Consider the following 144,179-nt stretch of genomic DNA (forward strand, 5'->3'; position numbering starts at 1 on the left):
CAAGCAGTTTTGGAATATTCTGTGATCTAGTCTTTGCCTCGAGTTAGACAGTTTTAATACGCCGGACTTGACAATAAGAGGTAAAATAGGATCCCAAAAAGGATTAACAAACATCCATCCTGCTCTTTTTTAAATGGTCTACGGTTTGTTGACCTGAACACATCTGTTTTCTGTATTGACTTGGACGGCTACTTTATACATGCACAAACAGCCGGGTATAACGTCAGTTATCTTGTCCACAAACTTGTATTACTGGGCTGCTGGCAGACGATGTATTAACTGCTAAAACGAGGCGGGTGTGCACAAAGCTTCCGGTTTAGTCACATTCATTGTTAAGGGTTGCCAAGACTAACAGCGGAGAACTTCGCAAGAGGCTAAGCATTGGTCTCGCCAGACAGACAGCAATCCATCTATACACGTCCGTGATCCTAATTATCTGCTCAATCACGTACTTTGTCCGAAATAAAAGGCAGCACCAAAACTTTAACCGTAATCCTAACCCAAACGGCCTAATCCTAACACAAGACTTAACCATGATCCTATCACAGACACATGAAGCTGTTATTTATAGATGTGAGACATATTTTAAAACGCAAGATGTCTAGAACAAAATTTTTTAAAAATATATAAAAACAAAGCGCGAATACCAACGAAAATGAAAGATCCATAAACAAGAAAATCGAACCCGCTATATATATATTCACTCAGAAAACCACTCGCTTTACTCACTATATACGCTGTAAAATCCTCGACAAAAATAAAAGCTTATAAAGAAAGAAGAAAAACCTAGAGGAGGACCGAGAACAGGAGGAAATCAGCTTCTAATCTTAAAAGTAAGATATTTGTAGATTCCCACTGCCTACAAACTCTTCTTCTTTAAAATATTTTGTTAATTCTAGTACAAATTGCTAACAATCATCAAATGTCCAAACTCTAACCTTACCCTTAAAATCTACTACAATATATAAATATTTTACGTTATTTATCGTTTTCGAAATTTGACCAGCTCGATCTACTGCTTACAGCCGCCTGGCCCGAGAGGTTCCTAAGAACATTTTGCGTAAATGAATACATAAGGGAGGCAAGTGCTGAATTCCTTAGGAGTTGTTCCACTATATATTACTTCCCTTTAAAGACAGAAGAAGAAGGGGGGGGGGGAGTAAACGTATCAGGTATTTCGTTATGTTTAAAAGTAGACAACAAAGATTCTTTGTTCTAGCGCTCGGTTACAGGTTACTAAATTCAACATGGATTTGTACATAAGCAACTGAAAATAAGAAAAAAAAGTAAATAATATTTAAATTCTGATGTATATTCTAATAAAACATGTTTTGGTTTGGAACTTAATAATTTTTTTGGTTTATTTCTAACGGTTAAATTCTCTGTCGCATACAGTTACAATCTTTTATTTGATTTCACTACCAGTAAACAAAAACTTTATAATTAGTTCTTAAATTTTACACCACGTACGTAATTAGATGTTTTAAAAATACTCTTTAAAACGGATTAGCGCCGATAATTGTCAACATTGTAGGTTAATACATATAAATTTTTTTAAATACCTGTCAAAAATTTTATACTTGTGGGCATTCAGATCGAGCTTCGTCCACTAGTAGCAACGCCCACTTCTCCCTATATGTAGCACTTGTGTTAAGATTAGAAGCTGCTTGATGATGATGATGATGATGATGACGATGATGATGATGATGATGTCGATTTGTAATGCGCAGGTATCCATTCCGAAGAATGCTCATTGCGCAGAAAAAAGAACAAATGAAGAACAAATAAAGTGAACAAATATATAAAACACCAGGAAAAGTAAAAAAATAGACAGAAGTGTTTCTTGGTAATTTAAGACTGGTTTGAAAGAAACAGATGGGTTTTCAGTTTTTTGCGGAACGTGGTTGGTAAGGTGATGGTGGAGATGCTTCTCGGAACTCTAGGTTTTTCTTCTTTCTTATTTAGTTTTTATTTATTTTTGTCGAAGATTCTAAAGAATAGGGAGTAAAGTGAGTGGTTTTCTGAGAGAATACATCGCGGGTTCGATTTTCTTGTTTATGGGTCTTTAATTTTCTTTGGTGTACACACTTTCAAAAATTCTTTTTTTTTTTTTGACAAATGCATAACTTTTGCTTATTCTGATCTCTCTCTCTCTCTCTCTCTCTCTCTCTCTCTCTTCTCTCTCTCTCTCTCTCTCTCTTTTCTGTACATTTTTTCATTTCAAGCATTGCCAGGAGGGTATTCTCCCCATCAGAATCTTTATTGACGGGGCAGCTGATCCCCCCATGTTTCTATGCCGCTGTGCTAATGTGCTATTTTAATATGAGAGATAATGAAATAGCGGACAGTAACTATCATTTATAGCACAAAGTTGAAGGTACAAAGCTGACTAATGGTAAGTCACATACTCCATACTTTTTACACACCAGATTAGCTTTCCCATCTCCATGAGAGATGTCAAAAGGTTTTCAAGTGACAAAGAAATTAGACAACACATTGTCATATCAAGTGCTATAAAATATTACAGTGCATTTTGTCGGATTCTGATGAACTTTTATGGGTGTATAAACAGCACAAAGCAATAAACAACACAAAATATTATTAAAGAGAATAAATGTAGTTAACTAAGACTGCCCTTCTGTTAAAATGTATACATTAAGAGTTTGTGGCTACCATGAGTGTAGGCATTCGGATCTATCTTAAAAATATGACAGTTATTTTCTCTATGTCTAACTTGACGGCCAACTTTGTCCTTTCGTTCTTAGAATTTGATTTTATGATGTGGTCTGTTTCTACTCAATATATGATAGTAATAAGTAATTATATATAGCACATACAATCTACTCACAATGATATATTTTAGAAATATATATTTTTCAAAAGCTTAGTTTCTCTTCTTTTTCTATAATTGGAAGTCGTTATTATGTGTATAAATGCATATCCTGATGGGTTTACATATATATATATATATGCTTCCATCCTAAAATAACTATAAGAAGAAATTTTCAAAAGTATTTTGAAAATGACTCCCTCCAAGTACATACATATTCAACCACATTTTATCATATTTCTTACAATTTGTCCTTTCTTCTCAAAAAAGCAATTACAAGTTATATATATGCTTTATGGGTACAATATTAGCATACAATTTCAATATGAAGTCAAATATTAATGATTCTTAGATTTTAAACAACCCAGATTATCCAAGAAACTGTTTTCCAATCGTTTCTTTACTAACATGATTTTCTCAACAGCTGGTCTGGATAACAAAGAAACGTAGTTCATTAATCTTTAGAAGTGTGCACATACTTCCATGAGCACGTGTGTCTTTATTGTCACAAGTCCAAAGAATGCAAATAAAATTTGGCCTATATATCACTGTAGACAAAGTTCTGACAATCTGTTGTGTTATTTCACAAACGAACACAACAAAGCAAAACATCTGTGGCCATGTGATCTTTGTGACCTGAAGCGTCTGTAAAAAATGCTGGTGATATTCTTAGGGAAGTCTGAAGGTCATAAAGTCATCATAATTTCACAAACCATTGACGAACAGGTCCATTCACAGGAAGGTTTTCAAACTGCAAAAGACAAATAGTGATGTGATAATATTTATTACAAGTTAAGCTTTTACCTGTCTTCACTGTGAGGTAACTGTACGCTTCAAATCTCTGCTTCATTTGCACGAATATCCGCTTAAACACATGTTCACAGCCTACTGAGTGTTCGTTCTCGCTCTCTCACCCACACACACACAATGTGTCTGACTTGCTTGTGATCAAACTACCAACTTGCCTCTTTTGTGAACTGATCTTGGCAGGCCATGCGAATGATGTCCGGGGTAGCTGGGGTGTCCAGGATAATGAAAGGTTCTAGACCAGCATCCTGTCTTGCTGAAGCTACTGCATCTTGAACAGCTTGGAGCACAGATGTAGCCAAAAATAATGGAGGCTCCCCAATGCCCTGTAAACATCCAAATCAAGATGTTGAACAAACCAATCACTACTATCAAGGTCACTTGGACTTTGTCTAACCTTTCTAAACCAAAAGTTACTTGTTCTTCTTAAAGTCCTTTATGTTATACCACTGACATGGCATTGGTTGCTCAGCTCCAAGATAAGGACTGACTGGCACGCTATTTTCTTACATTAAAAAACTACATGCATGGTTTGAAGAAAGCTTTCTGGTGATCAATGTCTCTAAAACTAAAGAACTGGTCCTTGATAGGAGGAAACACCAACCTGTTCATACGTTCTTGGTTATTGGTGATGAGCTGTTAGAACAGGTGCAAAGTTTTAAGTACCTTGACACTGTCCTGTATAACAAAATTTCCTTCTAGGAAAACACTAACATCATCTCATGTAAAGAACATCAGCTTAGGCAAGTAAGGAATTTCGGTGTTAGTGGCCCTGTACTTGAGACAGTGTATCACAGCCTGATTGAAAGCACTCTCAGATTTAACCTGTCAGTGTAGTCCGGTATAGTACTGTACACCAACTCTAAAATAATATAATTTTGAAGCACATCAATTCCATCTGAATTCGGTAACAGTAGTAAATTGAGCGACAGAGGTTAAAACCAGACAATTATTGCCTGATAACTTGCTTTCTTGACTTTGCAGGTGCCTGCTGTCCCACAAGCAGCAACATGCACAGACAAAGCTCACTCGGCTCTCAAAAGAAGCAGCGATGACTGGCCTGACAATCAACATCAAAAAGACGGAGGTAATGTGGGCAAAACAAGCAAGAAGCTCCACTCTAACTACACGGGAAATGTATTACAGAATCTGACCGTTGTTACCTAATTTGGCAGCATAGCAACGATGGAGGTACAGGTGAAGATTTAAGAAGCCAAATAAATAAAGCCAGGCTTTCATTCCACACCCTGCGACCTCTCTGGAACTCCAAGTCTTTATCTGTACACACCAAGATCCGCATCTTCAATGCAAACGTAAAGTCAGTCCTTCCATACGGATCTGAGACATAGCGTGTGTCAAACACCATCACCAACAAGATTTCTGCGCCATATTCTCAACACAAGATGGCCTGAGAAGATCTCCAATACAGACATGTGGGAAAGAACTAATCAAAACCTTCCAGCCAAGATAACAAGAAGTAGAAGTGGGGCTGTATTGGTCACACCTTGCAAAAGCCGGCCGAAAATTTAACGAGACAATCTCTGGGCTGGAGACCCCCAGAGGAGGCGCAGGTTGGGAGACCCAGACCGACATCATGGAGATTGATCCACAGCGAGGCGGAAAACTGGAAAGGGACGCCCAGAACCGGATCCGATGGCGTAGTGTAGTTGCAGCCCTATTCTCCACTGGGGGAAGAATAAGAAGATAAGAAGAAAAACTTGCTTTCCACCATTCTCATTCTATGAATGCAATGTCTCTGATATAATTTCTCGTCAATTTTTACATTCTTTGATGATCATGCAGCCTGTCTATATTTTCAAGTATTGTTAGAGAACAAGTGTCTGATTCTGGATATGTTATGGTTAAAAAACTGTAGTTCAAGGACTACTCTGATGGCCCAGCTGCTTAATGAGTACCTGACAAAAGAGCATTGGGGCAGGTGAGGGAGAGGAAATGGGCACTACTCTCACACAAAGCTGGCCCAGGTAAGCGCCCTCTCTAACACCTCACTCCCTAACAACTAAAGGTTTAAGGGAAAATTTGTTGCCAGCATGTGCAGCCTGACTTGCCTTAGATGAGAAAACAGCTCTGGGGTTTCTGCTGTTCTGGAGAAGACAAACATTGAACACTTTTGGAATGTTGCCCAGGCTGGGGATCTTGTAGGTTCCTGGGCCTCGTGTCAGCAGAGTGCCATCTGGCTGCACCTTGTACTGCTCCAACATCACTAGTCCATAACCCTGAAGCAAAACAGTCCACAGCTCAAACACCATCACAATGCACTATAAAACTACTTTGCATTTTTACAGTTTGCTAGAATACATATTTACGAAAAACCACTTCTACTGTTGATGACCTAGAAACTGAAAAGTAAAAAAATTAAAGATGTTCAACATTGAAGACGGAGGCGTCTTTCTTTATTCTAACAAAAACTAAGATGTACATATCAAAAATATTTAAAGGGTGCGCATAAGTTTTTAAGGCTGTACAAAAACACAAGGCAGAACAAATCCCTTTAAAAAATATACTTTTAACCTGAACAAAAGCCCCTTCAATCTGCCCAACGTCAATAGCTGGGTTTAAACTTTTCCCAACATCCATCACAATATCTGTCCGCAAGACCTACAATGAAATGAATAAAAGTTCATTTTACTTGTGTTGATGTTATCCATGATGAATGTTAGTTTTAAAAGAACTGTACAAATGAGAGGCAAATATTTTAACATAAGATATTTCAAAAGATTTATAAACAATTCTAAAAACTCCCTATAAAAGTTAATGGACAACAAGACACACTGCTTATTCTTACTTGTGGAGAAGAAAACATTCAATTCTACATGTCATTTAATCAGACATTAGAAGAGAAAATATCTCAGATCATTAGGGTTTCTTTGACTCAATATTAGGCTCTTACTTACCACATGGTCTCCAGTTAGACAATCAATCTCCACTTCAGAACAAGCAACACCATAAGCAAAATAAGAAAATGGCTTGCCCTCTCCAGTACTGAAGTCATAGCCAATGTCTGGGATACTGCAGTAGAGATCAGCAAAATATTGGAGAATAATAAACAAAATATTTACTCTTGTTGATTATAGTGGTAAGATTATCAGTATATCCCTCTGGGTTTAGCAGGAAATATATATAAATAGCGAAAGACTAAACAGAAATTAGAAATGAAAAGAGCATTCAACAATAAAATATTCGTTTTAATCTGATTACAGAAACTTTAAGGCATTTTATCCAGTTTGCCATGTAGTGGCTAGAATCCCTGTGTTTCAAGAACACCATCATTAGTTGAAAAGTGATTGTATTACCAGGGGAGAAAATTCCTATCCTGGGGAGCAGTGTAGAAAGTGTCAACTTATAAAGTAAATGATAAAAAAACATTTCATCCTTAAATCCTCACTCATCCATTCAGATTAAGTATAAAATACAGATCAAACATATGTTAGGACGTTAACAAGCTGTCAGATGATTTGATGGACAGGAGACTTGGATTGGAACAATAGACATTTTGCAAAGATGAATACATAATTGAGAATACACTTTGTAAGTCATGGATGCATGCAATCAGCCATCTGTAGAATGAAAGTGAAATGCTTACATGCAAAATCCAGAAGCAGATAGATTTATTCGACTCTCATAGGCAGCTCGAATAAGTTCCTCCCAGCTCATCCCTGTCCTGCCAGTGGAGTGGATAAAACTGTCCAGTCGGGTGCGAAGAGTCTGACAAGCCTCCTGACAGAAATTTTTTATATACAATTATTTAGACCAGGGATGCCCAACCTATGGCCCGCGGGACATATCCGGCCCGCGAGGCTGTCCCATCCGGCCCGCGAAACTTCTGCCCTCAGTGCAGGAAATCGGCATGTTAGTAATAATAATAATAAAAAAAAAAACGAAAAAAAGGAAAGAAGAAGTATTTATCCATGCGTAGGGGCGTCTCTCAATCTTTTTTCGATGGACGAACATTTTGATTCAGCGCTCCGACTTTGTGTCTCTACGATGCAGCCGGACATTCAGAAGTTGGCTTCGGGAAAACAACTTCAAATATCCCCCTAATTACTACATAATTAATGGTAAGTACAACTTGTTTCTAACAAAAATGGTATCTGCTCTATTTTTTTTTCTTTTTTGTATTTTTGCGGTGAAGCGGCCCGTGACACGCATGTCGGAAATGTATATGGCCCCCCTAGGCCGAAAAAGGTTGAGCATCACTGATTTACACCATTGCTATATACAATACCAGATCCTGTCTTGAAATGCTACAGTTTAAATATTCCATCTAGGAGATAATTTTAACACTTTCACTTTCTATAGTGAGTGATCCCTCTATTTTTTATTATAGTTGACCCCCTTATCACTGAGCAGTCCATGCCCCTATTTATTTTTACACTGAACAAATGTGCTGTGTGATAGGAGCTGGTTATTATAAAATCTTCCACAGGGCTCCTTTTAAATGTTTATAGTCTCTCTGCAAATAGTAATTAAGTAGTTGCGCGTGAATGACGTCATTTTGTCAATGCGTATGAATGACCTCAACAGTGTTTATAGTTTTTCTGTAAATAGTAAGTAGTGGCGCGTGAATGACGCCATTTTGTCAATGCGTCTGATTGACGTCATTTTGTACATTGCGTATGAATGACCTCAACAGATCTTTGACGCAAGGGAGAGAGAACCGCAAATAAGATGTAAATAAGATGAGGCTGGAGTGAGAATGGCGGATTTAGGAATGGAAGACATTTTGTTTCAACCTGGCCGAGACGTTTACATCGTAATATTTTTGTGAATTTAACAGTCATTGCCGAGTCATATATTGTTCTAGTATTTATTTGTAGAGGAACGTTTTGCTTAGAATATTGTCAGCAGTAGTATTAATGTAACAGCAGGATGACCTGGGAAAACTTGGCTAAACCTCGTCTTTTTGCCTTTCAGCCCGTCCGGCAGCAACTGAGGGCCGTAGGACGTCACGTCTGTGACTGTTGAAATACCATGAGGAATATTCCAATGGAAGATATTCTAAATCTCAGTTTTTCATTTGATTATCTGTACAGGGAGCAATTGTATAATTACTTGTACGTGGACATTATGGAAAAGGAGTGAAACGTATCGAGTTCGGACTGCTATTAGTGAACGGAGGATAGTGTATACTGGAATATCTGTAACCAAGAATTATGGTGAGGTTGGGATATCCCTTGTATAATGCACTCACTCTTTGCTTCAATCTGTATTACAATGTACATTATTTCTTCAATGTTTTGTTTAGCCTATCCATTTATAATGATTTGATTGCTGAACGATTTTATTTCTTGGATCCTAAAGTGAAGCTGATATCTATACTTTCTATCCAACATTCAAAATCTATTCATAAAAGTCCATCACAATTTTCAAATAGAACTGAGCCTAAAACAGAAAACCTGAGTCAAGCCTAAAATGAATAAATTTACCAAAAGGTTAACACAATCTCATGCTGTCAGTTGTTTGTCACAAAAAAATGCATTGTGATTTTAAACATTTTTACACAAGAGCATACATGGTATTCACAAATTCTGAAAAGCAAGAAAGTTTCAGGCTCATGTCCTGTTGTCATAACAGTGAAGATAGTACTGTAGGAAACTCTAGCTCAAGCTAAAGATCTGCAAAGAATGAAAAATGTGTCTAGGAAAATAGGGACACTTACCCGGACAGCTTCCCCATAAATGTCGGATGACATGCTGGCTGCAGTGGCTGTAGTGTTTGGCACCGTATTAGTTGCAGTTTCCAGGATTGTGATTTTTGTTGTTGGAATCTGAAGAACTCTGCTTGTAACCTAAACAATTATAAGATTTACATGTTTTTAATGAAAGAATTTAAAATTAAACAATGCATCTTAATATCACTCTTTCATTATTACTTACGGGGGGAAATCCATCATATTAAAAAAAATATTTCATTAAATTGCACACAGAGCTCAAGGAAGCAACAAACCTTACATTTAAAAAAAAAAGTAAACTACCTGTATCATCTTTGTGTGCAGCCCCTGTCCCATTTCAACACCACCATGTGCCACAAGAACTGATCCATCCACATAGATGTGGACCAGTGCCCCACCCTGAAGAAAAAAGAATTACAATCAGCAAAATAATCTTTTCTCATTTTCTTAACAAACAAGATTACCAAGCTATGTATGATTTGCTACACAAGCTGCTATCTTTGAAAGAATGCAAACCTGGTTCATATCAAGTTTGGTGAAGGAAAATCCAAATTTGGTGGGTATGATGGCTAGTCCTCTTTTCCTCCAACGATTTTCACTGCAACAAAATTTTGATGCCGTCTTTTGGGGGTTTTCATAAAAAAATGTTGTTCTGATGAAAGTTATTTCCGACTGTGTAGGTTCAGTAGATTGATAATGGTTTCTCTCCCTGTCGTGGCTTCTTTACCTGTTCAAAGCCCTTACACCTTGCATTCAGTATAGTCGCACTACTCCCTTTACCAATTTTCAGAGTTAGAAGAATTATGCATACCTTATATAGTAACAGGCATGATGCAGGGAAGCAGCAACATTTTCTACACAACTAACATATCACTATACACATAGTATAAAATAAAAACATGTTTCGTTCATCTAAACTATTTACCCCTCATCTGTTACAGAGGAAGCAGATTACCTAGCTGTTAGAGCAGACCTGGGCAAACGCCGGCCCGCGGGCCGGATCCGGCCCGCCTCCTGTCTCTGACCGGCCCGCCCGCTGGCCGCCCACCAGTAAATATACTATATATACAGTATTGGGTAAAACTGAGTTAACTATATTAGTCCGGCCCTCTAGAACCATCCCAGTTTCTCATCCGGCCCTCTAGAACCATTCCAGTTTCTCATCCGGCCCCTTGGGAAAATTAATTGCCCACCCCTGTGTTAGAGCAATCACATGAACCCAAAAATATTCATTGCTTTGAACGTACACAATACTTCTAGCACATGGATGCTCACCTGTTATAGAGGGTGACTTCTTTACGCCGCTCAGAAAACTGACTCATGTTTAAACAATCTTTCCAGCATTGCTGCAATGTCACTTGCTCCAAAACCTGATTAAAGTGAGTAAAGCTGCCCTCTTGGTAGAAATTCATCACTCTCACCTTACAGAAAAAAGTATTTCCTAAAATTTAAGGATTACTATTAAAGATGAGAATTTTTAAACTTTTGTTTTATTATTATAACAGCAGGCAATATGCACTTATCAAAATGGGAATAGTTGTCTCATAAACTCTGATCTTGCAAAACCAAATGTTAATTGCAGCCTCACTTAAAGTCGATTGGAGGGACTTTTATTTTTTTAAATACTTCTATTTGGTTTATTCAAGGATAGGTAAAGATAGGCATCTCAATTCTTTTGCCCTGTGGTACTGAACTATAGGTGGTCCACTAAGCCTAAACATGTAGAAAGAAGACCCTCATCCTCTCCTTCCATTATTTTTTAATCTTTCCATTGCTGCTGTGTAGACAGGGAGAAGCTTTCCATTCACTGGCTCTAAAGAGAATCATATTGGTGGGATTCTGCTCTAAAACTGAGCACCGCTCCAAGCTTTGAATAATGCTACAATTTCTAAATTATGAGTGGTCTTTTTCTGTTTAAGAGAAAGAAAATTACAAGCAATTAATTTTTACATATGCAAAAAAAGGAGGTACAGCCAATAACATCATGTTAAATCAGACATGACTAACTGTGTTTTTATCTCTCCTATGACTGTTGTTATGTATCACAACTTCATAGGCTCCCCACAACGGCAGGTACCAGCTATAAGGGACGACTGACTGAATGATAATGTAAAACATATCCACAATCTAAAATGACATCATAAATTTTATCTCATTATGTGCACGGTGAGATGTCAAGGCTTAACTCTTGTAAATGGGAAAGGATTAATATTTGTCAGACTTTGTCAGCATTGGAAAAATTTCTTTTGAAAAGAAATGACTCTGACAGATATTTAAAAGAAAATACGAAAGTATCTTCTAATTAAGGTGTTTGCACTGGCTGGCCAAAGTCTAAACATAAATACATACAAAGCCGCTGCTTGCTTACCTCATGTGGTGGCTTTTTAAGGGAATTAGCCACATGACTCATCCACGTTTCTGCAATTATCATGGCCTGAGGGCCACCAAAGCCCCTGAATCCTGTACTGGAAGGAAGGTTAGTTCTGCACATGTGACCGGTGGTCCGAATGTTGGCAATGTTGTAACAGTTGTCAGAGTAGAATAATGCCCGGTCCATCACCTGCATCAGTGACCAGGGCATAGCATGTATAGATAGTAAATGTATATGTGTATATGTATGTGTGTGTAACTTTTTTCTCACTTGCCATAACACAATGTACAGGAAAACAACAAATCTTTATCAAGTTTGACAAACTTTGATGTTTATTTAGAGGAATGTGAAAAGCTAGACAATGAAGTACTCACTCCAATTGTTTTATCCGTAGATACACCAGCATTAAGGTACATGTCCACCTCCAGTGCAAGAATTTTTCCATTTGAGGTAAACCCCACCTGTAAACACAAGACAGTGTATGACTTCATTCCTTACCTGGAAGATTACAGCTGACTTTGCTTTCAGTAGCCAGACTGACCAGTGGTTGAATGATTAACTTTATGATATAACCTATAAAAGCCAACTTGTCTCTAATGTTTCTAAACATCATTTTCATTAAATGTGATAAAAACAGCTCTACAAAACTATGGATCTAATTATCAAGGTTTCAGTACCTTGTAGCGGCCAAGAACTGGATGACGTGTTCCTGTCATCATCATGTCCTCATCGCGGTCCAGAGTACAGCGTATAGAGCGTTTCAATCTGTAAAATTTCAATAAACACCATCAGAAGAAATTACTTATGCTATTCTTTTATCAAGTAGTAACAATGTAACTGTTATATTACCAAAATCAAAACCACAATTATCCTTCATCAACAAAAGAAGGATATGGTTTAATGTTTTTCAAGAGTGTACCTTTGACTGCTCAACAAAGTTTTTGAAAAGTGCTGCCTAAAAGCCCCAAATTCTAGATTTTTCTTGACATTTACAAGGCTGTAGATAACGATCCTAACATTTTTATTGAACCAACGATTGACACTGCTTTGATGATTAGCACTTTATGTATTAATTTTAATTGTCTGTAATTGATCATTAGTGATTCTAATTCTTTTTCCTTGACAGTAATGACTGATAGTTATATTGCATAGCACAATTAATTTTGATAATAAGCTTCTTATTAGCAAGTAATATGTGAGTTGTTAGTTTCTTTCATTCCCAAACAGCAAAGTGATAAACTTTTCATACTGCTGTAAATTCTAAGTATGAGCTTTGCAGCGACTAGGTGTCGGATGACAGACCTTAAGGAAAACGTCCTATATGAAGTCTCAAAAGAAAATGTTTAGCAATTTACTTTTTAGCAGCAACAGCAACTGGAAGTGTTACAGGTATGCTCCTGCTCTCTTTCCCACCAAACCCTCCACCTAATAAAAACCAAATAATAATAATAATTTGGCACATAATATGATAATACAGCAATAATTCATTAACAACATGTACAGGTATGATATTCAACATGTAGAGCAATACAGCAATAATACAGCTTGGTACATTAAAAAAAGCTCACAAATAAATAGAGAATGATTACAAAATACTGCATTACTGATGATGATACAATCAAAATAGTTGTTGTTGTTGTTTTATGAAGGAAAGCGATTAAGACGTGTACTTACTTAAGCCTCAACTTTAATCCCACTGTTTTATTAATCTTAATCAAGATTCACATTAATTCACATAATGCCATAAGTATACATCAAGAAATAATATCTAAATCTATAGTCATTTAATTATATAGTGACATACCAAGCCTTTTTGTTCGAACCACAATTTTATGCTGAAGAACACCCAAAGCAAGGGCTAGGCATTCCTTGAAAATAAACACTACAATTAATAATAATAATGAAAATGCAAAGTTTTTATAGTGCATACTCACACTCCTAAGGAGCAATATGTTCTTAGCACTTAAGAGCAAGAACGAGACATAGACAACATAAGAAGAACAAACAAACAACATATGAAAGATGGAAGGATAAGCAATTTAGTACTGATGATTACTAAAAGCGTCAGGAGTAATGCTAAAGGAAGAGGTTCATTTTCAGTGCATGCTTAAAGGATTCAACAGAGAGTAGGTATCAGATACGGAAGGGAAGAGAATTCCTTTGTTTTGCTGCACAGTAATTATATAAAAATCCTGTGACTGTATGTTGTTGTTTTGGTGACAAGAATAGTTAGGAGACGGTCATCAGATGAGAAGCAGAGTTGTTTAGCTGGGATTTAGGGGATGAGAAGTTCAGAGAAATAGAGTAGGAGCCAGCAAAGAAATTAAAACACAGCACAGACATTTGGCAAAAGCTCGTGCTAAAAACATTAGATATAGATATATATATCATAAAATTAGATAGGGGACAATTATACTTTGAACTACCTGAACACCTGTAGGCCATTGTGTTGTTGCAATCACCTCCAACTCATCATCTTCACCTGGTTTTACCAGCACAGAATGACATTCCAAGTAGAAATGTTCCTGAGCTTCTATGTGAACCTTCCCCTCCAAAACATGATCAGATGCTGTAAAACCTGCTGCAAGATCCCCACGTTTGATCTCATGCTTGGGAGGGAAAAAAGAACCCTTTTTGATGGCTTCCTGGAGGGGAAAAATACACATTAAAAATAAGTCTACTTTTGTGATATTGAAGAAATGAAGTTTGCTTTTCTTCAAAATGCAGTTGAAAATTGTGATTTTGTAACCAAAGGTTTGTGTCTAATGAACAGAACAGAGTAATCATGCACTAAAACCAGTGTACTTTTTGAAAAAATTTTTTCAGTCAAACATAAATTTTTACAAACTATTTGGGAAAGGTTACTCCTTAAGTTGTAAGAAAATCATAAAATGATTGAGAAGGGAGAAGGCAGTTTGTACATGTTTAATATACAGATAGATATGATACTTCTACAATCATGACCACATGTACTGCTCTTATTAAAAACTGAAAGCTCAATAAGTGTGTTCAATCATAGACATAAATATACATGCCTGCGTACAAACATACACACACATACACACATTTTTGCATACATTCCTAATTGCATACATTCTGATTTGTTACCTTGATTGTGATGGTGCTGTCTAATGCTTCATACTCAACTTTCACAGCAGTCGCAGCACACTGTGCTATGACTTGTGTCTCTGCCACCACCACCCCAATCACCTGGCCTTGGTGCACCACCTGTAGGTAGAAACAGTACCAGATGCTTATAGTCTCTGATCTCTCCCCTTCAAGTGTCATTTCCCTTTGTAAGCATCAGGAATGAAAGAAACTTCCTTCACATTGGAAAATCATCAGCCTTCCTTATCTCTTTTCAGGAACTATAATTTGCCAAGAGTCAATGTTAGTAAGCATTTAAGTGTGTTAATATTTCACATGTACAGTTGAGAAAAATAAAGGGTTGAATAAATAAACCAATGTCAGTGTTATGAGTACCTAAACTTTATGGCTGATGAAGAAACTTTGACATCTTATCCTCCTTGGTATTAATACCAAACAGTCCTTGGGCTTTAATGCTGACCTGGAGTCAATTCAGGTTATCCCAAGTGATGCTCTGGGCTTATTTCTATGTAAAATTCCAAGCCCATGTAACCATTGGGATTAACTCTAAGGAGCTTAACTACAGAGTTAGGTGTAACTCACTTCTGAGGAAGCAAAGATTTCCTCTCCAACTCCCCACACGTTGCTACCTGGCACATCTTTATGCGAGACAAAGTCCACCACACCTGGTATACCAAGTGCAGGTGTGGCATCAACACTGACAAGGCAAGCATGGGCTTTCTTGCTGAATACAAATGCAGCAAAGAGCTCACCTATCAAAGACATGAAAAAACCATAATCGATCTGTAACTTACAACCACATAAGTAACTGTTTAGAATGAAGTAATCCTGTAACTTAACAATTGTCATTACTACCAGCATGTTGTAAATTATAACAAACAGTAAAAGAATAACTTTAAAATATAGTTGTGTTGTAAATTATAAAATGTACGTTATGTAAAAACAAACTAACAAACTAATGGAACCGGCATAAGATAGTTAAAAAATGCAAAGTAAACATGACAATTTACACATCCTCTGAGACAGGTATGTCATCTAAGTACACAGCTTCACCAGAGGCCTGTTTGTAGGCAGACTGATGAACAAGAGGCCGATGCAGGGCATCGTCAGGAGACTGTCCTTCTTGTACAGCTTCATACACCTGACTACCCCTAGGCAGTGATCGCTCCAAAGGCTGGAGGGAACTCAGGTAACTTTGTTTTATAGGTACTTCTACAGCCAGATTCTGTCCACATAAAGATTTTAACTGTGTTTATCATATTTTCTAATTTTCAGAGTTTTATTTATCATTGGCAATCTAGAACAGACATGAGGAATGAAGAATTTTTTTGTATGTCCAATCTTTTCTTTGAGCTAGGAGGCCAATTCTTACTGAAAACTTAGTGGTCTCATTCAGTTTCCACAGGTCTGTGCAGAGGGACTGTTCTCATCCATATCTCCTTCCACAGCACTTGGAAACTTTTGTCTGGCAGTTGGTGAGTTAATTCACTTTGTTTAAATATTGCTCTGAAGGTAACTCATAAACTGTGGTGATCTGCAGGGATTTGATTATGATATTTGTTTCCATCAAACAGACATTGATGTCTTCTTGTGATTTTTCTGCTCCCTTATTTGCTAGCATGTTTGCTTTATTCTTGCCAACCATTCCATAGTGTTGGTGTCTTTATCTACCTGTTCTGGGAGATGCTTTCTGCAGTTTAGAGAACACTGGAGGTCTGTTGGTAGAACTGTTGTTTGCCTCCACTGAATCTTTAAAGCCTTCCCATGTAATTTTGTTTGGGCATGGTGCTAATAATATTGTTTTTGATGCTCTTCTTTTTTGTATGCTTATATAAGTGCTGTACATGTAACATTATCTAAGAGGGGATGGTATTCTCTTATTCTCTTTTGGGTAAAAAACCCCCCAAAAGGTAGATCTTCATGCTAATTTCTTTAAACACTTATGGATTAACTGAGAATCTAAGTTTTCATTTCCTCTCACTTGTTTGTGAAGAGACTTCAGAACTGACAAATAAAACTTGAAGAAGAAACTGAGAGTAAGACTCCGACGAAATGCAACCAAGCCACCTTGGGCGCTAGGGTCCAGAGGAAGATCTTCCATCAACAGTTGACAAGCATTGGACAGCAATTCTTCATTCCACTTCCTAGTTCACAAAAATATTTCCATTATACCAAAAAATATGCAGTCTCTTTCTTACCCCCTCTATCTCACACAAACACAAACGCACAAATAATGCATGCACGTGCAAACTATCCCACACGCCTTACGCTTTTGCAGGCAAAACAATGATTGCATATTTCTTCAGGAAGATTCGTTCAGTGTGCCATTTCACTGAACCATTTCACTTGGAAAACCTGTGTACAAGCACGTGGCCTGTACACCTCCCACAGCTGATTTAGTCTCTCTACCTGAAAGAAAATGTCAACATCAAGCTTGGTAACAGAGCTCTGCCTCAGAGACAGATTCCAATCCTTCTCGATGTCGTCAGACACCAGATTCTTTTCAAGGCCGCAGATTGAAGCCAAAATTTCTTTGGAACATGCTGAGAAACAATGTCAACACAAGAGCAGTCCATCAAGTTTTAGACTATGGAGCCAGTGCTTTGGCAACAGCAGGCAAGACCACACCTGAACGCTAGACAGACGTTAAAACAAATTACATAAGGACAAACAAGAAAAACATGCCTATTGCAGTAAGGGAGGCAGCCACCAGCAACATGACCACTTGAGAGCAGAATACGGTCAAAAATACTCTTCCAAAATCAAATAAATGCCAGATCACCCACTGCATGGCAAACTCAAGATTTTCCAAAGCCCAGGCTTAAACAGAAAATTCTAAATCATCTGATTAAAGATCACGCATGACACCGTAGACATTTAAGCAGCTGATCCAACATGTAACCCTAACTCAAAACCCTAAGCCTAAAAAACCAAAACATAGTGGATGTGGTGGCCTTTACATCAAAATTCCTGGCCAACCACCAGCCTCCACGGGTGGAAGATTGTGCTCCAATTCAGGAAAGAGCAGCTAACATCCATGTCATACAAGGCAGAAAGCATACTCATTGTAGATAAAAGAAAAAAACATATCAGTTCTACAACAAAAATGGCAGAAGCAGTATACACACAGAAGCTCTTTAGCAAGTTTCTTGTCATGGACATGGAGCTTAAGTCTGAGCATCAAACACAACAATCTTAAGAAGACAGGCATAAACGCCTCGTGCATACGTGAACATAGAGAAAGGGACCAAACACCGCAACACTGTTTTTTGCAATCTTGTCTACTACCAACAAGAACCACAACACATATGACCTCTTTAGCTGTCAAGCTCTGGGGACAGCTGCCAGACTACACCAGAGGAGTTCATGTTCATCACAAAATAGAGAATAAGACACAATCAGTTTGACATGTAAGAAGACACTGGTTTCATTCTGAGATCATTTTACATTTGTTTCCTTTACCATTGAATTCTTTATCTTCATATTAATTCTATTACCTCTTAACATTCGGAACAGTGATATTTATGGACAAATCCCCTAAATGGCCCTTACCGTCCAATAATGCCTTCTCTGGTTTTGGTTGCCATAACAGTGACTGGGGCCATGCCACCAAAGGCAAATGATGCATCAGTAACTGATGTATCTTTTTCCAGCAAAACTCGCAAACCTGCATTGACGATAGAAATGTCATCTTCTTTTCGGTTGGCTTGCTTAAATGCAAGGAAGTATTCATTCTGGAACAAAATCAAAATAGTGATGTCAAAAAACTGAATAAGAAATATATCCATATGTCACACACATACTCTTATATATAACTCTCTCACTTCAAAGAGCCTACATGCAGGCACAAATGCTGTCTTTTATTTGTTCTCTTTTTTTTCTCTCTCTCTCTCATGCACACACACTCTCTCATTTGTGCACTCACACCCACACACATTCTCTCTCTCTCTCTCACACACACACCTCCCACCAGCCAACAAAGGAGCATTCAGACAGAAATGCAGAATCATAAAACTACCTCTTGTGAAAATGGAATCAGGACAGAAACGAGGATTTCTGATTTCTGCACAACAGTTTGTCTGTATCCAACAAAAAACTTGGAATCCATTACGATCTTCCTGACTGTGCCATCTGAAAAATGCACAGACAACAATGCAGTTTGTTATTTAAAGATCTCATTACTGAAGCTTCTAATTTTAAAATGATTTTCTCAGAACATTCAAGGTTCACAAATTAATCTCTTAATTGTTAACAGTGAATTATCTGTGCAACATTCATTTCATTTCATCATATAATTGGTATCGGAGGCCCCAGTTGTAGGTGAGATATGATGGAGCACAGAAAAAGTGACCTCAAACCAATGGCGCTGGTCTGGCACCTGTATGAGAAGGTCCTCCAGTCCACTCCTTCGTGTTAGTCACCCAGCTTTTCTTTTGATTGCCACAGTGTTCGTCGTAGAGCACTGTCTTCAGAAAGGTGTCATGTTGGACAGTTTCTGCCGTGTGACGGTGGCAAGCGGAGACTCTTCGAGACCAGGTGACTAGGCTGCATACGGAGTCGTTTGTCTTCTACTCCCTGTAGGAGAGTCAGTGGAGTCTTCTGGAGCACTTCATTTTGAATGCTCGGATCTGTTGCTTTGATTCTGTGAGCAAGGTCCATGTCTTGAAATTGTACAGCACGACTGGCACAATGAAAAACTTGAAAAGCCTGAATCTGATACAGAAGCTGATGCTTCTGCTGTCCCAAATTTTGTTGAGCCTAGCCATTGCTGTCATGATACTGAGATGAAAGTCTGTCATGCAGCCACCATTCTTACAGGACGGCACTTCCTCCAGCTGTTCCTCAGTTAGTAGCTCCTCTGCCACCAGCATGAGGCGTTTTGGATCACTTTCAGCATAACCTTGGTTGGGTGACTGATCAGACTGATTGATAGTTTTCATGCTGCCTCAAGTTTCATTTCTTAGGCACAGGTACAACCAGTGACCGCATCTACTTTTGTGGCCACTGCTTGGTTGCCCAAATATTCTGATTCAGGGTGGCAAGAACCCTCACTATCTCTTCTCCATCTTTCAACTCCACTGGGACACTGTCTACCCCGGGAGACTTTCCTCCCTTCAAATGGCCTGCTTGGCCTCTTCGTATAGGACTTGCAGGTCAACTGGGTTGATGCTCGTTTCCTCGTTGTCTTGTAGGATGCTTGGGTCTGTCAGTGGGAAGCTGTAACGGTTGGTGCAGTGCTCCATCCAGCAGTCTAGCACAGCTTTGCCATTTGAGGGCATGAAACTTTTATTTGCTGTCTTCAAGCACAGACGTTTTCTTCTGGCCTTCATTGGAAAGGGTCTTGAGGAGACAGAAAGATCTAGGTTATGCTGCATCAATCTTTTTGTATCTCTACTTGATCCAGGATGCCCCAGCTGCCTTCATGCCTTTCCATGTCTTGTGGTTTACCTCCCTGTAAGCAGTGGCTGCCTCAGCTCTTCAGGGCCTGGCAGTAGAATCATCTGTGCAACACAATGTGATTAATGTCAAGTGAAAGTTTTTAAGTGTTAGTATTTTATTTTACCTATGCCAACAACTTGAAGCACAGCCCCACATGCCAAAAGGAGAGGGTTTAGATCTGATATTGGACTTGCGGTCATGATGTTACCACCCAGTGCCTGCACAAAAATAAAGTGCATAAAATCAATAATAATATTATATATATATAGTACCAGAATAATAATCATTTTTAAAATATCTGTAAAACATTAAATTATTGTTATTATAAGCCTACTTTAACAACTATTTTAAGCGGAGTTAACCACTACACTACCTGGCGCAACCAGCTATTGAACTAACAGAGCTTATTATATCAGTCTAGGGTGGAAGAACCTGACTATATTATATAATTTGTTCAGCTAGTGAGCAGCTTCAGCCCTTATGCTGCTAATAGTCAGGTTGTCTGGTAAAGTTGATGAAGAAATAAGAGTTGGAACATGCACACCTGTGTAATTTTTATGTAGAATGATTTTTATTGACCAACAAATGAAATAGTTCTTACTGCAACATTTCGTATTTGATGCCCAGCAAACCACTGCAACATCTCGATGAATGCTGAGAATATTCTAGTCTTGGACTCTGTGATGAGAAATAGTGAAAAGAAAAAAAATATATGTGTGCATATAAATATTTCTATGCATATGGAAAACTTAATCATAGCTTGACAAATAAGCAACAAAAAATATATTTCCTAATGTTTCAAAAGCATATTATAGATTCAAATATTTAGCATTAACAGCATTAAACTTGACAGTACCTGACATTTTTCTCACAGCCTCTTTTAACGTGTTGTCCAGTGTGCTCAGAGTGACAGATGAGCCAAACCTGATCCCTTCCTCAGTGTACTCCACAACCAACAACTCCGCAACATTGGTAACAGCAACAAGGACTGGATAGTACTGCTTCTTAAACTTTGTCTCAATTCCTGCAAATGCAGCAGAGATTTCTTCCATGCCATTCTGTCTCTAAATGTTTGGGCTCTGACCAGACTCTGACTTTTTAAAGATAATTTACAATCCTTTCCTAGTAAAAAAAAAATTGTAAGTAAACATGGGCGGCTAAGTGATTTTTCCTGGTGACCATTTCCTTCATCTACTGTCTTTGCTTTTATTTTAACATACAAATAGATCTGTACATTGGTTCCCCTTCCACTGACTATAGCTCTAAAATCAATTTAAACAAGGCTAAAATATCTAAAAGATTGCAGAGATGATTAGGATGGCTAATCAAGAAACATATAAACGTTTTCTTACAAATTCCTGTACATCAAACTTGACCACAAATGAATACTATACTGCCATTACAGTGCAAATACTTGTATATGCATGTTTAGTCAGCATAACTGAAATTGAAAGGCACCACTTTTAAATTCATAGGTTTGTTTTCATTCAACCAAAGAATACCTTCTAAATCCCTAGAGAATGACAGAAACAAAGTGAAAGAGCCAGTCAAGTACAGTCCGTTCATTTTCTCTTTTGTTCACCTATTTCCGTGTTGCCAATAACCATTCGGCAGTCAGGATGCTGCTGTTTTAATCTCAAAAGCTCTTTCAGTGATGTTGGTCGATACCAAGTGATGCAGTCACTCATAAATTTCAAAGGCTGGCTTTGAAGATGCCTCTGATTAATCTGAACAAAAATGAATTAAATAAAAATATTTATGTCACATTATTATTTATAAACATTTGTTGATTGACTTATCTGTGAAGGAGACTTAAAGTTAGCTGATCAGCTGCCCTGACATCCCTATAAATATTGCAGTATCTCATCTATTTGAATATTTTACCAAGTTTGAAAGACAAAAGTACTAAAGCTTTTCTGGATAAAGTCTTCTGATGTAATATACATGTACAGTCCTAATACGCGTTCTGTACTTCACTGAAATGAATATGTCCATTCTTACTTTGAGATCTGGGGGGAAAATAGGTTCTTGTGTAGGGTCATACAAAGTTACTTTTTCTTGAGAAATTTTTGTCTCCTGAAAACAAAATTGAGAAAATCTTATAGAAATAATTACCTTTTTTAACTACAGTTACCACTTTATATGTTATACAGCTCAGACAATTAACACTGTTGGTCATAAGACAAAACAGACAGACAAAACTAAACTTCTAAAGACAACCACACTAATATATGAATATGAAATCATTAAACAAAAAGATATAGATAAAAAATAGAATTATTATATGAATATTATGATGGAATGAATAAACTATCATTTACTAATTTATTGTTTACTAAACTGTATAAACGGCAATGCGTATGTCCCTATACTAACCAGCTGACAAAAGTTTGTAAATGACCTAATTGGAAAATGTATTATTTCTAACTAGATGATAGAGAATTAAGGATCACCAATCTCAGACCACATGAAGTGATGAAGAAATGAGGACAAAAGTTAAAAGTTTGCCTATGTTGTAGCTAAAATCAAGCAGTCAAATTAAATCACCTCAGCAGATCCATCAGTCAGGCTGGCATTTTTTCCTCCAACCATGCAGCAGTTATCTTTCCCACATCCACTCTGTTACATAAAATCATATTTGTCAATATGTTATGATAAGTATGCAAATAATAATAGGTCTAACAATGGTCCCCCCTCTGTGCAGATTTATCCATGTAGCATTTCTTTTTTCACAACCGCTCTTCCAGACTAAGCATGGATGCAGACATGCAGCTCATAAAACAATATATATCGTACAGTTAAGCAATACAAGTAGTATTACTATTAAAAATCATGTGATTATAATGTGTACCACCTATTCAAAGTTAGTATAATTATCCCGAGACATAACTTCAAACATGAAAAACAATTATTAAAAGAATTACATCCACTTATCTGCTTTAACATTCAAGCAAAACTCAAAACAAAACTGTTGTTTTGAAAGGCCTTTAAATATGTAGAAGTTTTAACCAGTTTTATAAATTCTATACGTTTTAAATAATTTTTACACCCAAATGAATCTGTTTAAAGGAAGTCAAAATTCATTACCTTAATAAATGATCTGTAGCCATCAATAATAGGACGATAACCAGTGCAACGGCAAAGATTCCCTTTAAAGGCATACATCAATAAATATCAGAAGAGATTCTGATACTTTATAATATGTATAAGTGTATTTCAGGAAGTATTAAGAAATTCGAATTCACAAAAGTGGGTTTATTTTTAATAATGCAAACTTTAAAAAACTCCCATTTTTGAATTTCTTCTCTTTACCTATCTATATGAAGACGCTTCCTGTATAAACCCATTCCAAGCAACATTGAAAATGTTAAGAAACCTATGCCAAGGAGCTTTTTAAGGATGACAGATACTTATAGCTGTCAAAAGCGACAACCATTGCCTCTCATAGTCCCAGGATGGAACCTTCCACTTTACCATCAAAGGCTGATTCCAGCTGCTGTGCAGAAGGTGATGGATGGTTCCGGAGAAGTGTGTACATAGACATGACAAACCCAGGAGTACAAAAGCCGCACTGAGACCCATGAGCAGAAGCTAGCCTTTCCTGAATAATAATAATAAGTTGATTGATATAGTACTTTACCCCACCATCTAACTAAGGCATGCTCAAAGCGATATTTTAATATACCTTAAAGACTTTCAATTCCTAATGCATGTTTTCTGTGTCAATTAAGCTATCACCATACCAATTTTAATATTCTGTCATTTTTATTTTGTAAGTTAGTTTATGTTGTGACCATGGGCTTCTGTACAAAAGATTCACTAAAATATATATGTGCAGTCGGTGCTAACTTTAAAATATCTCTATGTGACAGTAGTTCGAAAGTGACCTAAAGACATACAGTTTACTAGCTGTAAAAGGAGTGACATATTTCATAGACATGTTAACACGTATCTCAAATTTGCAGTAGTATGATGCAGGCAATATTCAATATACATAGTATATTTTCAAGGTGACAAAATATTGATCAGCTGATCAAGTCTGGCATCTTTTTTACTTAGTACTCCAAACAATCTATCACAATACTCTGGTTGTTTCACATTGATAACATTTTTATGATCATTATGCTTCTACTTTATGACAATAAAGACAACCTGTGCTGGGTGAAGGCCAGCTTGCATGTTTCCAATGCCTTCCACAGTGATGACAGCCAGACCATGCATAGAGCACAATGGAGCCAGACATGCATTGACACTGTAGTGTCTGACAACCATGGGTAAGGCTCATACTTATGCTGTATAATTTTACTAAATACAATAATTTAACTTGATGATGTCTTGCTTGGTGAATGTGAGTTTTACTTTACATAATTAATCAACTGATTCAAAAATATAAGTACAAAAAATTAAGTAAATGTGGGTTTGTTAAAAACAAAGTCAAAGTGTACTTTTTGAAAAGAATTTCACAAGACGTAAAAGTCCCAAACCTTGTCTTGCATAAACGCATATTTACAGTATACACATATGTGCATGCATGTATACACACTGTATTGAGGATACTGTATTTTGTCATCACTTGGTAAATATCTTGAGACCATGACAGTACATGCACCACAACCACCTTCGCCACATCCTAGTTTAGTTCCTGTCAGTCTTACTGAAGCTCAGTCAAGGAGTTTGGTTTTTGTATAGAAAATGAAGTGAAAATATTTGAATGCAAAACTAATTCTAAATCAGAGATACTGATACTGAAATGTTTTTTATTTGAATTTTCAAAATTACTGTGAGAGAGGAAAGAAAAAGAATATAAAAAAGAGGCAAGCTTCCAGATACAACAAAGGCAAGAAAAGTGCTTTGTTCTTGGTAGTTAGCTTAAAACAGCTGCAGCTGTGGCTGTATTACAGCAAACTAGTCCGACCTTGTAATCACGTTAAAAGGTAAACCAAGTAGATGATTATTAAAATAATGGAAGCTTTTAAATGACATAAAACATTGTTTATCAAACTACAAAGTTGAGAGCTTTATACAGAGTACTGATCCTCCTCCCCCCCCCCGAAAAAAAACCCCACCACTGTCCACTAATTTTTAAAGGATATAAATTTGTTATTGCAGTTTTAAAGTCTCGATCTTTCAGAATTTCAGAATCTAGAAGGATTTGCCATTATCAAAGGATACAGTTACACCGCAAATATTGCAGCAAAGTAACTTCTGGGTCTGGATTCTCAACTTCAATCTGTATACAAAGAAAAAGAAAAGAAGCAACCCAAACAAAGTGACAATATAAAACATATGAACAATAAGCATTCGTATCTTTCTTTCCTACAAAACCTTTGACTACGATCTGCTGCAGTTAGTTTGTGAAAAAAGTAATTAACTTGTCTTTGTCCAATTTTCTGGTATTGGGAGATCAGATATGTCGTCTGTTTTTATTCTCCAGAACATCAAGAATGGTGTTTTATAAGTTTTTTGAAATGTGTGTGTATGCACGAACATATGTCTGTACACACATGGCTGTATGTATGTTAATAATCATGTCAGTAATAAATCATAAAAGCATATCAAAAAACCCAGAAAGCATAATAACATACCTTCTTTCCATTGACATAGAAGATAAGTCTACTGATGTAAGACATTGCTGTCAAAGACAATTTACAGTTGTCTTCAGAAGAACTTTATCATTGGATGCCAGGATGTGCTGCCAACTGTGCCTGTAGCTAAGTAGGCTGTCAAAAAAAAATCAGACATCTCACTCGTACAGGTCATCTTGTTTTTCTGCAATTGTTTTGTGGCACCTATAAACTGAGCTCACAAAAATGGAGTACAAATATTTGTTGCCCATGTCTGATTTGGGTAACAAATGATACAACCTTGATATACATTTGACTTCAGGTAATATTTTGTTTGTTCATTGGGGGTTTATTGTTGCTTTTTTAATTTATTCTACTCCGCGGGTTCCTACTCCCTGATGGCTACGTAGGGGTTGGCTATAGTCGTTCAAGAACACAACAAAGATGGATATTGTCGCACAACTGTCGATTTCAACCCCTACGTAGCCATCAGGGACTGACGTGTTGGCTGCAAAAGCTTTTTGTATTACTCGATCACTTGCAGTTATGGATGTAACCGTCTGATGAGAGTAAATAAAATACCAACAAAACAGACATCTTATATATCGAGAAATAACATGTTACTATACTGAAGCATCCTTTTCTATAGCTCAAGAGTCGCTAAAGATCAAACAGTCTTAGTGCGCCCACTTACCCTGATGTACACAAGCTCTTAGTCCCACCACATGTAGCGGGGAAGTGTTTGTAAGAAGCAAAACAGTGGACAGCCACCGCAGATCACTCCAGATGCTGATGCGGTTTCAGTACGTTCGGTTATTAAAAGTTTCTTTTTCCTGTTGATAAACGTGCTCTCATTTTTTTAAAGTTTAATTTATGCAGATTGACGACAAAGCATTGACTGCGCCAGTTAGTCGGTATCTGTAGAATGGAACCAGATAACTTGTTTAGGAGGACGGATAAAAATGTGATAACTTCACATATATATATATTCATATATATATATAACGTGGCATATATAGATATATGGCATGGCAGTATTTTAAAGCTGATCGATCTACTTGGCTGTATGCAGTGACTGTGCAATACATATATATTCTCCATACCAGACCTGGGCAAGGGGCGGCCCGCGGGCCGAATCCGGCCCGCCTCCTGTCTCTGACCGGCCCGCCCGCTGGCGAAGGGATATATATATACAGTATTGGGATATATACAGTATTGGGTAAAACTGAGTAAAACTGAGTTAACTATATTAGTCCGGCCCTCTAAAACCACCCCAATTTCGCATGCGGCCCCTTTGGGAAAATTAATTGCCCACCCCTGCTCTATACTGTTTAGGTGTCATATACTGTTGGAGGATTTAGCTGCTGTTTAATTTGAACTTTTTAATTGTCGTCTAAAGATGATCGTATTGACAAAGCGAACTATAATATTTTTAACTCAGAAAGCTTGCATATGCATGTGCTTGTGAATATATAATAATTATACAAAATAATTATGCCAACGCATGCGCTGTTAAGACCGAGCGAGGGCCGCTGTATATGGGCGTTCTCGATCGTGTGATTGTTGAATGTAAACGCATTTGTTGAGACACTTTACATAGGTTTTATTTTTACATACACACAGACAGGTCACAATGACATTCTGCAGCTACAGCTATACTGTGCAGTGTGAAAAATGCTCGCGTTTCAAGACAACCAGATTTTTTTAGATACGATATCTTTGCCTTTCTGTAGTTGAGGCACACTCTGAAAGTTGTTACCATTCGTTATCTGTGCATGTCCTACTGAACTTTAACGTTACCCTGAACTTTCAAGACTGTGGCTCGACCTCTCTGTTTATTTATTACTCATATGCATATCTAGGTGGTGCCGTACTAAGCCGATGGACTGAAGACTGTAACATTAACAGCTTTCAGATAAGGAAGGAACACAGCTGAACAGATCTTCATTTGTCGCATTCTCAGAGAAAAACATCTACAAGCCCAACGAGATCTTTTCCACAGATATCGAGCTTGCTTACACATCTCAGCTTATTCAGGTGGTCGTAAACGCTTGCATTATGAAAGTTCAATGTGTTTCTGCAATCTCTCGTGTCGTGTCACGTGGGTTTGACTCGACCAATGCCTTTATTATGACGTCATCAACTTCGATGAGCCTCAATGATCGAGGAACTTGATCACGAACCATATCCTTGGCCCTGACGTTCTTGTAGAGCACTGTGGTCATAAACGCTATGCAGGATTTCACGAACTTGACGCACGTTCTTCCCTTTATTGAAGTGAATCGGTAAATTATGGCGAAAATGCACTGATTGATCTTTTATATTTAACTTGTAAAATCTCCAAAACTCAGCCAGATCCCTCAGTTTTTGTTTTAGAATGAAGCTAGAACTGTCAGGCGAATGACGCTAGTACTTCCAAAAATGAACTAGCGCATCTATTGCTAAGTGAGCCACGACTTTTCAGACAATATAATAATTTACTGATCTTTGTCTGATTTTCTAGTATTTTGAGTTATGGGATCTGATATGTCAAATCTATTTTCTGTCACAAAATCTGTGTAGGCTGTCACAAAATCAGACACCGCACTCATACAAATCATGTATCTTGGTTTTCTGATTTGCCATGTGGCGTCCATGAAGTGGACTAAAAAGAAGTAATTACAGATATGTGATTTTATTTAGGTTACAAATGAAACAACTTGGATATATATTTGACATCAGGTAAGAGTTTATTATTGTTCATTTGAGTTTTTTGGCTGCGTTTTATATATTCTGTGGGTTCCTACTATATCTATCACAGTTACATATATTAGCCTTGTTTAAATATTATATTTGAATATATATATATAAGATCCTAAAAATACCCTGAACTTTTTCAGTACATCATGCTTATGCCCATCCACAGACAAAGGCACACACATGAAAATTCACACATCATTAACAGGTCCCCAAAGTTTCACCAGCATAATCTGACACAATGTTCTGTAATTTATCATCCTTTGATACCACTCCACTAAAAAATGAAAGTTAATCTAAAGGTTTTATGCATGCATGTACATACATTGCCAGAGATGAGGAAAAAGAACGAGCAAGAAGATGTGGAAGAGCATGTGCAAGATTGTGACAGATGCTCTCCACCTGGGGAATGACCTGTTTTGTCTCCTGGGGTCAGGCATACAGTCGTGGGCCAGAACGTTCCCGTTGAGATATACAGTAGTTTCTTTGCTGAAGGGATAACCTTTCTGCACTTCTCCGTAGCTCGTGTCAGGACCAGCTGTAGCTGAATGTCCATTTGCAGTCTGTGAAGCAGGGTCTGTGATAAAAAGGGAGGGTTAGAGAGCAAGCGAGGAAGATGGATAGTGTGTATGTGTTTATATATTTATATAAGATAATCCTGATTATTCATTCTTTTGTTCTGACTCTTTCATCATCAAGTCAGATTCCACGTGCAGTGTCACTTGGCCAATAAATATCTTATTCCTAAAGTTATTGCAGCCGGGTTGGTGGTGGTTATTGGCCATGTAGTCACAAAAGTAGATATTGTCCCATGAATTTTGGAGAGATTGATTTTTTAATGTTAAGAAACTGTTTTAATAATTTTTTATAGATGTAAAATTGACACTATCATTTGCTAAAGATAAAGCAAACTCTCAGCTGTCATGTCTAGTTTGTTAACAAATGTCCTATGCGATGAGATCTAGAATAAGATCTAAGCTCGTTGATTTTCAGATTCCCGACACCAAAGTGTTTTTACTTTTTTGAGATACACTTGTCAAAATTTCTTTATCAGATTTCGATTTCCTTTACATGATTTACATCAGGGGTGGGGAAAGTCCGGCCCGCCAGGGTACTCGGAAATTAGTAAATCTCAAAGTTTTTACAGCAACATAACTTTAAAAAAGTAAATTTTAGAGCAAGCAATGATCATTACGGGATAGAAAAAATACAAATACATGCCGGGACAAACAAGCATGCTGGTTGCTGCTAGTGACTGGTATGTTTGTCTTGAGGTGACTCAGTACAAGTCTGGGAAAGTATCTTTTACAAATATGATAGACTGAAGCAAAATTGCTGCGATCCCGTCATTACAAGACGAGATGCTGAGATCACGTGACGTCCTACAAATGGCGACTACAATGAAAAGAAGAATTGAAGCAGAGTGTCGATCTTTCCACGATAAATGGATTAAGTTATTTGTTTGTGTTCAAGTCAAAGACATACCTGTGTGGCTAGTTTGTGGCGGGGTATTATCGGTGATGTAAAAAGGTCAGTCTGGAGAGTCATTATAACTGAAAACGGGCTACACTCAGTAAATTAGGAGACAAATGCGTCTGGATAAAACTAATACTATTTCGCGGGGTTTGTAATTACAACAAGCTGCTTTCATTAAGCCTCGTTGGGACAGATTAATATTTATATTTACTGTGTTGTGCTGGTTAAGACATCTCAATGCAAGAATAGTGTGGTTGCTGATGTGAAAAATCATTCAACTGCAAAATCTACCCGTTGTTTATCGAACTATTATTAATTTTACATCCGTACATTAATGTCACAGCCAAACACAGGAACTATTAAAAGTGTATACCTCTTAGATTTTTTTTACATGTTACAAAAATACCCAAAGAAAAATAATCTACATATCTGTAAACTAAGGTTGTTATTGCTGGAAATGTTATAAAGCATGTTTGCTACTATATTTTGACTAAAGAACATAAATGTTTGCTTTCAAAGAATAGCTTCACGAACACCTGGAGTTATTTCGTTTAATATGGTAGTTTAAATTCAGAGTTGAGAATATAGCAAGTATAACAATATGTTATTAGTAACGTGTGACAGTAAATAATGAATACTAACAGCGTTTCTGCGGGGCGAAAGTCTCTCTCTCTCTCCTTCTGTTATTTACACCAACAACCATATAAACAACTATGTCATATGAACGTGCAAATAATTCCTAATGTTACATGTTCTCACTTGTGGCTTTTGTGACAGTGAATTAGTAAACCGAGAAACAAACTGTAACGGTCACCAGCACCTTCATTTTCCGACTTATTATTCAGCACGTAGTGAACCCAGCTGATGAAACAAAACAAACCGATGAAACCGAAACATGACAGGCTTATTAATGCATGAAAGAGTCTTGCACGATTTGCCTGTGTCTGACTCTTCCACCCTGAGCTATGAGCTGGCGGAGAGAGCTTTTGTCGGTCATCAACATCAACATCAACATCTTTCTTCCCGAGTCAGAAGCAGTAGACAGAAGGGGTGGAGCGTTTTGAGAAAAAAAGTCGCTTTCACTCATTTTAATCAAAGATGCACAGTAGCTTATCCATGATCAGCATATTTATTGATCAGCACAACTATAAACCTAATTTAATAAGTATATGGGCTTTTAATAAATAGATAGCTTAAAACAACAATGATTATTTCAGTGTGTTCTGCACAATATATTTTATGCATAGATAATATTCGGACCGGCTCCTCCTAATGCTAGGAAAATTCTGTTTTCCTTTTTTCGATTATGTTTGGTGTGGGTGGGAATGGTGGTGATGTAAGAGGACCGTTCGTCAAAACTCTAACGAAATGTATTACTCATTTATTGCTCTCTCCTCCCTCTCTCTCTCTCTAGATAAATATATGGGATCTGGAAATCATATAGTTAAATTTAAAGGCAATAGGAAAAGACAAATCAACCTCAGATTTGGCGGCAAGGGTGTTCTTACAGTGATGACAACAGTTTAACCAGTGCTCCTAAAAAGACTGCATAATCAAAGAAATCCTCATTTGTATTTTATTTTCATTTTCGTACAGTTCGAGACAAAAGAGAACGAGATGCCATCAAATACTTGATACGTACAAACAAACAAACAAACAAACAAACAAACAAACAAACAAACAAACAAACAAACAAACAAACAAACAAACAAACAAACCACATACAGAAGCCTTCTTTCCTTTTTCCATCATCATCATCATCCTCCTCCTCCTCATCATCAATCATCCATCAATCATCATCCTCATCAATCATTATCAATCCTCATCTTCATTTTTGGATGCCAACGAATTTCATTATTAACAGCCTTCCGTACTTTGTTATGCAGATGCAGAGGATCATGAAGAATTTGTTATTCACTATTAATTTTCTGTCAAATGGTGGCAGAGTATGCCACGTAGACTGCGTTAGTTTGATTAGTTTGGCAAGAGCGAGAATGTCTGATGGCTGCATAGTAGGACTCACGCTTGTCATATGCATAAATGCGCTGGCCTCCTCTAACTAAATATTTCAAATAAACTTTATTATCGAACGTTAACTTCCACATACGCACGCACTCAAAAAGAAATGGAAGAAACCAATGCAATGAGCGATAACAAAAAATTGATTTCAAAATCAAATTATAACATATAACAACGATACAGGTGAAGCCGATGGATGAGAAGAACTACGTTTGAAAAATTATAATTATTGAATTGAGATAAAACAATTATAACCCGACCCTCAGAGATCAAAGAGGCCATCAAAAGCAATACACATTAAACGTATGCTTTGACTAATAGTCTGATTAAAAGCAACTTAATTTTGGAGTAATTTTCTAGGGTGATTTTAATAAGAAATTCTAAATGACAAAATAACTATATTTTCTTTGCTCAGAGTAATTAAAAAAGGCTTTTTCTGTCTATTTAGGCAGTTAAACAATTTTAAGATCAGGTGTTCCCTATTCTATACTTCATGCACCTTTTTTGAAATAATCAGCGTTTCAAGAGTCAGAATCTGGCAATACAACAAGTAACCCAAGACATCCCCTAAGCACCCGTGAAGGTGACTTTACGGTTTTGGTCAATGGATCCTTTAAAGAGTGGATTATCCAGAGCTGTTAATGTTGCGGTGAAACCGTTTCCATCTTCTGTGACGTTCACAGTGTAGGAGGCAAAACAGTCTGAAATAAAAGGCGGTACTTTGTACAGGCGTTGGTCGTCTGGGAACATGTTGTTCAGTTTCTTGAAAGTCTGTAAAAAGAAAAAAAAAACAGCATTAAGGTATCAGTACAAAATTTAATAATATTCACCACCACCAGCCCCACCACTAAATTATCGCAGGAAACAAATCACAACGTTTACAAAGTTTTCAACGTTTTCATCTATAATGCACAACGTTTAATCATTATTGCGTACACCCGTACCTAGCCACCCAGTCCCTTGCCAAACTTTGTAGTAGAACGGATTGCAAAGTTATCCCTAATTATGGATCACACACCTTTGTTATGTCACCACCATCGCCTTGTACCTAGCTTTGTCAACCAATATGACAATATATAACAAACAAACAAAAAATTCAAGAAGAAAGACGTGAAATGTTGCTTACACAAAGGCTTATCCTATTACCTTACAAATGGAAATAAAAGTACAGGAATTGAGGTGGTGTGTTGGAGGAGGAGAGATTTACAGATCTTGAGATACAATAGACAGGTGAGAAAATGAGATTCTGTAGTTTAATAATCATGATCACATTATACCACACTAGAGGAATCACACTAACAGATGTAATCATTGCTTTGCAGGACGAGGCTACATACCCAGACATCTTCAAACAGTTGGAAGAGGCCCTGGTACATGGACCAGTTTCTGAAAGTTACCTCGCGATCCGAGAAGTCAGCGCTTCCTGCGGGCTTAGAGGAGAAATACAGAAGGCCCCACCTGCATGAAAAGCATATAGAAAAAAATACATACAGCTTCTGTTTTAATAATCAAACATTATAATTGCTGAAACCAATTAATTAAAAACTTAAATTAAATGCAAATGATTTTTTGTGTGTGCTGATCTTTGAAGCTGACCAACCAACAATGCGCCAGAACAGAGAGACAAGTGAATAACTTTATTCTCGTTTAATTGTATAAATCTTTTATCGTTTTTTTCTCTTACTTTTTCTAACAAAGTGTTTTTTTTTATATACCTGTTAGGTAGGTGAAGATTGGTCGCGCCTGTAGGATTCCAAGACCACCAAGATGTTTCTGAGCCTGGTACCTGCACATGCAGAGGTTTACAAGCAGTTATGCATGACCTGGAGCTACTGTCAATATTTCTTAATATTTCTAAGTGAAAATGAGTTAGAAAATGAGAGACCATAATTATTACAAGCATTTAACAAAAAAGATATTTTAATATATGCGTGCAGCTAAATATCCTAACAAACCCCATCATCTAATTAGAAATGTGCAGCATAAAAAGACAATATATAACTTTAGCCCTCTGTATTTTCGTGAAAGTCTTTATGAAAGTGAGATGAAGTTGTCTCCATTAAAAGGAGATGATTAATTGGAAGAAACAGAGAAGGTTTTTCTGGAATAACAAAGGATATGAATCTGACCAACCACTTCATACTGCCCAGTAGTTGTATTCTCCCTTGTCTGATATTCTGGCCTGCGAAAATAAAGGCACTTCATTGAAATGTATGTTTTCGCAGTATTATCTACAGATGGCAATACGAGACACAATTCTACCGACTTCACTAAAAGCTTTTATAACATTTTTTGTTAAGAGCATTTAGTGAAATGTTGCTCGATTATCATTCTGTTTTAATTAATATTGGCATCAGCAAGCAGGCAGACAAAACAGACTAAAAGGAGACAAGTCCTTCACCTTGCGAAAATGGCGAACCAGTATTCTCCATCTTTAGGCGATGTGTTACTTCTGGTAGTATTTTCTACAAGCCTGGAGATAGGAAACGCCATTTCCATTGACCAGTATGTAGCTGTGAGAAATGAAGATATTAAAGTTGTGTTAGTAGTGAATATGTACCAATCTCCCTCACACCCTCTAAACATTTTTTGGTGCTGTAAATATACAGGTCATTACCCCAGTTGCATAGGAATCATCGTGAGGCATCAGTTTCAGGTCTGAATAAAGATTTAGAGTATTTCTCTCTAACGTGTGAATTACTCAGACTTTAATCGACATTCCCGATTATCAAGTTCTTTAACTGCTCAGAAAAAATAGTAATGCCAGATATGAAAAGAAAGTTTACAGCCCTAGATGCACATTTCAAGTGCGTTAACCATTAGGAAATAGTTTTAAAACATTTAAAGGGAACAACAACAACAACAACAACAACAACAACAACAACAACAACAACAACAACAACAACAACAACAAGATAATTTTTTTTCCAGGAAGATGAAAGAAGTCATACATGGATTGCTGATGTTGTTCACTCCCCCGTCTGTGAACACCCCTTTCTCTGCTATGCCCTCCCAGTCCATCCAGTCTCCTCCGTCGATGTATGCCTGTGTACAATCAGACAAGATACTCAGAACATTAAACATATATGTGAACAAGCCTGTCTTTAAACTTAAAGCATATATATATATTGCATCACACATTAAAGTTGTACATGTTACTAGTTACTTATAAGTAAATTACTGTGTCCGCCTCTCGCACCCAATGAACAGCTCTTCCTCCCACCCCACCACAATTACTCCCATAGTCGCTACTGCTTCATTCCAACAATCCCCGGATGTCATTTAAATAAAATGAGCGAAAAGAACAAAAGAAAGCATTTAATAACACTCTATGTTGTTTTAAAGAGGATGTCGAGAGTTAAAGGGACCAACCCTGGAGAGCTGCAGATCCCATGTTGTTTCCAAAGCGTTGATTTCAATTTCTTTGTACCTTGAACAGCATCGGTAGTACAGATAGAGGTTTGTAAACTGCTGGGAAAAATGTCTGCATGCTTACCAAAATAAATTACGCTAGGAGGATAGAAATAGGAATAGGAAAAAGAAGTGATTGAAGGAGTAAAAGCTTGTATATGCTGAACAGTATAGAATGAACAACAATCACTACATCAAAATATAATGTATATGATATGCATAATAAATTCATCAATTTTATATGCTTATAACATTGAATTGCAGATGTATTATTATTATTATTTTATATATATATATATACTTTATATATTTTATATATATATATATATACTATTTTTAGGTTAAGCAAAAAGTTTGAGCAACAGTTATCAACCTTTCAACCAATGCTTGTTGTTACTGCCGCGCTTTCACATCAAAGGTAAACACTTCTTCAACTTAGTGAAAAAGATATTTGTACCATATGACAATCAAATTGTGCATCATAGAATAAAGGGTAAGTAGTAGGGACGTATACATAGCGATGTGTGTAGTAGATGTCAGATTATTAAAGCAAATGTTATAGAATCATTTAAAACCGTTTATTCTCAGACCTTTTATGCTTTTTTTTAAAAATGCTCTGGACTTACCAAGACATACTGTTGTCAACATCAAAGAAAACCTGCGAAGGGGAAGCAACACGATAAAAAAAGCACTTAAGCCAATGGTCAAAATATTTATTAGATAAACGTTTTACGAAAAACGATCTTCTGTGGTAATAATGTATTAACTACATGACAGTATAAAAGTATTAACATACATAAAAGTATTAACTACATGAATTTAAGATATCAGCTCTTACACGATTAGTTACATATGCTATAAAACATACTATAGTAATGATGTACGTTTATACTTTTAACTACGAAACGACCAGCTGCTGGATTTGATTTTAATGAAAAATAAATTTGCAGATCTCACCTCAAATGCATTCTCTTGATAAACTGAAAAGAAAAACGACTTTCACCTTTAAAAATACCATCGTTAAAAATTATTTAATAATAAAAAATATTAAATATTAGAAATATTAAAAATCCACGAGTGTAGTATGTTTTTTTACAGTTCGTAAACAATATCCCGCACACACACACACATATATATATATAGACAGACATTTTCACCGACGACGATCAAGAGAACTGAGGTATAGGAAGTTAATTTTGCACACAGATGCAAACAGACATTATACAGGTGAACTTGCGTGCACGTGCAATGTCTTCGTGTTAGTCAGCCAATCATACTCGCCATCTCATGCTCACCAAAACAAAAAACAACAACAACAACAAAAAACAAACAACAAAAATTAAAAAGTAAAAAAAAAAAAACCCAAACAAACAAATAACCAACACATAACCAACAAACAAAATGAAACAACAAAAAGGTGTCGAGCAGCAGTCAGATGAAAGGAGCACAAAGAGGAGAAGAGGGAATAGGAATACAAGAATGGAAGAAAATATAGTCACAAAGGGAAGGATTGAAAGAAGAAAGAAATATAGAAGTATGGAAGGAAAGAAAGGAAAAAACAGGAAGAGGGATAAAAGGATAAAAACGCCTACTGCGTGTGTCCTTCTGTCTGTAAGTAGCCCACACGTGCTCCTCCTGCATGCGCGCGCCCACGTAGATCGTGGTGTCGTCCCAGATCACCTTCACGTGAGTCGCCTCACGAGGGGCAGGGAAGTTGACTCCGCGGATGTCTGTGGCAGATGTCAAAACCAAAGTGATGATTTCTTCTTTTTCTTTTGTTTTTATTTTAATAAAGAAATGTTTGCCAGGCGGCTAACACCTCACTCCCGTACAACATTAAGGTCACGGATTAACCGTTACTTTTTAACCTTTCATTTTTTAAAAAGTTTCTTCGGTAAGCTGTGGTCCACTTGATTTCATTCTGAAGCTATTGTTACATAATGTCGCATCTACATCTGCTTGCATTCCTGTACTCAGAGTTTGACTTGGCTTCTTCTAGGGGGACAATGACTCGAGTGTTGTTTTTGTTATAACAGACCAGAAAAAAAGGCTGAAACTCGTTGATTACTTGAACACCAGTGTCAAGAGACACCCACCAACAAAGTTCTCGGTCCAAGGGACGCTCTGCCAGGCGGGATCATCCAGACGGCCATCGATAGTGATGTTCCCTGACTTCCGGTGCGTGACGTAATATCGAGGAAGGGCAGGTCTGCAGGTTTCGGCTAGCCGGACGTTTGCCTCGCATTGGTCCCTGTAACTGTGGACAGATACCCCAGTTTGAAAATCTCTGGCTCTAAAAGTCTTTGACAAAGGAGAATTATGAACTAATGAACATCTTTAAATTAAAAAAAAGAACTGAACTGTGGGAAGAAAAAAGGTCTTGAGAGGTTAATATTTTCATCAGGATCAATGTGTGGTTGTAGAATAGAGGCAGATGATATCGACGGCTAAAAGGATAAAGAAAATAAACGAAAAAGGTAGTTTTGAGAAATATACAATAATGTAATCATTTGTTTCATAATAAAGCTTAACTAAACTTAACATTATTATTGTCATTGCCATAAATTTGTAGTATGACACTCAAACAAACACACGCACAAGTCAGCACACTATCCTCCATACTTTCTACATGGTCATACGCAGGCACCCAGGACTGCAAATTTCACCTACAAAATGAGTTTTTATCTTCTTAATTTAGCTAAAACAACACACCCACAAAGAAAAACAGAGAAGGAGAGAGAGAGAGAAGAAAAGGACTAAACGGTCATCAGAGTTTTCATACTCAGTTCAAAGGTAAATATACCAGCTGCTAAACGAATAACATGTTTTCATGTTACCTCAGCACAATACACAGATGGCAGACGATCGCCTCCAAGTGGTACGAACCTGAGCAGTTAACACAGTAAAGGTCCCGGGGTCTACATTTTTCACCGTTTCTCACATGTACATGAATTGCAAATACACTTGTTACCGACTTAATAGTATACACCAGCTGGGTCAAGGTCAGAATAAATCACAGTATCTCAGACCTTAAGCAAGAAAAACAAAACACACAAAAAACACACTCAGCAGGGGAAGAACAAAATTTAAAAAAAAACTAGGCCTAGGTTTGTGTGTTATCTGTCAAGGAAGATTTAGCAAACAAGCGTTGCATCGGTTGTCTGATTCTTTATAAAAGGTTTAAACGAAAACATGATACTTCAAAAAAGTCCTTGGATGGATATAGGCTGTGTACAGTTCAGCTAAATATAGAAACAGTACAGAAATAGTCATAGGTACTTGCATTTCATCACACGAACCGACTAATAACTTCCAGTAATTGACATATTCTAATGTCGAAAGAGTATTGTACTAACCTGTGACCTCTCTAAGCTATGTGTATTCTTGTTTCCCCTCACCCCACTCTTTATACAGATACAACACACTGGCATGTTTTTCTTACCTTTGAATGTTCTCGGATCTCGCACTGAAAAGATAAAGAAATTATTATTATATGTCCCAATTTATTCATCCTGTTTACGACAGTGGAAGAATTAAAACTTCCTCGTCTCCTAATGTAGCTCTCTCTATATATATATACACCAACCTGGTGATCATAATATTTTGTGTGCTTAAATAAATAAGGCAAGAGAAGATAGCCAGAGTTTCTTCCCTGACTGACATGTTTATGTCTTAACTGATGTAGACAGAAGACAATTACAAGAGAAACTAAGGAAATACTGCAAGGCTAATCGGTGAGTAATGTGTTTTTTTATTGTATAAGAGTAACATTTGAATCTTGATATTGTTCTCAATCCACAAAACATTTGGGAGCCCTAAAACAGTGTGTGTGTGAGCGCTCGTACATATTTTATTTCTCGCACCGACATATTTCCAAAAGTTTAACTACATCTATTTATTTTTTTTAGAATTTAGTATAGTTATATTTGCTGTAAATGCTAGAAAATGTCAAAGTGTATGGAAGCACAAAAAGAGAGACTTTTCACACATTAATGTTAAAAGCAGATAAAAATCAAAGCTTCATCTAAGGCTGCAGTCACTCTCTCATCACACGCAAAACACATAGTGTACCATGCAGTAAATGTTGAAGTAAGCGGTTTGCTTTATTATATTTGAAATAATATAAAGGCATTTGCTGTATGATATTTTAGATACACGAAGTGTGCTGTTAATAAACAATGAGTCAGTCATCCAGGACAATATGTGAAGGCAAACAAAAGCTTGTTATTTTTTTAATCTAAAAACTATTTTTATATGTGTTTTTTAATATGCATCCATGTTAGTGCGTATATGTTCTCTATGCGTGTATGTTTAACGGCACAGTGGGTAAAAATATAAATATGTACATACACATGCAAATATAAACATATATAGATAGGGCTGATAGATTTGTGTAAACAAAACCATATAATAAGAGTTGAGAGAGTGTGCAGTAAATTAGCAAGAGGCAGAACTCACAACTGTAACTGAAAGATTTAAAGTTCTTCCCTAGACAACCGCCATTTGATATAACAATATTGCAAGCTTTAAATTTACAAGCGTGACAGCAAAGCCCTGCCCTTTACTGCTAGTTCACAAAATATTTACACACAGATACATGGTCACTCGCGCGCTTACACACAATCACACACATCACGCACACAAACACACACTCACACATAAACACACACTCGCACCCCACACACACTTTCACATCCCCTACACAAACAGTATTTCTCTCTCACAGTTCACACACTACACACATTCTCACCCTCTCTCTCTCACACACCAGTCATACACTTGCACACACTACACAATTTTGTTTCTCCCTCTCTCTCACGCACACACAGATCCCACTGACTTCCTGATACACCCTCTAACTCAACAACAATGTCACGTATTACCCACTTGGTGACGATCGTGGCAGGTGTACTTGCGCTGCAACAAACATTAAAATCACATCTGAACCCGATGCACCACCTTATCAAGTACACACAGGTGAGAGTAAAAATACAAAGCAACTCGCCCACGAAAGGCCTTAGTGTTAGACTGCATCACTGCTAACACTGTATCCTGTTGAGCTTATTCATGTCCATAATACTTTAATCACATGAAGTCAGTTCATTGAATATCCATCCGAACTACTCAATTTTCTAGTCTGTGAAGTAAGTTACCAGCAAGTGTAGGGCTTGGCAGTCAATTATTTTCACAGGAAAAGTCCGACCGTTACAGGAAAAAAATACAGGATCAAGATTAAATTGCAGAAAAACATGGCGTGTCACTGTACCCTGACTTACACGAATCTTCATTAAACGATCATTCCGCAGCCTTACCTGCTTCCTTTATCCTTTTTATCTGGGATGACGAAATAGCCGATGGCGATACCGACGCCGACTCCGATGAGAAGTACGATGAAAACCGCCACAACGACACAGCGACCCGAGTACGTCATCTCACCTCACTTTCTATTTTTTTCGTCTTCTCACAGAAAAGCCGGATGAAAGTTTCTCTCGTCCAGTGTTGGAGGTTGCGTGTGTAGCTGGTGTGGTGGGCTGGGCGGCTGTGTGGCTGCACGCTGCCGTCACCAGACAAACGGTGTGCTGGGTCAACAGGCGGTGCTTGCTTGCTGCGACTCCCTCCCCATCCCCTCCCCTCCATTCTAAGGAGAACACTTTCACCTGCGGGTATGTGCTAACTAAACTCGGGCCGCTGGTCGTTTGCTATCTGTTTCCGGCTGTGACCTCGCACACATCCAGTTCAAGCTGGGGAACATTTCTCGGACGACGTTTGGTTAAAACAGGGGATGTGATGCTGCATACAGTCTGCACCTGGATGAACAGGTGTAAATGTGCTATTGATTTCCAGGTGTGTGGGTGTATGTGTGTGTGTGCATACCATGCTTAAAAGTGAACATGTACATGTGTTATGACCCTTGTAGATGCTAGTATCCGATTGCGTTTGTGCAAATTAAAATACCGCAGATATAGTTTTTAATTTATCACTGATTCTAAAAGGGATCTTCTTTCTCCCTCTCTCTCTCTCTGTGATACTATATTGTAATATCGAGCACTGGTGGAGCGTAATTTCCGCAATAATAAATAACTATCATTTTCATTGTCAACTTCTGTATTTTTCCAAACCCTAAAAAATGTGAAACTGATTTTATTCTCTGGTTTTTAGCAAACCAAATACCTATCTTATGCTATAATTCCCCCCTCACCCATACCTCATCATTTATTTCAAAATAATTATTTTTATATCAACAGTATCTTGAGGCTGATGACAATATTTTGTCAAACACTTGACTGAAACCTCGATACAATGCAGACCACATGAATCTCTAACATAGATTGAATTTTTGCTGCTGTGTTTATATGGAGCGGTCCCCACATTAAGCCCGCAAGGTTTGCTCACTGAGAGAAAAAAACATAAAGGAGTTATGTCGCTTCCATCCTCACAGTAAACGTACAAAATTGCTGAAATATTCATAAGTACCTCAAAATGTCTATCTTCGAGATAACAAGTGAAAGATGACATAGAAAAGTTATTCCAAAGTAAACAGTCAAAGAAATAATTTTATTTGTGAATGGAGATGTCTTTATTTATCTATCAAATGTTTATGAAAAGATGTCAAAGAGTTGGCGGAATTTTCATTTTAAAAATCATCTGCAATGTTCTTCTCAAGGTCGCTATCCAGAAAATGAGTGAAGCATGATGGTTTTCTTTCTCTAAAGAACAAGATAAACTTTAACACCAGTGGGTAAAGCTATCTATGACTTGACTCGATTAAAAAAAGTTAAGGTGTGGTAAGATGGAGACAACTCTCTCCTCCGGCCGTCTTTACCTCCCCTGATAAAATGAGACGCCATTGATGATGATGATGATGTAGTTTTGTAGCGCGCTAGTATCCACATCACAAAGATGCGCTCAGTGCGCGGTGATCCCAGCAGCCACCAAACTGTAGGTCAAATGAAAACTTCAAAAAAGTTTAAACAAGTGAGTCTTCAGATTTTTCTTGAAAGATCCAATACTATCAGACTCCTTGTCGGAGGGGAAGCGAGTTCCACAAAAGCGGGGCTACATTGGAGAAGGATCTGAAACCCGCAGTCTTCTTATTAGCATTCCTGACTGAACACTCGGTCGTTCAAGTCTGAAGTGGCTGCTGAATCGAAGGTTCCGCTGGGGTTAGTAACAGCGAATGAGTTCTTGCAGATAGACAGGCGCAAGGTCGTGAAGACAGCCATAGGTTAAGGTTAACAATTTGTGCTCAATTCGCTTCTCCACATTGCTGAAGATCAGCTGCAATAACCATTGGTTAGCTTCCGGTAGTATCAATAGTGCAGCTTGGTCCCTCTGAACGCAAGTGGCTCAGCGTGTCTAACACACACCATGTGCCATGCGCGAGCACAACCTACCTATTCTGCAACATTTTCCTTCACCGATGTCAGATCACGTTGTCTGTTGGACATGTGGAGGAAAGGGAAGGGTAGTGTATGTTGTTTTAGCAATCTTGAACCAACAAACAACTACTCCACAATCAACCGCAGATAAGCTACCCAATATGGAACCTACCCCAAAATCGTAATATCATCACTGTTGGATTAAGATTGCATTGTACCCCTTTAGGGCCATAATTTTTAGTCTGTCCTACGTGACTGAGCTACATGGTTGACTGACTGCGTGAATAATTAATTCAATTTATTTATAATAATCATCATCATCATAATAATCATAATAATAATCATAGTAATTCCAGCATAAACGTTGAGTCTAAATGTACTTGTTTTTACATAATGTCTGGATTATTTCAATAAATTGTCATGTAATGTCTCGATATAAATAACACAGAAATCTCTACCTTTCAGTAGCGCTGAGCGATTGACTGACAATGCTCGAATCACCAGATGCAATGAGCTGGCACCACAAACTCCGACAGTCCCAACCTGAACCCGACTGAAAGTTGCCATTGTGCTCTCGCTCGCTTGTAGCTATGGAGAAGCAGATGACAAAATAAACCAACGTCCACACAGTGGCCCGCCATGACTTCAGCCCTAGAGTATAAATTGCTGAATGTCGCGTAAACAAAGTTTGAGGTATTTCTTTAAAAACAAAACAAAACCCCAGGAAGAATCAAAGATTGTCAAGAGCAATAGGACTAAATTATGTGGACTATTAACTGCCAGAGCTGAGAATCTTGACATATGGCCTTCTAGGTTCTTTGTGGGTGTGTAAAGGAGATGTTTTTACCCCGATATCTCTTGTTCTTGAACTCTACATGCTGGTAGCTAAGAAAAGATAAAATTGGATTTAAATTACAGAGTCTGTCACGCTGACAAGATAATGTGATCTTGAGAGAAGAACAGTCAAAGAAAGAGGGCGCTCCATGTTTACTGACATGCCGACTCCACTATCAGTCTTTCAGAAAGGATGTTGATCATCCACCATAGATGGTAGTGGTGGGTGTCCCAAACACTCACAGACGGACTTGCGTATCCGGGTATCGTCTAGGGGTTAGTTTACTCTGCCCAATCTCCCCTCCTTCATTTTACACATCTAGGTTTCCTTTTTCCCCATTTATCTATAGCTGTTATCAGTGTTTACACACAGGTTGGAGGCTAGGTGGGTTTCTAGCTGTTTGACATTACTGTGGCCAGACAGTCAGACCATGGCCCATGACTAATTTTGTTGATAGAGGTTGAACATTTAGTGTGATTGTTTTTCAGTATGATGTCTCTTAGTGCGAGGTCATTTAAACAGGTCAAATCCTTAAAAGGAAAAAAAATTACTCCTCTTGTCCCTTCGAAAGCAAGAATATTTATTGACATATTATATGTCGCTATTATTTTATCTTGCAACATATCAGCCTGGTAGGCTAAAATCTTTCAGGTTATTGTACCAAAATGTAAGTGAGAATTCGGTATACTTCAATGTATAATTATTAATTAACTGTCGCTTACATGTATACCACTGCCACTGTCCTGCTGCTCTTCGTTGTTATTTGAGAAATTAATACAAATAATAATTACATAAAAATGTAATCAGTCTCAGTCAGTCACGTCGGGTTGTGGGGTTTTCTAGGCTGACTGATATAAAAGAAATGTCCTTTGCGATAGGATGCTGTACATACCAAATAAACTAAAATGTCACCTTGTTGAGTTTGTGTCCGCGATCACCTTTTCCAATTATTCTGTCCCCACTCTCATCAACAAAGTGAATCCGTTAAAGTCCACGAGCTGTAACATGTGATACCGACTTCAGGCTTGTGCTCACATTGTAACATGAATTCTCCCACCCTGTATATTAGGGCCAACGTGTATCAGCACCTGATCTCCCAATTAAAGTGTTCCCAAGGCGGGTGTGGAGGGGTGAAGTTTGGTTTTACGGTAAACTAACAACTAAAGCTACATCACAGCAAAGCAACCGGTCCTGTAAACAGATGCTATATGCACAGAATCGTTTCCAGATCGTCAAAAGAGGTGAAAGTGGAAAGAAGAATAGTTCTTGCTCTCTTTTCTTAAGAGATTCTTTATACGTACATAGATACTCACAGGCTCTGACAAAAGGGATGCACTCAGAACCTACTCCTTAGTAATAGTCATAAACACATTAATAGTGATAAATCGACAAATAATTAACAGACTATCTTGCGTGTGCACGCATGTATAAGGATGTGTGTTTTGCGCGAGGTAAGTAGCTCTATGCTGAACCTGGCGCCATATAACAATCCTAATCAATCAATCAATCAATCAATCAATCAATCAATCAATCAATCAATCAATCAATCAAAGGACGAGAAAGTAGCCATGATTACGCAAATGATAAGTTAATGTAACAAAAATCATATATTTGTGTAAAGAGTGTAGAAGGAGAAGAAAGAATATTGTTCTATTCTTTCATTCAGTAACTGACCACAGACAGATCATTAAGGAATGTGTGTTCCCTTCAGGGAATACAGATTACTTTCTCAGGACTTATACACTGACAACATCTTTCTACTTTCTTCAACTCTTCAGAAAAATTGTTTTGATAGCAACAAGGAGGAATGTTGAACGGGAAGATGAACTAAGAGGGAGACCATCGCCAGCCTCTTCAACTTCTGAATAAAATAACACAACACATCGTAATTTAAAAATATATTCTTTTCGCTACAAATTAAAAAAATATAGGTTATTAAAAGACACTGGTTACGCAAAAATATAACCTGAACATAGCATACACGGTTTATCCATTCAAGCATTGCGGAGACAGATGAAAATCTTCCTTCATCTAATGCTTTCAAATGAAGAAGTCAAAGCGAAGTGTTTCTATCACATCACTGGAAAGTTGTTTGGGTTAAAACTGTTCCTTCTGATCTCCAAACCAGACATAGCGGTCAGTCCGAGTGTGACCATCTTGGAGAGATTTCTCCGCCGACTTTGCTGTGATCCGGAAGCCGCCCCAGTCGAGTTCGATGCCCAGGTCGCGTATACAACGTTGAGAAAAAATATAAGGCGGCAGTTGAAGCAATGTTTTGTTGTCAGTGTAGCGACCGTTGACAGCTTTGTAAGCCTGTAAGCCATGTGATACATAAGAAATGTAAGGATTGTACAAGCAGGAGAGTTTTTGTTTTAATTTTGCCTAGATAAGCATAAGACCTGTACGAGATTTTCTATGGTTGTAAAAGCAGACCATGACAAATGCCCAAGCGAATCGAAAATTTAATTTTGTTTGAAAATCTTTTCTCTTTCTCAGTGAGGTATGACCGTTTTTGTCTGAGTATTGACCACACCCAATGAAATGCAGAAGCATTTATCCTGAAAAATGCATCATCCTAAGCTGGCCACATCTTGTCTGTTTGCTCATCGCAAAATACATCTAAGATAGGGATTCTGATCTCCAGTTATCAGCTGGCATGGTTGCACCAAACATGAGACATTTAAATTAATTTTAGAAATTTAACTAACAATAAGGGTTTCGTGGTAAAAGAAGGCGCCCCTTCCCATGTTTTGCCGTACGCACCTTTTCAGCTCTGTATACTTCCAGAAGAGCGTTAGTAACGACCCACTTGTTATCTGGCTGAAACGATGTGCTGTTCACCGAAGCATTGCGAAACTGTATTAGACCCCACCTGAAAAAAATTAAGGTTGTTGTTTCTCTAGATGTAAGATTGTTTCTGTTTTTTCTATCTTTCCTTTTTATTAAAATTGTGTCACTTGTTCATACTTTTTACCTTGTAACTAGAATTATTTTGTAATACAACTTTACATGTAGTACATGAATACATTTTCCATGATTAAATTTCCCAATGGGATTAATAAAGTTGGTCATTGTCATTGACTAAGTACCACCTCTTTTCATATGTCATGGACAGGCAAGGAAAACAAGGTAATGCAAAGACACAGATAACAGTAAATTCAGAATATCAAAGAAACATTAGATAGTAAGATGAATGGAAAAAGTGAAGTGCGAGAAAGGAACGGGAAAAGCAGTAAGTTAGCTAGTAAATTGAAAATAATATTTAAGCTATATACATGGAAGAATAGGAAAATTGTGAGTTGAAAGAAAAAGGGAAGAATACACAATTTAAAGTTAACAAAAATTTATGAAAATTGATAAAAAGAATCTAAAAAGTGCACGAACATGTGTGTGCAGACACACAAACACACATAACACACACATTATAAACAAAAGTATCCCACCTATCAGGTAAATGAATGTTGGCAACTCCAGGTGACTGCCACACCCACCAATCTGCATCCAGGTCCAGCCGCTGGAACAGAGATACTAAAATATATCTCAAGCTTATGACACATACTTTAAGATGTACATAACAATTATTTTGACATACTTCAGACTGGCAGATGAAATATACAGAAGTTTTTTTCTTTAGGCATCCTTTACTTGTATATCAACCTCATACAAGTTGTTTTCCTGATGTATTAAGCGGAACCTACCTTGTGATATTGCCCCCCAACTATTTCTGTCTGCCACTCAGATCTGCAAGGTTAAACACATAAAACAAAAGTCAGGGGGATTTGCAAGGTGCTGCTAATTGCTAGCAGATAAACTGGAAACAGGCAAAAACTTAATTCAAGTCACAAGAGCCATTTGAAACAAATAAAATAACAAATATTAAAGAATGTAATTCCAGTGACAATTATCACTGTACATTCATGATAAATTTACTCAATAACAACTAAACAAAATATAATTTTCTTAATCTATAATATAAAAGAATTTTATAAAGGGGAGTAAATACTGTCGTGAAGATACATTACTTTGTTACTTCCCTTGTTTTTCCCCAGATCATGATAAAAATTTATCATCAAGTTTATTTGATAAATTAAGTACTTTTATAACACTATCACACAAGTAATTATTCTTTATTTCTTCTCGTTGGTGCACTATATGATATAAAACAAGTAACAAACATTAAAGTAGAAAAAATAACCGATATTTAAAAAGGTAAGGCTACATCTTAACATACTTTGCCATTTTGCCATGCTTAACCGGACGAATAAAGCAAATCATTTACTATAGATTAAAGGAGAATAATTATAATTCTACATTAAGGAAGTTAGCTGATGAACGTGCGTGAATGTGTTAAAAAAAAGAGTTTGATATGTTCAACCTAACACATCTGAGATAAAAATACGGTTCTGTAAAGACAGACCTGACAAAGTTTGTTCGCCATATTTCTTTGTCCTTGGGCATTTCATTCTCTCTCGTCACACCAGCAAATAATTGCTTGAATGGCAAAGACATTTCTACTGTCCAGTGCTGATCTGGAATGTAGAAAATAGAAGCAAAATGCCACTAAAAATATTTTAACAGCATTCGGTTAATAATAACAAATTATTAACTTCAAACGGTTTATAACAAAGTCATGGTGACACCACGATCAACAATAAAAAAAATAAAGTTTTAGATACCTATGAAATTTTAGTTTTACGCTTAATAATTAGACATAATAAGAGAGCAGTTTTATTAACGTTAAATCACAAAAATTCAAAACAATTAAAAAAATGTTCTTATCAAGCAGCAATAAGCTCTGAATTACTATAATAAATTCGGAGTGATATTATGACAAAAAGTGTGTTGTTCAAAGATTTGCAGATGACACATACTGCGGCGCCGAGGATCGTTGATGGGCCCATCAATCTGTATTGCTCTTAGCACGTCGCTCTCCCAGAAGCTGAGAGGCTCTCCATCGTCCATATAAGGCTGTAAATGGACGGTCTTATTGACAAACAGCTCGTGTGTACTTTAATGCCGGTATGCATTTAGGTTTAGAAATATAACATAACCACCAAGACAAGAAAATCGTAATTAGAAAAAGCTACATATGGGACAAAAAAATTATTGTTAGTGAATATAGTTTCTCTCTCTCTCTCTCTCTCTCTCTCACACACACACTGAATTAAACAGGTAGAGAAGAGAGAGAAAATGTGTATGGTGTGTGAGAGAGAGACTTACTCTTGTTAGCATGATGTCTGCCACAGTTCCCAAGGCGTTAATAGAAATCTCCTTGTATCTGAAACACGCCAGAACGAGGCAACAATATAGAACAACAGCAGGTGATGATAATGATGGAATGCAATTTAAAACGATAAAAAATAATGTTTCAGCTGATTCATTAACGCTGTTAGATCCTTCAGCAGGATAAACTAGTCGACCAAGTGAATTGATGAAAAAAATATGTTATTATAACTGTGCAAAAGTGTAGTAGCAATGTCTACAGCGCCGTCAAATGCGGTCCGTTTTTTTAGTTTGTTTCACAAATGATATATTTTTCATGTGATTGCCATAAATAAATATGTGGCTAACTTTTTTGGTGACAAAGTTCATCTTCAGAATGATAGTATTCTTAAACTCTCTACTTACTTGTGGTTACTTTGTTCAGTGTCAAAAAGAACTTGAAATGAGTTATCTTGATAAACTGCAAAATAGCCAAAACCAGAATGAGATTTCTAGTTCAAACACGAATACTCTTAAAGAAAGAAAATATAAGGTGGTTTAATTTTCTAAGGCTTGGTTTGTCTAATGTCCTGTTAAAGGATGAATAAAATGTTAACATTGGAAATATTAAGCTTTGTGTAGTGACTATTTTTTTCCTGCTTCTATTGAAAATGTAATATGAAACTTAATGGTCACATACAGCGTTAGAAAAATATGTAATAGACAGACAAATGACAACTGCTGATACATTCCTGAAGCAGAAGGGAAAACAGCCAGCGAAGTGCTGGCAAGAGTTGAACTAAGCCAGAACAAACAAGGGTGAAGAGAGAAATGTACAAAGAGCCTTGAGGACGAGGCCTTGCTGACACCCAGCGCCCTCCGGCGTACGCTTCAGTCCCAACATGTAAAACAAACCGCTTTTCGACAGGGACCGTGGCCATAGAGCAGAGATAAGCTACCTCAGAGATAAATGATTCAGCAGCACACAGTGGGTGGTAATCTGTGAGCGAATAGGCGTCGACCTCAAAGTTAAGCAGACGATATGAGTCTAGTTCTGAGTGAATATGTCCGCTTGCTACTTGTTAATATTGTGCAGTTACCACCCTAGTCCCCCCGAGATTGCTTTATGTGTTTGTACGTCAGGTGTGTGTGTATATATATGCATTTTATTTATGTATGTGTGCGTGTGGGAGCGCGCGCCTCAGACCGACTTACTGGTGGTGTCGTGTAGCGTGCGGTTGGCCCAGACGGCGAACTCCTGGATGTAGGCACCTACGTAGAGGTTGCTGTCGTCCCATCTCATCTTCACTCGAGTTTCGAAACGTGGCGCTGGAAAGTTCTCGCCTCGAACATCTGGAAAGATCCAGAAACCAGTTTCATTGCCTGTCACTGGCACAGCCAATGCTACAACCACCACTTCTACCTATACCTTTTGCTAACTGGGTATGCAGAATGACAAAACAAAAAGAAATGAGAAGGCGAAAACTTAAAGATGGAGGAAAAGGAGGAAGGTAAAAAAAAGTCACCGCCAGGCGTCAAAGAGTCAAAAGTAGAAAGAATGAAGGAGAAAGTTTACATATGGATGACCTACGTAATAAAAGAAATAGTTAAGGAGTCCTAGGCACACACACACGCACACACAAAATGCATTCATTCCTATAATACATCGTTATGCAGACGAAATTAATTCTTGAATACTTTTTTGAGAACATTGAATGTTTACAACGGTGTAGTACTACAGTTAGCGAAGGTCCAGAGCACTCATCTCCATCCCATCACCTCCTACTCTGGACATCGTTCTTGATATCATAATCAAATATTCAATGTATCACCTTTTAAGTTCCTCTACATTACCCAATAAAGTAGGTAAATGTTTTGTCCACCCTACCTTTCCTTACACACTGCCACCTACCAAGGTTGAGAAAAAGAGAAGTGACGTACTAAAGAAAGGCAGAAAAGAGACAAGACATAGCTATCAACCAGAAAGAAAGAAAAACAACATACCAAAAAACAGCAGAAAGAGAAATGAAATATGAAAAGCAGAAAAAGTGACGTACCAACGAAAGACTCTGTCCACCCAACATCCCGCCAGGCTTTCTCGTTGAGGTTTCCGTCGATAACGATGGTGTCTGTGTCAAGATGGTAGACGACGTAGTTCCTCGGCAACTCTACGTTGCACGTTGCGGCTCGGCAAGCGTTCATACGCGCTTTGGTCAAATAGCTATCACACGAAATAAACGTTAGCTTTTTTCCTATCGGCCAAAGCCGCAAGCACACAAACACACAGACACATGAAAGCACGGATAACACAAAATAAATAAAGGCAAATGCACGTGGACACAAAGAAGTGACCAAATAAACAGGTAGACGGGTCTATAGGGGTCTTGACACGACATGCATTAACTTACTTCTTTATGTCTGGGTTGTCCATAAGGTCACTACACTCTTTCAACGTCTCGTTTTCCGTGGTACTCCGTAAGAGCTTGACGGGAGTGAGCTCTCCATGGATGCCAGACCTTGCCTCCTGCCCCTCGGGTTTGCGAAGTAGGTAGCCTATGATGAGTCCGGCACCCAGGGCCAGGGCTGCTATGACCACAGTGATCACCAGGGCTGCTGGATTTGATTTCATCTCGGAGTAGGTTAGTTGTATTCTTCCTCTCAAATTTGTTGACAACACTGTTACAACAATATGTAAGGACCAGTTACTGCCATTGACATAATATATTTTGCTATAATTACCTGATAACATTTCTAATTTATGTTAAAGCTAACGTGATAGAATATGTGTATTGTCATTTTAACTCATTACTGTTCTGTTGATTATTAACTGTCAAAATGTCCTGTAATTCAATGTCGTGTTTTTTTAAAAAAATATTTTCGTTAAAGAGTTTGCGACCATTCTGTGATATTAGTGCTTATTTGTTGTTTAACAATTTTAAACTGCAGACCATTCAATCTAAGCTGCAGTGTAGGAAGGTATTTAGACTGACTAGACTACTCAGATGAAGCTGCTTAAATGTGGAAAATTTAAAACAAAGTAATATACAGAGAAAGATGTATATTGCAATTCACTTCAACGATTTTATTATCTTCTACTCTGACAGAATGAAGTGCAGTTACCTGTAAAACTTGAAGGACCAAATCTCAAGGCGTTCCACCAATCCAGTCAGGACAGACAGCTAAATATCATTCCAAGTTGTGCCTTCTGACTACAGGCAGATCACAGCTTGGTAACACCATCGTCACGAATGAAAACTAGAGGTTGGTCCGTATCATATCCATCCACTCGAATCTCAGTTCTTGTTTCTGCATCAATCCACAACTTGGTTTGTCATCCCACCAGAACAAGGTTGATGCTCCTGGCTATGTTGAAAACCTCTGGTACTGACACAAGTGCACAACAAAGGTAATTCTAAGTAAGCAGAACAAACAGAGGACACAGGGAAGCTCTGACCTCACCCTCGCAGGGCCGTAACGTCTCGACCAGGTACAGACTCGACCAACAACAGGTCCTCCAGTGCTCTTGCCTTTGAGTTCTGTATGTTTCTTCGCCATGTGTGGGTTTTTTAATATCAGGAAGTCACGTGATGTCACAAAAAGCAAGACCTGGGGGAAAGTGCATAGGGAACTCGCAAACAAGAGGGTATAGTTCTGAACTTGGTGTTTATTCCTTTAATTCTACTAATATTTATGCATCTAGAAAAACAAAACCCTTAGCTGTATCTTCTTCTTCTTGGACCTATTCGTAATGTACCTACATAAATGTGTCTGCGTCCATGTAATGCGTCTCTGTCATGAGCACGTTTGGCTGTTTGTGTATATATGTGTAAGTGCTGGTGTGTATGTGAGGGTGCGGATGTATATATATATTACAGAACCTGACATAGAAATTGACTGATTTCAAACAGACAATTCATAGAAAAATAACATATAAAATTATGTTATTGAGACTCAAAATTCCTGCTCGTGTCCACACACACACACACACACGTGGAAACATAATCACGCACACGCACATCCATGCGTCTGCACGCAAAAAACATGCGTTCGCTCAAGCATAGAAAAGACAATGTATTGTAGTTCCATTGAAAACATTTCATTAAAACATCTCACATTACACAGTCTGAGCTGTTCACCACATTCACTGTTTCCTCCAACCCGTTTACACTCCCCTCCCCATCACCCTCCTACACTCACCCTTCCTTCTTCACACTCACTTAGAGAAGTTAGACATATTTGAGACGACTTCTTAATCTTGTCTTTCATGTAGGCCCCAACTCTGGGTGTCAAACCAAGCCTGTCCATGTACTTTGCGTGAGTTTGGCCCTCGGGAGCGAATCAGCCTTCCACCTCCCCAACCTGCGGACATTGCTCTAATTCTTCTTAGGTTGCCCCCGGCCACGACTGCGAGAGGAAAAAGGGGGATTGATAAGATTTCACAGACGACATGTACAGGGGTGTACTTTCTTATTGTACTTCATGCTGATGACAGGGACTGAGTGTAAAAATCTCTTCCGCCAACAGCCAGGACAATACAGAGCTGCGGTCAAGAAGTTTAGCAGTGTGGCTGAGCTATGAGGGATGAACTTCAGGTTCTCACCAACGTTCTAAAGGTTAAAAAAAGGAAAGTAGACTTCCGCCAGGGAGGCTGATCTGTGACATTTCCTTCTTTACATACACGCAACAGCTCCTGTCGCATACTTCTCACTGCTTCCTTTCACAGCCGGGGCTTTATAAACTTTGAGATGGCAATAAGAATGGGGGAAGACTTTCTTTCTCTTTATTTTGCTGTCTTGTGTGTCGATCTTTTGTAAATATGATTGTATATGTGTATCTATACTACATGTCTTATGTCTGTGTACACATGCATATTTATGAAGCCTACTTTTGAACAAGACTTTTGAGACTGAAGTTAATATGGATGTAACAGTTAATGCATCAATGTTTATTTGTAGAAAAACCTTGTGAGACCTGGGATAAACCAAAGTGAAAGACCACACATTTGCAAGAACTTATTTTTGCGGACTGGTCAAACAGAACTTAAAACTAAAAAGAAGAAAAAAAAACCCACTACAAAATTAAACAAAATTATGGGGCTTTCTACACAATTTGTACACTGTAAACAATCTCATGTTTGCTAATTATGAAATTCGGATTCCTCAAAAACCACATCCACGCAGAGACATATTACATTTTTGCACTCTGGTGTGTGTCTGTGGAGTACAAGGGAAGTGAAGATAGACAAATAGATAGTGAGAGAGAGAGAGAGAAGAGGGGTAGTTAAATAATCTGCACACTCTTGAAATACAGTACTTGATTACACTGGCCATCAATAAGAGCAACACCTTTGTAATTGTACAAAGTCGACACGATCCCTAAAAACTTTAAGGACGTAAATCTCAATGAATGCCGATAGAAATACAGTAATGAACCTTTTTTTTAAACAGTAGATGAAAAACTGAACAAGACAGGGCAACTAGATTTTAAACTTACCTTGACATCACAGGAAATTGTCTAAACTGGCTGTGGACCGGCTCCGCATCTGTTCGAACGTAAGGAACCAAATTTTCGGTTCCTGACTTCCATCAGCATCTTTAAGTTTGATAATTCAGAAGAAGGTAGGATGCTTTGGTGGCAAAGGTCACAAATCCCCAACTAAGACATAGAAAAAAAAAGAATAAAATAATTATGATAAAGAACACCTGTCACGTGAAACATAAGATAAGATGACTCATTGAACTGATGATGATGATGATGATGATGATGATGATGTCATGATTATGATGATGTCTCTGTCATACAGAATTTTTTCTGGCTTAAACCATACATGCAATCTCTGTGATACAGTCTTAGTTGCGGACATAAACACATAAACATAAACACATAAACACCAACATAAACACCAACAACCAAACAGCAAGCTATTTTGTAAGTTTTATTTATTTCAGAAGTAAAGCTAAGCTTTCCAGAAACAGACGACATCGACGAGAGCACTGGCTGCGTGCGGTCCACGATAACTCCGCCTGAGCTCAGGGGGGATTATTTCCCCTTCATTACGGGGCAAAAACAAAGACGGATTTGTCTGCTGCTCCCATGAGCGCCGCGTGTTTGTCTGGTCTCGCCAAATATGTTCTGGGTATCCTCCCATCAGATTCTACCAACCTGTTCTCTGATCAACAGTCGCTTTTCAAATGTCGTCACTCTCCACCTTCAAGAAGACAACTCCTCCGTTCTATAGGAAGTGGTCATAGTTACCTACCCTCCTCACTTCCTTTACCTTTTTTTTTGGGTGGGGGTGAGGGGTGGTCTTTTATATGGGAGGTGAAAATCAAATATCAAAAGATAAGAAGATTGAAATCATACGGAATGGACCTAAGTTTTAATTTTTCAATTTCCACAACCTGCACATAAAAATATTAAGAATAAACAGTTTATGGCGGACATAGACTAAAAGAACTTGTATATAGAAAGAAGATATAAGGAGCTCGAAGAAAACTAGTTTGAATAACCTCTTTGCTGGTTTCGATCAGTAAAAACAAGTATGATGATCAATAGAAGTAATATTGTTTTTGCATAGTGTGTGTGTGTGTGAGTGAGAGTGAGAGAGAGAGAGAGGGGGCACGGGAAGGAAATGGAAAAGAGACGAGAGAGTCCAAACTTGATTAAAGCAAATACCAAGACAACATTTCTTTTTTGCAGAGCCGACAGGTAGCTTGCCAAGCTGGATTCGTGGGCTGGCCGATAGAAACGAGGGGAGGATTTTGTTTGTTTCCTGCTGTTTGTGCAAGCAATCGTCAAGCGATTATCGCTCGCAGACACAGGCAGACGACACAAGGCGTCCCAGCAGTCGTCCACCAGACAACAGGATTGCGGCTGTGCTGAGGATCGGGGCGCTCACAATTTTCGAGGATACTTAATTCCTGACATTGCAGTGCTCCTTTCGGAACTTAACCTGTGACACCCTCGCTGACAGTTTTTTATTCGTCTTCTCATTCATCTGCCAGGCTATAGCACGATAAAAACTACAAACTGATCTTTTTGATATAAATCATCGAAATTAACTTATTAATACGCCGTAGCATAATTCTGGATAAATTGTTTAAATAAAATTAAAGTGGAGCGCGAGGAACATTTTTGACAGAGAAACGTGACATAAACAGAAAACAGAAAACATTATTGTTGCTACAGTATTTAAAACTGTGTGTAGTCTCTGAAAAACTGAAGATAAACTACCATTTGAAAACCATGAGGACTACAGGTAAGTTGTTCGTTATTATTTTATATTCAATATGTTTAAATATTTATGGGGACAGCGAGAGAACCGTTTCATATTCCTAACTTCTGATTGGCACAAAGACGGTTTACCATTTTTGCTAACATTAACTGTGTCCCTACTTTCATGTTATCAGAAAAGTCTATTTATCCGTTTCTGGTAAATGTTTACACGTTTTGAAGAAAAAAAAGGACATACACAGAAAAATACAGAGGTAAGAAAAGTGCAGAAAAGAATTGCAAACAATAGAGAAGACTGTTCAATTTGTAACAATACAATGAGAAGATGATATGCAACGGATATTACGATTGGGACACAATGGGCGATAAATACAAAGAAACGAGGAATCTTTCGTCTTTTCAAGAATGCAAAAGCGATTCCAATAAATTTTAGTCAGAAAAAAAGGAAAAGTTTTGTAATTTTTATTTTACAACGGACCACGAGGCAGGCCTAATGGAAAGGAAGGAAGAGGGTGGAGAAAGAAGCACACAGCTCCCTCTAGTGTTGCAGGGTCGCATCACGTAGGGCGTGCGTGCACACACACACCGGTCACTGGACGTCACGTAAACAACGTTACCGGAAGCTAGAGACGCACAGACTGGATGAGCGTCTGCGCGGAAGTCGGCTCTAAAAATAAAGCAAGAAAAAAGCGAAGTGAATGTTGATTGAGCAAAGACGGAAAGGCTGCAGGTGTAAAGAAGATAAAGTCACGAAAAACGCACGTGAGAAACAAACACAAAAAATGCAGATTTTGTAAAAATCTTTGATAAAGAGACTCACTGTTTACCAGGAAAGTCTGTAGAGGTATTTTTATTAGCCAGAGCAGGTTTTGGAGATGCTCTTTTTTCAAGCTTTAGTTATGTCTGAAAACAGCTTGTAAAATAGGATGTTTAGTACTATTAGGTTAGAGATGGATGCTCTATTCACCTTCATTTTCTTCTCACAGAGCAATGTCGAAGCAACTCTTCTTGCTGCCACTCTTAGTCTACATGCCAGTGACAGGCTTCCTGCTGGAGAAGGTTTCGTGTATTGTCCGGCATACCCTTGCCTTTGCGAATCGGACAACGGTGCGCTGGTGGTCAACTGTCAGTATTTGTACCTGACCCAGCTGCCCAAGTTCCTAGCGTTCGACGGAAGGATTCGAACCCTCTCCCTTCGTCAAAACAGCATCCGCCAGCTTCCGGCGCGAGCTTTCCGTGGTCTTCACGTGGAGAGCCTCGATCTGACAGACAACGTCATCAGTCAGGTGCACGTGTCTGCATTCGAAGGCCTGGAGAACTCTCTGGAAGAACTTCACTTGCAGGTGTAGTGTGGTTAGTTTTCTTCGTCGGAACGGGTGTATTTACCTGGGGATTATTCTAAGGGCAGGTTGTTCAACAGTAAAACTGACTAAAGAATATTATTTTCTCAAGATGCTAGGTATTTGTGTGTCGTATAGATTGAGATGATGGGAGATTTGTGATACGCAACCTTTGACTGATATTTCGTAGAACAAGATTTTAATGTGGATCGCATACTCTTAAAGGTTTACGCCATGGAAGGGTTACCAACTGCAGCCATTAACCGACTGACCAGGCTTGAGAGTCCTTAGGGTGATTGGCTGCAAAGTGGACACCCTGACCAGTTATGTGTTTGAAGGACTCCACATGCTGAAAGAACTCTATCTGCAGGCAAGTTATCGGTTTTGCTTTTTTATATTTATTCTCATTATCTGTTTTATAATAGTGAAAAGAAAAAGCAAATACAACAGCTCTTATGCTTTCGAAGTTAGTTTTTAACTAAGATGGAGGCAGTGGGGATACTAGTAGTTGTTGTTGTCGTCGTTTTGTTTTTGGTGTTTACTGTATGTTACTGTACACATTCTTTTCCAGACTTCAGTGTTATTCCACATACCCAAATAAAAGAAAAAGTAGGTAGAACGCCTTTTCATTGTAAATATTAACAGGGCTGTCGCATCAAGAATATTCTACCGGGTGGGCTGTCAGTTCTGAAACACCTGGAAGTTCTCAACCTGGAGTCCAACAGTCTGCAGCCACAACACCTACAAGAAGTGGGGAACCTTTATCATCTTCAGAAGCTGCAGCTGTCCCACAACCAAATCATCAGTGTGGGCAGCCACGACTTCGACGACCTGCTGCACTTAAGGTTGGACGTAGTCAATGGAACTAAATTGTCTTTAATTGTTTTTATAGTCAACAATATATATTTCACCATTATCCTTTGCAATCCCATTATATATTTATAGCAATTTTAAGATAAAATGTTTTCTCTTTACTGGGTTTTGTGCTCCAGGTATCTGGATCTGTCCCACAACAACTTGGCGGATATTGCAGACAACGCCCTTCGGCCTGTGTGCTATTCCATGGAGGTGTTGAAACTAAACGACAACCTGCTGTCTAATTCCGTTGTAGAGTCCTGCAGGTCCTTCAGAATTTGAGGCATCTGGTTCTCAGCGGCAACAACATCACCAACTTCCAGCTGGCTCACTTTCCGCACATACCTTCCTCTCGCATCTCGACCTGAGTGAGAACGGGATCTCTGAGCTCAGGAAGCAGTCTTTGAAGGGGACAGAGAAGTACTTAAGGATCATGAACCTTCGAAATAACCCTCTAAAGGTAATGGAGGACGGCGTCTTTGAGAACCACAAGCGTCTCCTCCATCTTAGCCTAGCAGGAAGTGAGCTGGGAGGTGTTCTGACGATGAAAACATTTTCGCGGGCGCTTCCCAGACCCTGAAGGAGCTCAGCCTGCAAAATTCAAACTTGAACGTCTGCCGATTTGGTTTCTTTGTCAGACATGAGAAGCTTGGAGGATCTTGATTTGTCAGAAAATGCCATCAACGATATCCTGGAGAACGTTTTCGCACGATTAAAACATTTAAAAAAACTGGATCTTTCACGCAACGCGATCGTCAAAATTGCTGATGGAGCCTTTCGAGGGCTTGAATACTCCTTGGAGTCGCTGGATCTCCATAGAAACTATCTGGAGACAGTATCGGTCTGCGCCATGGAAGGGCTGCAGCGTCTTGGAGACCTCAGGCTAAAAGAAAACCCGTTAATCTGTGACTGCAGGGTCACCTGGCTTCACAATTGGGTGCAGATGACTTTCCAAGAACATCATCGTCACCTGCTGGAATGGACATGCACAGGACCTGCTCACCTAGACCAGAGATCATTCGGCTCGCTTTCCCTGAGTGACTTGCAGTGTAGGAACCTGACTGAAAACACACCCACTGTAGCCTGCAACTGGACAACAACAGAACCGTACTCTTATTCCGTCGACGCAAACCCGGCCTACGTCAACGTCCTGCCTACTCCCATAATGCCTCTGGATCTGCTGGGCGCAAGAGTACACGTGCATGTGGAACCCAAGAGCAAGTCCGCCATCTTGGTCAGGTGGAGCGTCAACAGCACCAGCAAGCTCTCCGGCTGCAGACTGGTCGTGCGGAGAAGCAACGACTCGGTAGAGGAGACAGATGTAACATTCTCAGGGGATGTGACGAGGCATCTGGTCATTGGGCTGTCCGAAGGTGTTCTGTACGAAACCTGTGTTACGGCACTCGACGGAAATGAAGTTCCAGTGGGCAGGGACTGTTCAGAATCGAAGACGGTCAACGGAACAACTGTCATGAAGGTTCGTGATGTACTCCTCCCACAAACACCTACTCTGAATTTTTTTTGTTTTACCAATTTTTATGTGGAGAAGAAATCGTTGAGGTGGATAGATAATACAAAAATGGAAAGTAATGTCTATTATAAAGAAATAGTTTATGTTTAACATTTTAAATATGTAAGAGGACAAAGCAGAAAACAAAAATATTTTTGATATATCAGCGTGGGTGCTTACTTCCACAGGTGTTTCACGATCCGGCGCCTGTCTCCTTCACCACCCTGATGTCAACCTACATCGTCGGTTGCCTGATGGCGTCCACTCTCTGCGTATTCCTGGCCGTGGCAATGCGCAGGCGCAGAGAGACGAAAAAATGCGGGCGCAGCTTCCTGCCAGGCTACAGCGCGTGGGGAGGCCCTCGCTTCTCCGTGCCCAGCCACTCATCGGCCGCGACCTCCACCTGCTACTTCAACGCCCCTTCTATCTCCAGCTTCGAGGAGGACGGCCTCGTCGTCACCATCGGGGGGCTCAGCGGAGACGCCGGCGTCGCTGGAGAGTTCGGCGGCGAGAGCGTTGATGGCGTCATCGACACGAATTCCTGCGACGACGGCGCGCGCGAGCTGGTCGCACCCGATGCAGGTGACGTCAGCAGCCGAGGCAGTGGTAGTGGGGGAGATTACTACTTAGGAAACGGCCGTTGCAGTACTGTCAGCTCTTTCAGGCGACATCTGCCAGCGAACTACATCGTCACCAACACCGACATTAGCGACGATTTCTTTTTTCACTTTTAGACATTCGATGGACAGACAACCCGGTTTTTTGTTCTGAATCGTTTATAATGCAAGCTTGTTTTGGTAACAAAGGGGGATAATTTCCTTAGTCTCATACTGACTAGAGTAAGCTCTCATTGAAGGGAGACGAGGACTGTCAGTTTACTAAGCTTTTTTTTTTTTTTTAATTTTTTGGTTAATTGCATGGAACGCTGTTCACTTGGGTGTTCATGCGCGCGTGAGTGCGTGCAAATAATTTTGCGTGTTCGAGGAAAGATTATACACAATATTACATGATTATGTCTACTTGTTGTCCCACATCAAAATAGAAGCTTTTTTCCTTGCAGATGTATAGTCTACTTGGAAGTTTGTGTGTCATTGATACACTTTAATTAGAATCTATTGTTTAAAAATTATGATTTAATTTTCGAAATTTACTAAATGCCTTTCTGTACAAATATGCATTTAAATAAATTTGCTAGTCCTTTTATAAATAACAATTTATTGATGTTTTTATTTATGTTTAAACGTGACACACTACTGGTGTTTTGGAATGTTACATTATTATTTTATACCATTACCTAGATTACCTTTTTTATTTTTCCACGTGCCGGGAAATGTGACATATCGACTTCGATGTGGTGAGGGGTAAGACATTTCTTTTCGCTGGAGATAAGCGCCAACGACAGTTACTGCGTACGACGAATCGCACGACTGTGGTGATAACAAAGGTTTTGAACTCAATGTGTCTACGAAACTGTAAATACTGGCATGAGACCCTATAGTTAGTTCTAAATACGCTGAAGGATCTGAACTGTACACCGTTGACTTGCATGGTAACTTTATTTATTTTTAAAATGGTTTCGCAATATATCATATGAGGGATACTTTCCAACATCATGGTTATTTATTTTTAAAGAAAACAATAATCATTCTGTCCTACATTATTTAGGCGTTATAGGCAGAGACCATTCTACGTCACTTTAATTGTAAAAACACATAACATTGTACGTCACATTGCTAGCCCCACGCCCAACCCTCCTCCTTCATCCGGACTAGGGACCGACAGGTTACCCTGGGGGTGGGTTTCCAGGTGGAGTTTCTTCGGGTTACATTCTACGTCACATTGGGAGACAGAAACACTGAACACAATCTGTTGCTTTAGATGTTGTTGGGCACATAACACATAAATGTTGAATAAGGACAGTATGTGAGGAAGGAGAAAACCCAAATGTAATGTCAGCATCTGGTGGTATTTTTATCGTTTTTCATTTTTTGAATAAAACATGAAATATTGTATGACGTTTAATGTAACCAGTTTTGGTGTGCTTTTTCAAATAAGGTGAGTGTTCCTGAGTGTTCATGATACAATAGAAAGTTACACAAAAAACGTATGTAGCCTTTTAGACAATAAAGTCAAGAAAATCTTGTCTGGCATATGAAAGAGCAGGGGCTGCACATTAGAAGGTGAGACGAAAGAAACAAGCGGAATTTGATGTCGAAATAAATATGCTGTTAAATCTCTCTCAACATGTTGTGAAGTTACTTTGACAGAACAAAAAATCAATCTCTCAAACAATTTGGAAAGTAATGGGCACATTTTAAATGAATATTTATTGATAGTAAATGTTAGTGCTACTAGCTTTAAACAATGACAAGTTCATATCCAGAGAAAACTAAAAGAAAATGGCAGATGGCAGATGTCTATTAAAATAATACTCAAGCTAATAACATAAGCATTTTGACAAGGATAAACTAATCAAAGGGACGTAAGACACATTAAAAAAAGGTTTCGCTTGTTATCTCCCATTCTTCAGTATTTTGTTTGTTACCTGATACGCACTGAAAAAAAATGTTTTCTCAATATATATATATAAAATCAAGTCTTTAAAAGAAGATAGAAGAAATCTATGTTTACTCCCTTACTAAAATTGTTTATTTTAATCTGTCTGTTTTTATTTTCTTTAGCAAGATAACCCCTACGCTACAGAGACGGTGCTCGCGATCTTCACTAATGTAACCTACTTGTAGTTTCACATTGTCTCGGTTGTTTTGGCCCTCATTTATTTTACTTTTACCTGTCATCAGTTTTAGGCCTCGAGTTATTTTGCATGTCACAATAAACTTTGTGCAGCCCTTCATAGTGTTTAAAATTGTGGAATCAGCTGAGAAGCAGCAGGAACTTACATATTTCTTACTCAAGTCGTACATCGATCCTCCGAGAACAAGAACAAGAGAGGATGTATACATGAATAGAAAGTTCTTCTGATCTCGATTTTCTCCCTTTGACTACAACAGGAGAAAATGAGAGAGTTCGGCAGATTGTTACTTAGGGTTCAGGTGTAGAAGTTACTTCTCAGCGCTAGCTGATGATGTAAGGCTAACAATCAGAATCTTTTTATCAAGTTTAGTTGACTACTGGACATGACCTATCCTGCTCAGGTCTATTGAATTGTTGTAAACTAAAGAAATGGGTCAACGAGGGGTTCAACCTTTTTTTAAGTTATCGCGGCGACCGCTACTTACAAGGTTAGTTTTTGTAACGATTCTCAAGCATCGTTCTAAATATTGGTCTGAGACTGATAGCTCGAACCTTGTCCATAGGCTGCATGAAATGTAGTCATATCAGTAAAGTGAACCTGGGGACCTACACCATTGTAAGCTGTAATAGGAAAATGTAAAAACAACTGAAACCGATGGTTAAGCATCAAATACACGAAAGAAGGAAGGCAGTTTTTGTAAAGCAGATATTAGCTTTGACTTGCTTTCCTCATAAAATTATTGTATTTGTGTTACTGGCTTTATTTCATTTAAAATATCCCATATACAGAAAATCTCATCACTAAAATTTTCATCTCTAACCACTAACACTGTTCGTAACAGTTTCAGTTGCTATAAAAAAATCTGTGAACTGGATTGTCCAGAAAAAATATATTTGTTGACAAGACTATACCCGAAGGACAAAAGTCTGACCAAATAAATATTAAACAGTGAACACGTCCGTGGTACTACAACAACTTTATGAGACTTTATGAATTATAGCAGGGTCAATAAGGAATTTTATTAATCAAATGAGAACAGAAACTAATTTATTAATCACAATAAAGTATGCGTTCATAGTGAAGAATTACATCTTTACATTATTTACTAAACACCACATTCAGTGCTGTCATTGATACTGCCCTGGACGCGATAGTTGTTCATAACTTTAATTTGTTCTCGACAAGATAGTTGTTGGCCTTACACGCCTGATGTGATCATATTATTTGGTCATATTAATCTCACTCTCCTAAGTGAGCCATCGACAAAGCGCTGCAATCAAAAATTTTGTTCTGGGGTGAAGGGATACTTTCAGAAATGGATTTCTGTCCCGACAATAAGTGACTGCATCATTGTTGAGCTAGTGCAGTATGTCTCTTTTTGTGAATGATCTTCCTCCCGGCTTGCAATCTTTTTGAAAGGCCTCGGATAGCGATAATAAAAGTAGGTCAGAACTCTTATAGACAAACTATCGACTCTGGGGACCAGTCATCTTCCATGCATAGACGGATAAGTACAATGGATGGGTGGTACAGAATGTCAAGAGACAGCGATTCACTTTAAAAGAAAGCATACCCTGAGTCTCAAGTACATGTAATGCACGTCCTCACCAACCCATTCCACTCAAGTAATGATTAGTATAGTGAATTTAATAAAGTGAATCAGGTAAATTGTCTGGCGGTGCATATGTACGTGTGTGTGTGCGTTATTGTTTGTTTGTGTGTGTTTTCGCGCGCGTACAACAGACATTGACTGTGTTACAAAGTGTTGGTATCGTGAGTATCAGGGATGTTTACTGTCGGCCTAACCTCGTCACCATTACCTTGAACTCGCACCAATTTCTTATCACATTTCATCGATACGAATGTGTATCTGCTTTTACAATCTTTGGCATGATGCGATGAAGTTTTTTTGAAGCATGTTTAGCCAGCAGATTTATTTCTTCTTCTCGTTCAATATCTCTAGAGTAAGACATAAACCTCGGACAGCAACAGTAATGTTTACAACAGCTCACATACAAGTAGGTAGCGTCCCATGGGACTGGTACTTTATTGAAAAAATAAAATGTCACATCGACCATGCCTGAAGGGGTCCTGGTGGTGGACAAAACACACTTGAGATGGCAATGCATTGTTATATTTCAATGTGTTTATTGTACATTTTAAATCCAGAAACTTGTAAGTTTCACAAGCATTAACAACGAGCAAAATACTTTAAAATAATACAATATTATACATGTTTGTGTATGTGCTATATGTGTAAGAGGTGGGTGTGTATGGCAAGATTAAGTATCAAGAATAGCCTATGCCGACAAGACTCCAGGTAAATATATTAAATTAATAGTTCGCAAAGAACGAAAAGTATACATATTTATAAAACTGAAATTTAAATCATCGTCCAAAATTTGAGGCAAAATGCGATCTCACGTTACTTCACGAGGCATAATGATCTTTAACAAAACACTTTTGTCATTAGGACTTCAGTTTTTATGCCAGGAAGTTTCTTCATTTTTGAGCTTTTCGGTGTGTCTGTTCATGTGGATCATCTCCCATTTAAACATCCATGGACCCTGGATGGTAGGTGTCATACTCCTCGTCGACTTCATCTTGCTGTAACGTAAATGTTGGATAATCTGATGTTAGAAGACAGCACACAAACAATTGTATACAAATTCCTTGCCAATATGCATTCTTTCACTGCTTACGATTAGCCACTTGAAATGTTAAGCAGAAAAAAAAACTAACCAATTTGATTGCAAAGAATCAACAATAAAGAAAAGTATGTAGAAGTAACAATTACCGACTATAGCCCTATGACCAAACATCGCCACTTACGGGGAATGCTTTGCTGACTTTTTCTCTGGCCTCTGCGTGGCGGTCTATTTTGTTGAAATCTTCCCAGTTGACTGTCATGTTCGGGTTGTCCTTGGTTCTCATTAGAACTCCTTGCTTCAGGTCGTAGAAGCCCACGGATTTCTCCGGAGTCTGCCATCTTAAGTCCAGGCTCCAGCGGATGTCATTGGAAATATTCCCAAGACTGTCAAATTGAATTATTCATGAAGGCTAATTTTTCCCTGAATATGGCCCAACAAACCATCCACAATCAATTTCTGACTAAAATAGTTTTCTACTTTTCGTAGCCATCACCAACTTTTCATTTTGTTCCCAAAAATACTTTCATTTCTTGTCCAGTAATCCAGTATCCAACTTGAAAGCCATGTCAACTTTAAATATTGAACACAAAGCTGAACGTGATTTTAAAAAGGTGGTACTAGAAAATATGACATGCTAATACAGTTTACCTACATAAATAATTAAACTAGGATTATGTGTCTCTTCTGTTGAAGTCAAACGAGTCAAGAGAAATTAACAAGTGTGCTATATTTACTTTAACATGACAGAAGAGACAAACATTATTTACTTACAAAGCACCTTCAGAAAAACTTCATAGTTTTTTTTTTTTTTGAGTTTTTCTGTATAGGATAATGAACATGCTTGTAATTTAAATTTTAATTAGAAAATAATGCCGGACAGCAATTTGTTCATCGCTCACTAACAAGAGTTTAGCAGAACCTCTTTGTAAAATGTGTCTGACAATAAAGCCGGTCTTTCTACGGATCAGAATTACCTGCCAAACTGTTATAAATAAGACAACAATGCTGACAATAGATTTACTATGACCGTTATCAACTCTGCAAAAGCGACTGACCTTCTGTGTGGCACCATATTGTTCAAGAGCAGCATCCCACCGTAAGGTATCGGACACAGTACTACATCTTTCTTCATATCGACATCTGCAATAATGTTGCTTAATGTTACTGTTCAACGATGAACATATTCTATTCTATCTATGGAACCCCTGATGTTCAAACATGTCTTCACTACAGCCCTTCTGACATTACAACCACCACCATCGCTACTCGTTGATCCACGTGTTTTATCCAAAAATGTTTAGCGAGGGCAGTCAAACTAATCCTCGGCTATCCACTGACTACTACAACATAATCCAAAATGGGAACAGCAGGTTAATGTATGCACAAAGGTAGCAATGTTTTACTCAGAATTTTCAGGATGCTGATATTTTTTCGTTAGTCTGTATAATGTCATCAGGCTAAAAGCTAGTCCTATCTCTCACCTAGTGTGTCCTCCATCTCCTGCTCTTCGAGCATGACGTACCACGTGCCACCCCAACAGCACTGGTGCGTGGCGACCTTTCCCTTCAGGTGACCTCGAGCGGCTACTTCCATGCATCCGTTCTCGCGCGTGGCGTCGAGCAGCGGGATCCAAGCGGTCACCTGAAGTACTTCGTAGGAGCGGTTGTCGAGGTAGGCGGAATCTGCGACCACGTGACAACAAGTGCACACTTTTCTCTCTGTTCGTACCAATCTTCTTCTGCTCACTTTTCTCTCCCTCCCCTTCCTAGGTCTTTAGAGCTCAAGTTCGTGCGTGCGTGTGTGTTTACATGCAGAGTTTCAAACGACTCGACTGATTTAGATTGTTACACAAATGTTTTGGCAGCGAGAAAGGGTCGTTACACACATAAGTTTTGCGAAAAACTTGCTTATTGATCAGAGTATCCAGTATCAAGCAATAACCTTGGTGCCAAGGCACAGTAGTTGCCTCGTTCTGTGGGGTTTTGGTACGAAGGTTCCAGACTGGATGCCCCATAATGTCAGGTCCAATCATCTGCTCCACCACATTTAGAAGGCGGGGGCTGGACCACAGATCTTTGAAAGCCTGCGTCATGGTTGTATAATATTCCCTTGATAGTAGTGAGGGTCGAATGCTTATCGAATGTCATATCTTAGCATGCGTGAACATTAAAATGTATTAAGACAAAAACGTACCAGCCAAAATTTGTTGATAACATTAATTTTTGTCATCTTTCTTTTCATTATGCTTCCCAAATGCATAACAAAGCAAAAGAAAAAAAGAGGGCTCAAAATTGAGTTATTTATGCGTTACTGAGCTAGTCAGTACGTCAATACAGAGCTAGCAAAGACTTCAGAGCTACAAAGACTTCAGTTACTCTAAAAGGGGAAAAGTTCCTCAAAATGTTATAAGATTATCTGTACTGTCTCAGGTTTTTGCCTTAATTTCCCTATTTCCTTAAGTCTACTGCCAGGAGTACTCAGAGATTTCGATGTTGCTGTTTACCTGTGGTAATTGTCCCTGTTTATGAAGAAGAATATTTGCCCCAGGAAATTCCTCCTCGATATGCGTCAGCCTTTGAAAGAGTCCGTATTCCTTGTACAGATCTGTACACGTCATTAAAAGCATTAATGATACGAATGACGAAAAGATAAAATATTAAAAGAAACAAGCAATGAAAGGCAAGAAAGGTGCAGAACAAAGTAGGACGCAAAAGGGTCATCTGCGTACTTTTGATCTTGCCTCCCCGGTAGAGCATTTGGGCCAGGTCGTCCACTATAGCCTCGATTGCCAGTCTGCAGGCGTCCAGCTCTTCTTTTTGGAAAAAGGAGTCGACAATTACGTACCCCTAAATGAACACAAAAATTGTAGAAGAGTTGCTATTAGGGATTTGGGACCTTGAGAACAATTCAGAACCTTGTGCTGCCAAGAATGATGTCACGACCTGACGTCGGACTTGCGCATTCTTTTACGAAAAACGACAAGAGATCACTTCAGGTTGGGACGTTTCTTTTACTAATACACATAAAAACATAAATAAGCATACACAGGAGAACAGCAGTTTCCACGATTGTTAACTTAAATCCACTGGTAGCTACGACAATCTGTCAATAACAAGGCACTGGTGAAGATACGTCTTAAAGAGCACCTTTCAAATCGCACGAAAGGTCCACGTGCACAAATATTCGGCAACAAACAAATCAAGGAGTAAGGGTGCATATGCACCGCTACTTACTACTAATGTCCCGCTCTACCAGTTTGCTTCTCACAGTGTCTCTGTCTTCTTAAACAGTCCAAACATGGGCTCTTACCCTGATCATTCTTCAAAGGAGTATGAATGACTCACGGTCCCTCCACGTGGGTGACGATGGTGCCTCAGTCCTTCGGCACCTGCTTCAGTGTAGTCAGGTCTCTGCTGACTACCTCTCGGCGGCTCTTGTCCTCGCTCCTCGCACTCAGCAGTAGAGCTTCTCTAGCTGTTTGGGATGGTGGTGGTGGTGGGGGGTTCCTCTACTCGGGCCACCATCATTCCAGTTGCAGGTGTCGTCGTCGTCGTCGTCGCACCGATTCCGGCTGTCCAACCTTTAGCCGTCTCGAGCGGCGCCTCACTCCCCGCACACAGCAGTAGAGTTCGCTTCTCCGCAGACAATCGCAGAGCTTCTTGGAGACTGCAGCGAGACTCTCTGGTCCCACTCGTTTCTTGTCTCACGACACACCTTGTTCCCGTTAGCAACTTCCAACACAGCTTCTTCACTTTTACACACTGTCTGTGTTAATCCAAAGATTGCCCCCCCCCCTCGGCTTTCAACTCTCGTCTATATATACTCCTGTCAAACCCCACTCGGGGTGAGCACTTCATGCCTCGCTCACGAGGTCCACAACTCACGTGGTGCCCAAAATACACGTGGTGTCCAGAGACCCACGATTTCCAACTATAACAGGACAATCACGCTCTCAACCTTCCATCCGTCCTCTCTTACACTGTTGACAATTACATGGCAGAGGGGCGACACACAGGGCGGGCTACTCCACCCTGCTCCCCTCCACCTCCTTCTACCATATTCAGGTGAAGAAACACTGGAGGCACGGACTAGTCCGTGACAAATGAATAGACAAGTATATTCAGACTGTCCACTAACTACAATAAGACAGTGATGGTATTTTAATTACAAAGGGGGTAGAATAAAGCAGAAATACCTTTTTATACATCTACCATCACCATAAAGAAGAAAAAGTAGGTTTAAAAGCGAGACTATTATGATAACAGAAGGTATGATACAAAAGAGAACACGATGATGAAAAGATGTACAAATCTCATTATTTTTATAAATTTTGTGAGACCGGCTGAGCAATAAGCGGGTGCTTTGATTGTTACCTTATTAGTTATGAGTAAAGTGAAGTTGAAGCTATCATGAAATCGTACACATACATGCAGTCATGATCGACAGAGTCAGAGCACTTGTGTTTTCTTGTAAACATTCTTGTAAACAGTCTTCTGCTGAATTTGTGGCTGTGGTGGCACTAAATGAGATAAAATAACTATCTGAAAAAGATGCTCAGGGATAAACACACTTACCGACTTCTATTACAAAATACATTTCTTGGATTATTTAAGCAGGAACCTGATCAGGGGCTGAAAATCCGAATAGGGAAAACTATTAATGCTCACCTCTTCAAAGAATTGTTTTATCATTGAGTCGGGTAACTGTCCAGGCTTCTTCTCCTCAGGCTGTTTTGGCATCGCCCTTAGATCGAAAACTTCTGGATATACTTTCTCTTGCTGACCAAGCTGTCGCTTTGTTTCCGCCATTTTGTGAAATTTTGTGACACCACACTGAGCACTGCGGGTCTTCTCGCCAACGGTCCACCTACTCAAATCTTCACCACGTCTTACTATCAACGACTGCGATTTCAAAGGTCGGAGCAGCTCAGCGAAGTAGGTAGAAGTGTGTCGAAAGCTGCGTGCAGGGAAAGAAAAGTCTTGTCTGAAAACGGCTGAACAACAGCCGTTGCTGTTGTGCAACTAAAATGAAGTGAAGGCCGTTGGGTTAGAACAGGGCGACCTGTTTGTGATAACTACACTTTGACCTACTTGTGTTGAGCGTGCCGCTTACTCACACGAGGGAGAGGGGTGGTAGAGGCCGGAAGGGAGGATGCAGGAAGGGAGAGCGATGTGTTTTCATCGAACTCAGTATTCAGATCAACCCCTATCCTCCCCATCATCAATACGGTGAAGATTGGGTGTCCTGGGTTCAGCTCTTGTGTGGGACACGCTGTTCTTTCTCTGCATGTGGCATTTGTTTACAGGGCTGGCTGCATTGCTCTGATATAGCCTTATAGTTGCTGGCACGGCGTAAAACACTTACAAACAATTAATGACTACAAAAGCGTATACTAGCTGCACACATATTGTTCTGCCGGCAATCAGACACGGAGAAAGGAAGACAGTGAAGGTAAACAAAGTAAAGGTCACTATGCTATTAGTATTAAGGGAGACAAAGCCAAAAGCAATGAATTTGGTAGCTGCAAGGATTACGTCCCTTTTTAGATGGTGTGTGTGTTTCTCATCTCGCAATGTCCCTCTTGTATAATTTGAAACAGTTTACTATAATGTGTCCTGATACATAGAATGTATATAAGTTCACTTTTATTATTAATGTTGTTGTTATTATTTTTTCTTTTAAAATGAAAAACTGATGGCAACTATGAAATGGTGGGTTAGAGTGGTCGTCTGCAACAACGATATTTTGATCGCGAGATTTTCGTTTTCCAGATCTAAGAGAAAACTTTAGTTTGCAGAGAAATAAATTAAAAATCAACACCTCTGAAAAAACTTTTGGATTGGTTTATTGTCAATTTTTTTTTTTAATTTGCGCAGAGCGTGTCAGTTTCTCTGGCAGCAGACGTCTGCTGTTGCTGTTATGGCGGCTGTCTAGTCCTTTGTGACCTTTGTGGTTGATTCGCCGGTAAAATTTGGAAGGAAATGGAGGAGTTTTGGGATAAATAACGTGCTGCACTAAACTACAGGCAGTTTCAAGGATAATACAGGTTCTGAGCATTTTGTTTTCAGCCGAGGAAGAAATTAAAAAGAAAACTGTTGAAGTTACTCGGACTGCACGAATGACACAGTTTGCACTTAAAAAAAAAGTGGTAACAGACATTTGAGAAGTTTTTTCTCTCGAGATGTGTGTCATTTTCAGATAAAATACTGCAAGCTTTCTATGACTTTTCACCATGTGTGTGCAACCTGATGTATATCTCAGGTGTTTTCAACATTTTATTCTACCATCGCTGTACCATGTGACTTCAGACAAATGCTTCTCTTTCAAGAACAGGAGTCGCTCCTAGTCGTTGGCGCCTAGTGACTAAATTATGCACTGAGTACTTGCGGATACTTCGACAAGATGCATTCATTCTAACAGCCACTGAAAGAGAGCGAACTGGGCAGCTACTTTCTGCAGTTTGTGATTTTTGTTTCTGGACACTACTAACATTGGTTAAAACCGGACCGTTCAAGAGACTTTTCTCGGAGATTGATTATAATCGCAGAGTTTCACAGATTTCCTCTACAAAAGGTAAGTCATCATATATAACTGGAGAAATGTAATAATAATAATGATGATGATGATGATGATGATGATGATGATGCACCAGTCTACGCGTTTCAAGACCAGATTGTCTTGTGTTTTTGTTTCATACCTGTATTTAACACTCTCTTTGTTGAAATGAATAACTATAATTTTTTCCAGTCGCCTTCAAAACTTATCTTTCCGGTCAAGACAAACAAAGCAAAACAAATTAAAACCCTTCAATTGCAACACGTTCAGCATTTAAAAATACGTACTCTTCGGGGCAAAAACTAGGAACATTTGTGTTGTTTGTTTGACCGTGTAAAATCTAACATGTATGTATGAAACACATTCCCCTCATTTGTAAGTAGGCTCAGTGCGCTCTCTAAATGCAACACACATTCAAATACAAATATAGACTCGAGCAGGGAGATCTCGCAGCAAGGAGGAGGAATAAGGTGAAGAGAGGTCAGTTTGAGCAGTTATGTGTTTTAATAAACAGGGGCGCATGATTGTCAAATCATGGCACAGAGAACGAACTGAAAACGATAGTAATCTAGAAACTTCATTGAGCAAGATGGAGCATTACACACTTATCATGGTGACAATTAATGTGGTTTACACAGACCCGAAATCTGAATCAGCGGAAAATGTAGATCAAGAAAAAGTTGAAAACTGCACAGCAACGTAGACGAGAAAATGTACAACGTGCAGAGAAATGTACAAAGACAGCTAGTCCTGTAAAACAAACAATTTGAGACAAAAAACTACAAATAGCTTTGTATTATGAAATACAAATTTAAATCTTAAATAAATAGGTGTACAGACATGTACACTGAACAATGCTTGTACACCTATTTATTATTTATTTAAGATTTAAATTTGCATTTCATACTACAATGTCGGCATTTGATTTAAGATATAAGAAGGACTATTTAAAAACTGCAATGTTATCTTCTAAAATAAACATTTCTTGCTGAGGTTCGATCAAAGGGAAAGAATCATGAACACAATTGAGACTGCAGTCTGTAAAGACATCAGTAGCTTCCCCTGGATCACAAAGCTCTTCTAGTCGGGCAGAGGATAACAACTTGATTTCATCAGCTCAAATGTTTACCCTTAATGCGAATGAAAATGTAGGCAACGGAGAAGATGGCAGTATTGTGAATATAAAGGATAGAAAGTTCGTGCAGTTCTACTTCTTCTCTCTCTAATATTTATAGCACAATCGGTTGAATTCCTACCATCTATGTAACGGTTTATGTGGGCCAGCGTAAAATAAAATCTAAAATCGGATGAAAGAGACATGACCATGATCAAGAAAACCATCAAACACATACAATATTCCCTCGAGTAATTTGTTTATTAACTATTATAAAAGCCTCCAGTTCTTTCATCATCTTAGAAACTATCGGCTGCTGAGATAAGTAGGCACATCACTCACACCCCCTCCCAACAGGCAACAACACACCCACACACTCTCTCTTACACACACACACTTACTCTGGTACTCAGCTGATACAATGCGATACATTGCTGCGGACTGGGGTTGTCTTGAAGGGATGATCGATGGCGCTTTCCACTTTATGAGGTCAAGTTGTACGCAAACAAAAGGATTGCCCCAAACCTTTTTCCAGCAGGATGCTTGCAATCACATATCCACACGCGCATATCTGCACCCGTACATGAACTTGCATACACACACACACACACATGCGCTTGCATTGATGCATACAAAGACTAAAACTTGTTCACATATACTCGAACACATGCATGTATACATACAAGCATTCGTACATTTATACAAAGTACATTCATATACATGTTCGTGCATATTCGTGCATATTCGTGTATACACATTTTCATTTATAAATACATACGCTCTCGTACACTTTTTTTTAAAAAAAATCTATTTCCCTCTCTTCTTTCTCCCTTTCTCTTCTCTTTCGTTCCATCGAACCTGGTTCCTCCACACCCAATGAACAAACGGTAATGGTATCTCAGGATTTAAAGAGAAAAGAATAGAATTAAAAATGATGCAACTTGAAGGGATGAAAAGAATCAACGCTCCAGTGGTAGCGAATCGGTTAAATTATTTAAAGAGTGTGCAGTGTTCAGTTTCGTTATATAATAGAACCGGATTTCCTCTGCTCACTGCCGCAAAAGGAGCACTTCGATTTCCTAGATGAATAAGTGAAGCAATGCAAATATCATGTGGCAATGTACGAATGTAAGCGAGCAGTCAGCAAGCCGGGGCGGAGGGCTGACGGGAAGGGGGGGGGGTGTAGAAAAATGGAGATAGAGAGAACGGGGAGACAGAAAGACTTCATATCATATAATTAAATCCTCTTTTTTTTTGCTCTTTACTCTATAGCGATTGTTGATTTGTTTTTTCAGGTCAGTATTTACATCTCTTATTTTTTCTTATTTTCCTTCTTTCTTTCAACCTGAGCGATTTGAGAATAGTTTCTTCCATTCAGAGCTATCATGATCCCGAAGCACATGTCATACTATAAGGAAGGCACTGTAAACAAATAATCTATGTGTACATCTCTGATTGACTTTTATACTAGCAGTAAGCTTTACCTGAAAGCTGCAAATTATGCGTGCAAGAAGCCTTTTGTAGCACACCTGAATAATTAATCTACAGAACCCACAAATCGTTTTTCTCAGCTTTAATCACAATGACGCTGCAAAGGCGTTGACTTAACCTTCAAGGAAAACTTTCTTACAAAAGTTTCATCAGTATCAGTCCTGTTTTCATATTAAATTTATCAACCTGGAACAGGTATTGAAAATCTTGTTGGAAATCTTCCTTTGATGATGGCTTCCTCCTAATGAATTTTTTTAGACCCAGAAGTACCGAAAGAACTCATTTAAACCAAATAGAAAAAAAAGAAAGAAAACAAGTGTGAACAATAACACAGTGTTTTTGTGTGGATCCCAAAGGTAAAATGAGCTGAATTGTATCAACAAACTGCAAGTGTGCCTCCATCCGGTTTATAGAATCTATACATGACAGTCATCCAAGCTGAATTGGCCATATATATGCATCTGATTACATTCATCCGGAAATTTTATTGCCGTCAGCACAATCATCTTGAAAACTTCACTCCGTGGCAGCTCACGCCGACTGCGGCTCTGGCTCCAGTCAGACAGATGACAGATGTGTACGAATTTCTCTGTACACATCACACCTGTAGTCACTCGACTGCCTTGTTGTTCGCGAGTGTATCGACTGCAAGACCGTGTTACCTACGCATGAGGGAGACACATCGACAGGACTGGTGGAAGGTTCTGCCAATTTTCAACATAATCTTGGAAAGGAAATAGTGTACTTGCAAGAATGCAATCAAAGACCGTAAAACAATTTCAAACAAACCTGGCAAATACCCAAGATATTTATCTGTTTATGTATCTAATCGTTTGGGAATTTCTCTATAAATAACATGCAAACGAGGAGTAGAAATGTAACTGGGGAGTTCAGCCCTGTGTTGTCTACTCCATTTTACTATTGCTCTTCATTCGTAGTTTGTGAAATGCGGTGTAAAAAAATGCAATCTTGGAAAAAAAAAAGTAAAAAAGGGAGAAACAGAATGTGCCGTAAGAATGACAGGTATGTGAAGGAAGTAAAGAAGTAGAACGATTTAGGATCATTTTAGACAATAAAAATGAATGGGCTCGCTGTTACAGCAGACAGTTTAGCAAGACGAAGGTTTATATGCAGACTGAACCCCCGCACGCTTTGAGCTAGACTGATAGGCATGCTCCGTGTTCCACTAGCATCCTTCATCATCAGGAATTCGGGGTTTTGTTCGTTTTTATATCATAATTATTCTGGAAGGCTTATCGATGTAGTCAACCTCTAAGTAAGATAAATAAAGGTCGAATGTGGCTGTCTGTGTGTCGTATGTCTGGTCTAACAGTCTGTCTCTGCTTATGTCTTCGGATGCCCTCGTTTTCCTAAAATTCATCAAGCCTATCCCTTTCTTTTTGTGTGGGTCTGTAGCATGCCTTCCGGTGAAGTTTTGCAGGAACATGAGTTCTTTTTCACAGACAGAGGGGTGTCAAGAGTGTTTTACGACGAACTAGCAACAAAGATCATAACACGGTAAAGCCGCCAGGCCTGTATAAGTGTCGCATGCAGTGAAGGAAGTGTGCCTAAGATGCGATATAAACAGTAATACCAAGCTTCGCTGCATTGGTGACAGACTCTAACCTTTTCCCCACAGGCGCCCGAATGGACAGAGAGAAAAGTTAACAAGAAGAGAGCAAAAGAGAAAGGAAGGAGGGATTAAACAGAAAATGACATGGAGAGAACAGAAGCCCTCCTTCATAATAATAAATTTGTATAGCGCTTTTCCCCCACACGGAGGCTATGCACGCCTCACAAGAGACCAGGGGCAGTAGGGAAAGGCCGTGTGATGTAGGCGTCACAATGGAGCACAAACAAGCACAACAGACACGAACACTCACCAGTTACCAATACAAGAACATGAAGGAACGAAGGAACTCCTGGGGGAGAAAGGACAACAGGGTGGACGAGTAATAGATGTTTCCCAAAGTCCAGATCAGAAGGTACCGACTCGTCTCTACGTAGAGAGGGAGGCAGGCCATTACAAATAATTTCGACAGCTTGAAATAAAGCGCATTTATAAAGTCGCTATCATTTATTTAGTCCAGTGTTACTTTACTGACCCGGGACATTTCCATTTCGCATTGCAAGATTTTTTTACTGTATTCGGTAACAGGCATGAAATTGCCTCGTTTATAACAAGAAAGAGGATTTTCCCATGTGTCATACTGCTGCCAGAAAAAAAGACAATAAAAAAAAAATAATAAAAAAATTACGAAACCTCTAACAGTGTGAGTTTCCTACATGGCTATGACAGGTGAAATAACATTTCACGGAAAAGAAAATATTTTTGCTCTATATTTTTATGCTGTGTGTGTGCGCGCGCGCGTGCTGGTGTGTGTGTGAGCGCGCGCGCGTAGGTGGGTTGAGGTGGTCTGTATACATAGCAGGGGATTGGAAAGTTTCGCTTGTCTAAACAAGGGTCGAAAGAGCTTTTGGGATTTCACTTCCAATGAAAGAGAACAAAAAGATACATTCACGGCAAATTTGTATTATGCAAATTTTATTACTTTGCCGTGATAAAAAATTTCCACATATCCTCCATTTGTCGCTGAAAAAACAATAATCAGAGCGTTTGGAAAAGCAAGAGAGTATTTCACACTCCCACACACAGCCTCTCATATATGAGCCTTTCCTCCTCTGAGAAAATGTGCTATGTAAGATGTTAGAGAGAGAAAGAGATTATGGACATTCTAATGGTATGTTATTCGCAGTCTTTCTTTCTTAAAGCCTTATAACTAAAGAAGGGAAATTGAAAACAATGTAAAGCAGGTAAACACATTTATGCTACTTGGAAGATACAGAGTGTCTAGTGCAGACATCCAAAGAACATTACTTCATCAACACATTTAAGCTGCTTATAAGTCCTGTCCAGGGTGTCGTGCCTTTCAACCCTGTCAACTCATCCTCACAATTTATGCGATCAGACGGTTAGGGTCGCAAAATGCCATTACCCTTTGATCCTCCAGCGTAGACATTTCTAAAGGGTACCCACATTACAGCCTTCAAACAACATGTCGCACATGTCGTCAATAGCGTTTTAGGAGATCAAATATGTTCATCACTAGGGACAACAGTCCCGGAAGCAAAACCCTCCATGCGCGCTCACGGAACCTGGCTGGGCACGAGTGAGACGTACTCACACTCCAGCTTTTTCCTTGAGTACGCAGCTATTGAGAGGATAAACATGACATGGCCGTCGCTGCTAAAGTAATCCCTCAGATTCGTGTCCCTTTTGGTCGTTGGTGTTTTTTTTTCTCGCGAAACGGAAATCGATTGGAGCTGGTATGCTGATAATATAGTTAAACAGACGTCTGTTGTTTCTGGTAATGTAGCTAGACAACAGATATTGAGTATAGTCTGATAGCAGATACTGACAGTATGACATTAGAAAGTATAGTTTGATGTCCGGTGTTGGCGGCATACTTAAACATTGTGTTATCCATTAATCAGAGACTTTTCGAACTAATAATAGTGTTATGTCTGCTTTACACGACTACGTGCTGTTTACATGAGTTAGATAGATGCTATCAATAATATTCTAGCTGAAGAGTATTGTCTAATGTAGGTAAATTTTCCTCATAGGATTATCTTGTCAAAGGTTGAACTATGATGGTAAAAAGATACACCAAAGACAAGCATCGGGCACATAACACAATAAATGTCGCTCGATGATGACTTAGAAGAACCAGTACCTGGTGAGTCAGTCGAATGGTTAAGTTGTAGAATAATAAGATGAAATATTGCATTAATGTCTCGTCAAATTACCATAGCGTTTGTCATTCCCGAACGGTAGGGAAAGGTATTTAGCAGTTTTCAATAATAAGTACATTGGCCATTTTTGTAGTTTTCACGAGCACACACACACACACACACACACACAAGCACATTGAAATACTTGTATACATGACAGAAAATTGCGTGCAAAGGCCGTTTTCTAGCTTCATTACAAAGAAGAGTTAATTATGCATTACATCTGCGAGGTGTAAGCGTTTCGTTCGGGCATTTCAGAGAAGCCAGCGGGCAGGCGAACAGCGGGAGAGGTGGGTAGTTACCGATAAACATACCCAGTGGATGGATTTCAAACAACTGGCAACTAACGTATTTATTGATCGGTGAATAATTCCTGGAAGACCAGGCAGGTTGGATTTAAAAAGTGGGAAGAGAGAAATTCACTAACCAGCCAAACAAGTGAAAATGAAACTCTTGAGTGATCAATATTTTACAGATACGAACACCCGGGTATTAGGACGTTCATCTCATCGAAGTGTACTCCTAGAATCTGAGCAAAAAGGAAACGCGGTATACATTGCTACTTATCTCCATTCATTTCCTCCAGAATCAATAATAATCAATAATGTAAACACTGCGTCTCTAGTAACTAACTGCAGAAGAAATTCTCTATTAAACAATGTTTGTTTTTAAGAACACAGTGGATAAAAGAAAATTTTGTTAGCCATTCACCTGCAACAGTTTCTAAAGCAAGACTGCGTTTGACTTGCGTGTTTGCGTTCATCAGGAAATTCTTGAAAACTAAACGGAGAGAACATGCAAAATACAATAGGACTAAGTAACAAACATATCTTTGTGAAATTAATAAAACAAGATTTAAAATGATTAAAAATAACTTCAATTAATATATTTCAGAATGTCTGGTTACTTTTCTAAAAATCACCGAACAAGAATATTTTACAAACCTCTTCCAGAGTTGACAGAGTTCTTCTCGAGTTTGGACCATTTTATAATTTTATGACTGCCTTTCTCACTTCACTACTGTCTTAAAGACTTGCCGGCTGTCTTCTTGCCTTTGTGCTCTTTCTCTCTAAATTTACCATTGTTTTTCTGACTTCAACATTGTCCTTTTAACTTCAAACTGTCTTTCAGACTTAGCCATTGATTTTGTAACTACCGTTGTCTCCCATACATTTACACTGTCTTTCTAAAGCAACTTTTGTCTTGCAGACTGGAAGCTTTGTTTTAGTAGTTACTCTGAAATGTGAATAAACCAGAAGCTTTGCAGCATCATGCCTCGTCTTGATAAAAACCACGCGAGACCGCGATCCCCCAACCTTTTTTGGTATGAGGCAAATGCGATAGAGTTGATTTTGTGGGACTAACCTTTTAGCTGCTGTCGCCATTATCACACAAAATATTGAATTTACCAACATACACACGCACACAACCAAATTAAGCTCCACCAGTGCTCGGCATTAACATATAGTATCACACACACACACACACGTGCGTGCGCTCTTGCAAAAACGTATATACATAAACGACTAAAACATCCATACGAAACAATTATTCAAACAAGGATAAAAGTCCTATTTCAAGTTCCCTTTTGTCCAAATATGAGCACACGGAAATGCAACGAGTTCCAATAAACATGGTTGTTATACAAATGCGGGATGTGAGTTTCGTCATCACCATGGCATCAATACAAGATTTTTCTCTCTGATTATTCCTTTAGTCACCAGGTGCAAAGCGTGTCGCACTGTGAGGTTCTTTGTTCAATATTTTCAACGAGGAAATTTTCTGAGCAGTCTGTGGCAAGAAGCAAACCCTATTCCAATATGCTGTATTATAAATTAGCCGAGTTATTCTAGGATGAAGATATTGATCATTATCAATAACGACACGCTGACAACTTTCAACCAAGCGAATCAGTTGGCTGTTCACAGAATTAGTGCAGACGTGAGGTGCAACAGCCACCAACCATAACCCATCACAAACCACCACAGCAAGACTGTGTTTTTACAAAGATCGGTCATTTCGTCTGTGGCTTTCGTTTACATTGTCTATACATTGTTGTCCCTTTTAACGAGGATTAGAATAGCTTTTTCGAAAACAATCTCTCTTTAGAATGCCAAATAAATACGCCGTTTTGAGACAACGAGTAGGGTGAGAGAGAAAGAAAGAAAGAAAAAGAGAGAGCATGTACATGCATGTATGTAATCTCCATAACACGCACTTGTGAATTTATTTGTTAAGATGTTTTTGTCTGCCTCTCTAACCTAATGTGCGTAGGGGTGTGCAAAATGCAGTGCACATATTACGCGCCGTTTGAACACATCCCCCAAATCCTGCCTGCTCAGTGAAAACGTCTGCTTTGCCCACTCCCCATCCTTTCATCCCTGCTATACCAGTCACATCACCGGTTGATCTTCCACCTGGGATTAGGCGTAATGGTACCACGCGCAACTGGCGATCCCTCGTGAGAGCTCGCAGCGGTTTGATTGAGGGACAAAGGGTTCGGGTCCACCTTTTGCCGCGATCGTCACGAGGGCCGCCACATGCTTATCGTTTGGCAATCAGCGGGGCCTGCCCATGCTCGGGTGCGTCAGGGGGGCGCGGCAGTCGGGTGGTCATTAGTAACAGCAGTGGCACTGTAATTTCCGGCGAGGATGGCTGGGTGAAATTCACTTTCTCCAGCAGCAGGTTGCATGCATGGAGGACGCAAGCCTTAGGGTGAGGCGCAATAAAGATGTCCACTCCCGATGTGTATGGTGACCATTCTGGCGTTTCGTGTTCGCTTTTGTCGCTCAATTTGACAATCAGGGGCGTGATGTTTGGTAACATTTGCATTGCCATGTATTGCTAACAAGGAGCAGAATACACATAAAAAAAATCGTCTTTTTTTGTTAATGTGATTCTCCAAACTTCACTCATAAGCCACCCAAAGGTACTCATGCATGCACATATTCGCCCACGAACAGGCACCTACGCATCCACCCACTCATCTACCAACTCACCAACTTACCTCCCCGCTCACATCCACACAATGCCACCCACTCTCCAACCACTCTATCTCTACCCTTTTTTTCACTTGAAAATTCAGCTTTATTCCAAACAAATGACTTTTCGATTTCACTTCGAGGTTGGCATTATCAAATTCAAGCGAAAGGTGGAGCTCAACAGGCATGTGTTTGGACTCAGTCCTTGGGATGGTATTAAACGCTTTGCATTTTTGAAACAGAGAATTCGACACCATAGCATAATCTGTCACGCTGCATTTGTGCTAGAGACATATATAAAATCAGAGGAAAAATCTCCAACAATAAAAAGTTAAAATAGAGATTTGTAATAAGTATTTTTCAGATGAGTTTATCACATTATCAGCTGAGGTTTTATTATATAGATTGGCTGAATCGGTTGTGCACTAATCAGCATTAGTTGCTATGGTTTCAAATAAGTCATCAGAATGCGAGACATTGTCAGCAACAGTTCTAGCATTGAGATCACCCAGAATAACAAAAGGAACTACAAGTGTCGCGAGATTCAGTATGACTGTCCTTTTTCTGAGTTTCGTGCTGATTGTTTTGTTTCTTCAGACCAATCGTTGTCGTCGGAGACTCTGTGACTGTTCACACTCTCACAGCCAGCTGTCTTCTGATGGAAATTTCTATGCACCCTTTTAAGCCCATCCTAGTGTTTTAAACCTGTAAGCTGTATAATATTACTGTCGGTAGTAAGCAATGTACAGACAATTAGACCTCATCTGAGATGCTAATTTGTTTCATTTCCATACACAGCTAGCAATTTTAGTTTCATATCTTTTGGCTCCTTCTTGGATTCGACTTCTTTGGAATGTTATGTGTGCCCGAAAAGAAGACGAACGTGGTAAAAAAATACAAATAAAACATACGCAAATATTTTTCAGCTTCTATTATACCTTGTCTTCTTTTCCTGTATTCTGTTACATTCAGCATTATTTTCTTACTTCTGTTATACCCAGTCTGATTTTCCTGTCTTCCTATAGTTCAATGATTGAGGTTTTTTTTTCTGTGGCATTTTGTCTAAATCTACTGTCATATATAAAACTATAAAACAGCCTTAAAGGAAGCACCTGAATAAATTCCTTTCGAAAGGACTGGGTTAGGGAACATTGATGAAGACGTTTTTCTAACGAATGAGACTGACGAGAGCAAGCCAATTTCTATCCGCCACACAATCTGTTCACGCTTATTGGACAGAGCCTGGTTCACTGAGGACAAGTCTTTGAATACGTCGAAGGGACCTGTCATTGCATCTTGGTGTACCGTCTTACCTCTCCCCGGCATTCAAGGAAGGGCATCCTCAAGTGTCGAGTAGACAACTTGCGGTCACTGCGAGCAAGGGGATTTGTTCCCCTCTTTTCTTGGTGTGTTCCATTCAGTCGCTGCACTTTAGGGCTTGAGTTTTGAAGCGCACAGACAGCCCCATTTGTTGAGTCAGCGACACGGAAACCTCTGTGATTTGTAATACAAATAATCAATTGTAATGACAAAAAATTTAAAAAATTGGGAAAAAAGAAAGTGAATACGAGAAGAAATATGTGAAGAGTCAGTCACATGATCAGTTCAAAAATGTTGAAGGTTACAGGTTTTCCATATTTAGCTCTCAAACCAGGCGAACTTAAGCAATGTCTTCAATGGGTTATTATTTCCAGTCTGAACTCTTGACTAGGCAGCCGAAGTTTTGTTCTTCAAGACAGTAATGGTTTCGTGTTGATCAGTCTTAGGGTACATACGTTCCTTAAGTTGCCCAAACCAGCAGCTAACGCATTGAACTTGCACTCCAAATACTGTTGCAGATAATTTTACATTCTTTTTTTTTAACTTGAGTGGTACATTAAAAAAATCGGCGACCAAAAGTAACCATGACGTACGTCCTCCGTTGATACGAGAAACCTACAAGTTCGTTTGGTAAATACAAGTTTAAGGATTCTGCATAGCACAAGAATTTCCTTTTTCTCTCTTTCTGTTTGGAGCTTCATATGAGACCAGAATGATGTCACAGTACACCATCTCAGTCTTGGACTGAAAAGCACTCACAAGGCTGACTGGACAAATCTGAGCGTCCATTGTCCTTTCACTCCTCAAGACGATCATACCATATTTCTCACATTTAAAATCTTTTGTACAGCTCAGTAAACTGACTTTTGGGTGAGGAAATGGTCTATGCACGTGCTATAGACAACTTTTACAAACTGCCATTCTGTGTGCCTGCATGCATGACCAACAGACTGAGGCTGTCATTCGTTGTTACGGCCGTGCGACTTATAAGTGTTACTGAGTGCGAATGAATACAACTGTCTGAAACATGAATGCATGTCAGGTTGGCGGACATGAAATGGTTATGGTATTGTTTTGTGCTTTGATATTGAGCTGCCTCGAATTGATTTGTAAGATCAATAAAGTATTATCTTATTTAATGTGAAGCTTCTGATTTACTCAGCTTTCGCAGTCAACTGTTGAAAACGATTAAAAGAATCACAACTAGCATGACACGCAGCGAAAAATATCATGCTGTAACCTTTCTAATCGTTGATGCGAACATTTTCCACAACTTCTCTTTGATAAAATATTTGTTGGTGGTTTTGTTTTCGATCTGTTAGTACCTGCTCTTTTCTACTGGGGTGAAAGTTTGATGCCAAAACTTTTTTCAAACAGGTCAGTATGCACGGGAAAAAGCATTCCAGCAGCTGTTGATAAGACGCTCTAGAATTTTTCTAATCTTAAGCTTGAGTGGAAAATTATGTTGCTTGAGTAGATGACATTTATGAATAGAAATCTCAAAACAGCACAGACAGTTTAAAAAAGTTGACAGTTTACAAGACATTTGAACAGCATGAGCTAAAACGTTTGTGCAGTTCTACATGCTAGGAGGCGCCATCCTGAAAAATTCGATGACCAATGGATGAGGAGTCGGTCCTGCTGCGTAATCGGACGAGGGGCAGATAACCTAGCTCTTCCTGTTGCGAAAATTTAAAATTTAATATTTTATCAGCGGCAGGACCACCATCAATTACTCTATCTCAAATCGCTTGCACTCTGATTTTGTTGTTGTTGTTATCGGAGGGTGGGTAGGTGGATGCACGGGTGGTATTTCGATATTTGAAGCTGACTAAGCTCGTTATATCCGTTATGCACCTTCTATTCCCCAGTGTGGGTGAATGGGAGGAAGATGTGGGATATTTTTTGAGAGATATTTAGCAGGAAGTAATGGAACTCATAAAACTCATTTTTCTCCGATGTGGCGAAGCAAATTTCCGATGTGAACAAACCGTGTTTATTGGTATTTACTTCCGCCCGCTGCTGCGAGCACCCCGTGCTGCTAATGATTCAATTCCAAAAGTACACATGTCTCCTGAAATTAGTAAATACATTCATTAGATGGTTTCTCCCTTTTTTTCCTTTGCTGTAACCTCTGCCTCTGTGTGTTTGGTTTTGCGAGTGTGATACTGCGTTCACATGCCCCTGAATTAGTGCCAAAATAGGGGTGCGAATTAAAAAAGTGTCTAGGTGTGCGAGAGAAAAAAATCTGCATCTCTGCAATTCTCCTCAGCACATTCTTGTGACGGTGTGAGGTGAGATATTGGCTTGTAAAACCATGTAAAACTTCTCTGTCCATGAATGGGTAAAGCAGCTAAAAGGCTTTGACTGTGAGGAGGGGTTACCCTGAGAATCCAGGTTGCGGCTCAGAGGTGTAAATATAATAATGTAAATATAATAAAAGGAGCCGCAAGTCAAAGGAGAATATCAGATCAACAAGTTAACCCTGAACTTTTATTCACTGTTCAAAACATTCTCACCACCATAAACACATTTTTCTGCAGATGACCAAACGCACTACACATGTCTGATTCATGAATAAAGGAGTCAGTAGCGAAGGATTACTATGTTTCCTTTTCCTTCTCAGTACTTCCTTCCTTCCTTTCTCTTTCTATTTCTTTCTAATTTTTTTTTTGGCTTTTTGGAACAGATTGTAACTAAGCTAAAAAATGTGATAAAACTCAGACATTAGCTGTTCTGCTTCACTACACAGTCAGTGTCACAGTCAATGACAGTCAATACACAGTCAGCTGGGACATAGATTTACCATGACTACAAGAAGGGAGTGATAAAGTGAGATGCGGGGGTGGGTGAGAAGAAATCGTATTTTGCACGCCGAAGATTGCTACAGAAACCACATGATACATGATCTGGGACGTTGATGTCAACGTGTACTGAAAGATGGCGTCCTGGCAAGTTGACAGCATCGCTTCTTGTTGATGTCGCAGTTTTGCTGGCGAGGGTTTGTCTGCAGCAGCTGATGGCTGTAATCGGAGCTAATGTTAGCTTGTGAGATCGCATCTCTTTCACATGACTCTCCACCGTGAAAGGTTGTAATGCAATGATGATGATAGGATAATGAAAAGACGGAACATCGATGTACTCTACGAGACTGGCGGACAGAAGGGTGGGGTGGGGGTGGGGGAGAGAGAGAGTAAGATAGAGAGGGTGAAAAGTGAGAAATCTTTATTCAGGAGGGTAACAGAATAAGCAAAGTTATATTGTTTTTCATTTAGGTCACGATGTAAGGAAAGGAAACTGATATATTACAAACTATAAAAGAAAGGCATTAAAGAGGGAAAATTACAATATACATGGTAGAAAAGAAGTATAAATGCAGTCAACTTGTCAGTCCACGTAATGCACACGTAATGTTTATGTTACTGTGTGTTACAGTGTCAAGGACAGGTTCCAGGGATGTTGCAATCTAGCACGTAAATTCCCGTTAGAGACTAAAAATAAGCCATTCGGTATTGTAAAAGTACTTACTCCACACGCGGGTGCGCGCAATTGTGTGTATGCTTGTGAAAAATGACCCTTCTCTTGCATAATTAAATGTTTATTTATTTATTTTTTTAACAAACTAATCGCACAGAATTGATCCGTGACGTTTTTCACACTCTTTCAGTTACTGCCTGTTTTATCATTCAGCCATTCATTCAACCGCGCGACCAGCCAGCTAGCTGTGCAGCCAAGCAGCTATTTCAGCCAACAAACGAATCAACGAACCAAGTCAGCGGCGTATGCACTCGGACAGACGGTCGTGCGTGCGCGTGCGTGCGCGTGCCTGTATATGTGATTGATTTGTTGTCACGTGAAAAAAGTCGTTAAACCTATCGATTGGGGGCGCCGCGAGCCGGCCGCGAGTGACCTTCAGACACGAGTCTACGCTAACGTCAAGCGAGCAAGGAGTGTTTTCCAAAACATTTGACAGTTAACAAACTGTGACAGAACAAGCATCCCGCCAGTCCAACCAGGCGCGTGCGCGATCGATGGCACACGCGAGCGCACCCCGCCGCAGCAGCCGACTTTGCTGTGCAGCAGGCTAGCGGACCGTTGCAGCAGGTTCCAGAAGCGTCCCGACTGTAGCCGCACGCTCCATAGATCGGTACTCGGGTGTCGGTCGTGTCAGCAAAGCTTGTCTCCCTGCAGCCTCCCAGTCTGGTATCTTGTCTCCTTACTGTCTTTCAAATAAATCCATCTTGATATTTAGCTAAATTTCCCTCCCAACAGTTTCCGCGTGTGGTGTTTCTCTTTGGTTTCACTAGCTCTGTCTTCTTCTTCCGCCTGTATCTATCTTTGTCTCCAGACAGGATATGAGCTCCACACCAAAGTTCTTTTGATGAGCGCAGAAAACAGACTGTATAGGCAAGCATTTGATTTCATCATGTCTCAAGACCTGATTTTTGCATAGTAACCTTGCCCACGATTTATTGAGGCTGTCGCACTAAAGAGCCTTAAATGGCTTTTCGTTGACACACTATTTGAATGCGTACTCTGAACTGTATGGAGATTGAGTGGATGGTACTCCTTAAAGCGACATTCGTATTTACACTTACCGACGAGCACGAATTACATTTACTCTGGTAAGGAAGCTGCACGTGAGCAGAAATCAGTAGTTTCATTTTCTCTGCAATTACTTTAACTTTTTCTAGCACAATCTCTGCCCTTCTTCGTAGTTGGTTTTGGTCGTTTAAATAGAAAAGTGCTTTTACCTTGATTCTCACTATGGGGAAGAGGGATGGTAGAGGGGGAGAGAGTACCCGGAGAAACAGAGAACAAGGTCATTTACAGAAATGTCCGAAGACGAGATCTGAACCAGAACCATTTCACTGCAGTAGTGACAAACGAGTGTCTGAACCACTACACCCTTGGCGCTTCTGTTCTTCTCCGCTGTGGCCATTTGCTATTTTAAACACATCGTTCATAGTGATGGTTTGGGTTTTTTATGTGAAATTTATTTCTTCGCCCTTATTTTCACAATTTTATTTTACCCGCGACCTGTCTAGTTCTTTGTGCACTTTGCTCATGCTCTGCTATTTACTTTTATCCTCATCTAGTATTTACTCGTATCCTAAGTTATGCGGTAACTCAACGAAACCGATTTCCTGTCGAGTCTCGCTCATACTCCAGGCAAGGGAAGTTTAAAAATCTCGAAGAGAAACCTTGTTCCCCTACCAAAATGAAAAAAAAGAGAGAGCTGAAACGAGCACCGCCAATTAGCAAAGTTGTAGATGCATGTGTTGGGCGCGTGCTTGTGTCATGGGGGATTTCCGGTTCCAGCCAACGGCTCCAGCGGCACGCTCTCCCCAACCCACGTGACGCGCAGCGAGTGATCACCCTTTCCTCGCTTCATCTCTCGTGCTCAACTCAGTTTTTTTTTTAACTCCCATTATTTTCCCCAGCCTTCTCCTGAAAATAGAACTTGAATATTCTTGACGAGAAGAGCAGGACTCCTCAGGCTGTGACATCTTTTGCAGGGTGTTACCATTTTTTAAACCCCGGTTGTAAATGGTTTCACTCTTTTTGTTTTCTAAGGTAAAAAAAAATAACATAGGAGTAAACTGAGTTCTTTACTTGAATATCAATGGAAGCTAGGCATCCGTGCAACTTCTAGCACGTTCAGAATACAACTTCTTATTGTCCTAGGACCGATGCCAGCAGTTTTGAAAGATGTCAAGGTAGTCGGTTTTACAAGCTATAAGACCATCGCACCAACACCACCATTGGCACCCCTGAACGCGATTTCTTGTCCACATTTTTTTCTTCATACGCCGAGCATGCGAGATGCGTGATGGGAAATGAGATTCGTTGTCAAGGGTTACTACCACCCTGGGCACATTTGTTGTGTGACGTCCATGGGCTTTTTTTTTTCTATGTGGGGGATGCTGGCGATTCTTGTCACGTCAGAATCTGATACAGTATGTCAATTGCGGCCCATTCATGCAATGCTTCCTTTTCTTGACTCTCCATCAAATCAGCAAATCAGACACGCTAAAAACACGCAAAGTTGAAAAGTATTTTTATGGTCACATTAAAACCCGTGTGAGCTATTACAATTGTATTTAATACAATTCCGGGAGGGACATAAGTTTGTAGCTACTTCCTCGGTTTTTACACACACCACTGGTAAATGACAACCACCTTCGCAAGGTGCATGGTCGCCGAATAAGGAAAAGACATCATTTCAAAACTGCACGTGCGAAGTCACACACAAGCCCGCGGCAAAGCCAAACAAAATTAGCGCACGCACAATTTGGAACATATTCGCCCCCTACTTTCTCCCCCTCGAATCGTGCTGGAGATGAGCGAGAAGGCAGCCTGGCATCGTGGCCTGCCTGCTCGCTTAAAGGACAGTGCACATCTACATAATGGATAAAATCTAGGAAGCTGGGCGTTCCCTGGAGGCTGAGCAGATATCAGGGACGCACCCTCTATCTCGCCAACGAAAATATCATTTTCTGGTCTCCAGAGGCCATTGAAGGGTGTCCTCGTAAATTATAGCTAGACATGTTGCCGTTTTTGAGGCGAAAACAAAATTATTGTCTACAACGATTTTACTCTCTTTTTTCGCACAGAAGGTGGAAACAAAGTTAATGTCTACGACTGCTTGAGGTTTAAATGAGGCAAGGAAAATCCCATGAAAAGAAAAGTTTGTTGTCTAAAATTGCATACATGTTTCTGATGTAAACAGAGAAACACGAGATCTCATCTGACGGCATTTTGCGTTTTAGTTTATAAAAGTTTCATTGTCCAGAATAATTTTATTTATTTCATCTTCTGTCGATTTACAAACACAAATACTTACATAGATAATGTATTACAAATTAATGCATAAATAATAAGTGCATACATGCACGCATCCATACAGATATAAATACCTAAATATGTAAATGTGTAACTATACCAACCCTGATACTCATTGCAAGAACAAAAAAAAATGAGAGACATTCTGGCCTTAGTTTTAGTTATTGCAATATTCCAAATGGAAGTAAGAGCTAAATTGTTATTAAATGGATGCTTCCCAAAATAGTGAGACTTGCCCTTTTGAAGCATTGGTCTGGGAGAGATGCTGTTGGGCCCTTTAACACCTCCTTTGCCTGATTACATGTTAGGGGCAGGTTGGGTTACAGTATGCATGGATTCACATTCTGTTCACAGACACTGGAACCACTATCACAGTTTGTGCAATTTCTCTATTATAAGAACATCAGTAATTAGGCTCATTCAATGACATTGTGTTCTGAGTGCAAACACATACATCACTCTTCACCGACATGAACTAATACTCTTAAAATACTTCAATGTTAATTGGAACTAGTTTAATTATTGAGTCTGAGGAAGGTGTAAGGGGAGCTGCGAAAAAGCAGTTAGAGACAGCATCTTGTAGAAGTCACTCCAACCGTGATGTGGAGGACCACAGCCAAGAATGGAGCTGTACACAACTAGGGTATTCCGGTTTTTCTTCTCGAATCTTGCCTGCGTCTCATTATTCTTGACCGCAGTCATGCATGTTTCAGGTGGGGCACTATGTGTACGAAGCGACAAGTAGAAAAAAAATGTCAACTTCATTTCCTATCAAGAAGTGAGGACTGCACACCTCGTGCACTTCAAACGAATGTCGTTAATAATGAATGGCAAATGCTCCTTGGAAAGGAGTGTCCGTTTGAAAACCACAACCACACATCGTGTTTAATGTTTCCTACCTTTCCTTCTTTTACATACAAATACAATAAAAAGTACAGGTAGACACGAATGCGGTATCCATAGAACACCTGAAGTTCGTACGCAGGTACTCTTGAAATCAGCATTAATCGGAAATGGTTTAATCATTTGTCTAAGCAAGCACGGGAAGGACAGACACCGAGTAGACGCACATTTTGTTCACTTATCTGCCTGCATCGCGTGTGTGTGTGTGTGTTCATTCTTACGTCACTGTCACAGTGAACTGGAGAGAGTGAATGAGAAAGTGAGAGTGAGAGAATGAGATTGTGGGAGGGAGAGTGAGAGAGTGGGAGGGAGAGAGTGAGAGAGTGGGAGGGAGAGAGTGAGAGAATGAGAGAGTGGGAGGGAGAGAATGAGAGAGAGAGAGTGGGAGGGAGAGAGATTAAAACAGAACGAGAGACTGAGAGCAAAAAAGAGAGCACAGAGAGACTGTTTCTGTGAACTGTTCGTCCACTCTTATAAAGCTGATGTGAAAGAATGCGGGTTCTACCGAAACTGTAAGCAAAGGTAAAGAGAGAAGCACGAGTATAATCACTTCCACCATCACTTACCAAATCATCGATTTGGGAGTGTCGTCAGAAATACAATCTTTACCCTCCTCCAGCTTAGATATATTATAATCATTCATCCCACATCTCGCTTCTGTTTGAAAAGAAAATGGCAGTCGCAGGGTAGAAGATTTGTCAGAAGCAGGCAATGTATTAGCTTTCAGTCAATGTTTGTACACAACAGATAAAGCGGTTTTCCCAGTATCTAGCCTCTTTAATGATTCAACTCTAAATATATTAGTTTGGCTTCTTATCCTAGCAGTTTGTGAGATCACAGAAGGGTCAGATACACTTGATTTACTTTTTTGCTGAGTAGACAAAAAAGAGAATAAGATTGTAATAGTTCTATATTTTTCTCCCTCCTTTCCGCAAAAAAAGTTTTTTTTTCTTGCATTAGTTTGATCTTTACCTCCCAAACTACTCTACAGAGTAACACTTCAAATTATCTAATATGATATCAAATTATACGACTGATATCGTCTAGTCTCTTTACTGAAAATATCTATTTAATTTTGTTTACTTTGAGTTTACTATGTTTAGATGATTGGCTAGTTTCTTTAGAGCCTTCACTGAGGACCAGTTTCACTAACAATGAGAAATATTCAAATATTATTCCATTGCTCCGATAATCTTCACTGAGGTTGTGGGTAAATCACAGAGAGAGGGAAAGGGGAGAATTTAAATACTGAAGTTTCTTCTCAAAAGTGAATTGAGTTAATGGGCAATCTTGTAATAACTAGTTTAACTTTGTTTGCTGCAGTCGATGATGCTTCCTACACTGCTGGGAATTGCGCTGCCTCCCCAACATGACAGTAGCAAAATCCTCTTACATCATAGAAATATGACTGCGCAATCTGTATACATCTATCAGGACAGGCACAAATATAATTAAATTTTCCTGTTTTATTTGTTTGTCTTTATTTCCCTTTTCTCGCCAACTTCTTGTGTTATGTTTCATATATATATATGCTTTACAAATCAACATCACATTATTATTACTATTATTATATTAATAAAGTGTCAATACTTCTCAAGTTTTCCTATCTCTTTCAGCGGCATTTTTTATCTGATCAAATTAGAAACGAAAACAGGTAAAATAATAATGATATTGTCATCTTAAAATTCTTATGTCGGTTTTTTCACTTACCCTTTTGAATCGTTTTGTTTTGTTTCTGATATTTTATGCCCACTGTGCAATTCCATGAATAATTTACTATTAAAACTGATTACAAAACTGTCAATTGGGGGAAGCAATTAAAAATGTGTTCACCTATAATTAAAGTAAATCATCAAGTTAAAAACACAAAACAAATTCAGATAATAAATAATATTAAAAGTAACTCAAATCAGAATTATCTGAAGAGGACATTCAGGAAGAAGTGTAGAATAAAATAAAATAGAAAAGAAAGGGATAGAGAATACAAATAGAGGAAGTTATCAATGATAAAGGAAGAAAAAATAAAATAAAAATTGCAAAGCTCCCAACGTGTTTAAAAGTTGCACATCCTTTGCTAAATTGTAAGAACTGAGGACAATTCTAGTTTGAAGGATTAGTTTATCTTGATGGAAAAGTAGGGGATTAAAAAAACGAGTCTAGAAGGGATATAAGAGAAAGGGAGAAGAGGGAAGAAGAGTAAGAAGAGAAGATATGAAGAAATGAAAGAAAGTTGAGATGTCTGCCTGACAATCATTAGAAAGAAGAATAGTGGAATGCAATTTTTTTCACTTTTTGAAGTTAAAAAAGTTTCATGCACAAACACTTCGTTACGTGCAAATCGCTTTTTCTATATAGTTATCGAGATGGGATTGCTTGAAAGTAGAGTGAGCGAAAAAACACACTAAAACAGCCTTTCTTTTTTTAGTGTTCGTCTCTTATTTGCAGGTTGTCTTAAGCAGAGCATATGTAATTGCCTCTGTTGGCAGTTTCTGAAATTAATCATTAATCTAGATTTAGCTGTCTCCCCTCTCTTTTTATTTTGGGGCATGCTGCCCTTGCTATAACTTTTTTGCACATATCTTTAAAGAAATATATAAGGAGCCCCCCTCCCCACACACACCAGAAAATTCACCTGTAAATTAACATTCACAAAGAGGCATCCTTGCAACCATTGGCATATAACCATGCAATAACCATTTAGAAAAGCCTATGGATTGGTTTTACGAATTCCAATCTGATTATCAGGTAGTAAAAAATAAAATATATATCGTCATTCTTTTTGTTGCTGTTGTGCTGTCAGTTCCCCTCATACTTGTGCCGTGATATCATATCTATTTCAGATAGATTACAAGGAAAGTGTGGCAAATGGTAATAAATCTGTGACCACTCTCTTATCATCGCACGTCTGATTTCACATCCTCTCCTTTTTTTCTCTCTCCGCCCAAACTGTAGAACCACTTTTACAATTCTTTCCTGTGATTAACGGTCGCACGGAGCTTGACCGATTCCTTCGAGAAGACTTAAAGGCTTTTGTCTGCCTGATCCCAGATAGTCTTTGCTCCAAACGCCAAGTGCTTTGCGGCGGCTTGCAGCAAACCCCTGCACTGCAGCAGGACGCAAGATGACGGAGCAGCAGCAAGTGTCCTGCACAGTCAGCGTTCAGCCAGCTTGGCGCCAGGCTTTCATAGCACGCGCTGTGTGGCGGGTAGGCCTGCAGTCCCCGCTAGGACGCTCGTGCTCCTACACCGTGGCGCCACTTTAATCAGGCGCTAGGTCAGTCCGCAGCACTTTCATGCGCTTAAAGAATTGCTACTGACTGTTCATCAAACATTTATTTCGCTATGGTAATATTGTAATAATATTCAGGTCTTTCGAACAATAACCTTAGATAAAGTAAAATAAATAAAAAAAGCACTGCCGTTTTTATCTAATGGTACTGCAGTTTTGTAAAATATTAAATAACGTCGGTGAAGCAGAAACCACATTTCTTTCTCTCTAGAAAACAGGTTTTGATATGGTTTGGTGAGAGAATGAAATGTGGAGGAAAATGGAAACTAAACCCTGATAGTGCTTGCTGGTCCCAAATACTTCCAGCAAGTCTTTCTGGCGTTGAGTCAAGCTTCTCTGTAGTATATTTCTCTAACGGATCCATAGATCAGGGGTGTTGGACACAATGAAACCGGACTGCAAGGCTAGTCTCTCGGTCCATCTGACCATCGATACAATCTTTGGTTAGGAACTAGGCAGCGTATTCAGCTAGCTGGATAGTGCACTTAGGTTTACCTCTGATTTAGATCATGCATTTCAGAATACAGTCTCCTTAGTATTAGTATTCTAATATTAAATGGTAGGCTTTTATTCATAATTTATTGTCTTCAAAGAACAACTTAATATAAGTGGGGCAGCCGCTTAATGATCTTCTCGCAATGTTTTCTCGACGTGTAATTACCAACAAACATTGTAGTCCTTTTTTCAGACTAAAAGACCATCATATTCTATTGTTCCTGTGAATAGACGCCGCGTGTCTTTGAAGCTTATTTTCCTCTTCAAGCTTCCCTGCATGTCTAGGCCAACAGTGCAGGCAACTGTTAGAAATTGTTAACGACATTCTTCTTCATTTTCTTGAAGTAATCCAGTTTGTGAAGCAAATTTTAAAATTTGTCTTATTAATGTCGTCTCTCTCTCTCTCTCTGTCACTCGCACAATCGGGCGCACTCGCAATGCAATACCCAGATATAAAAAAGGAAGGTGTTTGAGAGAGAAAGATAGGGAGGCAAAGAAAGAGCGAGAGGGAGGAACAGTGAGAGTAGGAATAATGAGGCGAGAGGATTAGAGAGAAAGGGAGAGGGAGAGGGTGAGGGAGAGGGAGAGGAAGAAAGAGTTGTCAGCCTTTTCTCTGTCGATGTAGAGCCACTAGCTTCAGGGTGTGTATCAACTCAATGTGCTTACACAGAAAACAAGCTTAGGGAAGGGAGAAGGCTGCTAATTAATGCAAGAAGTAAGTCTCTGCAGGATTACAGGGAGCTAAGCATTTTTGCTGATGCCTTACAGAAGCTGTCATCCAGAAGATCACATCTTCCGGTAGAATGGGGGTGGGGGAACTAACCACACGGAAGTAAGTTTAAATAAAAATCTTTGATGACAGACACACCAAAATAAAATAACATGTACAACCACCAATGGAAATCGTTTGCAACATAACACAGAAACACGTGGCCAATTCAAGCATATCTTTAAGTTCTTCATCGCCAATTGCCAGATAAACCATCACAGGATGTAGAGACATGTCAACTCAGAGTGACAACAAGACACAGGCTAAGAAACTAGTCATGATTTATTTTTTTCGTTTGAAACTCAGTTTATAGTATAATGATCAACAGGGTATGAAGATGCAACAAATGGCAGTATGTTACATGTAGTCTACAATACACATACATGAAGCGTCACGCGCCAAGCCATCAGAACATTTTTTCGAGACCTATGTAAAATAATGAAGGTCAACTTTTTTTGGAAAGTCTGACTCCCCACTTGGCTGTAGCATCAGCAGGTTACATCTATAGAAACTGGGTGAGTTTACTCTTGTGCCTTGATACAGCTACCAGCTTTTTCAACAATAGGAAATTGATATATTTTACTTTGCATGTCAATATAATTTGTCATCCCTCATTTCTATTTCTTGAAAAACCCCACAAGAACCATCACTTTTTGTCAAAGTCCTGGATTGGTAGGGAAAATGTACTGTACAATATCAGTGGGTTCCTTTTATTTTTGACGGTTGTCTTACACAATCCACATTTCCATACAGAATCCAAGTGTAGATTCTGTAATGAAAAGTATGTACATCAATATGTTTTTTTTTAAACATTTGAGTAACAAGTTTGAACACTTTAATAAGAGAACGTATATCTATAGCTGTTGTAATAACTCTAAAACAATTGTTTCCATAAACACTATGATAATAAATCTTGTTCGTGATTAAAGTTTATTGTGTTTTGTTAATGATGTGACCCAAGGGCGGACTTTCCCAACTACATAGAAGCTTTGGAAGGACAAAGGTGAAGGCGATCTCACTGCACTGGGATCACCGTTGATCAAATTATAAACATTTATAGAATATATATATATGCTTTGAAAATAATTCTGAAATGCAATGAGTCATTTTCAGTATAGTCTGCAGAGATTTTTGAAAAATTTGTTTATTTCTGTAGCTGCTTTTAAAAAAAATAATAAAGTAATAAAGTTATAGAAAGAAGTACATATATGGACCAGAAAAGCTGAAATTTAGCCTCAAGTAAAGTTAGAATAAAAAGTACTTTAATGAGATTGTTAAAATACACTGCTCAAATGTATACAGAGGTATCAGTCAAATAACATAGTTCAATATGTGTAACTGTACTGCTAGTCAAATGAAGGTAAATGAGAAATAGATGCATGTCGAGCAGAAAATGAGTTTTTATTATTAAGATAAAAACTGGACTTTAGCAAAGCACATAGAATGACTGGAATGTGACTAGGGATCTTGTAATTATTTCTGGAATGTTTAGGCGAGCAATACGCAGTAGTTCTTACACTTTTGATAATAAGAAATATACCATGATGCAACTTTAGGATTGAAGCGAATCAATATTTACTCAAAATACAAAGCACCACTCTGTCGACCCCATGCATGTTCTGCCCCCACCACTCCAAACAATTGTCGAAACAACGCACTTGGGAATCGAACATCCGGGAAAGTAATTAACAAAAAAAGCAAACTAGCACCAGCTGACTGGACAGGAGAAGCAGTTTGGGATAAGTTCTCAAAGGAGAAATAATTTCGCTTGTGGAAAACCTAATAAAATCACGGTATTGGACAAATCTTATATTCTGATATAAAATATTCAGCGGAAACCTCAAGTGCATTAGAAATGCACTAGAAATGGCATGATTAGCTTGTAGGAAGAGATGAAACAGTAGGACCACTGCACTAGCACAGTACATAACGCAGCATATAGCTATAGTCACACAAATGCACCTTGATTGAACTCAACAGAAGAGCAAACAGTTTACAAAATTTAAAGTGATGACTATGTAAGTTATTCGGAATGTTTTGTTTTTTTAAGATATCTTATTATTCATTAGTCTATGATGTTTTCTTCAAGACTTCTGGATTCCTGTCACCTCTGGTATCGCTACAATAAGTTATAACATGTTGCAGAGGTATATCACTATTTAATAATATTCTGATAAGTTATTTCTTGCTTTCGGATTTCCGGATAAACTGCTTTACAAAACAGAAATTTAAAAAAAAAAAAGTCAAAACAAAAACAGACTTGATTTAAAGCCAAATATACGAAGTTCATACGGAAATAAGAAACTCAAGAAAAAAGCAATATCATATTAATTAGTTTTGTTCTGAAGGTTTTTTTTTTTTTTTGTCGATCACCAAAGTTAGTTTAATATCTGCAAGTATTTATAATTAGCTTCTGTTAAAAACGTTTTAAACTTTGATAGTTGTGAAAATAGCAGAAAAAATAAATGAAAATACTATTTTACGCTATTTTTAAAAGCTGCTTAAGGTGGCTCTTGTGGTAAAAAAAAAAAAAAAAGAATGGGTAAAGAAATCTGCTACACATCTGTTCACTTTTAGACATTTGACCCATGAAGATGAGAGAATTGGCGAAAGTTTGACGAACCCAGTAGATCTGCTTTTTTATTTTATTTTATTTTGTTTTGTTTTGTTTTTTTGTCGCACGCTCTTTATAGAAGCAGTGGTTGACATATGAACAACGGCCAGCAATGCTACGTCACGCAGAGACTAGCACATTCACCACAACACAACGCCATGGCCAAGCGAAGTTTGCTGCGGCAGCCTGGACAGGCAGGACATGAGGGAACACATGCCACAAGCTTGCGATTCCTGGTTCGTAAAATCTGTATCGTTTGCAGACTTATCGGAATTAAATACATTATTGCTTTTTTTCCTTCCTTCTTGCTCTCTCTTTCTCGCCACAGGTTTTGCATAATTTTTATTTCCGACGGGCATTGATTCTGGGACCTATGGTTGTTTATTTGCAATTTCTAGGTACCTTTTTTGGATGGGGAAAAAGGGGACTTAAAAATATTTTCCTAATATATTGGTAAACTTTTGATAAAACAGCTCCTGCCATTTGTCACATCTTGCAAGGTGGGGGGCGGGAGTAGCTGAATAAAACTTTGACCGTTACACGATGTCATGCTAGCTCCCTCACGAGTAACGGCCAGGAGGCTGGAAAAAAATATGCTGAAAGGGTGATGCTGGAAATAACATACTTTCCTACTTCTTCTTGAAACGGATTTTCGCTCTTAAAATGTCTGTCTGCATGTATTCCCCGATGTTTTGTAGAGTCATTTGCCTCTTTTGCGTGAGCTGCGCTTTCGCGTTAGCCAATCAGGTGCTGCGGGAGGGCTGGGGGAGGGAAGGTCGTAGAATCTAGTCTTCGCGGAAGCCGCTCTTGAGCAGACTTTCGAACAAGAACTTGACTTCTGGCCATGACCTTTCGGGCATCCCCATGGCCAGCAGGGGTCGCTCGTCGCCTTCAATTGTACTCTGGAAAGCTTTGCGAAGGTTTGCCACGTTCTCCGGCGTCAGTCCCAGTGTCCTTTGCAGCTCATCAATGCTGGTGGCGACTGAAAGAAACGAACATGATATACATAGAGCTTCTAAAAACATCATAATAATATTTGGACGGTTTTGCGAGAAAATTTAGTAGTCAAACATTTATGCTTGCTGGGTTGTACGTTAGCACAGTCTGATTGAGCCTGTTTATTCTAGGACTAGTACACTGTCTTCGTAGATTCCAACGATTACAACGAAATTGAATTCACTTGAAATAAAACAAAGCAGCTGCCTACTTATACAATCGTTGTTCTCGACGATTAACAATGCACCTTAGGGAACACTTATAGTACATCTCACAAAACTGTTGGAATCCTTTATCAGGCCAGTGGAACAGTTCTTTTTTTTTTTATAGGTATACTCTTTTTACTTGCCCTTTACAGCATTGTCACTTTGTTTTGTTTGAAAGGTTTAAGTACGGAGTGAATCATCGACATGCCTTTGCAAAATAGACTTTATAGAAGTATGTATTATATTTTAAAAACAATAAAATCGTTAGTTTACAATGCGACGCTAATCGTGTGGAAATATGTTCTCTAAATTGCCCAAACCAATTAACATACTAACATGGAAATTATGTCATCAAAAACCTGTGTGGAAGTGATATAGGTTTTTGCCTTTCTTATACAATAAAGATATATTATGTAGTTATTAACTAAAATATGTGATCATGAAAAAGAAAAGGAATGAAAACGAATATCAGGGTAATAACGAAGGAAGACTTTAAAATATCAAGTAAGTAAAAAAAAAGTTATTTAGAAAAAAATAAGTTGATAGCGGAAGAGTGTGTGCCTTTATGCAAGCACGTGTGTGTGTGTGTGTTGGTGGGTGAGGATGGGGAGGAAAGTGAGAATTCAATACACTATACCAAGCTAAGAGAAATGGGTTTTAAATCTCGCTAAAATAAGAAATACATGTAATTCAAAGGGACATGGCTAAAGATATTGAAGACGAGAAAAGCTATGCAACTAAAACTCGAGACCAGAAAAAGGAAGCCAAATGATAGCCCCAAACAACAGCTTTAACCATGATGTCTTATGAACATTTTCTCGTTTTATTTATTTTTTTAAAGCCTGCGCCTCAGAATAATCACCTTTAATCTCCCCTCGTGATCGAGCGGGAGACTTCGCTTGGCGTTGTGCTCGTTATGGCCGACAAGTAGTTTCGAGCCCCCAAAACGACGGTAGACGAGGGGAGGGGACAAGGGTCGGGGGCAGCGCGCTCTTTGAAGCGCCAAATCCAGAGAGACGAGAGTGCACGGGCGTTTCCTGGGCGATGAACCCCTCCCTTTCCTCCCGCTCCCAGGGACTGGACATGCTGTTTGCCCCGGCACTCGCCTTAATGACAGCTGTGTCCTCCGGCCAACTCCCATCACAACAATTTGCCTCCAGGATTTCGATATGGACGCGCAGGGTGGGCAATATTTTAATCTCTTGCCCCTCACCCTACCACTATCTCCCTCCACTCTCTTCCCCATTCTGATCCTCAATTTCTGCTCCATCGCTGCCTCTAGTCATCTCGCGTCTTCTTCCTAGAGAACGCGCTGCCAGCAAGAGGAGACAACCACCCTTTTAGAGGGTTCAACACCTGCTTTGTCTGAAGTTTTGTATTTGACGATTTAAATACCTTTTTAGGTTTTGAAATTCAAACAAAGCTCAGGAAATAGGTATTCTATGTAGATTTGTTTTGAATGTGTGTTCTGAAGAACGAAAGCTATTCAAGATGTTAAAGAGGACAAGGGGAGGGGAAGAGAATTTATTGGATTGGAGAATTTTTAGAGATTAAATTTAAGGAAAAAAACAAAAACAAAAACAAAAACAAAACAAAAAAAAAAAAAAAAAAAAAAAAAACAAAAAAAACAAAAAAACAAAAAACAAAAGGGGTACCATACATAATGGAATACTGAACAACGAAATGCGAAGAAAACCTAACGTAGATGTTTTTACTCTGGTGGTTGGTTTGAAAAAAATTACCTGAGGGGAAATAAAAAGACGTCTCTCATCTCACATAATTGCCAACTTACGTGTAAGCTCGTGGGCCACCATTTCAGTGTCAGCACCGTTGAACAGCTTGGGGATCATCCATTTTCTTTCGTCCGATAAGAACTGGTAAATTGATTCCATTGGCGGGCGAGAGGCTGAATAAAAGAGAACAGCGATTGAGATGTGTTTCCAACTGAATGATTGCTTGCGGTGTGTCTGTATGTGTGTTTGTGTGTGTGTGTGTTAAAATGAGGTAAAGGTTACGTGAGTGCCTTTTCATTCTTGGGAGGCTAAATATCTCGAAAAAGTTCTCCCACTTTAGTAATCTGAATTAATTACGACATCCACCAGTTGTGCGATTAAATGATCACGTTCGCTAAGGCCTTGCGGAAAAACAATAATTTTTTTAGGTTTTAAATGGAAAATATAGGATTATCCTAGCCTAATGCTCCTACTTAAGTAAAATCTATTTAGGTGTGCTGAAAAATAACTAAATGAGAACAAAATATTTTTTTAAACAAAGCAATCTTTTCATCCTGCGAATATTGTTTTTACGCTTTAATCTGAAAGCATACGGTAAGTTTTTGTCCAGCATGCAGTCTTTATATGAAAATGAAGGTAAGAGAAAATAAGTCTAAGCACAGAGAGAACACTTAAATTTTAAACACTTTTCCCTATTTGTTGTAATAAATGTTTTCGTTAATAACGCCTTTTTGATTATTCTATAAGACTATGGAAAGTTTGAATGCTTAAAGTTTATAAACATATTCAATATTTTTACTTAAAATAAAAAGAACGAAAAATCAATCAAGATAATATGCGAGATAAAATTGAACAGAGTGCGAAGAAGTCAGGAAGAAAACCTAGAGAAAAGAATTAGAATATTTGTATGAACTTTTCCTGTACAGCTGCATTAACGCACGACCTCTCAAACTTCTAGAACTGGGACATGACCGTTTTGCTGATAATCTAATGAAAGGAAACAGCTCCTCTAAGCGTAGCTGCTGAAGTGCAGTCAACCAAAGTAGAATAATGTTCGAAGAAACAGAGCGTGAAACACGTTCGAAGGGTGGAGGGAAAAGTGCTCACGGAAGTGACAATACCGTGCTGCCAGACTTTTCTTACACTGAATAGTGCAGGAGACTTTCAGGGAAATCGTCACGTGCCAGGAGACTAGAGTCGAAGACGAAGCTTTGAAATTTTAGAATTTGGTTCTCTGATTGTTTTGGTGGGAATGCGCTTGAAAATACTGCTACACATATTTTGCTTACTGCGCTGACTAAGATTACATTGAGTCTTTGATGCTCATCCACAAATCATAGAACAGTTTTTAAACAGTTTACAAACTACGTTTTCAAACGTTTTGAGCAAAGCATTCTAAACTGTGTATGATCCAAACTGTTACTGATCGAGAGCAGAGAACAATCATAACTAAGGCAAAATCTTGGGTGACTTCTGAGCAATAATCATCATAGAACCCCAGAGAAGAGGAAATGATTAGACAATACAGTGCACAAGAGCAACCAAAGGCGAACTTTCTAGCCTGGAAATCGCAAAAGACTTCGTTTACTACATTTTGCCCACACGCTGAGCATAACATAATAAATACGAACCCCTTTGCTGCTTTCTCCAGCAGTAAATTCACTTAAGAGGAAAGAGTTTTTAGGACACAAGGCATTAGACGATGAAAATAATCTATTTACCAAAGACATTGTTTGAGAGAAGAAATTTGTCAAATTCAATTAGGAGTTAAAAATTCTGTTTCCATTGGCATCCATGACGGTTTTTTAGAAACTGGATGAAAACAAAATATTTCAGAAGGTGCCTAAGCCAATTTATTGTTTGGACCACTTTTTGTAATGGAGCATACAATTAAGTGGGAGTTAAAAACGAGGACGAAGAAGCTGCAAAAAGAAATGAATAGGAACAGAAAGAGAAAGAAAGGGAGGGAGGAAGAGAGAAAGAGATAGGGTGGGTAAGCATATCCCAAAGCTGAGCAACAGCTAAGACGAAGGATAATCATGAGTAGAAATAGATGATAAGAACAAGAGCAAAGATTGAAAAAAAGTCTCGACATAATCGTTTTTTGTTCTCACCGCCAAAGCACACTTCACGACTTTCGTCAAACCCATCTTCGCAGTCATCTTTTCCGTCACAGATGTCTTTCAAGCGGATGCACGTAGGAGATTCCCGGCACAAAAAGGGTCTGGAGGCTTCACAAGGGTTTCCTGCAACATAGGTGTGAAGTTCTTCTGTCATCAAGTGCGTTAGAGACACCATGACATTGCAGGTCAATACGAGCAAAACTTGTTTAACACTACTTCGTATACTCACTCGCTCTTTTGAGTGCATGCCGCTGTGTTCTTTATTCTTTAAAACCTCTGGTTATGACTCTTACAGAAAAAAGAGAGATATACTGTTACTTATTTTTTTATTGCAATGTTGAAACATAGACACGATAAGTTCACGAGTACACGCAAAGGTATGCGCGCACTCAAACGTCTACTATGACTATGCAAAAACATGCGCGCGCGAACACACACACACACATGAGAAACACATCTGAAATAGTTTCAGAAATATTTATTGAAAAGTGTTATCATTTGTTGTTTTTGAATGCTGAGGTCAAAACAATGAAAATCCCCACGGCGTCTGATAAGGAATATATGACAACTCCAAGGGACTATAGGATGTTCAGGGTAACGTATTCTCAACAGTCACGAGGAAGAACATCCTACTTTTAAACTTTACTCCACGCTCAGGTTTCGAATGATATTTTTCTTTCCCAGCACTAGGAATCAAGGAAAAAAGCGTTTCCATGTTCGGTTCTTGCTGGCAGAATTTTAGTCTGAACACTCAGTCGATAAAGTCATGGAAGAGGCTTTCTGTAAACACACGAGGTCCATGGACGGGGGGAGCGGGTTCCACCTTTTCTGTTTGTGACGACTTTTACCCTGGGTCCAGTGCGAGCTCGCCACAATGACAAGCGCCGACTTGTCTCTGCAATCTATTACAAATTCCTGCGGACGGAAACGACCAAGGGCCAGGCTGAAAAGCAATGCACAAAGCTTTTTAGTGTTCGTTCCTTGCTGGAGAGCTCTGAATCTCGTGCAAGTGTTCGCTGAAAGAGTGTTGTCAAAGTAAACTTGAGTTCTGTCTGGAAATCGCTTTGCGTGAACCCAGTTCTCGTGAAAAGTTGCAGCTTCTGTTGCTGGGGTTTATTCGGAGAGAAGGGGCCGATCTCCACTGTTTATACCGGCTTTGCTCAAGTTTACGGACAGATGGAAATAAATGTTTCTTATTAGATAAAGGTAGATTAGATAGATTGAATTGGAAAATTAACGTCAGCAGTGACATAATACAAAGACAGACGAAGGTGGATTAGATAGATTGCACTGGAAAATAAACATCAGTAATCACAGAAGACAAAGAACTAGTGATAAGGAAGAAAACTAAAGAGAAACTGGAGATAAGAAAATGTAAACAAAAAGAACATGATAAGAAGATGAAGATCACAAAGGTGCTGAAAGAGAAGACTGGTTCTAGAAGATGATGTGGCAACTGTGGTAGGTGTAGCTTCGATACCAGTAGTCATCACCAATAGCAGCAGACTTAGAAGGAGCAGAACTCTAAGAACTTTTTTCTGATCGGCTTGGTCTCAACTTGTGACGATATCGATCTTGACTCCCATGCTCTTTACGGTCTTCCGAAAATTGTCTGGCTAACAATCTTCTGTAATGGACATACTTATGTCCTACCTCGACTTGACAGAAAAATGAGGGGTAACAGCCAAGGACTAGCTTGTAAAAGAAATTGTAGGCCGCTGGATTAGACTTTATTGCATGTCCTTTCATCACGAATGGGTTTGGCTACATAATCGATGTTGAAATTCTAGAAACGTTTTTATACTCGCGTAATAAAAGTTTTAATATTTAACGGACTCCTCGCAAACCAGAAAACACGAAAAGGGTTAGGTTCATATTCTGCAGACCGCCCTTTTACACTTTCTATTTCAGTGTAGTCAAGTTCGTGTAAGTTTATTAGGTTCCAATAAAAAACAGGGGGTTACCAGTTGGCAGATGACAGATCGATGAGCTAAAGTCACATAAAGGTCTCCATGTTAAGGTGGAATGTGAGTGATTTCTATAGTCCATCAGAATGCCAAGTGTCTTGCAGTGTTTGCGACAAGTCGTGAATGCTTTTGAAATCGTTTTACGGGAGCCAGAGGTTCACACGAGCGGCGGGCCTGAGAAGCAAATAGCAGGCAGGAAACATTCCTGTGTAGAGGCAATAAGAGACGCAGACTTCATTATGTGATCCATTACCAGGGCCACGTGACGGTGGAAAGCCCTGGCCATCAGCACTGATGCGGCACGAGGCGCATTCTCGCAAATAGTTTGCGATTTTATTTCGTTTCCGTGGCTTTGGTTACCCAGAACTCTTTCTCAGATCTTCCAAGAGGATTGGAGCCGGGGGAAAGCGATCGAAGGATCGCGCCTTTGGAAGAGATCATTGCAAAAATGGTGCGTTACCTCGCTAAACAAAAGGTCGACACAGTAGATTGAGAAGCCAACCATCGGAGATAGCTGAGTTTGGGAATGAAGCAGCTGTACTCCATTCGACAGCGATAGCAGTGTCATTGTTGGCAAAGCTCTTCCAACCTTAAAAGCTAGACGCAACTCTCAGTCATTAATACTTTCGCTCTCATCGTGTTCATGACATAACAGTCTTGTAGTCTCGGTGTAGACTATTTCAGCATCACTTGAAGCCATGGGAATCCATCTTTTGAGTATGTAGTCAGGTATTCTCGAAAGAGGTCGATGCTCTAAGCAAGCAAAGTTATTTTAAATTACTTAGGGTGTTTGTCGGTACCTACTGCAAGGCCACTGTCATTATTATGGCAGTCTGAGACTGACAGGAACTCTGCTTCAGATAAGATACCGCAGAAAGTAAACGATCGTGCTTTCAAGAACAGGAGTCTTCAGAAAAGGGTGCATTCAATAATCTCTCAACAGGGCGTGTCCGTGTTTGGAGTGAGGAGTGGCCATTTCCATCGTAAATGAAGAAATAAATAACAGCAGAGACCTGTTATCGAAAGTTGTGGGGTTTTTAAAATAAAAATGTTGCTATTTAAATTAAAAAAACAGTCCTGAAGTTTTTTAAGGAAATTTTTAATTCTGTTCTGAACTGAAACACTTATTAATAAATCGATGTATACCGTACAAATTTATCGTTCGTGAAAATCGGTTACTTGTTAAGCTGTTTAAAAAACCCATCAATTAACTGAAAATATTTCAGTAATATTTTAATGTCATTTTTGTAAAGTATATTATTCCCCAGTAAAGTCTGAAAGTCGTTTCTTAGGGCTTCTTTTTTACAGTACGAGACTATCAAAGTCATAAAGTTGTGTTTGCGGATGCAGTCCCATGATTCCTATGCCCGTGATCACTTAATTCTGCTGTGAACAGTGTTCACATGTCCGGTCGCAACCGTGGAAGAAGGAGAGGTGAAGTTATCTATGAACTGTTCACATCTGTTCGGAAATTGATTAAGCATTAGACTGCCATCTGCTGTCACGATAGCCTGCTGTTGAACAAAGAATGCGAGCGGAGGTGCACACGGTGAGCCAACACCGACGTGTTAGAGCAACAAAGACCAGGACCCTGCTGGCAGCAAAAGCAGCTAAGCAGTGATATAGAGAAGAGACGCTATTGTCATCCAGTGTCTATTGCTAGTAGATCATGTGACTTATAAGACGAAAAACAGACAGACATGAATTACTTTCCCTCTTACGCGTATCGCTGGCTAATGTTTCCCAAAATCCTTTTGGCATCGCCATCGACGAGGACATTTTTTTGGTCGAGGCTGCCATAACATGAACAAAACTTTGTTCTGTGTAAAAAAAAAAAAAAAATTAAAAGGATGGAAAGGGGTTGGGGCTGAAAAATCCTGCTTCTCTGCCCCTGACACCGGAAGCGATCGCGAGTGTTCCCATCATTACACTTGCCTGGCAATCTTCAAAACGGCTTCAACTTTTTTTTTTATCTTTTAGGCGAACTCTTGTCTTCTTTCCCCCTCACGTTCTTGATTTACAGCGTGGTATTCTTTTATTACATTCATCTGTTATTCCGCCTCTTAAGGTAAAGAAAAACAGCCGTGTCCTATGAGGAGGCGGCCATTTCTAGTTATAAAATATCCATTTTTGTTTTGTTTGGCGTCAAAGCGGGCATCTAGACGATAACGCTAATGAGGTACGCGAAAATTGAATTAAACTGATATGAGATGAATGTAGATTGATCATTTTCTTTACAGAAATACATAAAAGAGAAAAACTAAACATTAAAACAATATTTTATATATTTTTTAATCAGGTGATTTATTACGCTGCAATACACTTAATCATTCATCTATTTCTCATATGGGAATATTAGGGGTCTTGGGATAGTGACTGAAATTTTTCGAAGAAATATAATCTTACTCTGCAAGAGAAAATAAGACATAAATCTTAATGAAACGGGTTTCTTTTATAATATGCATCATCATCGTCGTCATCGTCATCATCATTGTGACCAAGTTGAGACTAACCACGACAACCGTATCAGTAAAACAAGCAGGTCTTGAGATCGCCACGGCTGCGCCAGCTGGCCTTCCAGTGTCCGTCGTCATCCTTGTCGTCATGAGCTTAGAGTGAGCCTGACTAGAGAAGCAGCAGCGGCCAGGGGTCGCCACCTGTGATGGTCATGTGCAATGTCGAGCGGATCCTGCATGGTGCAGTAGGTCAGCTTCTTCACCTTCGCCATCCTGTTCTTTTTCTGTCTACCCCGGCGACGGTCTCACATCACCATGCCAGTGCTTCAAACACTCGCAGACTTGTTTGTTCTCGGTATAAAGTTCGTTAACATGCAGGATCCTTTACACACTTGCAGACACAAGGACGCAAAGAAAACAATATCTTTCCGGCAATATTCCGGATGCTTTAAACACTCACAGACACAAGAACACGAAGACAGTTTCTTTCTGGTAAAATGCTGGGTAGCATGCTGGACCCCTTAAACACTCCTCGCAGATACAAAGCAGACGTGTGTACACAGTAATGTGTATGGAATCAATAACTGTGGTGACGTAATATGGCAGGCGATGGAGACCACTAAATTATTCACGACCTGTGGAAGAGCCAGTGAAATTGGGAATGCTGGGAGCGTGGCTACACCTCAAGTGTCCACCAGCCATGATGAACAAGTAGAAAGACAAACGTTAGCAGCATGATGACGCACGGTCCTTAATTAAGTCAACGCAGAGATAGGGGAATGAACTCGGCTTCTGTGAATAACTAAAGAACCACAAAACGGTAGGATGAGTGATTGAATAAATGAATGAACAAATAAATGACTAAAAATTTTAAAAAGACAGAAAAATAAATAAACGACAACACAAGAAAGAAACGAAAGTGATAGTCAATAAAAGTCAACAATTAAATAATTAAATGTTTAAAAACAAGAAATAAAGAAATACAATTAATAAACAGCAATCAATTCAAATAATTAATTGATGAATGTTGGAAAAGGTAGAAAGGTGCAGTTTCATGTTTTTGTTATTTTAGCAATTTGAATTATATAATTTTGAAACCAACGTCTTTAAAGCTGGTTTCTGTTGAGGGTCTGCACTTGAAAAGTTGCGATTTTATTGGAGCATTCATTGCACCTCGGAGCCAAAATAATACGATAATCAGTCAAGCATACCAAGTGCAGCTTGGAAAATAAAAAAGAATTGTGAACTAAGGATGAACCGACTTGATGGATAACATTACAGTCGAAGCCCGCAGCATCGCATTTAAATTTAGAAAAGAAATTTATCTCAAACTCAACCTCTTTCAAGATTAAATGCAAATGCAAAACCAATGAAAAAACAAATTATCTTCTTGAAATACTTGGTCTAGAATTACAAAGTTGGAAGAACTATTTCAAAAATATGTTTTTAATGTGCTAAGTTCACGACCTGATGACGGTGTCTTTCACAACATGACAAAGTGTAAATCGAAATGTCTCAGGACCTTCAGCTAATTGACCAGGGTATTGTGATATATATGATTATATTTGGCAACCTCTTGAAATAGCAGTCATTCAAAATTGCTACCGCTGCAGTATACCTCTGGTTAATATGTCCTTAAAAGTGTAGTAGGGTGCGGCTGTTTCCCTAATGATCGGATAAAAGATCAAGACAAGATACCGTTTCCTCAATTCTGCGAGAATAACCATCTATCCTCCTTTCCTCTACAAAAATACATACCTACAAACATCATTATGAACAGAATGCGGTGAAACTCGCGACGTAATCAAAAACACATAATTAACATAATATTATGGACCCGATTGTCTCATTTATTTAGAGTTTCACACTGCTCACGTGTCGATGAAAACGAAGCTGACCTTTCTGTGTATGCTGTTGCTATCCTGCACTGAACGTATGCAATCATTAGGAAAACATTGCTGCAGCCTTCTAGACAAGATGCAACTTTAGGGCAGCCAGACGGAAAGGTCAGTGGGGTCAGGGGCCAGGTGCATAACTTATTTCCAGGCACTAGCTGCATGGGTGACACAAACCGGTCTTTTAAAATGTTCGTAACGTATAAGCTGCTCAGCTGACTGCACGTCACTGACAGTAACCTAGCGTCTAGACACGTGTGGTGCACCTGCTTCTATGGGGTCGTGTTCACGAAACTTGTTTACCTAGTGGGGGATTTCCAAACCTCAGGTTATTTCCCTGATTGGGAAAGGGGGATTGTGACATCGGTCTACCTATGAGAATGTCAAAATTACATCGATATTGTTCTTCAACGTTTACTTCATTAACATGTCACTGTGTTCTTTATCTCTCGAGGTCATTTTGTAGTGATTTTGTTTTACTTCGTACTAATTTTTTTACTTTTCTGATCATACACCATTGTTTCCACCGTTGTAAGCACGATCCCTATGTAAGAGGTTAACCTGCTTTTCATGCTTGCTACATTATTCTATTGAATGGGGTCTTGATAAGGCCCTTGCGCACTTCAGTCTTATTGTCAGGAGTCCGCCTACTGCCGCCGCCGAAGCAGAAGACCTCAATATTTGTGCCCCCAGACAGCTCTCATCGATACAACAAAAATACCCCGTTTTGCCTGGGAGATGTCTATCCTTGAAAACGCATGTCAAGCTAGAAAGATGCCTTTTAAGATGCTTAGGAAGCAAAAAGAATAATCACTGTCTGACTCAAGCCCTGATTCCGAAACGTGATTGGCTGACAACGCGGTTTAGAACGAGATCACCGACAAGGGAGAGAGAGAAAGAGAGAAGTGAGGAGAGAAAAACCTTAGTGGAGTCCAGTGGGAGTCTAAAACAAGAAGTGAAGACGCGAAGAAAGTTCGGTAATGGAACCTCAGAACGATCACTGTACGACCTCTGCCTCTAGGGACCAGAGACGCTGACAACAGAGTCGATTCTGAGCCAGCGATCCGTGTCTTAGTATCAGACTCGGCTGACAGGTCGGGAGTGCAAGCTCCGACAGCCTGGCAATGTCCCCACCGCACAGCAGGACTTAAGCTTTCAATAGGTGCTGCTTTATATCTAGGTGTTCGCTCTGAGACAAGGCGATTAACTGGCATTCGTTGAAGGGTGTCCAGAATTGAGCGACCAAAACGCAAAAACACCGTTTCTGGAAAATGAGAAAATAGTCGAGAGAATAAAAACTAGTAAAAATGGAAAATGCTGAAGACACTAAACCTAAAGTTCAATCTCAGAATTTTTCCTCCTCCTCCTTATCATCATCATCATCATCATCATCATCATCATCATCATCATTATAATCATCGTTCTAGATGCAGCTACAAGGAGAGGGTAATGATATAAAAAATAATATTTGCTTTGTCAATACTGCATTGAAAAGAAACCTAAATCTTTACACTGTAAAAGTAACACTCACTAAAGCTTTCTACAAATATTTACTCGTCTTCTTCGGCATTTAAAAGCAAATGATTATATCTTTAGTGCACACGACCCTCACATGAAAACAGGTCACGTGACTGAACAAAAGTGCTGTAGAATGCTGTAATACATGTAGTTGTATGTAGAGCAGAGTAACAGCCGGCAGAATGTCAAAAAGGCAGTGACACAGAAAGAAGGAGAAAGTTTTTATTTTAGAGAACCATAGCTAAAAACGTATTTATGAAAGCTCAAACTAATTTCATACTTTTTTCTGAGTACACACCTCGCTATTTCATGGAAAATTTTTTCATTTTGCTATTTTATCGTTATGAGCAGCCCTCTTTTTTCTCGAACGAGCTGTTGGATTGAGAAAAGTGCCATCCATTCAGTATTCACATTCAGTGAGAAGACCCTGGCTTTTAGCCTTGTCACAAATGTCAGACATTGACTGCTTTCCCCAAGGGAACCCACTTGTCGCAATAGAACATTTGGAGTGGCCTTTCCTTATGGACCTGCGAAGAAGCTCTCGGCACTTTGCTGACTGTCTGGGTCGAAGGGACAAAAATACAGGCACTGCTGGTAAAGTTCTCCAAACTTACAGTATTCAAAGTTGTTCATGTATCCTAACGCCCCTTTGTTCACTGATAATTGAACAAGTGTTCGAGAGACCGATGTGTGCCTCTGCAGTCTTTTATTGTAAGACGAAGGAATCGTGAACTTTCAGAAGTCTTTGTGAGACTTCAGCCTTGGTGAAAGAAAACTCACCACATTATCCTTTATTTTTTTATTCTTTTCAGATTTATTGTTAATCTAAAAGTTATTGGCCTTTCTCATTTCTTCACCGTTTTCCCATTATATTTTGCGAGTCTTAAAAAAAAAATTCCAGCATTTTCGATCTATCAGGAAAGGCATTGTACGGACGACCAGAGAAGCAAAAGTTCACGAAAGGTGCATTGCTGTTCGGCGGTACAGGTCACGATTCGTGTCAGACTTAACTGATGGCAGCGTCCGTGTTTGGAGTCGTCAAGGAAATCGTTACCACGGTTCCTGCACCGATGCCAGACAACGGCTGTTAACGGACTGGTGTCGTCTTTCGGGGCTGCGATCCCACCCTGCAGTGCGCGCTGGCGAGCTCCAGCGGGGATCGAGACTTAGCGAGATTTGAGTCGCCAAAGAAAATGCTCGGCGCGCTATTCTCTTCCAGCAGACACCTTTCAGCAGCAAAACTCGCTCTGCACAAGCGATTCCGCCATCAGCTGCAGTTCCAGACGGACATTCTCTGCTGGCAACTGACGAAAGCACGATGGGGAGTTCTCGGTCCTTCTCGTTTGGGCGCCGAACGGTTCTCCCAGACTTTGTAAAGAATTGGCATTCGAGACAAACTGACCAGCATGACTTTGAATAAAATCGTGGGGGGCGAGTGGAGCGGTAGTGGTAGTGATGGTGATGAATGGTTAGGTCAAAGGGAAAAGATTTGACTGACTGACCAACGAACCAATGAAAAACATCGTTAAGTAACTCGTTGAAATATGCTCTCACCTCTCCCCTTACCTTTGGCAGATTGACATCGTTTAAAAAATTTTAAAAACTGGAAGTTTTACAACTGATTTGTTGGTGACGACAGTAAGTTTTGTCTGAGTTGGTGCTAGATTATGTAAAAAAAATGTGATAAAGATAGAACAAGGTATCACTGAGGGAAAAAGATGAGAAGTAATGTTTAATAAAATCAAAGAAAGAAAGAAAGAAAGAAAGAAACAAAGAAACAAAGAAACAAGCAAAGAAAGCAATAAACACTACAGATACAAGGGAAAATGCATATATAATAAGAAGCGAAAGACAGGGAGAGATAATAAATAGGTTTCTGGCTTCCTTGGAATGTTATGTAGAATTGATCAAAGGCTTTACAAAATGTCATTGTCCCATAGTTATTGCACAGTGGGATCCAGCTTGTTTTGATCAGAATTTATTTGCAGGAATAAGATATAGAGGGCGGTGTGGGCAAAGGACAAACAAAGAAGGATAAAAGGATAATGATAATAATTATTGTAATGAGATGGATAAGAGATAAGGGTGTTTGTTGTGATTTGATTTGTTGTGGTCTTTTGATCAACTCTTCTCTTTTGGGAGGGGGTGCTCAGCATGCAGAATTTTGTTTTTGTAAGCCAAAATAACTTTTCTTGACAGATTTATATGTTCACAAGCCTCACAGAATAACGAGCGATGGGGAACTGTTCTGTGTATTGATCAGTGAATCAATGACCAACACAAGTCTAACGGGTCAATGACGATACAACGAACCCCGATGACACGGCGGTTGAAGGTAAACAAATGAAAACGGCGTCGAAATTGACCCCTTACCTGATGTCTGAAATAGGCTGAATGCTCACAAAGTGAGAATGGAGCATGTGAATGGTTAACTGGTGTTAGTGCGGTAGTCGAAGACCACCCTATCCTCACGTCAAAGGACTGATCAACTTTGCGAGCAAACATAACGGGAAGGACTCTACAATATACCACAAAAGGTCTTTAAAGCAACTATGGATGTACCACTGCCAAGCAACCATGCCCTGAAGACTGGTGCCACAGAAAAAGAAAGACCAACATGGCCGAGATAGTATCTGAATCGAACACCCGAACATCTAGTATTGATGACAAGCCAAGCTTGACCGTTCACCACCACAGCTTCGCTATAGGTGTAATGATCATAACTTGAAATAAGAGCAGGCAAGTGGTACCACAGTGTGGCAGTGTCATGTCTACAACAGTAGAGCAGTCTCGTGTCTGGCGCATAATGTTTTTCTGATGCCAATAGCAGTAGGCGGGTCTCATGTCCAGACCAGAAGGACAAGGTCCTGTCAGGAGAGGTCTAGTGTTTAGTGCAGCAGGATAATCTCATGAACAGCAGGTGAGGTTCATGTCCAAAGCAATAGGCCAGCTAGAGCACTAGGGCAGCTTCATGTCTAGTGCTGTATGTCAGTCTCATGTCTAGTGCTGTATGACAGTTTCATGTCTAGAGCACTACGACAGCCTCATATCTCGATCAATAGGACACTCATGCTAGAACAGTATGTCTGTCATGTTTACTGCAGTTTGGCAGTGTCATGTCAAGTGCACTAAGAAAACCTTGTGTTTATACCTGTAGGATAGTCTCATGCCTTTACCATTAGATTAACTCATATCTGTTCACCTCTTTGTTACATTTCGTTCTCTCTTTTTGTAAAAGAAAACCCGCAAGAAACAGACAGACGTTTTATTAATCAAACGGGTGTGGATCGATGTAATTGTATAATCAGTCTAATGATCGTATACAATTTTTCAAAATTAAAAAAAAATCTCCACTGGCATAGCTGTCATGCAAGCCAGAAATGTGTCAATCAGTTCAGGTGATGCACCGCAGGGTTTCCCCCGTCACAAGCCGACGTAGGTGGTTTTGTGCTGCTTAGGTATGTGGCAAGTCTCGCGCATCCATCAGCTTCCCTTAAATGTCATCCGTGACACGTCACACAAGAAAGGCACTCGGCACTGCCATCATATGAACGAGGCTTAACCACATACTCGGTTGCGGCTGTTGGCGGCGACCACGTGACTCGGAGCAGCTGCCAAAGACGTGGAATCGTTAAAATGTCAGGGACGGCCAGTGTTTTCTCGGCAGCATCAAAGTCCTGACCTTTTCGTGTTGAACTAAGTACCGTGCAGGGACACGAACGAACTAAACATTAGGTTTTACAAGTGAGGAAAGTATCGGTAGCGTGGTCGCTGTTTTTTGTTAACAAGCTCTGTTTAGGTGACAGTTATTGTGCCTAGATGAAAATGCAGTCACGAGTGGAGACAACAAGAGGTTCTCTCAGGTTTTTTATTCCCCCCCCCCTCTCTCTCTCTATCTGTTTGTGTCCCCAGAGGCATATTCTTATCTGTGGAAATGCGGATTAAATGTAAGAAGCAATAACTCAACAATTTTCTTTCATCAAGCCTACAGGCACATTTCTAAGTTCTACTAATCCCATTCATGATTATAAAAATCCTCACTTAACAATATTTGTTATAACTATTCATGCATGCATGTCAGACAAACATTTTCTTTTCTCAGCAAGAACATCGCATGAATGGAATCGACCTGTATGCGCCACTTCTGTGGGAGATAAAGATAAAAAAAAACTAAGTTAGCTACTTACAAAAATTTCGATACACCCCCATAAGTTTGTAGGAGATTGCTGTGCATTCCCTTCAGAGAATCGATCATAAATCGTAGTCTTTCCATCCCGTCACGTGTTTCCTTTCCTTGACGATACTCGACGATTGCATTGAGTAAGAGGACGTTGAGTAATGCTTCTGATGGCACTCCCTACCTGATCTATCTGTCGTCACGTGCATTACCAACGGATGAGAAGTTTTATTTGCTTCCAAAGTTTTAAAGACACGAAATAAAGCCACCTAAAAGTTCTAGTTAATGAGTATAAAAATCAAATTAACTATTTAATTACTAAGGGCTATTTATTACAAAATATTTCTAGGTTTCAGAACAATACTGTGTACTTTTCATACCTATTAATGATATAAAAGATAAAAAATAAAAATTAAACGAGTTAGGAATTGAAGGTAAAGTCCACCATAGATCATTTTGGTCTTAACAAAAATGGCTACATAATCAGACGACTTTGGTGTGGATGAAGCAGGCATGTCAAACAGCGAAGAAAATATTTCTGAATGTGAAGCTAGGAATTTAGTAAGTTTTTCAGCGATTTCAGCATTTTTTTTTATAAAAAAAGCATAACCAAGGTAAAATTTAGTTTCTAACGGCTAGAGATAAATAAGAAAGAAAAATGGAAAGTCGAAAATATCACAAATTTTGGACGCTGCATTGACATTTTAAGAAAGTAGAAATTAATACCAGACGAATACAGGGAATTCATTGTTACCAACTAATTAAGAACAAAAATGTAATAATATAACAAAAAGTCAGGTTAATCAGCCAGTTTTACTGTAAAGCAACAGTTATTCTAGAAAAATCTAAATAAGTCATGAAAGTCGTGTATTTTCAGTTAGTAACATATCATTTACACTGTACTGGCAAAATGAATGCCTGATGTTCTCAGCTTGTAGGTCACCACCAGCCACCCATAGGTTGAACTACTTCAGAACTACTTCAGTCGGCTTTCAGCGACGGATCCTTCTCGAAGAAATTTGCGGGAGAAAAAAAAACTAGTGCTCAGACCATTAGCAGTTCGCAACTTTGTCTAATGGCTTCTCCGTGCGCCAGACTTTTGTTAAGAGACAGAAGGTCTGTCCTGGCTTTCGCAGTGATGTCTGTTGAGTTTGCAAGACAGCAAATGCACTAGCGTCCTTTGGCACCTAGCGTTTCTGAGGTAGGCATGCATAATTTACCAGGTGTGACAGCGAGAAGGATGTTTCATTATTGATCAGTATAATTTGATATGCCTGCGGCTCGAAAGGAGAAAGGCGTTCCTCCTCTGCTTTTCCCTCGTGCGTAGGATCAATCCTCGTGCTGCCACGGTGTATATTGACACACGCCATTCTTCACACATTTAACACCAGGTCTTTTAACGAGAAACTTCACACTCACAAAAGCTTGGTGATATCTGCTTTGATCTCTGAAACCGCTATAATTAGAGATCGAAAATAAAACAAAACTCAAATAAAACTAGGATCATTTTGGTTTCTTTTATTTATTTGTGTTTGTTTCAAAAATATTAAACTTAAGTCAATTTCCGTTTTATTTTGTGACTACTGAGACTGTCTTTTGTATCCATAGGTTCTAAATTATCGAATTTCAGATTTAAGAGATGATGTCAGCATCTTTTAGACTGATTCTGTACCACTTCTTGTCAGGACAGCAGAATGTCCTACTGTCTTCAGTTATCAGTATACTAAAGGCTTGGATTATTGAAACTATGTAACTATATATAGAGATATTTTTTACTGCGTGCAATCACAGCGTAAACATCAAATTTTGTGAGTTTGTCAGAGATATAAGATAAATGATATCAACACAGACATAAAAAGGAAACATATAAAAAGCCTGCGCCGAGCTTGCGACAACTAAAGTTATATTTTTACATTACGTCACTATTTTACATTATCAACGGACACGAGGACAAATAACTGTGAAAAATCCTAATTTACTGCATTCCATTTAGAAATACAATTATGTCACACACTTTGCTGATATACTGGCCCTAAAATGTTTTGTTTTCTTGTCAAAGGCGTCTTGGTTCAGTCTCTATTTACGGTCGCCATATATCACGTCACCAACAATTGTTACACACGTCGCCATCGTGAACTCACAAATACTATTAGTAGCATTGAAAGTATTTTGTCTCAGCTTAAAACAAAATCTTTAAGACTTATTTTTCTGGAGTATTAAAAATAATTCTTTTTGTTCTCCCACAAATGTTTAGCTTCTTGAATTGTAAAGCACACCCCTACCCCCGTAAATTTCGGATTACAAGCCGCGACATTTTTCCCCACCGGCTTTAAACCCTGCGGCTTAAACAGCGATGTGGTTTGTTTGCGAATTTTTCCGAATTTTCTTTCGGATTGCGATTAATTTTTGGATGAACTCCATGTTAAAGTGTTGACTGTTCTGTTTTTAAAATCAAAGCTGCATACAATTGAAGCATTCAGACCAGTTGCTGAAGCACACAGCCTCATCATGTCGAAAACGAGACGAAATGCCTACGATGCACCCTTACAAGTTGTAAATATTTGAGGCTTATAAACCAGTCTGGCTGATTTGTGAACAAAGTTTAGATTTTTAGAAAGTTTAGTTGGCGCAGCTTATATATATATAAAGGTGCGCTCATAGACCGAAATTTACGGTAGATAGAACAAATGATTTTTCTACAACGTATAGTTCTAAGTATATATGATATAAAATATAAAATTATAATAATCATGATGACGAAAGCGGCCATCACATTGCTGCTATTACTAATAACAGCAGATTAAAAAGTATATTTCCGATTTTACCGAACGGTCTGCTCTGTGCAAAAAATGAAAAAAAAAGCTTTTTTTGTTCTCTTTCCTATCACACACACACACTTTACTGACTTATGCATACAAACACACAAGAGTGTATACAAAACAGATCTTCACACATACACTTATACCTGTAGTGCGTGCACGCATATATCTAATTATATATAAAACCATATTATCAACACTGTGCCATTACCCATGCAACCACAAGTTTACATATCATATACACACGCTTGCGTGCGTACACACACACTCACACACACGCACATACACGCACACACGCACACATTTACCGTCTGAGGTAGAAGTCGTGTCTACAGACAAAGTTCCTCACCTTCGCACACGTTTCGCTTCTGTGGTGTGAAGAATGCTCTTGACGGGAGGGAAAGCCGAGAGAAGTCTATTTTCAGACCGTTCAAACAGGTGACAACTATGGCGGTGAAAAGGACGAAAGTCTCAAGTTTGACGTAGAAAGACATCTGCAAAATAGTTTAAAATAAATCATAATTAAAGTCAGCATAAAAGTAAAAAATAAATTAATGGGAATAGTTTTCGTTTGGATTGTGCCACGACACATACCCGTAATTTGACAACACCCTAACCTTAACCCCAACTCTAGCCCCTGTGTTTATCTAGCGTACTTTTACCTCTCAAACAAAAGTTGTACCTATAATGGCTCTGAAAGGAAAATGATGTCCTTTGCTTACTTATCATGGAGAGGTATTCAATACAGAACAAAATTGTCCACTAAGGGCACATAATTTACTATTGATAAGATGAATAAAAATATCTTAATCACCCTGCCTCTGACAAAAAACCCAGTATTTTTAACATAGTGCCATCAACTCCGCAGTTGTCCATGTATGTAGTACTTCTCTGACGATGTATCATACAGAAGGTGTACATTTTGGGTCAAAATTTGGTGCAGGACGCTATGAGGTCTAATTAATAAGTCTTGCTTGTATCTGATAGCATTCTTTTGTTAAAATTATTAATTATTTAATGCAAAATTCAGAACGTGTTTGTGCAAAAGGCTCCCCAATCTGTATTCTACTTCAAATAAAGATCTCTACTCCGTTTTACGGACCTGTCAGACGTGATTCCGGGGTAGACACAACATACTTATCATTATAAGCTATCTGGAGGATCGGAAATTAAATCGTACCGTGACTTGTCCACAGAGTTTCTACTCCTTATTTTGAAATTTCTGTGTTTCTAGAAGCTGTTTTGGAGGCTGGGGAGCAAAGGTACCAAATCTCCATTAGAGACTCGTTGCTGGGTTCAGGGCATCCAATATCTCCGATGTTTAATTTCCGCTTGTCTTAAAAAAAAAATCCCGCTCCAAGGTGATACACTCAATAGATTACTTGGGAAGGCTTTCTTTAAGCCGCAGGTCGCATAAATAAATGAGCTGTGCTCAACTCCGACACAGATTTTCAATTGTACTTGGAACATCCTAAGGGAATTGGAGAAATGCATGCTAAAAAGGTTTGCAGTGTTTTTCGACTGCTGCGAACAACAGAATGAATGAAAAAAAAAAAAAAAGAGAAAAGAGAAAAAACTAACGGAAGAAAGGATTAGATATTTTTCTATCAGTCTACCACATCATGTCTGCGTGTGTGTTTGTGTGTGAATGATTGAATGAATGATAGAAAGAGGCTCTGGAAATGAGAAAGAGGGTATAATGCAAAAAAGGATGAGATATATCTGGCAGAGGTTGTAGAAAAAAAATGAGGGAATGACCGTTAGGAAGACGTACGTGCGCCTGGCCGCTGTTATTGTAATTGAGTAGCCGTGTCCACGTGACAGTGTCTGTGTTTGTGGCGGACTTTGTGCTAATTTCCAGATATTGTGTGTCAGATATCGCACCATGTCTCTGTGCACACACACACAAAGCGATCAGAGTTAGCCAAGCGGAGCTGGGGAGTGCCTCGTGAATAAAAGAGATGTATAATCGCTTTTAATGGTTTCTGATATTAGCGTGGTTCAGCTTCGGTGATGTTGATTGTAGTCTGCCGCCAGAGATAAACCCCATACTGCCACTATTGTTTGTGTGAGAGATAAACCCCATACTGCCACTTTTGTTTGTGTCAGAGATAAACTTCATGCTGCCCTTTTAGTTTCTCTCAGAGCGAGTTGCAACATGGAGGATGAGAAAGGGAGAGAAAAAAAGAGAGAGAACAAAGTATGTAGGTGTGTGCGCACGCACACAGGATGCCTTTGCACATGCGCACACAAATACACTACAATTATTAGTCTGAGTAATGAGCTACGCTTGGTTGATTCGTTTGATTAGTGTGCCATTGCGAATGACTCATGTCAAAACTGAAAAATATCCTGTATGATAATCATCAGAATTCCATGTTAGTGATCAAAGCAAAGAAGAAAACCATGTAAGCCCCCAAGCGGGTAGTGATGCTGGCACCCGCTTTGTTTACCAAGTGATCACACGCCTCTGCTTTATGAGATGTTGTTATTGTAATCAGGACTCTAACAAGCCGAGCCTCTTGTTTTGTTGATTTTGCCTCCTGATGCTACTTTCTGTTTTTAATCTTCCACAAATTGTATAATTCCGCTAACTGATGGAAAAGGTATATTCCAAAAGAGCAGTACGAAAGTAAAGATTTCAAACCTAGTTTGTTATTAGACATATCTGAAAATGTAAGTAATATATCCTGGTTTACGCAGTGAAATATATAGAACCTCTCTTTTTGTTTGTCAATTGTCACCATCACCATGTCATATGCCATACGATCTTGCTTAAAATGAGTCTTGATTACAGCAAGGAGCTAAGTACTGCCCCTACAGTAATCCTATTTTCATCTCCTCCTCCTGCTCCTCCTCCTCATCATCATCAAGCTTTTGTTGACAACTGTTAAAATCAAGCACGTAGTCATAAAAGATGTCCGCAATTTTACGAATGAGCTTTCAACAGCATCGTCAGGGATGAAGCAGAGAACCTCCCCAACGAGGTCAACAAACTCCAAACAACCTGTAGGTCTTACGCAATACGTTAAAGCTTTAAGCCACAGGGAACAACTTGCCTACACGGACCTCGCCTCCTCGATAATATTTTAACAGGAGCTGCTAGCAGAGATGCGCGCAGACGACCGGAGGCTCTGCGGATGCCGCTGCAGCTGGCTCGTGCGGTAACGGGAGCCGGCCAGCGCGTCTGGCGTGACTCGGAAGTAATCAATGGCAGCATCTCCAAGAGTGGTTGGGAGATAAGTGCATCCATTGACAAATGAGTTGATACGGGGATGGGAGAGTAGATTGGGCAAGGTCAGCCCGAGAGCGCAAGGGGTATTGCAATAACCACAGCAAGGATCCAATGCAGCGAGAGTTTCTACAATTTGTTGTCAGAGTTTGTTTGATGAAAAGTAGCTCATTGCGTTTGGGTAATTTTGTTATGTATTTGTTGTAGATAAACAGGTTCTTTGTGTTTTTAATGTGAAGATGAATAACAGTACACAAGTCTAAGCGCCTGAAATTAGTAACAGCGACCTCAGTCTTCATATCAGGTGTCGGTATTATTATTTGTATTTATTTTATATTTTGGAGTTTGACTTACCATTTCAGGTTTATGTGCTTTCGTGAACTAAAATACTCTAAGAGCACGCTCCTTTAAAGAAATAGTCCCCAGAGGGATACAATATTGCTTAAATATCGAATTAGCTTTTCGTTATTACTAAACCAGGAAATATCTGACTACTGAGGCAGTTGCTAAGCAACCAACAGCAATTCTTCAACTAAAAGGACATATTGTTGTTTTAAACTTAAGGGACATATGTTTCTTTAATGAAAGAGACATTCTCTTGGGTTTTTTTTTTTTTTGAACCAATGGGCATCTTGTTGTTTTTAGTTCAATGGGCATATTGTCTAGCGAAAGAGGCGGCGTGTTGCTCTCTAACAGCATAATGGGTATAACCACATTGTCTTCTTTAGCTTTTAGTACGTTTCTTTGGGCATGTTTTAACAAGGCCCTATCAAGCTATAATGGAGGCAGAGTGAGGTTTTTATTAAAATAATTTGCACCACACACCTTTTTAAAGTGCAGCCTGAAGTCATGGAAAGGCTCCACCTGCTTTTTATACAAGATGACAGAAACTAAGGTCTTCATAAATGGTCTGTAGATCGAAGCATGAAAGTTTTCAGTAATCTTTCATCACTCTTAATCAAAGACAAACTATACTTTGAGTATTTTTCGAATATTTTCTTATTTCACTAAATTTGTGGTTAAATTTGTTTGGTACTATACGTATGGGTGGTCAAGGATTTATAGCATATTCTGAAATAAATCTTTTTTTTATATTTTACTCATGAATCTGCTTTGAAAACTACTTTTATAAGTTATATTTCAGCTAGCAAATTTGTATGCATATATTATATCGTAATGAGACGATTAGCATTTTATGTCTTATAGAAGTTCATCCTGAAAAAATAGGATGCGGACTATTCGCGCAATGAAGCAGCAGCAGCACACCCACCCAGACCCTAGACGACCGTTGCCGCCACTGTCACCAGCAGATCATGTGACCTCAGGCTGTGAAAAGGGGGATAAAGAGTTCGGAAGGCAGGGCAGGGTACGCATGACGAGTATAATAAAGTAATTACCAGGGGCAGGAATTCAATGTTACCGCAGTCAATCAAATTTAAAGGCGCCCTTAAAAGCGGCCGCAGGGCGTCTTCAAAACTTCCTGACAAAAAAGGTTCGGCGTAGTGCAAGGGCAAAAAAACCACTTGCATTTGTGATAAAGCCTTGACAGATCATAGTGAAAAGAGAAAACAACTTCAGCTGCAATATGGACTGGAAAAGTCAGATGTTTTGAGTCGGTTTCCGGCTCACCCTCATGCAAGAGAGGGTGAGCAAGGATGTAGCTCCAGCGCGGGCATGTGTGTGCTTCTCTGCGCAGGTGTAACAAAATTGCGTATTTTGTGTGTTTGTGTGACAGACAAAATAAGAGAGAGAGAGAAAGAAAAAAAAAGGCAACGAAGGGAGTGAATCTCATTTAGTCTGCTGATTACAAAAGATCGCTCAAAGAGAACCACCGGGAGCGGTTATATATATATATTATAATATTTTATATAAACGGAAAATTAAGTAATGCTTAAAATAAAATCAAGCAAAAACAAACAAACAAACAAACAAAAGGGGAAGATCACATTAAAAGCTACATGCAACTTGGTAAGAACACGCAGAGATGAATACACAAACACAAGGGTACAAACACATGCAGATTTTCTCTGCCTGCTATATCGCTTGCCACACTGTATATCATACTTATATATTCACACTATGTGCACAACATATGGATACGAGTACCACGCCTGAACTCTGTTTCCTTTGCAACTAATGCAAATGTTTGTGGAAGAGCTAAAGAAGCTCATTAAGGACTCAAGCCAGTCTTCAGCTTCGGGCAAGTTGAGGGTCGCCTGGAAGAACCGGATTCCTTTTGTCATAAATTACAAGGCACAGACACAGGGCTTGCAGCAGTGAAAGTGTCTATAACGGACTTTGCTGCCGCACAAACACGATTTACACCTTGGAGTCCGACACCAGCCTGCGACAACTGCGGTGATGCATGCGGCTGAGCCTGGACAGGCTGCGCATCACTTTCATACCCAAAGCTGCCTCAGCAGTAAGCTGGACAAATATGAAAGAACAAGTCAGTCAAAGTATTTGACATGACAGTTATATTACATACTTTGCACAACTTTGTCAAAGGTTTGTCCATTTGTAATTTTTTTTTATAGAGAGGTCACTGAAAGTAATTTAAAGGTTTCTGGACACGAGTTCGTTTCCTGTGGCTGCTCACAGTCTAGTCTGAACAGCTACAAAATATTCTTTCATTGTGTGTTGTAAAATTGTGTGTAGAAGAAATAGTTTGACGGATTGGACGGATAGTAGCGAGTCGGGGCTGCATCTGCAAGTGGTCTCCGGTAGTTGACCTCTGATGTCAATAAAGTGCCAATGGAAAGGATAGTTTGGATGAGCAGCAGAAGATGCATATATTTTTAGGGCGTGGTTATTGCCACTTTCAGATGATGGGTAATATCAATATGTCACTTGTAGATGGGGGTATCCATCCTATTAGTCCCAAATCAATGCCAGCTCTTCTAATGACCTCTTATGGCACCTGCTGGTGTCGCGTGATGCGATGAATGTAGCTGACATGGGGTTAATGCGTCCGCAGGTTTATGATTGTTATTATGAAGGTGTCCGTGCACGTCTGCATGCGTGTTGCGTGCACATGTGTAAGGATGTGGGGCTATGGAAAGCTGCTGGAAGTGGGCGAATGAATGCGTGTTTCAAAGTGTGTGTGAGGGAGAGAGTTAAAGGGGAAGACAGGCAATGATGATGATGACGACGACGATCATGATGATGTAGTGGCAAGTACTTCATGTCCATTTTCACACAAATAAGGTCTCTGTTCAACACTTTTGAGTCCATAGTATTTCATGTTTACCATAGAGAAAGACGTTTGTTTGTATTGGTCGTGTAGTTTATGCCAAGCTTTTTAAAAGCCCATTTTATTGCTTTACTGAGGCAATGTCTGTAAACTCTTTATTTAACTAGTGCTCCAATCGCTTGCGGGAAGCCCTCGGGGACAATCGCCATAGGAACTAAAATTAAGCATTTTTACATCAAGAAATTGCATTTCTCAAGCCGTCGTAAGACTGCGTGCTACTTCCTGTGGAGACTAAGCTACAAACGAGCATTTTTCCCCCCATGGAAGCATCTCAATTCTCTCGCTATAATTGGTTTGAGATCAAGGACGGCATTGTGTATTGTAACCCTTTTCAAATCTGCGAATACCAGGGACGTATCAGGTGCCCACATGGCTCAGCATAGAAGCGCGTCGCCTTGGCAACAGAGTAGTCTGAAACTACATCAGGGAATGAAGGGGCGGCGACTGGCCCACCCATATGTGGCTGTCATTCTGATGTAGGGGAAGTGACGCAAATATGAGAGCCATAAAGCAGAGTTGCCTCCACCTTGAGAGTCTGGGGGGAGGCCATTTTTTACCCCAGGCCACTTTTCATGCCATCAGACGATTGGAATGAACGTAGAGGGACAGAATCCTTGGCTAGCATTGTGACAGTGAATGTCACGTGACAAGGGTGGGGTGTTGGAGTAGTGACACTTTTTACTGCTTCATTCGGCTTCCAGCTTTAGGTACATGTCGACTCATGTAGATGTATGTCGTTGATACTACCCGAAGTGTTATCATTATTCTGCTAATGCACGTACATAATTAGCGAAAGCTGTGATTGACAGAAAAAAATCAGCCATGGAGATAATGGGTGGCACCGGCTGCACGTGTCGTAAACAATTACTTAATTACTTTAGAAACTACTATCATTATAATTTTTAAAAAATTTCCAGTGTTCTTGTATTGTGAGATATGCTTGATGATACTGGAAACCAAAGTAGATCACTCAGACCAGGATGTGATGCTGAGAACAAAGTTCAGTGGTAGCTTTTTTTTTAAAGGTAACATTCCTGTTTAAGGTTTATGGTTTATTCTGCTTCTCGTGATCTCATCACTCATAACTAAAACCGAAATAAGTCATTATTGTTTGATTCGAAGGAAGTAAACAACATGCAACAAATAAGAAACAAATATTATGCACATTCTTATACTCAAGAAAGAAAGGGGGACTTACAAGTTAAAATATGCATGGAAGCGCTCATCCTTTCCTAAGCAAATTGTAGCCATTGCTATTATAGACAGACTCGTTTTAGCTTCATTCTGATGCGTTCATTGAATTCAAACAATAGGAAAAACGTTCGCACGATTCCAAATCGCGGATAAAAGATAGTGCGTCAAATCAATTAACGACGACAATTTTTTTCTCTGAGAACTCATTGATCGAGAGGCTGTACTTTAGTTTTGCCTGGAATGCTCCTCAGTGAGAGAAAGAAAGGCATAGACAGTGAACTAAGAAAAGGTTGTTTGTGGTATACAGAAGATAAAAGGATGAACAGAACTACATATTTTAATTATCATATGTACTGATTTGAAAGACTATCTAGAAATCCAAAGCAACATTCTTTTATTGATGTAACTCTATAGTATCGTCTGATCTTTTCCAGTATTAATATGCGATTTAGATGATGTGAAAAAAGAAAGAAAATAATAAAGAGAAGGTCGAAAAAGAATAGAAACACAACACATAACTTGCTAGGGTCATCAAAGGTATTTCTAAAAAAAATTCTTAGCTTCTCTTCAAACGAACAGCTCGGACTATCTCTAGAGTCTAGACGTTGAACTATTTGTTAATTTCACTCCTGATAATAAAGTCCAGTGAAAATATTTACATTCCTTGTCGCCGTTTGTTCCTCTGTGTTCTGTCAGGATGAAGTTACTCAGACGACAAATAACAGAAAGGATCAGGTTGGCCAACGGCATTGTTCTTGTAACCAAGTAAAGAAGAGACAGTTTGAGGGAAGAGGGGATTGGGATGTCTAGCCAATGTGCGAGAATTAAGCTGACCCGCGGAAGCTATACCAATATCACTTGTAAGCGAGATCAGGCAGGCTATCCTTCGTTAATTTTCCCTTCCTGTCTGGACTAGCTTTTGCTTCATTTCCTCTTCTTTTCTTATAGGCTTTGCACTGATTTTATTTCTCCTTTCGTTCGCAGAGAGCCTTGATTTCATTTGTCCTGCCAGCAGTAAAGCAATCAGAACAGACCGTCCAACAAATATTGCTGGTCAATGAGGAGCAGTGAGGCTGTTGTCTATCCGCCACGGACGTCTTCCATTTCTTGCTAAAAATGGACGACCACTCAGTCCCTCTTGTCCATGTCGTCTGCGAGGTGGTCACACTCGAGTGGCGTTCCCATTCAAGCGGAAGAAACGTTAAGTTCGCTCTTCCTATGCCCACCTCTCTTTCGTCCTTAGACCTTCCCTTTCTTTGTATTTTCAAGTCCTTGTCTCAATCAATACATCGACCAAACCATCTTCTTTGTATGCTTTAATAATTTCTAGAGGAACGATAAAAAGGTATTTTTTTAATACAAAAAGGGAAAACCTAACCCACTAATCTTGTGTGCACAAGCTAGCGTCAACATTGTGGAGTAAGAACCACGGAAAATGAAATAAATATATTTAGCAGAGATGTAACAGTGCACTGAGTAACGATTTCTATCATGTGACACGAGATAAGGATGGTGTGCATGACATCCAAGTAGCAGTTTGCGGTGTCTGCCTTGCAGTGCAAAAGTTACTGAACTCAATGTAAACAATACCAAAAAATAAACAGAAACAACACCAATGGGTCTTATGAGCCATGTGATCACGGGCGTAACGCTTTCTAATTTTTTTTGTTTGTTTGCTATAGCACACGTGCTTTTGTCATGCCGTGATCACGAGCTAAGAATATCATGGGTGTGGTAACGATTAGTTGAATTTTTTTTTTCAGACATCGGTTGAAAATAGAACATCTCAGGACGGCCTGCTGCTGAACAAAATATATTCTGTGAAATGAAAACCTGCTCACACCTCATTAAGATGCGTCCTACGACCAGCTAGCACAGTAGAGAGTTTAGAAAGGATTGACTCTCCCTCGTCACCCATGACTACACAAGCAAACATCTCCGTCCTTAGACGCAACAATGACGACAGGGAAGGGGAAGAAGGTGAATGGTTGGAGGACTAGAAAGTGTTTACACACACACATGTACATACATTTCTTGGCTGGTATCAAGTACCGAGTGGTTATGCTGGTCCACTAGTACCGGTCGTCGGGGGAAAACAGCTGGACAGTGGCAACCACCGAGAAAGTCTTCATCAGGGTTTGATTGCCCGAGACAAGGGCGCAGACCACTGGGGGTGGATGCTTTGGTAGACATTAAAAACATTGCTTTAGCATCGAGATGACAAACTCCATCTGTCCACAAGCAACTTTTCCGCAGCTAGCACATGATTGGCTGATCTGTAGCTACGTGACACGATGCCAGCGACAGTCAGCAAATCGAACGATGTTTTCACACCCGTTTTTCGCAAGCTTCCGCTTCTAGGATTTGGGGCACATCATGGAAACCCGGGTGCTCAAAGGACAAATTAATTGACTGATTGCACGGCTTTGTCAGCAGCTTCATTCATCTTCTGATAGCGATTTTTTCCAGTTGCCCTACAGCGAGAAAATACCGGGATAATAATGAGTTTGGGGTTATCTGCCCTTCTGATCATGTCACGTTATGTGTGAATATTTAGACACATGCAGCATTAGGGTGGAAGAGTAAACGAAAATACCGTAAATGCTAGTAGTTTTTGTTTATTTATTTATTTTTATTTGGCACTTTAGTGTTCCTGAAGCTGAAATCGCAAAGTGTCTTAACTTTAGCTCTGTGGTTATAGCTAGAACAAGCTGTAGCATCAAATATGCATTTCTAATAAGATCATTGATAACAATGAAGCTAAATTTGTATCTTACTTATTAGAGGGACTGGCGATAGTTAGGACAATGTTCAAGTATTATACTAGAATTCATTCAAATAAAAAAAGACCCATACGGCAGGTAAAGAAATAGTCAATCTTACTGAGAGTAGACGAGCACTCAAAGGAAATGTATAGTTGTTAAATTATGCATCTTACTTTTTTCTAGACAGATTATATCCCAGGAAGATGGGTTTTTTCTTGTGTGACTGTCATCCTATATTCTTATATATTTTGAACCTCTCTTTTTCTATCCTCTCTCTCTCTCTCTCTCTTTGCTTATAGACATTTACTTGCTGAAGTTTAGCTCTAAACCTTTTGATGACTTATTGCCTCCGACTGTTAAAATTGTTGAGTACATATGGACGATCTCAGTGGAACATTTACTAGCTGCAAGAATTACCCCTGAATGAATGTAGTTTGTGTCTTTACTGCTTTTATTGTAGGAAGAGCTGGCTAATGTTTAGGACCACCAAGTTCTGCAGAGTTTGGATCCAATACGACAACCGCTATACCAATGAATGATATTCAGCTACAATATGGATGATGCTCGAGGAAAAAAAAAAAAATTACAAATCAGAATATATGTATATCAATCTTTATTACCGATCTTCCCATTGAAACGATGTTGTCGCCAAGTTCCCACTTTTAGCAGACTGTTACTGATATTCCTGTAGCATTTAAATGTCATGTCTGCTTTTGGGTTGACGACAGACGAGTAACGACACCTGGCCTCACGATTCGAGAACTACACCTTAATTTCACGACCTGTAGTTTCGCAACAGCGATAAGCATTGACTGTTGGGGAGGCAGGATACAGGTGGGAAGGACCGAAACACTTTTAACAAAATACAGACACGATTGTCGTTTTTCATGTAGACACAATAAGGGAGAACTTGAGGAACTTGTGCATGAAAAATGTCAAACTAACAGACTGCTTTATACTAATTTTTATGACTTGAATAATTCTTCTCTGTGAAGTTAACTTGATCCAGGTCCAAGGGTACGTTGTATGTAAAACTTTGTGTTGCACACATAATCAGTGTTTAAACACATGAATTAGTTGCTGGAAACACTTCTGAGTGGACCATGACCGCTGTGCCGTGAGATGTGTATAGACAACATTATCAGGATTTATCTGTGTTATAAATGGTATCTGTTCATTGCTGACCTCGGTTGAGCTAACATTAGCAATAATAATCATGCCTGAGTGAATCAGGTGGTGAGTCAGACAAATATTGGTGCTTCTCACGCCAGGACCGACAATCGCGGTACGAGAGCTTTCAACGGTTCTGTCCCCCTTGAAACATAGTATTTACTCCGCCACCTTCCTTGCTAAAGAGTTTCTTTGCCTATGATTACCCCCTTCTCCTTCCTCTTGCTGGGGGATTCATAAGATGTCAGCGGGGTACACGAGCCTCATTTCGCGTTATGACCGACGCTGGCTCCACACCGCGTGCACGGTTATTTTATTTCTCTTGTCGAGAATGACTCATCTGTAATCAGAAAGCTTGAACCCAGCGCCGGGCGGAACGATGCACTGTAAGGATGGGAACTACTTGGCGTCGATTCCCGTCAGACAGCGGGGCTCGAACATACAGCCTATCGACCAACAGCTGATGAATCAAGTGCTGTACATACACTAAATGCTGAATCATGCTAAGTGTGAACAGAAGAACTAGTGAGTGTGTGTGTGGACGCTTTGTGCGTGAGTGCGTGTGTACGCGGGTTTTCAATGTAACTTCGGGTGGGCATTATTTGTGTATTAGCTTTACAAACTTTCCAAATTTTTGTGTAGAATGATTTGATAGTTAATACCACTAACACATTTCTTCCTTAATCAACATTTCTGTTTCTTTCTTTTTCCATGATTACAGAGTTGGATGTAAAAATTTTGGTTTAAGTTTTATTTCTGCAAAAATCTTTCCAGTAAACTTCGAGAAAAGTGGGTAACTGCTGTCTGTCTGTTGAAATCACAGCTTGTATATAGTCTCTTGAAAAGTTCTCCGCTGTCTTGGCGAGCCTTAACAATGAATGTGACCAAACCGGAAGCTTTGTACACACCTGCCTCGTTTCAGCAGTTAACTGGAAAAAAAAAATCGTCTGCCAGCACCCCAGTAATACAAGTTCGTGATTCAAACAAAAGTAGAATGAATAAAAAAATAAACAAATTAAAGGCAGAAGTTGAAGAAATGGATAATAAAAAGAAAAATACTTAAAGAGAGGAAAGAAAGAAAAAACATAATGTGTTCGAAAAAAATTTTAACCAGCGTTAAAAGAGAATGAAAAAAAAAATCTTTCGCCATGCAATGACATTTTTTAGACTTTATTACTAGAGATTTGCCAGGCCAATAACACAATGCCAAAATACTGGGCGCGCGCCTGCTGAAGGCAAACAGAATACTATATGAAGACGGAAATTACGTTTCGACGTTCAGCTCACAGAAATACGAAGGGCAGCAGGACGGCCAGCTCCGGCCGTGTGACATTTGACCCGCAGAGATTTACAGATCACGAAAACTGAACTGTCACGCAATCGATGCCCGCTGTAAAAGTAATTCGCCAGAGGCGAAAACCAACAGACATCAAAGCCGGCAATTTGCCATTCCGAATCCTATTTCCTAAAGGGGAAGAATTTAGGGAAAGTCGCGTAATTTTGCTGTCAACACACAGATAAATTGTCAATCATACACTAACCACGGGACTAGGTACACACTCTCCGTGACCTTATTGCGATAACGGTGTCCTTGTGTTGCGCATGCTAGCGCGCGTGTATGCGTGTGTGCGCGCGCATGCCTGACTGTGCGATTATTTACATGCTTAACAGCTTTGTTATGATAAACAGGAACATAGTAGTAGCAATGAATTCCAACCTTGACAAACCGGATTAGTCCTCACATTCCATGACAGTAAGCTTCTCTTTTATTGGAATCAGACCTGAGGAACATGGGAGACCGAGGTCTCGTTGGCGTGTCTGGATTTCACGAGAGATCGAGCTTTACGAGAGCTCTACAACGTCACGTGACTTTAATGACTCTTTGAAGCAATTCCACATTACCTCAGCTTAGCTCAATGTCTTCCAAACAGAAATTGTAGTTATCCTCATCTGCGGCTGCCTAAAATTAAATAAAATAAATTACCATAAACCTACATCGCCACACCAGGAGAGATTTTTGACCAGAACAGGACAACGCCTAATTGTGGTGTACAAGCCTTCTACCGACAGAAACATAGCCATGAAAGCTTCTAGAGACTGGGCAATGTTGTCTGCCAGGTCTCGAAAGAAGAGGGACAATCGACGAAAATAGCAAGAAAATAATGATGAGATGTGAGCTAGTCCCTGACACGATTCCGCTGTCAACCTCATTGCGCGTTGACACATTCGCACTAAGAGGTGACGAACTATCGAGGCAGAATCTCACACCTCGCTGTCACTCGCCGCTAAATAAATAAATTGATAGCTCTGGCACCATCGATTTGTACCTGCCCACGTGACCAGTCACTGCCCATAGCTACCTCTTCAGTCTTCACGCTATGCACCAATGCAATGCTGAAACCACAAAAGTCTGAAGAACGTATTTTTGCGCGGTTTGACTTCCCCTTCTTCCAAATGAGATTGAATTTGCGACTCATACACAGGATGTGACGCAATCAACAAGGATGTAGTCGTTCGACTACAGAATAGAAGCAAGTATTGAATCAACCGTTATATTTTCGCAGGAGTAGAAAACCCCGAAATTATCAGTCATTTACCAATGAGGAAAGAATTATGAAAAGAACAAATACAAAGAAAATTTATTTTTAAAAAATTCGATGCTGTGTCAAATGATGACAGCAATGGGGTCGCCTGCACTGACCAGTCGTCACTTAGGGTTTTAGGGAACGAGCGTGAACAAGGGAGCAAAGCAACTGCCATCTAATCTTAGAAACTAGACACCAATCACCTTCAACAAAGTTTGAACCATTTCTTTAATCTTTTAAAAAGCATTTCTCTAAATGTGTTCTGAGTGTGAAATGTCATAATACAAAAATAATTACTAATAAAAATAATAAAAAGAACTATGATACAGATTTGAATAATTAGATTGATAGAGTTATATTAAAATATTGGCAATTACTGGCACAATAAGGCATGTAAGAGGGTGCTCCATGCTGGTACAAGAATGTCAGCAGAAATGGAAAACTCTGGGCAAAGAGTGAACTGGTTCTTGCACTGGTGAATACCGGAGCACTTCAGGAACAATATGGAGAAGCTTCATAAAGAATTCACGAACACGTTGAAGCCCAATCATGGCTGCACACATGTTTGCAAGGGGCTCCTAGGGCGAGAGAATGTTTTCAACTCTGAATGCACCCTTCCTCACTCAACCTTCCATCAAGTAAAAACCACTTAAAAAATAAAAACAAAATAACAAAAAACACCCCACCAACATTTGGATCTGCATTCATCGTTGAAAATATAATGCAATGTCATTATCGTCTTTTCCATCTCTGCCCCTATGCCAAGACCACTTCTTTGTACAATACAGAGTTGTCTGCTGTGTGAAAGCTGCCTTCACTCTCCACAACTTCTAGTTGTTACAAAAGCTCGGACTATCTTACAGGTTTTGATAAAAATAACATTTTCTTTTCATAGTTTCGATCTTTGATGAATATTTGACAAGATTAACTTTAGAATCATTTATGGAAACTATTAAAGTAATTTTAATTGAAACTTTTTATGCGAAAGGATTAGCCTAACAAGTATCTCCCTTTATTTGTAAACTGTATTCGAGTAATTTTGTCCTATTGTTAGACAATGATTCTCTCAGAGACCACCAAAATCTTCCAATTTCTTCCTTCAAATGAACAACTGCGACATTCCCTGTTTGACATTGTTGTATGAAAGCTGTGAAGTCAGCGAAGCATGTCCCACAATGACAACTCATACGTGGACATGCTCTGTGGACATCGTGTGGGCTTGTTGTATCAGCGCGTGACGGCAACGGTAGCCTTTACTTACCGACATTTACCAAGTTGACCTTTATGAAGTACATAAGAAATCAGACGGTGCAGTGCAGGCAGACCGTCGTCAAGGGTTTTCAGTGTGCACGGAGATCGATTGTGCCTCGTAGACCTTTCCCCGTCCACAGAATTATTATTATTATTATTTTTTAAAGCTGCCCATATCTGGCTGTCTGAACGTTCGACGTTGGTGCCAATCAACACAGGCGAGGTCGCAATGACGATCGTTGACAATTACGAGGAGGACAAAGATAACTAAGATTCCGTCAGTGCATGGGGTCGATGAAATGCTTTTATATATATATACCATTATAAGGAGTGTGTATACATCTATCTCTCTGTGTCTCTGCATGTAAGTGTGTGTGTGCCCGCCTGTGTTTTGTTGTGTAGTTAAATGAGACATCTACACAACCAATATTATTGATGAGGTAAAGTCAGAATGCTCAGACACAATATGTTGCATAAAGGTTAAAAAAAACCTCTTTTACTTCCAGTGCAAGAGGTTCACATTCTTCATTCCCTTCAATTTTATAACATGTTCTCAGCTTCATTAAACTCATCGTAAATTCATTTATTACCAAATGTAAAGTTCGACCATTTAAAAGGTGTAGTCGTCTTGTTGATAGGGAACTCAGCCCTTAGAAGAAATGTTATGGAGATTTTTATTCAGGAAATATGAAATGCCATACGTTCCCTTGAATTTCACGGAGTAGGGTGTGGGGTGTGGAGGACCCAGAACATCCAATTTTTATAAAAATTCCAGATCTTTAGTATTGAAACTTATAAGAAAATGTCATTTAAAAATAAAACAATATTTAAAGTCTTGTCTCTCTTCCGCCTTCCATGCCATTACCAACCCAAATCAAGCTCCTCTCAAGTTCCATAAAAGCTGATAGTAATGTAAAACAAGTTTTTTTTTTTTTTTTTTTACTTCACGTTCAACATAACTGTGTTAAGGAAGCCAAAACTTCCTGATGCAAAGGGCAAGCACATCATGTTTTTACAACCAAAAACAGAGTACTGTGCTCAGCTTAAGGACAGTGAAAACGCTTTTGTGCTCTCGCGCTTCTTTTTACGAGGGAAAACTCCTGTGAGGTCAGGTGTCTGAGAGGTGATGGGACGAAGTGTCAACAATGTGTCTTCTGGAGCCCACTGTAGTTCATATTAAGTCTGGTTTTAACTTTCTCTTCGTTAAAGTTTGCTTTCGACTTTATCTTTCTTCCCAAACTAAAAAAAAAAAAAAAAAAGAAGTAAAGAGCAGACCGCTATCTTCTTTTTGTTTTGTTTTTTTCACTAACCGACTTTCCACTTTTGTTTAAAGTTAAAGAAGGTATTATATGTGTGTTGTTTTTAAGCAGCTGAAATACTGGGAAGTTTTTAAGAGCAATCTTTCGGGAGGTAATAAAATGAATGAGGTGGAAAGTATGTCTTGCGGTATTGTTTTTTTTTACTAGACATTGCTGAATTTTAGGCCAGGTGTGATGACACAGCAGAACACCACCTTTGTTTTTTCTCATAATGAAAAGTGTGTCTGGAAACAGTAATGAGAATGATGGCCAGAATATAATTGAGGAAGACTCTGTCTGTCTATGATACAGGGACAGTAGGATAGTATTTTCCTGCTGCCTTCTTATAAATCTCCTTTCACTAGAAGACTAGACAATTATTCGTGTTGCTCATTTGGAAAGGACAGAAAGACCTAATGAAGACTCTTGAAGTTCGTGTGAGCAAAAGGTATTTCCCTGTGCATTAACCATTTCAAACCATTGATATCGTCTGGTTCAGCAACATCGGCGGAGTTGATGTGAAAACAGAACTAACAAGCGAGATCAAAGGGGTTGATGATATGAGACCGCATCCACAAGATAACATTAGCAGAACACGTGGGGACATTTAGAAGATGAACTCAGTGTCAAAACACTACAGACCCCTACTCCCATCGAATATCGGAAACAGAGTTCAGCAATGGATGTGTGCGCGAAGGAAACATCGACGAAGACCCGTTTAATAAATGGAGCTCAGACTCCTGCTGCATGGCAGCCTCTTGAGCATGGTTTCTGGGCAGACATCAGTCCTGTGAAGCTCATACCACCTGCAAACTCCCTTTCCCCTATTAAATAGGCAGCAGGTCTTCTCATTGGTTCTGTCTTTCAGTCTCACAGTAACACCGGACACAAGTAGTTTCAGTTTCTGATGTCAAAAGGAATAATTGTGAATATGATACTTAAGGTTACTCCACATTCTGAAATTTCTTCCCGTGTGTTGTTCATCTTTCGTGCTCTGTCTCTTTTTTGTCTGTCATTGTGTTTGTCTTTATGTTCGTTTGTCCTGTCTTTTCTTGTCTTGAACCACCTGCCTTTAATACTTGTTTTAGTTACAGTTTTATACTTGTTAACAGAACACAGCCGGTCTCTCTCTCACACACTCTCTCTCTATACATATCAATTATTTTATTTATCTTTCTACCTTCTCCCTCATTTCCTGTGGTTTATGCCTGCAGCACTTTAACTATGTTAACTACTTTTTACGCCACCTCAATGTCCTGAAAAGAATATTTTTGAATATTATTCGTTTACTGAAAGGGATTTCTTGTCAGATTGTTGCAAACTGCGATAAAAGGAAATAAGGAAAGAAAAGCAACGGTTTTCTGACATTCAACTTTTCAAATCTCTGTCGAATTGCGATGTAACCAAAAGCATAAGAAAACAGATTAAAGTTTTAAATGGGAGGCAGCAATCGACAGGACATGAACAATTTTTAATTCAGTGAATTCGGGGAACTGATATGACGCAGTAAAGTGAACATGCCTGTTCTCTTTCAATCAAGGAAAAACCTTGAACTGCGAGGATTGGAGGATCAACTCTGTTTTTGCGCCTTTTGGAGATAACAAGTTTTAGAATTCCTGTACATTTTGAAAGTCTTGGCTTTAAAGTGTCATTTGAAGGAGTGGTCTTCTCAATGGCTTTCATCACCTAGCTTTGACGCCAAAGCCCATAAAGTTTGCAGTAAAATTAATCAAATAAACAAAAGAACTAATAAGGCCAAAATGATAGAGAGGAAGATGAAGAACAAAACAGGAAAAAAGAATAAGAGTAGGAAGAGAAGGAGGAATGTTAAAAAAGTTGCGACATTTGATGGCGCTTTATTCCAACACTTCTCATAGGTTTACCAGTGTTTAGGAAAGGAGCCTGGTAAAAGATGTGTCTGGGTTATATTGGTCGTTCATACCAAAGAAGAAAAAATCTTCACGGGAACCTAAATGGCTGTAAAGCAGAAGGTGGCAGGAGTCAGGCTCTTACCCGAGCAAGTGTCACGCCCGCCATTTTAAGGCTGCGATGAGGATTCTTGTCTGAGGACATCTTCCCAAGCACTTGGCACATTAGCTCTTCGACGAACCGCCAGTCAAAAAACATTTCTGTGTTCTGCTGACGCTCAAGAAAGGCGTTGCGACATAAGCTAAGATTACTTCGGCGGTTGAAAGAAGTAAACAAACTTCAGCCATGGAAAATTCCTCGACATTTCTCCCAGACCGCTAGCTCCGTTCTACACAGGATCGACAGAGAAAAATCTATTGCTAAAGCGTGAACGATCGACGGTTCTCAGATATGTATTCAACAGCTAGCGCCTACATGCTCGAGTTCCAAAGGTCATAATTCCTCCTTAGACCAGAGAGAAATCATTTGCAACCTATACTTTTCGGTCGAGAATATATAGGCAAACTTACATTGCTTTTAATCTGTGGGCCAATATGTCAAACTTTGAAACGGCGTTTAGTCTTTAATTCCAAAAAAAAAAAAAAATCAGTAGAGTGGAAAACAGTTCATTTTAATTGTATTTCTTGTGCAGGATGTGATCGAGAAAAAAAGTTCTCAACTTTTCAGAGAGTCTTAGTGTGTGGGTGTTTCTGTCGGAGGGAAGGTGTGGGTGTGAGCTGCCCTCGAAGTGACGAACGCCCACGTGGAAATGTTCTGTCACGTGGCTTTAAAGTCACTGTAAGCGTTGCTTTTCGCAAGCCTTCAATACAAAAAAGGTCAACTAAACGGGAAGTCATGGAGAAAGCTTTTAAGAGCACATTCCAGAAGAATTCTTCTTGTCCTGCTATAGTCGTCAAAGTAAAACATCGTTCTTAATTACTTCGATAGACTGATCAAAGTCTTCAACAAGCCAATGGACTGAAGACAAGGGAGTAAGCTTTGAAAGAGAAATATTTCACTATCTCCCGTTTATTAAGAAAATAAATAAATACATAAATAAATTTTATATCCACGATTTACTTTTGATGCAGATTTTTAAAATAGAATGTTCTTTAAATTCCTACTCATTTATTTTAAAACCAAAACATATCGTTTTGTGCTTTCACATATCGAGCTTCCCCGCATTGCCTTGGGGGAGAAATGAAGAGTTATTCTTTCTTATTTTATACCATCTCTCCTTCTGCAAATGCAGCATGCACAGCAGTCTGGAAGAAGGTAAAACAAATCTATATCATCACTTCACGGATAACTGGTTAAAAAAAAATAACCGTCTGAGACAATTATAGGCCTGGAGGCTTTAACAGCAATGGTCGATTCTCGCTACACTTTGGGCAGTGATCTGCAAGAACCTAAGTATTTGTTTTGCTGGTCTGCAGTAAAGAGGCTGGACCTTGGAGCAGGCGCCACCTAGCGGACGATCAATGACATCACAATGACGATATCCTGCTGTTTAAGCCCGTATCCTGTTTACAAACATCTCTTTGAGAGTGTGGGCAGGATCTTAGGTCCAGCATCACAAACGGTTTCATTGTTACGGTCACCCTGTTACTGATCACTGCGGACGTCAGGGGGCGCTGGGGTAGGAGTGTGAATGAACTATTGTCTGCAAGGGGTCAGGGTGCATGTAACCAGTGAAGTTTTTATTGATAACATGAACTGTCACAGCTTTGTGTTATTTGGGCCAATTTTTAGGTTGCCAAACAAACATGAACATTAGAACTTAGAGTAATTAGTGAGTACTCTGGTTTAGTGAGTACTGTTATCCGTGTTAAAATTACCTAAAGATAGGTAGACCTAACAGTTTTTCACAGGAAAAAGAAGACCGAACAAAAAACAAAACGATAAAGAGAGAAATGGACACTAAAAGACAAAACAAAAAGAATAAAAAAAAAAAAAAAACAGAGAGAGCAAACAAGCACACACACACACATGCATGTCCACACAAAGTCGCGCGAAGCACATGTGCACACTCATGCTTCACGGACATCACAATATCTACAAGCTTTGCCGAGTGACCAACCCATCCATCAACCCACCCCTCTCCCTTCTGCTTTACCAGGTTGCAGTGTGGCGCTGTGAGAGGCCAATGTTTTTTTTTCCTCCGTTCTCGACTCCTCATGTCCTGGCGAGGCTAACTTCATTTTGAAAATGTCATTATATTTCTCGTCCATCCTGTTTAACCTTCTCTGGGTGCAAGTGGCGTTTCATGGCTAACTGGAGACCGGAAGCTGCGCAGCCCATCGATCTGCTGTCAGGGCGGGCAGGATGTAGACAAATCAGGGGAGACCAGCAAGCTAGCACGTCATCACTTTAGCCTTTACCCCTCTTCTTTAAACAATGGAAACTGGCAAAGTGTTGATTGCCGCTTCAGCTTAGAGACTAGAAGATATACAACTTCCACCATGGCCACAGGTTTTCTTGTTTTTTTTTAACTCTTGACCTTGACCGCAAGAAATTGGATGTAATGAGTGGAGAAACAGACTTGTGAGTGAAGCTATTGTAGAACAAAAGTCAGGAAAAATTGAATTCTTGGATGACTTATTAGTCTTAAACATAAGTTCTTCAAAATAGAATTACCTCCTGATAAAATGGTTTTTAACCAAAGCAGGATACATGATTCTGATAGTATAAAATTAGGTCCCGAAAGTAAACATTGTTCTTTTATTCTTGGTTGTCCTGGGGTATAAAAGTGAATAGGTCAGGGGTAGGGTACGTCCTCATAAGGTCCGCGAAGTCATTAAATAAAAATTTTGGTCTGGCCCTGGTAGACATTCTCGCGTGCCCCGATGTCTGGGGCGGAATTCACATTCGTATGGCGATGAGGTTTCACTGGCAGTAAAGGTTCTGAACAAGGACTAAATGAGCGTTAATGAGAATGAGACACAAACAGAATTTAACTAGTATATTGTCTGCTCAATAAAACAAGATATGAACAACTATACCCATGCGTATGGGGATTAGGTCTGGCTGGAAGGGAAGACAATGGAAGGAAGTAAAGAAGCGCTGTCTAGTCTCTTCGCTGCCAGGTGAAAGCTGATCTCCATAAGCGTGTGAATTGTGGTTCACAGCTTGTTTTATTGTACAGATGACATACAGAGCGGTAATGAACTTTGGCTTTATGCGCTTGCGCAGACCATGCCAAGACGGTCATTCAGACATTGGAGCAGGCGACTCCTGCGGCCCGTCTTTATGGCGGTGACTCAGAGGACAGACAGTGGCCTGGAGGTGTTAAGATACGAAACTACGGCTTGACCAGATATAGTTGGATACTTTTTAAGTTATTTTGTAAGGTTCGCAAATGATGTTATCAACATCCAGATGGCCCTTGGCAAAACAAAAGTTCTCCACCCTTTTCTTTGGGTGTTTGCATACAGGACCGTTGGTAACAGAAAGAACAGAATATAAAGGAAGTGACGTAAAGTTGCCATCTGGAGAAAGAAATTTGAATGCAGCGGAGGATAGTAGATGATTGTACTTCTAGCATATTTTGAATCCGCGTGGCGTGTAAGGAGAGTTAAAGAAAGGTGTATAGTGATTGGTTGATTGATTTTGCTATTTAAGTGACTAGTGCTCCTAGAAAAATCCGCGCTTCCTCTTCGATGTAAACAAAAATTCAAGAACACATCCTTGAAATCTGATCAGTGCAAATCCTTCCTAAGTAAAATCCAACGTTTCTGAGTGACCTTTTTATCTCTTTACAATTCTGAGCACTCGACTCAGAGAAAAGTGTTCTATTTCTTGTGTGTTCCGGTGTTTTTGTTTTAATCAAACCTCCGATAGGGAGAAGGCGCCATCTATTGGCAAAGTCAGAGCCAGGCATGAAGAAACGGCTTAACGACGACAGAAAAATATTTCTACAGATCGGATGTGTGGGTCCCTTGTCGCTCCTATCTCTTGCCTGCTTGGCATATATGATGGAAGCCGCGAACCCCGCGCGGCCTCGACGATAGATGAGTTTCTTGCCAATGTTTCTTGTACAGCCACGCTGTGCGCCTGAACCTTTCCTCGGGGACCCAGCAGGTCTACATTTCTCCCAGTCCTGTTAGCTCAGGTTAAGGTTAAGCAATAATTTCACGGTAACGGAAAACACTGATTAACTAACATGTAACTCTTATTGAAGATTTTCAACGGTTATAACATATGCATTATTATTCAACTTCTCCCTTTTCTAGAAGCATCAGGGAAACTTAACTCTGTAGTAAATATATTTTATTTTTAAATGCCCATATGAAATAATCTGGGTATTCTGCATTAATATAAAATGTTAATCAGCTCTCGAGATTTATTATACCCTGATATCTATGAAAACGTATTGATGCTCCAGAACATCCTTGCTGGCCTTATAATCCATTTTTATTTTTTTAAAGTCTAATTTTTTGTAGACAAGATAACTTATTTGGTGATTATGATTTATAATTAATCATGTCTCAGTTTTTGCTCATTTTATGCAAATTATCCGATAATTGAGCATTGACAATACCGTTGACGTCATGTCTTACTCCCCTACCCGCGTTCGTATCTAATCCCATACACACCTACACTTCATTTAATCTAGTTTTACATTTTGGAAGGTCTGACCATGAAGAGATCTTGGTCACTCACAGAATACGTTCGTTTATATATTGACTGGTACCCGTCATCGTGGACAGGTGCGGCAGCTGACAGAGATTTTGGGTGATAGCAAGCAGGTCTTGCACAGGGCGACCCGTCCACTCAAAGGTACTTTGAAGGACAGCCTTCGACAGAGTGTCATGCAGTGTCACGTGGACAAACCTGACCCGTATTTGCGCCGCTTGACTGTTACAAGTATGCTTTCCTGGTGTCCTGCGAGTGTGACAACCGTACTTCGCACAGTCACTCATTTTGTCTTCCCATTTCGAGATCGGGAGCCGAATACGATGTCAGGATTGAAAACCGACCTGCGGCCGCGTTCGAGAATAACGCTAGAGGGCGCTAAAAGCTATCGTCATAACCGGTGATGCCGTGCGGACATATTACAGACCAACAGGCATCGCAAGGCTGTATCGCTGTTTGTCTATGCTGGTTCTGACACTTTCTTTACTCGAAGGACCTGTTAGGAATTATGGGCTGCGTAGTCATCAAATATTTAAAGTCCATCGATAGTATTTGCTTACTAACCATCATGAATATTCATAGAGTGCTCATACTCTAGTGCTTGACATTGATGAACGTTGGATATTACCAGTTAGTGTGAGCCATGATTGATAAGTGCCAATAATCTCAGTTATATTACAGGATGATCTTTTTTTAAGTCTTAAAGAGCTGAAGAAAGCGTTCAATGCGAGTCATCAAAGTTAAATAAAAATACACACACAGAGCGAGGGGAAAAATCAAGAAAAGATAATGGAAGGGGAAACAAGTTTCCAACGCATTACGTGATTAGATGAAAACTGACATACGATAACTAATTTTTTTTCTTAAACAACAAACTCTTTAAAAGTTGTTATAGCATTGGTATGGCCTTCATTACTTATTGAAGATATGAGGCAATGTTCTTCCGGCCCGTTGGTGCATTGTTCGTTCGCGGCATCACGTTACACACTTTCTAGATCGTCCTCCCTCGGGGGGAGATGATTGATTTCTATAGACATCCTCCCGGTAAGCAAAAGCACGGTCGACGGGAGAGCGGACAATTTTTTTCTCCTTCTCCTAGACATTCCGTCGCCTCGAGTGAGAGTGAGCCCGACTCAGTTTATGGATATCTAAAAAAAAAAAAAAAAACGACGATTTTCCAACGATTTACGCTGTTGCAATTTTTTTTTAAAAAAAGGCTTACTCAGCAGAAATTCAAATCGTTGCCTGGTCAGCAACTTTTTTTCTCAGTAGTTAAAAAATATGTTTTGAGTCTTTCCCTTTATTGTGATCGCTTGTAGGTAGTGAATGTGTTTCACTGTGTCAAGGGTACGGCGTGGACTATAATTCTTCTTCCGGCGTTTTTAACCCCTCACCCCCATTTCTTTCGCAACCGCGAAGATAGCGAGTTGTCTGTGGACTGGCCCGCACGGGAAGACGTTCAACTCCTACATTCAGCCCCTAAGGGAGGCCATTACTTTCAATATACAGTCCTACAAAAAGCATAGACAACTCATATGGGAACTTAAGGGGACGCTACTCTACTCTTGTCACGTCTCCGTGTTACAAAAGATGAAACACGTGACTTCTGAGCTCAATGATGCTAATTTTTAAATAAAATATTAAAACAGGTTTCATTGCATAAGTTATGATTTAAAATGTACATCGTTTTTGTTTGTTTGTTTGTTTGTTGTTTGTTTGTTTGTTTGTTTAGTTCTGAAACAGAAATCTTTTGCTGGTCACGTTACTTCCTGTGTGTACGCCGCTGGCAATGTTTCTGTAATTGCTTTTACCGAGGTACGAGTAACCTTTTAAAAACTCGTAGAGTTTTCCTTTTTCGGAAAAGACGCACGAATGAAAGATTGTTTGTATAAGCGAGAAGATGAAATATTCTGAACGACGGGATTGGTAATTGGTGAAGCCAGTAATGTTTTCACCCTAGGGGGTATACTAAATAAGTTTTCTGTCTAGACAATAATTGTGTTACGTGGCAGAACAGCTCGAATACAGAGCGCACTTCTGTTCTCTCTAATCCATCTCTTATCCTTTTCTCTGTGTTTGTCTGCATACGTGCTTGTGCGCACATCTGTGTGTGTTCATGTGTGTGTGTGTGTGTCCATGTGTGTATATGAGCTTGTATGTGTGTGTTCACGCGTGCGCTCGCTTGGAGATGGACGGGTGATTCCTTATTTAATTACAAAAGTTCCATTTTCCTGTCAGTTCACATCTGGAAACTAAACTATTTCTTTCTTCATTCATTCATTTTATGCTCATGTTACAGAATATTAGATAATGATACCTCGAAACCGGAAAAAAATTTAAAAATTCAATAATATAGGATTTTAAGCAAATAATTCCTCTTTTGGCTTAAAATGGCGGTGCTGAAAGGTTACAAAAATAGCTCAGTGCCACAGTTGTATTACATAAGTACAATCTAAACGTTGAAAAACGCAATGGCTATCTGTGGCGCGTGACCACAAAACGAGTCACATGAAAAACAAGAGATAGTTCATAGTTTATAAATTTTAAATTTAAAGGTTTATACCTTTCTTTTGACTTCAGGTCTGTTCTTCCAGTTTCTAAACTGAGCGAGTTATACATATTTGAGGCAAAAAAAGTGAGGTAATATTTCGAGAAAGACAAGTTCATAAATTTTCAGCAGTCCCACAAGATTTACATTAGCAACGAGTTCTTAAATTGTTTAAATTGTATTAAACTTTGTATAGCGACTCCAACTTTCCAAAAGATGAACTTGAACTAGTGATATATCAACATCTTTTGCAGTGGTTCACTCTTGTCTGAAAATGCGTTTGAGATGTGACTATTTTCCGCATTTTCATGCAGCAGTGAAAAAATGATCTCTCTGATTTTTCTATGTGGATGGTGTATATGGGTGTTCCAGGCTTCCGGTATTCCAGCTATTCCAGAGCGCATGCGCACACACTAAACTTTCCGCGTACGCGACACCCGTCTTAACGCACTTACATAAAAAGTCAATAAAGCAGAAGCAAGTATCAGAAACCAATATGTCAACATCTTTCGCCAAATAGCGACAACTGACAGAGGTAAGCGGTCTCTCAGGACAGAGACCGCTCACGAACACATTGGTCTACATCTGTGCTTTCGGCGTGAAATTTCTTGTGCATTATGTCATCATGAAAACGAGGCTTCTGGGATTAGACAGGGAATGCAGGCAATCGTGCGGTAGACATCATTTACATCTTGCGCATGCGCATCACTCCAGATTTCAGAGAGAGATATCTTTAGTGATAAGTAGGTTATTAAAAATCAAAATATTTCGAAAAGGTGCGATTCACGTGTGCGCGCGCCTGAAACTTATATACATAGGTTGATCTCCGGTACTTGCTGATACTTATCTTTCTGTTTGTTCAAGTTGTGTTGGCAGTGTGTGAGACAGAGAGAGAGTGGGGCGGTGGATGCTGTATGGCTGGAGAAGCGGTGCTCGGGGAAGCTTAGCACCATCCACAGCCGCTTCCAGCCAGTTTCTTCAAGACTAAGAACTATTCTTCAAACTGCAGAAATTTAAGCGAGCTGAACCTCTGCAGGACTATACGACTGGCGCAAACATTTTATAA

General features: G+C 39.3%; 7 protein-coding genes and 1 long non-coding RNA gene across 8 annotated transcripts in view; 3 read left to right on the forward strand and 5 right to left on the reverse strand.

Annotated features, from left to right (window-relative positions):
• Positions 1-2,253: 2,253 nt before the first annotated feature.
• On the reverse strand, positions 2,254-26,598 carry LOC112571030 (xanthine dehydrogenase/oxidase-like). Its single transcript, XM_025249815.1, has 35 exons — positions 26,506-26,598; positions 25,833-25,967; positions 25,420-25,477; positions 24,805-24,901; positions 24,400-24,508; positions 23,722-23,848; positions 23,335-23,396; positions 22,795-22,866; positions 22,249-22,323; positions 21,830-21,974; positions 21,104-21,271; positions 20,849-20,925; positions 20,372-20,465; positions 18,827-18,939; positions 18,361-18,542; positions 16,790-16,952; positions 15,823-16,033; positions 15,391-15,560; positions 14,809-14,928; positions 14,127-14,345; positions 13,505-13,568; positions 13,056-13,125; positions 12,378-12,465; positions 12,075-12,161; positions 11,698-11,889; positions 10,605-10,750; positions 9,846-9,927; positions 9,633-9,728; positions 9,318-9,446; positions 7,242-7,375; positions 6,553-6,667; positions 6,170-6,256; positions 5,707-5,874; positions 3,796-3,963; positions 2,254-3,581 (listed from the first exon to the last, which is right to left on the reverse strand). The coding sequence occupies exons 2-35, from the start codon at positions 25,875-25,877 to the stop codon at positions 3,528-3,530; spliced, it is 3,987 nt and encodes a 1,328-aa protein (XP_025105600.1). The 5' UTR covers positions 25,878-25,967; positions 26,506-26,598; the 3' UTR covers positions 2,254-3,527.
• Positions 8,271-9,839, forward strand: LOC112571031. The gene is made up of 3 exons (XR_003100739.1): positions 8,271-8,411; positions 8,573-8,814; positions 9,654-9,839. It is a non-coding gene; the product is annotated as an uncharacterized LOC112571031 (long non-coding RNA).
• A 5,485-nt stretch (positions 26,599-32,083) lies between the features above and the next one.
• On the reverse strand, positions 32,084-41,077 carry LOC112570908. Its single transcript, XM_025249623.1, has 14 exons — positions 40,766-41,077; positions 40,341-40,370; positions 38,896-38,919; positions 37,550-37,710; positions 37,046-37,183; positions 36,411-36,433; positions 36,080-36,111; positions 35,415-35,472; positions 34,994-35,087; positions 34,444-34,555; positions 34,176-34,224; positions 33,758-33,828; positions 33,380-33,500; positions 32,084-32,813 (listed from the first exon to the last, which is right to left on the reverse strand). Exons 1-14 carry the CDS (start codon positions 40,882-40,884, stop codon positions 32,610-32,612), a joined length of 1,236 nt encoding a protein of 411 aa, XP_025105408.1. The 5' UTR covers positions 40,885-41,077; the 3' UTR covers positions 32,084-32,609.
• A 4,280-nt stretch (positions 41,078-45,357) lies between these two features.
• On the reverse strand, positions 45,358-52,412 carry LOC112570642. Its single transcript, XM_025249183.1, has 12 exons — positions 51,990-52,412; positions 51,278-51,545; positions 50,927-51,090; positions 50,085-50,222; positions 49,296-49,350; positions 48,888-48,945; positions 48,539-48,635; positions 48,085-48,196; positions 47,366-47,408; positions 47,111-47,181; positions 46,431-46,539; positions 45,358-45,980 (listed from the first exon to the last, which is right to left on the reverse strand). The coding sequence occupies exons 2-12, from the start codon at positions 51,496-51,498 to the stop codon at positions 45,765-45,767; spliced, it is 1,284 nt and encodes a 427-aa protein (XP_025104968.1). The 5' UTR covers positions 51,499-51,545; positions 51,990-52,412; the 3' UTR covers positions 45,358-45,764.
• A 4,640-nt stretch (positions 52,413-57,052) lies between these two features.
• Positions 57,053-57,854, forward strand: LOC112570353 (leucine-rich repeat-containing protein 3-like). The gene is made up of 2 exons (XM_025248753.1): positions 57,053-57,445; positions 57,668-57,854. Exons 1-2 carry the CDS (start codon positions 57,053-57,055, stop codon positions 57,731-57,733), a joined length of 459 nt encoding a protein of 152 aa, XP_025104538.1. The 3' UTR covers positions 57,734-57,854.
• Positions 57,855-58,805: 951 nt separating this feature from the next.
• Positions 58,806-61,246, forward strand: LOC112570722 (leucine-rich repeat transmembrane protein FLRT1-like). Its single transcript, XM_025249304.1, has 2 exons — positions 58,806-59,774; positions 59,996-61,246. Exons 1-2 carry the CDS (start codon positions 58,938-58,940, stop codon positions 60,539-60,541), a joined length of 1,383 nt encoding a protein of 460 aa, XP_025105089.1. The 5' UTR covers positions 58,806-58,937; the 3' UTR covers positions 60,542-61,246.
• A 3,335-nt stretch (positions 61,247-64,581) lies between these two features.
• LOC112570821 (phytanoyl-CoA dioxygenase domain-containing protein 1-like) lies at positions 64,582-70,267 on the reverse strand. Its single transcript, XM_025249459.1, has 8 exons — positions 69,881-70,267; positions 67,942-68,059; positions 67,717-67,817; positions 67,155-67,296; positions 66,695-66,895; positions 66,269-66,353; positions 65,395-65,596; positions 64,582-65,169 (listed from the first exon to the last, which is right to left on the reverse strand). Exons 1-8 carry the CDS (start codon positions 70,019-70,021, stop codon positions 65,113-65,115), a joined length of 1,047 nt encoding a protein of 348 aa, XP_025105244.1. The 5' UTR covers positions 70,022-70,267; the 3' UTR covers positions 64,582-65,112.
• A 24,664-nt stretch (positions 70,268-94,931) lies between these two features.
• Positions 94,932-144,179, reverse strand: part of LOC112570489 (neuropeptide prohormone-4-like) — a 50,988-nt gene continuing 1,740 nt past the window's right edge. Inside the window, exons 2-5 of the mRNA XM_025248922.1 lie at positions 117,624-117,768; positions 102,434-102,565; positions 100,379-100,492; positions 94,932-98,366 (exon numbers count right to left, since the gene is read on the reverse strand). Of these exons, the coding sequence (XP_025104707.1) occupies positions 98,170-98,366; positions 100,379-100,492; positions 102,434-102,565; positions 117,624-117,768 (588 nt within the window). The 3' untranslated portion in view covers positions 94,932-98,169. The remainder of the gene's footprint in view (positions 98,367-100,378; positions 100,493-102,433; positions 102,566-117,623; positions 117,769-144,179) is intronic.

This window comes from Pomacea canaliculata, linkage group LG8, assembly GCF_003073045.1.
Source record: "Pomacea canaliculata isolate SZHN2017 linkage group LG8, ASM307304v1, whole genome shotgun sequence".
NCBI lineage: Eukaryota > Metazoa > Mollusca > Gastropoda > Architaenioglossa > Ampullariidae > Pomacea > Pomacea canaliculata.

Bases quoted from the DNA above. Each gene is read 5' to 3' on its own strand.
- LOC112570642 (XM_025249183.1), bottom strand. From the start codon at position 51,498: ATGAAATCAAATCCAGCAGCCCTGGTGATCACTGTGGTCATAGCAGCC. The intron at 50,223-50,926 runs GTACGTCACTTT...GGATCTTTCCAG, and splicing joins GTGGACAGAGTCTTTCGTTG to ATGTTCGAGGCGAGAACTTT. The intron at 49,351-50,084 runs GTAAGTCGGTCT...GCTATTTTGCAG, and splicing joins CACGCTACACGACACCACCA to TTTATCAAGATAACTCATTT.
- LOC112571030 (XM_025249815.1), bottom strand. From the start codon at position 25,877: ATGTCTTACATCAGTAGACTTATCTTCTATGTCAATGGAAAGAAG. The intron at 15,561-15,822 runs ATGTGTAAATTG...TGTCTTTGATAG, and splicing joins TGACATACCTGTCTCAGAGG to GTGAGCTCTTTGCTGCATTT. The intron at 7,376-9,317 runs GTAAGTGTCCCT...AATTTCTGTCAG, and splicing joins TTTATGGGGAAGCTGTCCGG to GAGGCTTGTCAGACTCTTCG.
- LOC112570908 (XM_025249623.1), bottom strand. From the start codon at position 40,884: ATGACGTACTCGGGTCGCTGTGTCGTTGTGGCGGTTTTCATCGTACTT. The intron at 37,184-37,549 runs GTGGGTGTCTCT...CATCTGCCACAG, and splicing joins TTGGACCGAGAACTTTGTTG to ACATCCGCGGAGTCAACTTC. The intron at 32,814-33,379 runs GTATGTAGCCTC...TTCTTTTTACAG, and splicing joins AACTGTTTGAAGATGTCTGG to ACTTTCAAGAAACTGAACAA.
- LOC112570722 (XM_025249304.1), top strand. From the start codon at position 58,938: ATGAGAAGCTTGGAGGATCTTGATTTGTCAGAAAATGCCATCAACGAT. The intron at 59,775-59,995 runs GTTCGTGATGTA...TTACTTCCACAG, and splicing joins ACGGAACAACTGTCATGAAG to GTGTTTCACGATCCGGCGCC.
- LOC112570353 (XM_025248753.1), top strand. From the start codon at position 57,053: ATGGATGCTCTATTCACCTTCATTTTCTTCTCACAGAGCAATGTCGAA. The intron at 57,446-57,667 runs GTGTAGTGTGGT...ATACTCTTAAAG, and splicing joins TGGAAGAACTTCACTTGCAG to GTTTACGCCATGGAAGGGTT.
- LOC112570821 (XM_025249459.1), bottom strand. From the start codon at position 70,021: ATGGCGGAAACAAAGCGACAGCTTGGTCAGCAAGAGAAAGTATATCCA. The intron at 67,818-67,941 runs GTACGCAGATGA...TGACGTGTACAG, and splicing joins CCGGGGAGGCAAGATCAAAA to ATCTGTACAAGGAATACGGA. The intron at 66,896-67,154 runs GTTATTGCTTGA...ACGTGGTCGCAG, and splicing joins TACTGTGCCTTGGCACCAAG to ATTCCGCCTACCTCGACAAC.